We start from the raw sequence: 144179 nt of genomic DNA on the forward strand, positions 1-144179 counted from the left end.
TCTCTCCAGTGTGGCCTCTCTGATGTATCACTAGGTTTGACCTCTGAGAAAAACATTTCCCACAATGCTGGCATTTGTACAGATTCTCTCCAGTGTGACCTGTCTGATGTATCACTAGAATTGATTTACGAGAAAAACATTTCCCACAATGCTGGCATTTGTATGGTTTCTCTCCAGTGTGGACTCTCTGATGTATCACTAGGTAAGATTTCGATGAAAAACATTTCCCACAATGTTGGCATTTGTAAGGCTTTGCTCCTGTGTGGATTCTCTGATGTATGACAAGGATTGACTTGTAAGCAAAACATTTCCCACAATGGTGGCATTTATGTGACTTCTTTGCTGTGTGGACTCTCTGATGACTCAAATGTTCTTCTGTAAAGAAGGACAATGACAGATAAGACTGAAAATCAGAGTTAAGAGAGGAGGGTGTTACCCCATGATTTAGCCCTCATTAACCCCTCCTTATTTGAGATTAAATTAATAAATTTGCTGTGAGTAACCCAACCATGACCCTTCTGCTTATGCCCCTAAATCCATGGAACGATTGTATCCTTACTCATAGGAGCTACCAAGGAAGAGCCTGTATGGGGACTGCCTTGAGGGAATCCGTGGAAGCAGATAGTCAAAGGCCTGTTGAAACAATATTCCATGAAACATGTGCCAAAATACTTTGATTGACAGGTGGCATCATATTCTGTGAGACTGCCATAGAGTGCTGAGTCAGAGCCCAAGGCATGATGCAAGCTAACAGCAGAGGTCACTTCATGCTGTTTGGCACCAGGATGTGACTCACAACCAATACAGTATACAGCTCACATGCGGATTGGTGTGGATTGGATTGGAGTTGTGTGTACAAGAGATGGTGAAGTTGAAGGAACTCGGAGAGGAGAGCTTGCAAATATTTCTATTATTTTGTAACTCAAGATAGATTTTTAGTGTAAAAAGTGGTCAGTGCATTGCAAATATCTATATCTGGATATTTGCTTCCGTACTCTGCTATGTTATTGTTGAGCTGCATCTGGGAGTGTCACCCTCAGATTGTGGTGTATATTGGCTTGTGAACACGATAGGAATTCAGAGCCAAGAAGGACCGAGAGCCAGTGTGCTAATCCTTTTTGTCTGATTTATTTGCTCCAAGCACCCATTGCATTCAATTTGGTTTCAGACCATTCTTCCCCCCAGGACATATCCTAAAGCGATTTAAACCCTTTTGAACACTCGGTTTCTGCCCCCAAGCAACAATTACCATCTAAATATCTGCCCTGGGTGGCTGTTCTTTGACTTCAGTCCAATTACAGACAGACAGTCTGTGGGTTTACTTGGCTAAGCACCTCAATGAAGCCGCCAACCCCACTTGTCGCATGAGCTCCTGACTTCTCTTCCCATTTCGAACCCTCAGCAATTGGAATCAAGATCCGCCTAGGTAAAGTATTACCATTAAGAAAGTCTTACATCTCTTGACCACTCTGACCTGTTATCTAGTTCTTGTGCGTGTGTGTGAACACTTACGTGTGTGTGTGTATTATGCTTTTCCGCTCAATAAAACAAACAAAAAAAAAACCCTATTTCAAATGCCTTTGGAGTTCTGTGTGCTTCCAGGCCTGGTATAGTTAAGCTGAATCCCACGGTCGCTCTTGCCCCAACCAAACTTTATATCTCCTTTCAACTAAGTACCTAATTCCCCTAAAAGCATAGCACTTGCGGCTGTCCTCCCCAGACTCCAGCATTCTGGGTAACAAAGGGCCTCTTGAATCAACCATGGAACTAAGCAAGCTCAGGCAGGAAAAGAAACATTAGAGAACATTGCCATTGTTCTCTAAGCCATTGCAGGGCCAACAGAGGGATTTTACCCAAGAAGTCTCTCCAGAGTCTCAAAAGGCTTGAAGAGGGGCCAAAAAAGCCAGGAATCTTGGTCAGGGATGGGCTGATGAGCATTTGGAATCAAAAAGCATTTATCTCCATGGTTCCTTCCCACAAAATCCTAGAATTGACAGTTTAGGATAGGATATTTAGAATCCTTAGAAAGTGGAGAGCAATAATGACTCACTAAACTACAAATTCCAAGATTTCACAGAAAGCTGCTACGACAAACTATGTGTGAAAGGGATCTATGAGTCCTGGTAGACCACAACTTAAACCTGGGTCAACAGTTTGATGCAGCAGCTAAAAAGGCCAATGTGATTCAAGGCTGCATAAATATGGGTATAGTGTTATGGCAGGGGGTTGGACTGGATGGCCTTTCTAGTTTCTTTCAACTCTTTGATTCTGTGTTATGGATTAAGGGAAGTAATAGTGCAATTCTGTTCTACTTTGGTCAGACCCTCACTTGGAATACTGTGTCCATTTCTGGTCACCACAATTCAAAAAGGATGTTGAGAAGCTGGAGTTTATCCAAAGGAGGGCAATAAAAATGGTGAAGGGTTTAGAAACCATCAAGCCCTATGAGGAGTGGTTTAGGGATCTGGGAATGTTTAGCCTGGAGAAGAGAAGGTTAAGAGTGGATAGCCCTGTTCAAATATTTGAAGAGATACTGCTGCTCTAGAGCAAAGGACATAGAACAATGGAAGCAAGGCACAGGAAAAGAGGTTCCACCAAAACATTAGGAAGAACTTCCTGACAGTAAGAGCTATTCAACAGTGGAATATACTCCCTCAGAGCATGGTGGCGTCTCATTATTGTTGTTGTTGTTGTTGTTATTATTATTATTATTAATTTCTAAAGTGCTCCTTCTTTGAAGGTCTTTAAAGGTGTTTGAAGGTCTTTAAACAAAGGCTAGGTGGCCATCTGCTGGTGATGCTTTCAATGTGTATTCCTGCATGGCAAGGGGTTGAATTAGATGGTCCTTGTTATCTGTTTAAGGTCTTTGATTCTATAATTCTAAAGTGGAATCATAGTGCCATGATAATGTAGAATGAAAGGGCCCTCAGTCTTCATAGTAAGGGCAATGAATTCAGCTTCCTTACCCACAGAGGCCACATTCTCGTAATTCTCCATCATCACATCCTTGTACATAAGTCTCTGCTTCTTCGTCAGCAGTTTCCATTCATCCTCAGTGAAATATACCGCCACATCCGCAAAGGTCACCTGCAATAGAAAATAGCCCTCATCCAGAGAATGACTAATAAAAGGAGAGGGAGAAGCACATGATGCATCCCAAAAATTATTTGATCACCTCAGAATTTAGTCCAGGAAATAAATTTTAATTGCTGTTAGCAAGAAAAAAGCTACTGCCTTTGAGATCCAGTTTGTCTCAAATTCTTCCAATACAATATACAATATAATAAAAAATATAATTTAAGCCATGGCTGGGATATTGAGGATGGATTAGGATACTGACTATACCAAAATGTATCGTACATTTAGCCTCCAAAGATTATAGTGCATTTAGCCATTTGTTGCCAAATTTCAGAGGCGAATGTCATTTTTAAAAAGCAACAGCAGAAAGTGGTGAAGATGGACAAAGTTGTTTATGAAGAAGATCACACAAGTGGGAAAGGGCACAACACTTTGTTTTTGCCTCAGACTCCTAGCAAGGGCAAGTCCCTGCCCCCTTCTTTCTTCTCCAACCCCCACTATTGAGTTGATGGGCTGCAAACTCCTTGGCAATCATTATGCAGAAATTGAAATGAGCTGAAGAATTGGTAAAGTGGGAGAAGAAGAGAGAAACCAGGACATTTTAAAAGCCCTCGAAATATTGGGATGACAGAGGATTAACCAGGACTGTCTCTGCCAAACTCAGACAGTACTTTATTTGCTTCCTTTCATAAATTGGCCCAGCAGTGACCCAGATGAAGCGAATAGAATAGTGACTCACCAAAGAGTTGTTGTACCTCGGCAGCCTCCTTCTCTTGGAGCCCAACTCCCTTCGATTGGCCTCTCTGTTGGCCATCAGGTGGGCAGGGGTTCTGGTGGTCCTGCACTTGGGTGACTTCCAGAAAGAGAGGCCCCAAAGCCGTGTACAAGGAGGCCGAGATGAAGGTCCTGAGAAAAGGGCCCAGAGTTAGGATTGGTTTGGCAAGAAACCCTGCAGCACTCAAAGAGACAGAGAACAGCATCCTGCTGGTGACACACGCAGATGACATATGCCTCCTTTGGGCCAATGCAGAGGTGGGCATTTGCTTCCTAGCCTGATTCCACAGGGAGCAACACTGGAGCATAGAGGGTTCTGCTGGGTCAGGCTTTCTGGCCTAGTGGCCTCCCATTCTCCCATTGGCCAAAGCAGTTGCCCTCCATCCCCCAGGGAATTCCCCAGTCAAGCAGGGCAGGAAAGGAGCTCTCTAGTTGCCCCCCTTCCATAGGATCCAGCCCTCCTCCCAGGATCGGGGGGGGGGGGCACCAGAGGATTGAGCTGATGTGAAGGGAACAACCAATTCCCATGGCAGTCTTCTGCATGCAGAGAAGTCACAATTCTGAGAGTGACTCTGCCCATGTGGAAAGTGCCTATTTTCCACACTATTGCCTGGCCATCTTGGCTTGGGAATGTCCTGTTCTAGCCACAAGTAGGACTAAATCTTAGCCTGTATCCAATCCTATACTTAGTCCTGATCAGAGTAGAATCACTCAGTCTCTTGGATTTACCTATAGATTAACTCACCAGTCAACATCTTGGACTGCCTGAAGGAAGAGGCCCCTCCCTCCTCAACTGTCATCTCGGCCTCAGAGGGAGCCATCAGGCAGACCAGCAACATCTTGGACTGCCTGAAGGAAGAGGCCCCTCCCTCCTCAACTGTCATCTCGGCCTCAGAGGGAGCCATCAGGCAGACCAGCAACATCTTGGACTGCCTGAAGGAAGAGGCCCCTCCCTCCTCAACTGTCATCTCGGCCTCAGAGGGAGCCATCAGGCAGACCAGCAACATCTTGGACTGCCTGAAGGAAGAGGCCCCTCCCTCCTCAACTGTCATCTCGGCCTCAGAGGGAGCCATCAGGCAGACCAGCAACATCTTGGACTGCCTGAAGGAAGAGGCCCCTCCCTCCTCAACTGTCATCTTGGCCTCAGAGGGAGACATCAGGCAGACCAGCAACATCTTGGACTGCCTGAAGGATGAGACTTCTCCCTCCTTTAACTGTATTTTGTATTGTATTACGATTTTACTGTACACCGCTATGATCATCGTGGAATAGCGGTCTATAAATAAAACATATTATTATTATTATTATTAATTACGGGTTGAGTCGGTCTACGCTAGGTTTAACCAACAGGATTCAGGCCTCCTCAGACTTTAAATTCCGATAAGTTGCAATAGAATGTAGAAAATATATATACATAATTATGCATTGTATAAAATTCATTGTATGTACTTTAGTTTCAATAAAAATTATTTTTAAAAAAGACTTTAAAGGCAGGAATGTTAATTTTTCCATTCTGCGTCATCATCACTGATGAGAATTTGATTTCTCTTTCATGCAGAGGAAGAGGAGGAGGACCACCTTCTTTATGGAAAGATTAAAGAGCAGATCATTAAACAGAGAGTCTGTGAACATCTAGAAAGCAATGCCATAATCACAAAAAGTCAATATCAGTTTAAGAGAAAGAAGTCATGCCTGACAAATCTAATCTCGGTACATGATCCTGGTAGATGAAGATAATGCTATGGATATAGTATATCTTGATTTCAGTAATGCCTTGGTAGATGAAGGGAATGCTATGGATATAGTATATCTTGATTTCAGTAAGGTTCCCCATGTCATTCTTGCAAAGAAGAGATTTTGGGCTGCATCAATAGAAGCATAATGTCTAGATCAAGGGAAGTAATAGTGCCACTCTATTCGGCTCTGGTCAGGTCCCACCTGGAACATTTTGTCCGGTTCTGGGCACCACAATTCAAAAAGGATGTTTAGAAACTGGAGTGTGTCTAAAGGAGGGCAACTAAAGTGGTGCAGGATTTGGAAACCATGACCTATGAGGAATGACTTAGGGAGCTGGGGATGTTTAGCCTGGAGAAGATAAAGTTAACAGGTGATATGATAGCTCTCTTTAAATTTTTGAAGGGATGTCATATTAAGGAGGGAGCAAGCTTGTTTTCTGCTGCTCCAGAGAACAGGACCCAGAACAATGGATGCAAGCTACAGGAAAAGAGATTCCAGCTCAACATTAGGAGGAACTTCCTGATAGTAAGGGCTGTTCGAGAGTGGAACACACTTCTTCCTTGAAGTGCAGTGGAGTCTCCTTCCTTTGAGGTCTTTAAGCAGAGGCTGGGTGGCCATCTGTCAGGGATGCTTTGATTGAGAGTTCCTGCATGGCAAAATGGGGTTGGACTGGATGGCCCTTGAGGTCTCTCTCAACTCTATGATTCTTTGATTCTATTATTTATATTCCAGGTGGAGAAACACTGGCCCCTGGCCTGGATAAGACCTGTATTTTTTCAATGATCTGATCAATGGCCTCCCCTTATCATGCCCCCTTCCCCATTTAGACACTGGTGAAAATAATCATTTCATTTTTGCAAATGAGAAAAATCTCTGAGTTTAACTGCTGTGTTAATAATAATAATAATAATAATAATAATAAAAATTATGTGTATACCACCTTTCCAAAAAGATCAAAGCAGTTTACAAATGTGCAATTACAAGATTTGTGTGTTTGTGTGTGTCAGTCATAGCAGGAGCATGAGGTATGTACCTCCTCCCTCTGTTTGCTAAAGCCACACAGAAATTGAGGCATGTACATTTGTGTGCAGTGTTTCTGAAAGGATCTATTGTCAAAATCACAATTTCTTCACTTTTCCTTGTATATTTTTTAAAAAGATGCACACTGCTGAATATGTTGCACTTATACAACAAAAATCTATAAATGTATAGGTTTATGAGTGAAGATTGCATCCTGGATTATGCTCATTTTTGGGAAGTGAAGACCTATGTAAATTCATTTTATAAACCCAGAGGAAAAAAATACCTCACAAAGTTCTAGTAAACAACACGTACACACAGTCCCCATAAAAAGGACTCACTGACGCACTGTGTCTTTGGGGTCTGGAATCTCACTTCCACATTCTGGGAAGACAATGCTGCCAGAAGCTGAATTTGGGACTTTATGCCTGCAAAGCATGGGCTCACTGTCTCAGCTGCAGCCCTTCCACACAATCCTGGACTGAAGCATTTAAACAAAGGACCTCTTCCAGCTCCAGGAATAAAGGCCTACCTTCAGTACAAAGACCCTGATTCCTGCAGCCCCAGAAAGGCCTCTTCTGCAGTCCTTTAAGGCCGGAGCTTCCCTGGGTCAGAGGCAGTCTCCTCAGCCGTAGAGAAGGGTTGCTCTGAATGCGAAGGAGGAGGAGGTCCAAGGGCTGAGGGAGGGAAGGCAATGGGGAAAAGGTCAGTGCCAATGGCCATGGAGGGCAGAAGGTGACAATGCCTAGGAAACTCCTCTGAGTCCCAGCCCTAGGAATGAGTGGCAGGAGTGAGTCCAGGGGGCTGAGGGGGTCTCCTTTCCCAAAGGGGGGGGGGCAAGGACAGGTGGACCCTCCCCAGCTAGGGTCCAAAGGGAGGGTCTCTTGCTCTACCTCTTTCTCCCAGCCCCCAAAGCCCAGCCTCCGCACTGGCCCTGGGTCCCCTGCCTCCCCTTTCTCAGACCCCTTCCTTCCTTCCTTCCTTCCTTCCTTCCTTCCTTCCTTCCTTCCTTCTTCCCTTCCTTCTCCCCAAAATGGAGGGCCAGAGGCAGAAAGGGACACACTGCCTTCCTTTTGGCCCAAGGAGCCTCGCCTCCTTCTCACTCTGGAGCCTCAGGGAGGGAAAGAGGAGCCTCTTGGTTCAACTGAGGAGGCCTCAGAGAAGGTTCCGGAACATTATACCCCATAGTCACAAGTCACATTATTTAGTCACAAGCAGCACAAAATGGCTGCCAGAACCCAAAACGGTTGCTTCTGCGTCAGTGCGTGGCAGATGGCAGTTTGAGGCCTTCAGGGAACCCAAAATGGAGGATGAAAGGGCCACAAAGTCGGAAGGGACCCCAAACAGGATTTCTGAACCTAAACAACACAGAAAGGTTTTCCTGATCGCACCCGATGGCTGTGAGAACACAAAAAGTCCCCAAACAGGATTTCTGAACGTTAACAACAGCTAAATATTTTCCTGATGCTATTGAAAGGAGGAACCTGATCCCCTCCTTAATTACAATCAATAGTGAAAGATATTGATATTAATATCAAGAGAGCCCATCATCCACAACCCAGCTCAGGTCTTGACCGCTCAGGGAGGCCAGTCCAGCTGCAGGACTGGGACCACTTTAGCTGCCCTGGCTCAGTGCTAGGGAATTCTGGGAAATGTAGTTTTGTGAAACATTGAGCCTTCTTTTTCAGAGACCTCTGGTGCCACAATAAACTCCATTTCCCAGGATTCCCTAGCACTGGACCAGGGCAGTTAAAGCACACTCAAACTGGACTATTGCTGCCGTGTGTTTTGGACCTTTCTTGGCCGCAAACTGTCCATAGCCTGCAATGCATCTCCAAATTCTGTTGGCAGTCCCTCCCTCCCAACACTTTCTCATTTCCCCCCAAAACCAGAGCAATGCTGGCAGATGGAAAGAGGTTTTAAAGCAGCATTTAAATCTGCCATATTTGTTTTTAAAAGGCTAAATGTCCCAAATGCTATCATCAGTTTTGTAGCTATTATTACAGAAAGAAGTAGAGTGCAAACTCTTCAAGTACCTTTGTTTTCTGGAGTGAGATGGGCTTTTCCAACTGACTCACTGTGATGATCTCCGGTGGTCCAAGAAGCCAAACTGCAGCCCTGTAATAATAATAATAATAATAATAATAATAATAATACTTTTATACCGCTCTTTCTTCAGCCAAAAGGCTATCAAAGTGGCTTACAAATTGTTAAATTCCTTAAATCACGCTGCCACCTCCCAGTGATTTATTTTTTTAATTTTTAAAAATATTTTATTATTAAAACATATATACAAACACACATATATCAATCTTCATATACAAACACACACATACATACATATATATATATATATATATATATACACACACATACCTACTTATGCATTTCTATTTTACATATTCATCTTTCATCCTTTATTTATACTAACAAAAATATTCTAAAGAGGGGTCACTTTTCTCTTGCCTCAGCTCTTACTCTAACCTTTATCTCTCCACTTTAATCCTTTCCAAAACACACACACTCTCTCTCTCTCTCTCTCCACCTCCCAGTGAAATATAAAAGGATTTCCCTTAACCTACACTGGGACCAGTTAAGGAGACTTATTTCTATTTTTTTACTGATCTTCCCAAGCATCAACCGAGCCAAATCATGTGTAAAAGGAGTGTTGAGTAGTAGATACTCCAAGGAGATATTTACTATAATTAACAAAATATAACTGAAATATAAGTCATACAAGATATTAAGAGTCTTGCAGGTACAATATTTGTATGTATATAATATTCAATTCATACAAGCTATTATAATAATAAATAAACCTAAACATCCAATTCTGAGACTAACTTCCAAGATCAACTCTCTCTCTCTCGATCTCCAACTGACACAATTCCCCCAACTGTCTCTTGGTCTCTCAGGCCTTATATCTCCTTCTCACGGAAGCTTCCAGAAGAACCTTTATCTTGCTCTCTGATTGGTCAAGAGAGCCTTCCATAGCAGTGATGTCACTCTGCATTTGCATAAACCTCCCTTTTCTGCCTGAAGAAGACCTCCATTGACTGGAGCCCAGTCATTACACTTTCCCAAGGCAAGGCCCTTGACCCTATTTCCCAATGTTGTTCTTGGGGTCTGCCTCCCAGTTGTTTCCAGGTCTTATGGTGACCTTATGGGAGTCTCTGAAGGGGTTTTCTTGGCAGGTTCCTTGAGCATGGGTTTCCCATGGCCATCCTCTGAGGCTGAGAGAGTGAGACTTGCCCAAGGCTTCAGTTCTTTTGGAAGCCTTTTTGCTTTATCTTCTAGAAGGTAGCTGAAGTGTTGCTTCTTGCATTGAGGAATGAGAGGAACCTTGTGGCATCCAAAAGACTAACATTCTCTGGAGTTATGTCTGATTATATATATATATATATATATATATATATATATATATAGGATTGCAATCCCTGTTCATTTATTAAAAGGTTTATAGTGCACCCCATATCATAGAATCTCATAGATATGTCCCTTAATAGCATTTAACCAAATTAAACAGTACTGTATATAAAACAAAAACATGAAACAAGCTGGACAAGAGGCCTCCAGGCTGCACCTGGCCCTTTCGCATTGGGGGCGGCAGTGGAGCTGCGACTGCAAGGAGGCCAAGCCTCAGACTCCTCTCCGCCGTCGCCGCCGGCACCTCCTGTGTTGGTGATGGTGGCAGTGGAAAGGAGGCCAAGGAGAATGCCAGAGGCCGCCTCTTTGCCGCCACCTCTGTCTCTGTGCAAGGGCCATGTGGGGCTATTGGAGGCCAAGAGGCCTCCAAGTCACCACCCGGCCCTTCTGCGGTGGCAGCATCGGGGGCATGCAGGCCGAGATGGAGAGGAGGCCTCTGGCGCTGCTCCTCCGCCTCCTGTTCGCTGCCACCGCCACAATCACTGCCACCTCTGCGGAAGGACCAGATGGTGGGCTGGAGGCCCCCATGCGACCTTTCCCCCGACCGTGGCGGCGGGGAGGGAAAAAGTTGGGGAGGGGAGGGGAGGAGAGGAGAGGGACTTTTGTCCCAAATGTCTGCACGCATGGACTTGAGCATACGCGGATTTTGGTATACGCTCCAGGGGCCCACTGAATTCGCAAGCAAAGGAGAGCCAAGAGAGCCCTGGAGAGCCTTGCCTTGGGTGGCTCTGGATCTCTGATACCGCAACAAACTATAAATCCCAGGATTCCACAGGATGGAGCCAGGAGAGTTAAAGCGGTTTCGATCTGAATTATTTCTTCAGTGCAGATACGGCCTGAGTCAGTTGTAATAGTGTAGAAGCACCAAAGGCTGATTTTTACCCTTAAAAATGGTTCTACTTTTTAAAAGATAAGCAGTTTGTTTTTCTGTCTAATCCTTATTTTTGTTCTTCTTGTTTTGTTTGTTTGTTTCATTCTTGGTAATATGAGATGGTCTGGTCTGCCTCCTTCCTTCTTGCCTGCAAATCTCTTAATAAAAAAGGGGAGGAGATTTTTTAAACCTCCCAAAGGAACTACTTTTGGCCTCCTCTTAGAAGCCAAAGCCCAATATTTGTGAAGAATAACAAGGCTTCTATTAAAACCATCCTCCCCATTTCTGTATAAGAAACCCCTCTCTGGAAAGAGACACAAAAGACACACCAAGAAACACACTGACTCCCTTTTGGCCCAAGGAGCCTGGCCTCCTTCTCTCTCTGGAGCCTCAGGAGAGAAAGAGGAGGCTCTATTCAACTGAGGCTTCAGAGGTTCTGGAATATTATTCCCCACAGTCACAAACAGCAGAAAATGGCTGCCGTAACACAAAATGGCTGCCTCTGCCTCAGCACTTGGCACTTGGCAGGTGGAGGCCTTTAGGGAATCCCTAATGCAAGATGAAAGGGCTGCAAAGTCAGAAGGGACCCCAAAGAGGGTGGCCAGAGGCCTGGACTGCAAAGGACCTCCCTTCTTAACCACTTCTGAGCCTAGAATAAGATGGAGGCTTTTAAGTTCTGCAGAGTTCTTTTGGTCTAGAGAGGCTGAAGTGGGGAAGGCAAGGGCCGAAAGTCCCAAATGGGGTTAGGACACACTGCTTTAATTAGTGCCAACTGAGTTTGAAGCAAAGTCATTTGTCCTCTATAAAATGGGAAGAGAAGAAAATCTGAGAGCCCTAGAATTGGAAATGATCCCCCAAGGGCCATCCAGTCCAGCCCCCTTCTGCCATGCAGGAATACACAGACTCCTAGACCCCCAAGGGCCATCCAGTCCAGCCTCCTTCTGCCATGCAGGAATACACAGAATCCTAGACCCCCAAGGGCCATCCAGTCCAGCCTCCTTCTGCCATGCAGGAATACACAGAATCCTAGACCCCCAAGGGCCATCCAGTCCATCCCCTTGTGCTATGCAGGAATACCCAAAATCCTAGACCACGAAGAGCCATGCAGTCCAGCATCCTTCTGCTATGCAGGAATACACAGAATCCCAGACCCCCAAGGGCCATCCAGTCCAGCCTCCTTCTGCCATGCAGGAATACACAGAATCCCAGACCTCCAAGGGCCATCCAGTCCAGCCTCCTTCTTCCATGCAAGAATACACAGAATCCCAGACCTAGAAGGGCCATCCAGTCCAGCCTCCTTCTTCCATGCAGGAATACACAGAATCCCAGACCTCCAAGGGCCATCCAGTCCATCCCCCTTCTGCCATGCAGGAATACACAGAATCCCAGAACTCCAATGGCCATCCAGTCCAGCCTCCTTCTTCCATGCAGGAATACACAGAATCCCAGACCTAGAAGGGCCATCCAGTCCAGCCTCCTTCTTCCATGCAGGAATACACAGAATCCCAGACCTCCAAGGGCCATCCAGTCCAGCCTCCTTCTGCCATGCAGGAATACACAGACTCCTAGACCCCCAAGGGCCATCCAGTCCAGCCTCCTTCTGCCATGCAGGAATACACAGAATCCTAGAGTTGGGGGGAGATCCTGGCAGGGAGGGCAGTGAAAAGAGATCCTTAGAAGGAGGGAGGATTGAGAGATATAGTTCTGGAAATCACGTTGTTAAAGACTCCTTGGTTTTTTGCCTTTGCCACCCTCTGAAGCTAAGCAAACGAGATCTGAACTCTGGTCTCCAGAGTCTTAGTCCAGCAACAAAAGGCTTCCTCTGAACACTGTATTTCCAGGAAACCAAATCATGTCCTGGGTGACTCTGGAGCCCAGGGTTCGAGTACAGGCTTGGCTGTATAAACCCACTGGATGAACTGGGGCAATAAGCCACACTCTCTCAGCCGTCAGTGGATGGATATGATGGCAAAACCACTCTGAAGAATTCCTGCCAAGGCACACTGCAATAACAGCAACAACAACAACAACATGCTTGTCCTGACCTCAGTGAGTCTTGCTTGTGAATAGACAGGTGCAGTCTTGTTCTGAACGTGTGCATATGTGGATCCGCTGGTACTATTGAATCCTTATATCCACAGATTTATAGCAGGATCAAACCTATCTCCTCACCAAGGACTCTGACTGAGATCAGTGTTTACGTTTAGCCTGTTGGCCTTAAAATGGATCCTAGATCCAAAATAGTCCCTCCAGAAAAGGGGCAGATGTCACTTGCCCATCCTGTCCTTGGATCAATTCTTAAATTCCAAGATTTAGGCCGGGGAGGAGGTCTGTCCCTGCCCTCCTCTGAGGCTGAGAGAGTGTGACTTCTTCAGGGAAGAAATGAATCCTAATCTTCCCGTCAGCTTCAGGGCTTAATGGCTGGGACCAAGGGGGCCGCCATGGGCTTGAGCCTCTGCCCAACCGTTGCCTCCGCCAAGAAGGCAGTGGCTGGTGGCTGGGGCACTGTTGACCTTTCCACCATCATGGCTGCTGCAGTGTGAAAGACTGGGGGCACCCTTGGCTGAGCGATTCCTGTCACTACTGTGCTCTGAGGCTGAGAGAGTGTGACTTGCACAGGGCAAGACTTGCACCTATTTCCCATTATTGTGACTGGTGTGTGTGTGCCTTCCAGTTGTTTCCAGGTCTTATGGTGACCTGATGGGAATCTCTGAAGGGGTTTTCTTGGCAGGTTTCTTCAGAGTGGGTTTCCCATGGCCATCCTCTGAGGCTGAGAGAGTGTGACTTGCCCAAGGCTTCAGTTCTTTTGGAAGCCTTTTTGCTTTATCTTCTAGAAGGCAGCTGAGGTGTTGCTTCTTGCACTGAAGAAAGAGAGGAACCTTCTGGCATCCAAAAGGCTAACACTCTCTGGAGTTATGTCTGATAATATGTATATATAGGATTGAAATCTGAAAAGACACACAAAAGACACACAAAGAAACACACTTCCTTCCTTTTGGCCCAAGGAGCTGGGCTTCCTTCTCACTCTAAAGCCTCAGGGAGAGAAAGAGAAGCCAATGGTCTGTTCAACTGAGGCCTCAGAGAAGGTTCTGGAACATTATTCCCCACAGTCACAAGCAGCACACAAAATGGCTGCCAGAACACAGAATGGACGCCGGAACACAAAATATGAGTCTGGGGCAGGGGGTGGGGTCTTCCAGCTGCTCTGCCCCCATTGGCCAGCCTCAAAAAGAGGCGGAGCTTCTGCTTCTCTATATAGCTCTGCGCGTGGAAGAGAGAGAGAGTGAGGAGAAAGGAGCAGAGTTTTAGTGGGAGAACAGACAGAGAGGAAGGAGTGGAGTGAGAGCAGAGAGACAAGGCCTGGAACCACTAGGCTTCACTGCTGCACTAAAGTCTGGCTGGGCCTGGCTTGGTTCTACTACTTCTGCTGCTTTCCTTTGGCCACTGCCATTAAGGAGGGGAGGAAGGAGGCCCAGCAGTCCTTCTAAGCATGGCCCTCTCTCTCTGAAGGTGGGAGAGTGGGACTCCCCAAAGGGATTTCAATGCTTTTAATGGTGGCTCTCATGCTGTAGCAATGGTGCTTGTGGTGATGATGATGATATTATCAGGCCTGCGGGGGAGAGGATGGAGCTGCCGCCAGACCTTAATAATCATAAGGCAGAGGCATCCAGTTTGTGTTCCGGCAGCCATTTTGTTTTCAAGCAGCCATTTTGTGTTCCGGTGGCCATTTATTTTTCTGGCAGCCATTTTGTGCTGCTTCTGACTGTTGGGAATAATGTTCCAGAACCTTCTCTGAGTCTCAGTTGAACAGAGGCCTCTCTTTCTCTCCTGAGGCTCCAGAGAGAGAAGGAGGCTAGGCTCCTTGGGCCAAAAGGAAGGAAGTGTGTCTCTTTGTGTGTCTTTTGTGTGTCTTTTCTGAGAGGGTTTTCTTATTACAAAGCTCTGCTCCTTCTGGGGAACATGGGTTTTAAAAGGGACCAGAAATGGGGAGCATAGTTTCAATACAAGCCGTATTCTTCTTCTTCACAAACATTGGGCTTTGGCTTCTAAGAGGAGGACTGCCCCCCCAAACAAGGCCAAAAGTAGCTCCTTTGGAAGGTTTTAAAAGTCTCCCCAGTTTCCTTATTAAGAGATTTCCAGGCAAGAAGGAAGGAGGCAGAACAGACAATCTCATATTATGACCAAATAAACATAGAAACAAACAATAACAACAAAAATAAGGATTAGACAGAAAAACAAACTTCTTCTTTTTTTAAATGAAATCCATTATTAGGAACGTAAAAGCAAGACTTGGGTGCTTCTGCCCTTTTACAACCGACTCAGGCTGTATCTGCACGGCAGAAATAATCCAGTTCGAAACCGCTTTAACTCTCCTGGCTCCATCCTGTGGAATCCTGGGATTTGTAGTTCATTGTGGCACCAGAGCTCTCTGGCAGAGAAGGCTAAGTGTCCAAAGGCAAAATCCCAGGATTCCATAGCACTGAGGGTTAAAGACAAACCTATTACATTTACCATCCGCTGCTTCCAAACTACCACACTAACTTTTATTTTTATCTCATTCATTTTTAATTATCTGTTAATAAGTAAAAAGTAAATATATATTGTTCTACTTATCCTTATCCTTACAAATCATTTATTTTCTTTTTCAGGCCTCATTTAAATTGTAAAACAGTTGATACAAAATCGCTCTCATTAGATTAAACTCAACATCATTGGGCTTTTAACCTCCCAACATACTTCTGTTTTACCGATGTTATATTTCTTTGAATAAATTAAAACACTTCAAATTAAATTAGTCTTGTCTCTAAAGTAACATTTTCCCTCCATGCTTCTGGAGATATTCAGTTATATTATTCCAGTCTCCTTTATATAAATTTGACGGTTAATTTCTAATTCCTCTTGAGAGTTTGTCCATTTCCATCATGTCCAGAAGCTTAAATATCCAATCTTCTTTTGAAGGAATTTCTTTACTTTTCTATCTCTGAGCAAACACTATTCTTGCAGATGACAACATATAAAATAATAATAAACCATTTTCCCCCTATGGATTGTTCTATTATATTAAGCAAAAAAATTCAGGCACGAATTTAAAAGATAGTTACAACTTTCTTAATTTCAAAATAAATCAACTTCCAATATTGTATCGCTTTCCCACAAGTCCACCACAAATAATAGATTGAGCCCTTCTCCTTTTCACATTTCCAATACAAATTACTGCAATTCTTTTTTTTTTAGTATAATCTTTATTAGGCATTAAAAACACATAAAGATACACATAACAATATATAAGATGAACGACATATACAGCATTACATCTTAAATAAATGTATTAGTTATAAACTATACACAATATACAGTATTCTAATCTAAAAGCAAGATTAAGTAAGACTTCCAAGAGAAAGATGGGACACGATTATGCCAAATTATAGCCCTTAATGCAATCAGATCTAAACAAATAGAATTAATCCATGCACAATTTAAATATAGTAAAAAAAAGTCATATATCATATATTATACTTATGTTTTTGCTTCTGTGCCTAATCTCATATCCTTCCCGATAAGATAAATAAAAAATCATAGCTACCATATAAAATTAGGGGATAGGCCTTCCTTCTTAATAAACAACATAAAAGGATGCCGTACTTTCTTTGTTATTTCCCAGTCAAGGTTTTCCATGTAGCAAGTGAGTTTCTCCAATTCCATATAATCCAATAGTTTCATCGTCGAGTCCTTCCACAAGGGCTGCCCTGACCCTTTCCAACAAGAAGCATACACCAATCTGGCCGCTGAAATCATAAAATAGTAATTTTCCATGCATATTCTCAAGTTTAACATCCATAACCATATTCAACAAAAACATTCTCGGGTCAAACGGGGATTTATAATTAAGAATCAATTGCATCTTCTGATGAATCACTTTCCAGTATTTCTTGGCATGCTGACATTGCCACCACATATGTACCAGGGATCCTGGGGAGTTACCACACTTCCAGCAGTCCAAATTTTGGGTTTTGTAAATTTTGGAGAGCTTTAAAGGAGTTAGATGCCACCTATTCTGCATCTTGTAATAATTTTCTCTGATTGCTATACAATGTCTTTACATCAGGAAGTCCCAAGCCCCCGTTTTTACATCATCCTGCATTATCCGAAAGCGGACTCTAGGCTTCTTGCCTCCCCACAAAAACTTGCTAATATCTCGATTCCACGTTACAAATGGTGCTTCATTAGTTAAGATTGGGATAGTTTGAAACAAGAAAATCATTCTAGGTAAAACTAACATTTTAATAGCAGCCATTTTACCCAACCAGGATAAGCCAATTTTATTCCAACGGGATAAATCTGCTTTAATTTTAAGCCAAGTTTTACAGTAATTATTCTTATACAGTTCCGAATTTTTAGTGGAGAGCCAAACCCCCAGGTATTTAACTGTATCAAATTACTGCAATTCTTATACATCTTGCTTATTCTCTCTGGTGTTAAATACCACCAAAAATGTTTTATAATAACTCTCTTTGATGTTTTGGCTGCAAGTATAGTTCAATCTTTGTTTCCAAGTCTACTCCCACTGGTCTAATTCAATTGCAAAACCAAAGATTTGAGACCATCTAACCATATTTTCTTTAATAACTTCCTCTTCTGTACAGATTTTTAAGAATACAATTATAAGGTCTTGCTAACAGGGCATCTTTATTCAACATTATTTCCTGTTCTAGATCAGAGTCTGATTTGCAAATACCAGATTGTTTTTTATCCATTAGGAAGAGCTCTCTAATTGTCTGTAAAAGAACCATGAAAGATCATATCCCTGATCATTAGGATCTTCTCATGTCTTTATTCTATAACCAGTTCTATCTATTTGCATTAATTCTTTATAGGAGATCCAATTTGCATCTTTTTTTGAATCTCTGGTCTCCTTTCGCAGGAACTTCATTTTGGACCCCTTGGACACAGCTTTGGGGCACCCTTTGCTGGAAGTGACCCAAGTGCAAGACCACCAGGACCCCTGCCCACCTGATGGCCAACACAGAGGCCAAGCGGAGGGAGTTGGGCTCCAACAGAAAGAGGATGCAGAGATACAAGAACTCTTTGGTGAGTCGAGGTTCTTGACTATTAGTTTCACATGCGTCACTGCTGGGCCAGTTCATGAAAGCAAACAGAGAACATACTTTCCCAATTTACCAGAGACAGTCCTTCAGTAAGTCACTATCCTATTAGCTTCATCTGTGTCACTGCTGGGCCAATTTATGAAAGGAAGCAAATCACATACTGTCTGAGTTTGGCAAAGACAGTCCTGGTTAATGCTCTGTCAACCCACTTTTTCAGGGGCTTTTAAAAATGTCCCGATTGCTCTCTTCTCCTCCCACTTTCCCCCTTCTCAGCTTACTTCAGTTTCTGAGTGCCATTCAGTTTGCCCCCCATCAACTCAAAAGTGGGGAGAGGAGAGGAAAGAAAGAGGCAGGATATTGCCCTTCCCAGGAGGCTGAAGCAAAAGCAAACTGTTGTGCCCTTCCTAGCTTCTGTGATCTTTCTCATAAACAACTTTGTCCATCTTGACCCACCTTTTGGTGTTGCTTTTCCACATATGTATTGCTTTTCCTGTCTGTGAAATGGGGGATATGGGAGAACATCTCTGGATCTAAATATGGGGAGGGCCCCAAGCCCTCAAGCCCACAGTGCTCCCCAGAACAATTTTTTAAAATTAACTTTTGCCTCTGAAATGTGGCAAGAAATATCTAAATGCACTATAATTCTTTGGTGGCTAAATGTACTGTATGTGTTGGGATAGTGAGTATCCTAATCCATCTTCTATATCCCAACCATGGCCTAAATTATATTGTTTATTATATTGTATATTATATTGAAAGGATTCGAGACAAACTGGATCTCAAAGGCAGTAGTTTTTCCCCCCTTGCTGACAGAATTTAAAGTTTATTTTCTGGACTGAATTGTGAAGTGATGAAATAATATTTGGGATGAACCATGTGCTTTCCTCCCCTTTTGCTTAGTCACTCTCTGGATGAGGGCTATTTTCTGTTGCAGGTGACCTTTGCAGATGTGGCAGTATATTTCACTGAGGAGGAATGGAAACTGTTGACGAAGAAAGAGAGACTGATGTACAGTTATGTGATGATGGAGAATTATCAGAATGTGGCCTCTGTGGGTAAGGAACCGTAATCCATTCTCCTTTCTATGAAGACTGAGGTCCCTTTTATGCTAAATTATCATTGTGCTATTATTCCCCTAGAATTATAGAATCGTAGACCACAAGGGCCATCCAGTTCAACCCTCTTCTGCCATGCAGGAATACACATTCCAAGCACCATCCATCTTCTGTTTAAAGACCTCCAAAGAAGAGGACTCCACCAAGCTCTAAGGGAGTATATTGCACTGTCGAAGAGCTTTTACTGTCCCAAAGTCCCTAGTAATGTTTAGGTGGAACCTCTTTCTATGTGGCTTGCATCCATTCTGGTGTCTCCTTTTCTCTGTAGCAGCAGAAAGCAAGCTTGCTCCATCATCAACACGACCCTTTCCAATATTTAAACATGGATATCGTATCCACTCTTAACTTTCTTTACTCCAGGCTAAACATACCCAGCTCTCTAAGCCATTCCTCTTAGGGCTTCATGGTTTCCAAATCCTTCACCAGTTTGGATGCCCTCCTCTGGGCATGTTCAAACTTTTCAACATCCTTTTGAATTGTGGGGCTCAGAAATGGACACAGGATTATTCGCAGGGAGGCCTGACCAAAGCAGAAGAGAGTGGCACTATTACTTCCCTTGATCAAGAAACTATACTCATATTGATGCAGCCTAGAATGACATTGGCCTTTTTAGCTGCCGCATCACACTGTTGGCCCATGTTCAACTTGTGGTCTACTGGGAGTCCTAGATCCCTTTTAAGTGTAGTTTAATTGAGATAGCAACATCCTGTAGAATATTTGAATTTGTGATTTAGTGAGGCACTATTGCTCCCCACTTTATAAGGATACTAAATACCCCATCGTAAACTGCCAATTGTCAGGACCAGCTTCTGTGGTTCATCCAGAATGGTCTTGGGGTTTAGGGGGGAGTTGTTAGTAGTTTAAATGTTAGTAGTTTTAAGTCGTTGGTAAGTATAATGGGGCCTAGAACGGCTTGGGGGAAGGGAATCAGTTGTGGAGGCTATTAACTGACTGGTTTGTGAGATTTGGGTGGCAGGCATGCCCCAGGGGGAGAGGCGTATGAGAACGGTGGAAGGAGAAGGCAAGAGGTACCTTGGCAGCTGGGTTGGTTAGGAGCTGAAGGGCCGGGAAACACACAGAACTCCAGAGGCATTTCAAATAGGTTTTTGTGGGGTTTTTTAGGGGGAAAGTAAAACACACACACACATATATATATACGTGTTCATGCGTGCGCACACACACAAACACACAAACTAGGTAACAAAGGTGGGAGTGGTGAATAGTGTGAGGCTTTGCTAATGGTAATACATCACCTAGATCAGTGATGGTGAACCTTTTAGAGGCCGAATCCCCAAACTACAACCCAAAAGTCCCTTATTTATTGCAAATTGCCGTGTCCCTCTGGCTTTCTAGTAACAAACTCTGGCAAAATCTGTGCTGGGGTGATGGCACAAGTGTCCGCAGAGAGGGCTCTGAGTGCCACCTCTGGCACGCGTGCCATAGTTTCACCACCAGTGACCTAGATCGATCTCGAATCCAATTGCTGTGAGTCCAGAATGGGGAGAGAAGACAGTAACTTCAATGGCAAGGGGGGCTGGCGAGTGTAGAGAGGTGTTTAGCAATGTAAATCAACAGAGAGTCTGTATGCAACTGGACTGACGCTGAAGAACAGCCCCTTGGGGCTGATATTTGTACTGAAATTGTTACTTGAGGACAGAAAGCGAGCATTCAAAAAGGTTTAAATTGGTTTAGAAAGTATTTTGTATGGGGAAAACATTGTCTGAAACTGAATTAAATGAAATGGGTGCTTGGTGGAAATACTTCAGCCAAAAAGGATTATCACACCGGCTCTTAGGTCCTTCTTGGCTCTGGATTCTGGTCCCATTCAAAGCCAATGTATAGCACAGTCTGAAGGCGACACTCCCAGAGCTCAATAATAACACAGCAAGAACAGAAGCAAATCTCCAGATATAGGTATTGTCAATGCACTAACCACTTTCCACTCTTAAAAATAACTCACAGACACAGCTGATTTCCTCCAAGCCCTTGGAAGTTCTTTAGCTTGATTTGCAATAGAAAACAAATATGTACCAGCTCTCCTCTCTGACTTCCATCAACTTCACAATCTCTTGTACACACAACTCCAACCCACATCAATCCGCATGTGAGTTGTATACTGTATTGGTTGTTATTCATCTCCTGGTGCCACACAGCATGAAGCATCCTCTGCAGTTAGCTTGCATCATGCCATGTGCTCTGACTCAACACTCTATGGCAGTCTCACAGGAAATGATGCCACTTTTCAATCAAAGTATTTTTACATATATTTATTGGAATATTTTTCAACTGCCTGACTCTCTGCTTCCACTGATTTCCTTATGGCAGTTCACCTACAATCTCTTCTTTGCTAGCTCCTAGGAGTAAGGATACAATCATTATATGGATTTGGGGCATCCAGAACAGGGTTATGCTCGGGTCACTCACACCAACTATGGCGCATTACAGACGGCCTGAAAGCGGTGGCTTGCCGGTGCTGCCTGTTGCTGTGTCCAGGAACCGCAGTGGCCAAACCGCGTAGTTTCCAGACACAGCAAAAAAGAAGCTTGAGAATGGCGCTTCTTTTCTGCACCCCAGAAGTGGCGCCGAGAGGCGCTAGTCGCACACTTGCAGAGTCACTTCTGCCGGGCAACATCTGGATGCTATGCGTCCGTGACATCAAAATGGTGGCGCCTGTGTGGAAGGGTGTCAATTTGTACACTCTCTGCGCATACTAGAGTTCAGGGGTGTCTAGAATAGACGCCCCTTTCTAACCCTAGTATGCCCCTTCCTAACCCTAGTATGTGCGGAGCTTGTACTTTTGGCGCATGTGTAACGCACCCAAATTAATTTAATCTCACATAGGGAGGGGTTAACGTGGGGCTAAATCTTGAGGTAACACCTTCTTCTCTTAATGCTGAGATTCAGTCTTGTCTGTCATTGTCATTGTTTACAGAAGAACATGTCAGTCATGAGAGAGTCCATACAAGAAAGAAGTCACATAAATGCCAGCACTGTGGGAAACATTTTGCTTACAAGTCAGTCCTTGTCAAGCATCTGAGAGTCCACACAGGAGAGAAGCCCTACAAATGCCAGCATTGTGGGAAAGGTTTTTCTTTGAAGTCAAACCTAGTGAAACATCAGAGAGTCCACACTGGAGCAAAGCCATACAAATGCCAACATTGTGGGAAATGTTTTTCTTGCAAGTCATACCTAGTGATACATCAGAGAGTCCACACAGGAGAGAAGCCCTACAAATGCCAGCATTGTGGGAAATGTTTTTCTTGGAAGTCAGACCTAGAGAAACATCAGAGAGTCCACACAGGAGAGAAGCCCTACAAATGCCAGCATTGTGGGAAATGTTTTTCTTGGAAGTCAGACCTAGAGAAACATCAGAGAGTCCACACAGGAGAGAAGCCCTACAAATGCCAGCATTGTGGACAATGTTTTTCTTGGAAGTCAGACCTAGAGAAACATCAGAGAGTCCACACAGGAGAGAAGCCACACAAATGCCAGCATTGTGGACAATGTTTTGCTCAGAAGTCAAACCTAGTGACACATCAGAGAGTCCACACGGGAGAGAAGCCATACAAATGCCAGCATTGTGGACAATGTTTTGCTCAGAAGTCAAACCTAGTGACACATCAGAGAGCCCACACGGGAGAGAAGCCATACAAATGCCAGCATTGTGGGAAATGTTTTTCTTCAAAGCCAAACCTAGTAAGACATCAGAAAGGCCACACAGGAAAGAAGCCACAAAAATCCCAGAAATGAACTAACATTATTTTTGTGGAGAAGGAATACAAAGAATATATTTTTCTTCCTTTGGTGATAAGAAAATGCCCTTGTGATTTGTGTGTTAGGTTTGTCTCTCCATATGTCTTTATGTTTTAAAGTTATATTTTCTGAATTTTAGCTATTAATTGTTATTAGAGTAGATCATTGCTTTAGTTTATAAATTTGACTGGGGATTATGGGTTGTGGAATGGTTAGCTAGATAGAGGGTGGGATTTGTTGCAGCTGGCTAGAATAGTTGTTTGATTTATAGCCTTTGGATTGTGTGGGATGTTGGCTGAAGAAATTTGGGGGGAAGGTATTAACATAAAGGGGACTAGTTTCTGGGAATGACAAAGGTAGCCTTGTAACCTGTGGGCCATTGACTGTGGGAATTGGAGGTGGGGGCTAGGTTTGGAAGAGGGTGGAGTTTTAGGGTTTGGGGTTTTAATGTATTATTTGGCTTGAGGTGGGCAGTTCTGACTTAAATGCTAACTTAAATGCTGGCCTGATTTAAATGGGCCTTTGCGCAGCCCCCGTCACATGATAGGGGTTGGCCGAGAACGTAGTGTCCATACCGACCTCACTCCTAGCACGTGATGGGGGTGTCAAAATGGCGGCGCCCTGTACACACAGGCGCTGCCATTTTGATGCGACGGATGTGTAGTGTATGCACGTCCCGGCCCCTTTGTGACACCGCAAGTGCGCCATTGGTGCCTTGCGGCGTCACAAAGTCACCACAACAAGAACATGCTTTTTGTGGGTTCTTTTTGTTTAGCAATGGAGCCGCACAGTTTGTTCACTTTGGCTCCCTTGCGGAGCAAACCAGGGTGGCGAGAGACTGCCATTTTTGAGCGGTCTGTATCCCGCCATTGTGTTCTTAATAAAGTTATTTGTTATTTCAACACAATGGACTCATTGATGCATATAAGTTCTGAATTTGCACAAAACTGACCCTTTCTCCTCTTCTCAGTCCTCAGCTCCATTCCCAGCCATATGAGCAGCAGAGGCAAACACACACACACACACTCAGAGAGACAGATCTGTTTGTACAAAGCAGATTCTTCACAGCCTTTCCCTCCTGAGGTCAGCTCCGCAGCTTGGGCTCCATTCCGGAAGGAAGGAAGGAAAAAGGAAGGAAGGGTGTAGTCCTTCCCTTCTTCCAAATGCCGACAATGGAATAAGCAGCAGCAGCTAGGGCTTTGCGATCCCTGTGCATGCTCAAGAGGGGCCTTTGGTGGCAAATGTGCACGCACAGTCTCAGCCCCTGAATCTGCCGCCCTCACAGCCTGCTCTGAAGGAGGGAAGTGGGGAGAGCCCTCATTCATTCAGAATGGCTGGGGAGGGGTGATGTAAGAAGGACAGAAACCCCGATCTCCTCCCTGCAAAGAAAGGAAGGGAGCCTCCCAGGCCTCCTCTCCCTCCTCTCCCTTCCCTGCCCCTCCTCTGGGGATTCCTTGGGGCCCAGGTACTTGGGGGGGTTATTTTGAGAAAAGAGGAAAGGGGGGACCCTTGGAGAGAGACGTGGCCATGGAGGGGAGGGGGATTCAAAGGTAAAAAGGACTTTGAGGAGCCCCTCCCTCCTGGAAAGTGGGGCAGAGGAGAGACCCTCCCTTCTGAGGACTCATTTAGGTAAGAGTTTTGTGCCAAATACAAAGCATCACACAGGATAGGTTTCAATAGCATTGGAAACAACATTTTTTTGTGTGGGGGAGACGTTTTCTCTGGGGTCCTGGGGGGAGGGAGCTCTGTCTGGGTGGGGGGAAAGAGCCAAAATCTAGGCCAAATCCAAGAGGAGGGAGATGGAGGGACCCCAAAGCCCCATCTGGGGAGACTGACACTTCCCTGGCAACCTGGGAACTAGGCTTAAAGGCCCACAGGATCCAAATTAGGCACCCCACACACATACATACCTTTCCCTTCACAACAACCCTGAGGAGGAGGACCAACAGAGAGACCCCCAGCCCCAAAAAGAACACCCTCCTCCCGGTTTTGGGAACATGCTGAACAGGCCTTGGACCCTCTTTAAAGGATGTAGGTAAAAGGAGTAGAAGGAAGGAATAAAAGAGTGAAAATGCCAAGGGAAGAGAAGCATAAAGGGACAGCTTAAGGGGGAGGGATCTGGAACCGGTTTCAGGCACCTGCCCCCCAGAACCCACCATTAGAGCCTACCACAGATCACTGTGATGCTTTAAATGACTATTTCACAAATAACATCTCTCAGATAAGAGCTGACTTGGATGCCAGGATTATTGCAGAGGCTATAGGTGAGGTGTCCAGTGACTCAGTGAATAAGATCATACTGGATCAAATTGAATCTGTGAGTACTGAGGACGTAGACAAGCTCCTTAGAAGTGTAAAGAAGACAACTTGCCCCCTTGACTCTTGCCCTTCATGGCTGGTCCTCCAAGGAGGAGATGCACTTAGGACCCACCTGAGCTATATCATAGATGCACTTCTTAGGGAGGGCTATTTTCCATCTTGCTTAAAAGAAGGGGTGTTATGGTCGCTTCTGAAAAAGCCCTCCCTAGATCCCTTGGACATGAACAATTACAGACCGGTCCCCCATCTTCCATTTCTAAGCAAGGTGATTGAGAGGGCAGTTGCTCTTCAAGTCCAAGTGGTCTTGGATGAAACAGATTATCTAGACCCTTTTCAAATTGGCTTCAGGACGGGATACAGAGTCAAGATTGCTATGGTCTCCTTAGATGATCTCTGCTTGAGCATCGACAGGGGAAGTATGACCCTGTCGGTGCTTTTGGACCTCTCAGTGGCTTTCGATACCGTCCACCATGGTATCCCTCTGGAAAGCCTAAGGGAATTGGGGATCGGGGGCACTACGTTGCAGTGGTTTTGGTCCTATCTCAGAAGCAGATTCCAGATGGCGATGCTTGGGGACAGTTGCTCCTCCAAAAGGGTTCTTAAATTTGGCATCCTTCGTCGCATCATCCTGTCCTGAATGCTATTTAACATCTACATGAAACCGCCTGGAGAGATCATCCGGAGGTATGGGATGGGGTTTTATCAGTACGCTTATGACATCCAATATCTCTCCATGCCCCAGACCTAAGCGTCAACTAAGGAAGACATCTCCCCTCTGAATGAATGTCTTGAGGGAGTAATGGGCAAGATGAGGAAATCATATTGAAAGTGAATCCATTGAAGACAGAAGTACTTGTTGTTGGAGCCTCTAACCCAGGTATGGAGGTTTGTCTACCGCTCCTGGATGGGGTCACAGTTCCCCTAAAAGACTATGTTTGCAGTTTGGGGGTGCTCCTGGTTCCTTTGCTCCAGATGTCAGCTCAGAGAGATGCGGCGGCCAAGAGTGCCTGTTATCAGCTTCGGTTGATATGCCAGCTGCGCCCTTTCCTGGAACCTGAAGACCCAGAAACTATGGTTCATGCACTGGTAAGCTCACATCTTGACTTCTGCAATGCGCTCTACATAGGGCTACCCTTGCAGTAAGTCTGGAAACTTCGACTAATTCAAAATATGGCAGCTCACTGTGACAATTTATTTATTTATTTAGGTTCAGGTGAGCTTTATTTATAAATTCACATACAGTTATACATTTGCGATTGTACTTTCCAGTTATTTATAACTTCTGCCAGCATCTCTTGAACATACTCGATATTTACAGATTGATCATATTTACAACTTCTAATACCTTACAATACATGTTCTATTTATTATCTTGGCATCACCTATATATTCTGTACTGATATTTTGCCCTTTCCTGTATTTTCCCTTTACATTAGAAAAGAGGCAGAGAGCAAACTCTTCAAGTATCTTAATTTTATTTTCTGGAGTGAGGTGGGCTTTTCCAACTGACTCACTTATAATTACTATTAACTATTAATAAGTCCTTCTTTCTGGGAATGGCTCAAGCCCTTAAAGGCTCAGGCCCCTTCCTCCTCCTCTGTTTTCTCCTCTGGAGGGACTGAGCATGCTCAGTGGCAGCCAGGGCAGCCATCTTCCTTCAGGGCAGAGGGGCTTCAGTGGCTGCTACTGAGCATGCCCAGATCTCTTGAGGAGCATCCTCAGTACTCTCCCTCCCTCCCTTGGTGTTTCCATGGCGACAACAGACTCTGCCTGGCAACAGTGAAGAAGGCCTTTCTCAGAGGCACAAAGACACTCCTCTGGGGGATGACATCACTGGTGGGCAACCATCCAATCAGAGGGCAGCTGTTGGGGAAGAAGCTTCTAGAAGGTGGCTGCTGAGACTAGAGAGGCCTGAATGGGGTCCTAGGAGGCTGTGGCTTTGACCATTGGCTGCTTAGGAAGAAGAAGGGCTCCTTCTGGGTCTCCTTGGCAGGGAAGGGAAGGTGGGGCCTCCATGGGGGACTCCCCAGTTTGGTTCCTCTGTGAGAATGAGGACTGGAGGGGAAGAGCCCCATTTTGGAGCCAGTGATGGGGGGATGGAGGGCCTTCTGTAGGGAGGCAGCTTTGGGGCTGGAAGCAAGGAAGGCCCCTTCTCCTCCTCCTCCTCCAAAGGCTCCTCTGGCTGCCAGGCCTCCTCTTCCTTCTTGGGAGTCTCTGTGGGTCTATGAGATTTCAGAGGGGAATCAAAGGGTGTCTCTGTGTGAATATACATTTCAGGCAAAAGCAGACCATCTCTGGTGTTGAAGCTCTTTCCAGACTCCTCTCCAAAGGCTGGATCCTGGAGGGAGGGGGCTCTGGCTCTGTTTCCTTCATTGCAAACAGTTGGTCTTCTTTCAACTGGGATGGACATCCTATCACCCACCAGATGTTGACAGACTACAGCTCCCATCATCCCCTTGGACAGCATAACAAATAAAAGAAGGATGCTGGGAGTTGTAGTACACTGACACCTGGAGGCCAAAAGAAATCCCATCCCTAGTTTAGGACCAAGCCTTGTGCGTAATCCCAGCTAGAGGGGTTTGGGGTTGGTTTTCTTAATGAAGAAAGAAGGAACCCAAGACAAGAGCCTTTTCCTGTTCCTTCGTCTGTTCAGTTGGCTTCACTCTGGAGCAACCCTAAGAAGAAGGGAAGTCCAAAGACATTGTTATTAACAGACTGAACAAGGTCTTGCAAGCTGAAAGTCTTCCTTTCATTGACTCAGTCCACCTCCAGCCACTCTTTCTCTTTCCTGATGCCTTCCACTTTACTGACCATCCTCCTTTTCCCCAGTGAGTCATGTCATCTAACTATCTGCCCAAAGTACAATAGCTTCATTGATTTGTTTGATCTTCTAGGGAAGGTTGAGGCTTGCTTTCCTCTGAGAGCCATTGAACTCTATCTTTTGTGGTCCATGGAAGACTGCATAAGTGTTGCACATGTAAAACACCTCCATGTGTACTTTCTGCAGGTGTGCAAAGAACCAAGATGGCCTCCAAAGGAAGGAAGAGAGGAGAAACTATCCTCAGTTCCTCCTTCGAGGAAGAAAATGGAGGAAAGAAGACCTTGGGACAGTAAATGTTCAGCCCTCCTTTTTTGAAGTGGAGCCATTGGGAATTTGAGAGACTGGGATGCAATTGGGGTCGGTTATGTACAATCCTCTGTTTTCAGTGATTAGTTGATCCGTGGTTCCTGCCATCTTGCCCTTGCTTCCCCTCTCAGCCAATCAGGACCAGGGATGGATTGAGGGATTGGGATTCCAGCCAACCAGAGCCAGGGATGGAGGGAGGGACTGGGATTCCAGCCAATGATGGCCCCTCAGAGTGTCCTCAGGAGGACTTCTTCTGTTCCTGCCTTTGTCCTTCTGTGGAAAATTGATTAAGGGAGAAAAAGATGACAAATGCAATGAACTATAAGGGAAGGTTATTGTTGGGGTATCTTTCCCCTTTTTGTTGATTTGTTTTTAGTGGTTTTAATTCTGTGGAGAGCTTGTTTAATTGGGTTTTAGGAATAACCTTTTGAGGTCTTTACTTGTGCTTTTGCATATTCTTTGTTCAGCATTGGTTTTAATTCTTGTTAGCCACTCCTGCAGTCCCAGGGCTGGGGAAAAGACAGAAGGTGGGTGGGTGGAAGAACAATGGTGAAAGCAGAGGAGGAGAAGGATCCACTCTTCCCAGAGCCTCCTCCAGCTCTGTCCTCTTTTGCCCTTGCAAGGCTAGCCAACCCTCAGTCCAGAAACTCAGTGTTTCAAGCACTGAGTGAAAGGGAGAAGGGATGGTTGTCTCACCAAGTCCTGTGTAGCAAAAGCAGTCCATGTTCATCACGAGGCTTCAGTCATTCCAGTCCATCAGGTTCAAAGGGGAAATCTGAGAGTCTTCCAGGTCCGAGCAGAATTCCAGGTAACAGGCATTCAGCCAACATTCAAGGCAAGAGCAAAGTGTCTCCCAAGCACCACAGATGGTTCTCAACCATGCTGGACCGAGGGAGGTGCTGGGATGTTTCTAACCCATCTGGGTCTTGCATGTTCTAGCTGTTGGCTTCCTACTTAGCCATAGAGAATGCCCTTGTCTCTCTTTTTCTTGGGGTCTCTCTGTGGGAGTAGGCCCCAGTCAATCTGGCTCAGGAGGAGGGAAACCTTGCTGCTGGGAACCTGACCCTGGGACTGGCTGCAGGCTTACCTCCGGAGGATCTGGACAGTGGCTGCAGCCCTGGCTTGTCCCTGGGATCTCAGCCTCCCCCTCAGACTCAGAGGACAGGCCTGGCTTCTGGCGGCAGGGCATGGCAAGCCCTCACCTGGAGCGCCACCTTCATTTCAAACCCCAAAGGGGGAAAGTTCCCAGAGACCTTCCCTGCAGAGTCTTGTAGGGCCAATTGGCTGTGAGGTTTGAGGTGCTTCTGGTGAGATGCAGTTGTAGGGCAACACATTTGGAAGGCACCCATATTGGGAAGAGGAAGAGAGAGAGGTGTGGCAGAGAACAGGAGCCGGAATCACCTGTTCCTCTGGATAGAACTGGATTGCAGCTCCCAGCAGCTTCTAGCAAGCATGGCCAATGGTGAGGGAGAGTGGGAGTTGCAGTCCATCAACATCTGAAAATCTACCTGATTCCCATCCATGTTGGAAAGGCTGGGTTGCTTTTAAGGAGTTTGTGGGGGGTGGCTTGCCCCCAAATTTGTTGGGCAATCAGCTCAGGACTGGCATCTCTGCCAGGATGATGTTCCTGCCACCCTCACGCTTGACCTCGCCTGAGCCAGGGAAGAGCTGCCACACTCAGAGGCATTCCTATTATATTTGTGCAAATCATTCATCTATCATCCCTCTCTTCCACAGCCTTTTCGGGTCCAGCAAGAAAGGTCTGAAAGAGAAACAGCATGGTGCCATGGACTGAGGGCTGGACTAGGACCAGGACACCAGGATTCGAATCCTCACTCAGCCTTGGAAATCCATGGGTGAGCTTGCATATATCACACTCTCTCAGCCTCAAAGGAAGGCTCTTCTGAATAAATATGGACATAAAAGAGACCCCTACGACTAAGTATTATACAGTGGTTTGAGTATTGGCCTAGTACTCTGAGAAACCAAAGTTTAAATCCCCACTCGGCCATAGAAACTCACTGGCTGCCCTTGGGCAAGTTACACTTTCTCAGTCTCAGAAGAAGGCAATGGTAGCAAGGTTTTTACCAGAGGACCTCAATGTGTGGGGCGGATTGTATGGGAGAAGGCGATTCCGTAAGTAAGGTTATAACCAAGATCTTGTACTGTGACCTGAAATTAATAGGCAGTCAATTAAGAGATTTTAATATAGGTGTGATATGGTCACCTCTAGATCTTCCAGTGACCACTCTGGCAGCCATATTTTGGATGAGTTGAATTTTACAGACTTGGTACAAGGGGAGCTTAGGTAGAGCGCATTACAGAAGTCAAGACATGAGGTTACAAGAGCATGCATGATAGTTTTCGGTTCTACAGGTTCCAGGAAGGGGCGCAGTTGGCATATCAACCAAAGCTGATAACAGGTACTCTTGGCCATTGAATCTATCTGACTTGACATCTGGAGCAACGGATTCAGGAGCACCCCCAAACTGCAAACACAGTCCTTTAGGGGAAGTGTGACCCTATCCAGGACCGGTTGACAAACCTCCATACCTGGATTAGGATATCCATCAAGTACCTTGGTCTTATCTGGATTCAGTTTTAATCTGTTTCTCCTCATCCAGCACATTACTGCCCCAAGACATTCATTCAGAGGGGAGATGCCTTCCTTAGTTGATGCAGAGGTCTGGCGCATGAAGAGATATAGTTGGGTGTCATCAGCGTACTGATAGCACTTCACTCCATGTCTCCAGATGATCTCTCCCAGCAGTTTCATGTAGATGTTAAACAGCATTAGTGACAGGATGATGCCCTGAGGAACACCAAATTTAAACTCCCTTTTAAAGGAACAACTGTCCCCAAGCATCTCTGTCTGGAATCTGCTTGAGAGATAGGACTAGATCCACTGCAATGCATTGCCCCTGATCCCCAATTCCCTGAGGCTTTCCAGAACTATACCATGGTCGATGGTATTGAAAGCCACTGAGAGATCCAAAAGCTTCAACAGGGTCACACTTCATCTGTCGGTGTTCAAGCAAAGTTCATCTACTGAGGCGACTATAGCATTCTCGACTCCGCATCCCATCTTGAAGCCAGTTTGAAATGGATCTAGATAATCTGATTCTTCCAAGAATGCTTGGAGTTGAAGAGCAACTTCCTTCTCAATCACCTTCCTTAGAAATGGAAGATGGAGCTGTAATTGTTCATGTCCAAGGGATCTAGGGAGGGCTTTTCCAGAAGACGCTGAACCACCGCTTCTTTTAAGCAAGATGGAAAATAGCCCTCCCTAAGAGATGCATCTATGATACATCTCAGGTCAGTCCTAAGTGCATCTCCTCCTTGGAGGACTAGACACGAAGGGCAAGGGTTGAGAGGGCAAGTTGTCTTCTTCACATTTCCAAGGAGATTGTCCACGTCCTGAGTATGCACAGATTTAAATTAATCCAGTATGATCTTATCCACGGAGTTAGTGGACACCTCACCTATAGCCTCTGGAATAAGGGAAGGAATACGCCCTTTCTTCCTTCCTTTCGGAATGGAGCCCAAGCTGCGGAGCTAGACTCAGGAGAGAAAGGCTATGAAGACTCTGCTTTGTACATATGGCTCTTTCTCTCTCAGTGTGTGTGTGTGTGTGTGTGTGTTTGCCTCTGCTGTTCTTATAGCTGGGAATGGAGCTGAGGACTGAGGAGAGAAGAAAGTGTCAATGTTGTGCAAATGCAGAACTTTTTGCATCAAAGAGTCCAGTGTGTTGAAATAGCAAAGAACTTTATTGAGAACACAAGGAATTCAGTGGTTAAGCCAGAACTACCCACTCCAAGCCAAACTATACATTAAAACCCCAAAACCTAAAACACCACCCTCTTCCCAACCTAGCCCCCATCTCCAGTTCCTACAGTGTATGCCCCACAGGTAACAAGACCCCCTTTGCCACCCCCAGAAACTAACCCCCTTTCTGGTAATATCAGCCCCCAACTTTCTTCAGCCTACATCTCACCCATTGCAAAAACTAACATTCCCATAACTATTTGAGCCAGATGCAACAAATCCCACCCCTCTATTTCGCTAACCTATACTACAATCTCCAGTAAAATTTATAAACTATGATCTATACTAACAGCAATGAAAACCTAAACTTAACAAAATATAACTTTAAAACATAAACAGACTTATCCACAGACAAACCACAGACATATGGATAGACAACCCTTACAAACAAAAGCATAAGGGCCTTTTCACTGCTGGATTGAAAATATATTTTCTATATTAATTCTTGAAAAAATAATGTTAGTTCACTTCTGGGATTTGTGTGGCTTCTCTCCTGTGTGGCCTCTCTGATGTATCACTAGGTCTGACTTTGAAGAAGAACATTTCCCACAATCCTGGCATTTGTATGGCTTCTCTCCAGTGTGGACTCTCTGATGTGTCACAAGGATTGACTTCCAAGAAAAACATTTCCCACATTGCTGGCACTTGTATGGCTTCTCTCCTGTGTGGACTCTCTGATGTTTCACTAGGATTGACTTCCAAGAAAAACATTTCCCACAATGCTGGCACTTGTATGGCTTCTCTCCTGTGTGGACTCTCTGATGCTTGACAAGGACTGACTTGTAGGCAAATCTTTTTCCACAATGCTGACATTTCTGTGACTTCTTTCTTGTGTGGACTCTTTCATGACTGACAAGTTCTTCTGTAAACAAGGACAATGACAGACAAGACTGAATCTCAGTGTTAAGAGAGGAAGGTGTTACCCCAAGATTTAGCCCTACGTTCACCCCTCCCTATTTCAGGTTCAATTAATAAAGTTGGTGTGAGTGACCTGAGCATGACACTGTTCTGGATGCCCCCAAATCCATATAATGATTGTATCCTTACTCATAGGAGCTAGCAAAGAAGAGATTGTAGGGGAACTTCCATGAGGAAATCAGTGGAAGCAGATAGTCAGGCAGTTGAAAAATATTCCAATAAATATATGTAAAAATACTTTGATTGAAAAGTGGCATCATTTCCTGTGAGACTGCCATTGAGTGTTGAGTCAGAGCACATGGCATGATGCAAGCTAAGTGCAGAGGATGCTTAATGCTGTGTGGCACTAGGAGATGACTCACAACCAATACAGTATACAGCTAAAAACGCCAATATCATTCTAGGTTGCATCAATATGAGTAAAGTTTCTAGATCAAGGGCTGTAATAGTGCTACTCTATTCTGCTTTAGTCAGAATAATCCTGTGTCCAGTTGAGGGCCCCACAATTTAAAAAGGATGTTGTCAAGTTGGAACATGCCCAGAGGAAGGCAGCCAAAGTGGTGAAAGATCTTGAAACCATCAAGCCCTTTGAGGAGCGACAGTAAGAGCTCTTTGACAGTGCAACTCCCTTAATTTCACGGAGTCCTCTTCCTTGGAGGTCTTTAAACAGAGGCTGGATGGTGTTTGGAAATGTATTCCTGCAGGGCAGAAGGGGGTTGAACTGGATGGCCCTTGTGGTCTATTCCAACTCTATGATTCTATAATGCTAGTGGAATCATAGCACCATGATAATTTAGCACAAAAGGGACCTCAGTCTCATAGAAAGGACAATGGATTCAGGTTCCTTACCCACAGAAGCCACATTCTCATAATTCTCCATCATTACACAATTGTACATAAGCCTCTGCTTCTTCGTCAACAGATTCCATTCGTCTTTGGTGAAATATACTGCCACATCCGCAAAGGTCACCTGCAACAGAAAATAGCCCTCATCCAGGGAGTGACTAAGGAAAAGGGAAGGAAATCGCATGGTGTATCCCAAACATTATTTCATCACTTCAGAATTCAGTGCAGGAAATAAACTTTAAGTTATGTTAGCAAGCAAAAACCTGCTGCCTTTCAAATCCAGTTTGTCTCGAATCCTTTCAATATAATATACTTAGGGAGCTGGACATGTTTAGCCTGGAGAAGACAAGGTTAAGAGGTGATATGATAGCCCTGTTTAAATTTTTGAAGGGATGTCATATTGAGGAGGGAGCAAGCTTGTTTTCTGCTGCTCCAGAGAATAGGACCTGGAACAATGGATGCAAGCTCCAGGAAAAGAGATTCCACCTGAACATTAGGAGGAACGTCCTGACAGTAAGGGCTATTCAACAGTGGAACACACTCCTTCCTCGGAATGCAGTGGCGTCTCCTTCCTTGGAGGTCTTTAAGATGAGGCTGGATGGCCATCTGATGTGTATGCTTTGATTGAGAGTTCCTGCATGGCAGGGGGTTGGACTGGATGGCCTTTGTGGTATCTTCCAACTCTATGATTCTAATATCATAAACAATATTATTTAGGCCATTGCTGGGATATTGAGGATGTATTAGGATACTCACTATCCCAACACATACAGAACATTTAGCCACCCAAGAATTATAGTGCATTTAGAAATTTCTTGCCACATTTCAGAGGCAAACGTCATTTTTAATAACAGTTTTGGGGAGCAGGCTGGGATTGAGGGCCACTGGGGCTACCCCATATTTAGATCCAGAGATGTTCCCCCATATCCTCCAACATTGCACAGATGGGAAAAGCAAGACACATGTGGACAAGCAATCCAGAAGGCGGTGAAGATGGCCAAAGTTATTTATGAGGAAGGTCACACAAACGGGGAAGGGCACAGCAGTTTGCTTTTGCTTCAGCCTCCTGGGAAGGGCAATATCCTGCCTCCGTCTTTCCTCTCTTCTCCCCACTTTTGAGTTGATGGGGGGCAAACTGAATGGCACTCAGGAACTGAAGTGAGCTGAGAAGGGGGAAAGTGGGAGGAGGAGAGAGCAACCGGGACATTTTTTAAAGCCCCCGAAAAAGTGGGGTGACAGAGGGTTAATCAGGACTGTCTCTGCCATATTGGGAGAATATGTTCTCCGCTTGCTTTCATGTTGTTGTGAGTTAAGGATTGGGTAACTCTAGAGGATGAAAGACTTCTGGAATTGGAAGGGAATGGGTTGAAATTTGGTTGGCATGCTTACTTGGCATATGGGAAATCCCAACAAAATAAAAATTTTATGGATCATTGTATTAGGAAACCCCTGTTAAAAATTTGGAACTGTTACAAAGGTAGAATCCTACCTAAATTGAACGGATGGGTCTCCCCTCATGAAGCCTTCTTTAGAAAGGAAATGGCCAAAGACTCAAAATGGCATAATTATAATGATTTGTTGGAATTTCAGAAAGGAAATTGGATAATTAAAACAAGAGAAAAACTACTGGAAGAAGGATGGAAAGGAACATGGTTCGCATACAGACAGATCTATGAACGATTTAGGTTAGATGAGAAAACATATGGTTTTGTAAGAAAGGAGGATGACCCTCATTTAGGAAAGATTTTGGCCCTTGATGAAAATAAATTAATTAGCAAAACCTATAAAACACTATTACAGTATGGCACAGAAGAGGAGGTGCTAAAACACCACATGATTAAATGGGCAAGGAGTGTCGGCCACCCTATATTACTTTCACAATGGGAAAGAGTTTGGAAAAACGGATTTAGATATACAGCTTCTCAAAACTTGAGGGAGAATTTTTACAAAATGTTTTATCAATGGTATCTCTCACCAGACAAACTAGTAAACTTCTATAAAAACAATAGCAACAGATGCTGGAAATGTAAAAAGAATATTTTTACCACTCCTGGTGGACGTGCGATTGGGCTAAAAAAATTTGGGCAATGATTAAGGATCAGCGAAATTTTAAATATCAATTTACATTTAAAACCCGAATGTTATCTTTTGGGTATATTTGGAGATGAAATTCCCTCTAAATATGGAAAAATTGTTTTTTATATGGCTTCTCTTGCCCGGATATGTTATGCTCAAAAATGGAAATGTAGTGATATTCCAACAAAGGAGGACTGGATGATAAAATTGTATGATGGAATAGAAATGGACAAATTAACTCAGACATTGAGGAATGAAAATAAGGGGAAATTAGCGGAAGAATGGAGTGTGGTTATCAAATTTTTGAAAGAGAATTTGGGGAATGTAGCAGCTATTAATATACCTTGATTTGGTAAGATAGAACCCATACTTCCTTTCTGTTAAATTTTAAGAAAGTCAATTAATCAAGTTAGTACATACTGGTAAGAAGGAAGCCAATTAGCGTGTAAGAATGAAGAGAGAATGAGATTTTGAAGAAGAGTGGAAGATAAGAACAGTATAATTTGAAAGCCTAGAATTTTAGTTTAGAGAGTGCTTAGAGTAAGAAATTGGGACTATAATGAAGAGAAGAAGAATCTATAGGTTAGGGAAGAAGGAGAGAAATATTTAGATTAGTGTAGAAGAAGTGAAGAAGAGTTAAGTAAATTTAGGGTTAGATAGATAAGTTGATAGATAGATGGAATGGGGAGTTTTTACAAATATATAGCCCAATTTTATAATGAGTATCTTTATTATGTAATATGATCTATGTAAAGGTATAAATGGATAGGTGTGAATGTTGTATGTTTATATATTTTGTATTGTTTTAATTTTAATAAATAAATAATTATATATATAAAAAGAGAAATTAATAGTCAAGGACTTCAACTCACCAAAGAATTCTTGTACTTCCGCAGCCTCTTTCTTTTGGAGCCCAACTCCCTCCTCTTGGCCTCTGTGTTGGCCATCAGGTGGGCAGGGGGTCCTGGTGGTCTTGCACTTGGGTCACTTCCAGCAAGAGAGGCCCCAAAGCTGTGTACAAAGAAGCAGAGATGAAGTTCCTGAGAAAAGGGACCAGGGTTAGGATTGACTTGGCAAGAAACCCTGCAGCACTCAAAGACACAGAGAATAGCATCCTGCTGGTGACATATGCCTCCTTTGGGCCAATACAGAGGTGGGCATCCCCTTGCTACCTTTGCTCCAACCAAAGCCTCCTGGACCTAGCATAGATTCATTGCAGCTCCCCTACACAACAGTTACTCCATGCCCTATTAGAGTGGTGAAGGATGAGGGGATGGGGAATTGGAAAGGGCCCTGGTTATGCCCCTGTAGCTAGATGTGAACTGACTGCATCATAAATAAATCATCTGCTGAAACCTCCAGAGGTCCCCAGTGCTTACCCCCAGCACCATCCCCTTTCCAAAGAAGGCTGCATCCACACGGCAGAAATAAGACACTTTGACACCGCTTTAACCGCACAGTGCTATGGAATCCTGGGATTTTACCTATGAGACACTTAGCCTTACCTGCCAGAGAGCCCTGGTGCCACAACGAACTACAAATCCCAGGATTCCACAGGACGGAGCCAGGAGAGTTAAAGTGGTTTTGAACTGGATTATTTCTGTAGAGCAGATACAGCATAAATCGGTTGTAAAAGGATAGAAGCACCCAAGTCTTGTTTTTACCCTCCAAATAATGGTTTTCCTTTAAAAAATAAGTGGTTTGTTTTAGTCTGTAATCCTTACTTTTGTTGTTCTTGTTTCTTTCTATTTTTATTTGGTCATTTGAGATGGCTTCCTTCTTGAGTGAAAATCTCTTAATAAGAAACTGGGGAGACTTTTAAAACCTCCCAAAGGAGCCACTTTTGGCCTTTTTTGAGGGACAAGCCTCCTCTTAGAAGCCAAAGCCCAATGTTTGTGAAGAAGAAGAATAAAGCTTGTATTAAAACTATCCTTTCCATTTCTGACCCCCTTTAAAACCCATGTTCCCCAGAAGGAGCATAGCTGTGTAAGAAAACCCTCTCAGAAAAGAGACACAAAAGACACACAAAGAGACACACTTCCTCCCTTTTGGCCCAAGGAGTCTGGCCTCCTTCTCTCTCTGGAGCCTCAGGAGAGAAAGAGAGGCCTCTGTTCAACGGAGGCCTCAGAGAAGGTTCTGGAACATTATTCCGCACAGTCACAAGTAGCACAAAATGGCTGCCAGAACACAAAATGGCCTCCAGAACACAAAATGGCTGCCTCTGTCTCAGCGCTTGGCAGATGGCAGTCTGAGGCCTTCAGGGAACCCAAAATGGAGGACGAAAGAACCCCAACCAGGATTTCCAAACCTTAACAACACCTAAAATGTCAAACCAAAAGAACATTCCCAGAGTTCCATAGCACTGAGCCATGGCCATTACAGTGGTGCAGAACAAGAATGCCCAGCGATGGTGGCATTAATGATGATTAAGGTCTGGCAGCAGCTCCATCCTCCCCCAAGGCCTGACATCATCATCATCATCATCATCATCATCATCATCATCATCATCATCATCATCATCATCATTGCTACAGCATGAGAGCCACCATTAATAGCATTGAAATCCCCTTTGGGGAGTCATACTCTCCCTCCTTCAGAGAGAGTGGGCCTTGCCTAGAAGGACTGCTGGGCCTCCTTCCTCCCCACCTTAATGGCAGTGGCCAAAGAGAAGCAGCACCAGCAGTAGACCCAAGCCAGGCCCAGGCAGCCCTCAGGGCAGCAGTGAAGCCTAGTGGTTCCAGGCCTTGTCTCTCTGCTGTAGCTTCACTCCCCCCCTCTCTTTCCTGTCTGTCTGTCTCCTTCTCCCTCTAAAACCCTGCTCCTTTCTCCTTACTCACTCTTCCGCGCGCAGAGCTAAATAGAGAAGCAGAAGCTCCCCCTCTTTTTGAGGCTGGCCAATGGGGGCAGAACAGAAGACCCCACCCCCCTGCCCCAGACTCACATTTTGTGTTCCACCCTCTTCCAAACCTAGCCCCCACCTCCAATTCCCACAGTCTATGCCCCACAGGTAACAATCCCTCTGAGGCTGAGAGAGTGTGACTTGCCAAGGGTCACCTAAGTCCAAAACACACTGCAACAATAATCCAGTCTGAGATTGCTTTAACTCCCCTGGCTCAGTGCTAGGGAATTCTGGGAAATGTAGTTTTGTGAGACATTGGGCCTTCTCGGTCAGAGGGCTCTGGTGCCCCAATAAACTCCATTTCCCAGGATTCCCTAGCACTGGGCCAGGGCAGTTAAAGCGCTCTCAAAATGGACTATTGCTTCCCTGTGTTTTGGACCTTTCTTGGCCGCAAACAGTCCATAGCCTGCAATGCATCTCCTAATTCTGTTGGCAGTCCCTCCCTCCCAAGACTTTCGCATTTCCCCCCCAAAACCAGCACAAAGCTGGCAGATGGAAAGAGGTTTTAAAGCAGCATTTAAATATGCATTATTTTATTAAAAGACTAAATGTCCCAAATGCTATTATCAGTTTTGTAGCTATTATTACAGAAAGATGTAGAGCACAAACTCCTCAAGTACCTTTATTTTCTGGAGTGAGATGGGCTTTTCCAACTGACTGACTGTGATGATCTCCGGTGGTCCAAGCAGCCAAACTGCGGTCCTGAAATAATAATAATAATAATAATAATAATAATAATAATAATAATAATTTTATACCCCTCTCTTCAGCCAAAAGGCTATCAGAGTGGATTACAAATTGTTAATTAGACATTTAGACATTATGGCTCTTAGCCCAGAAGACCCTTAAACTCCTCAAATCTCGCTGCCATCATCCAGTGAATTATAACTGGGACCAGTTAAGGAACCTTATTTTTACTTCTTTACTGATCTTCCCAAGCGTCAACCGAGCCAAAACACGTGTAAAAGGAGCGTCGAGTAGTAGATACTCCAAGGAGATATCTATTATAAATGATAAAATATAACTGAAATGTAAGTCTTACAAGATATTAAGAATCTTGCAGTTACAATATTTGTAACTATATAATATTCAATTACTACAAGCTATTAAAATAAACAGTAAACCTAAGAGTCCAATTCTGAGACTAACTTCCAAGATCCGCTCTTTAACTCTCTCTCTCTCGATCTCCAACCGACACAATTCCCCCAACTGTCTCTTGGTCTCTCAGGCCTTATATCTCCTTCTCACGGAAGCTTCCAGAAGAACCTTTATCTTGCTCTCTGATTGGTCAAGAGAGCCTTCCGTAGCAGTGATGTCATTCTGCATTTGCATAAACCTCCCTTTTCTGCCTGAAGAAGACCTCCATTGACTGGAGCCCAGTCATTGCACTTTCCCAAGGCAAGGCTTGCCCCTGTTTCCCAATGTTGTTCTTGGTGTCTGCCTTCCAGTTGTTTCCAACTCTTATGGTGACCTTATGGGAGTCTCTGAAGGGGTTTTCTTGGCAGGTTTCTTCAGAGAGGCTATTTTTTTAACTGACATATTTTTATTAGTTTAAAAAAATTACACAACAAACACTACATTCCTTAAATTACTACAATCTCATCTTTCCTCAAGGCACAGATATATTTAAACTTCTTATTTACATTATGAGAGGCACTCTGTGTTGATCCTCTTCCTTCTCTTTCTTTCTTCTTTAACCTGAACCTTTGCTTTCCTTGATTCTTCTTGTTGTATTCTTGTTTGTAAGTCAGTCACTTGCTTTGCCTTTCGCCCCTTTCTTCTTAAACACTAACACTTTCTCTCTACTCTTACATTCATAACACACACATTTCTACTTATCTGTGACTTCCTCCACTTTGTGAGAACGATCCAACTAAATACTCTTTTATACCGTGCTCTCTCGCTTATACCCTCCTCCTTCAATGTCTTAACAATACTATACTTTCCAAATGTCCCAAATACTATATTGCATCTGATACGAATATCTTTGACACAGATAACCAAAAGGTTTTCCAGTCTTCTTTTTCTTTCTCTATAATCATCATCGTCGAGATTCTTTAATACAATATATTGCTTTATTATTGTTTGTTTGTTTGTTTCTATACTGCTTCCTTAGTTTATCTCTTTCTCCCTCTAACAAAAACACAAATTATTTTCTTATATCATAAAATTAAAAATACACAGAAGAATAACATAGCTAGTAAATTAAAGTGCAACAAGAAGGATTGTCAATAGATAATCAAATTATTTCCCCATTTCTTCCTAATGAAACCTAATACTTTCCCCCAGTCTTCTGATATAGGTTCTCTCGAATTTTCTCTCAAAATGCCTGATAGTTTGTCCATCTGCAATAAATCATCGAGAGAGTTAATCCATCCTTCTGTTTCTGGTATTCCTTTTGTCTCCCATTTCCTCGTGTATAAACCCTGGCGCTAGATAACATAGACATCCATATCCTCCCATACGTCTTATCTGTATTCTCCTCCAACATCCTTAATAACATTCATCCTGGGGTTTCTTCTGGTGTAATTTCTAGCATCGTATTTATTGCATCTATTATCTGCCTCCAATATTCTTTCGCTTTTCCGCATTTCCACCAACAATGAAAATAGGAGACTGCTGCTTTTTCACATTTCCAACATAAATTATTCATTTTCTTATATATTTTGGCTATTTTTATTGGGGTTAGATGCCATCTCAAGTACATTTTCAACCAGTTTTCTCTCAAGCTTTGTGCCAATGTAAATTTGACACCTTTCATCCATGTTTTCCCATTTATCGTAATCAGTCGCATGTCCTGTGTCCTTCACCCAACTGAGCATTACCTCTTTCTGTTTCTTGCTCCATGTCCCACAATAATAATACTTTATAAATTTTGCCCATCATACCTTTTTTGTTTTCTCTAATTTCTAATATTTCTTCTAATTCAGATTTTTTTGAATCCCTCCCCATTCTTTTAAATCACATCGTGTTCTCTCTTGAATTTGTCAACATTCAAACCAATTTAAATCAATTCCTTCAGCTTTTAACTCTTCCAGAGATTCTTCCCTTCTCCCAGACAGCCTCACCTTGAAGACAAGTCTGAAGTCCAAAGGAACTTGCTCAACCCCTCTCTAAGCCAGCCCCCAATTCCCAAGTTAAAGCAACACAAGCAGAGGTTGCATAGATACCAAGGTTGTGTATAGTCCCCCTTCCCTTCTCCCAGACAGCCTCACCTTGAAGAGCGGTGTTCCCAAGCTAGCTTCACTCCTCTTTGATAACCATTCTCCAGCTGCAACCCCAGCCCCTCTCCAAATGCCCTCCTTCATCTAAAAGCCACTCCATCTGTCTTTCTAACATTTCCCTCTACATGCTTTCTATAACCATCACTCTACACTACCTACTATGAACTACAACTCCTACTTTAATAACCAAACCCTAATATGTTTACCCTTTATGACAGAACCCTTATACACTCGTTCTGACACGCAGTGAGCCAATCTCAATGCTTCAGGGATGCCACACCAATCTGAAGTGACAATTCTTCTGTCTAAATCCTTCAGGCAAGGAGTATCATCAGCCTGAAGTAAAAAGGGTCACATCTCAATCCTTCAGGTAAGCAGCATTAGCCTAAATTCACAATGGTCCCATCTCATGGCAGCAGACAAGGAGCATCGGCCTGAGATCACAATGGGCCAGTCCCATTCAGGTAAGGAGCACCAGCCTGAAGTCACAATATGTCATGAATCCCTTCATTCATGCATTTATTCATTTAGGGATTCATGCCATAAGGGTTATAGGTTTAGGTTTAAATTAGAGTTGAGATAGATGGGATTTATGGTGGGTTAAAAGAATATGTTTTAATATGTGCTTTAATAGAAGATACTAGAAAGAGGTAGGGAGATCATGGCTAAAGAATGTGATTGTTTGCTAGGATTGGAATGTGTGGGAATCATCCTTCTAACAGAGGCTTGAGTTTAAAAGACTGGTTTCTGTAAAAGGAGGGGGAACATAGAGAGTTATTGATATTCTTATATTGTATTATGTTGTTATGGGTTTATGCTTATTATATTTTTATATGGTATCATATTAGATTGGGATTGATGGGATATATATATATATATATATATATATAAGCAATAATGTTAATTAAAACTGTTGTGTTATTGAGTTCTGTGGTCCAAGGCCAGAGGTGCAGTGGTTGAGATAATGCACACGAGAGCTTGTTTTTAGAATACTAGATTGGAGGACACTGCGCGGGAAAGGGCTATCTAATTAATTATCATTATAGCCTAATGGGGTGGGGTTAATTGATATGGTTATAAAGTGATATGTTTATACTTTCTTTCATTCCTGACCAAAAAAAAGTCACTTCTATTACATGTATCTTCTTCTTCAATGAAAGCTGTTCCTTTGTCAAAGTACTGCCTTTTGTATTGCAAGAGGGGCTGCAATTAGGAGCATGACAAATATCTATCTCCCCTTCCATTCAGCCTGCTATCCCAAAAGAGACAGAGAGCATACCAAACCAGCCACAGAACCGTTCCCTGCTCTTGTGTAATGCCAGGTCTGTCAAAAATACACCGCAGATAGTCCAAGATCTCCTACTGGACGAAGAGGCTGACCTGGCTTGTTTCACGGAGACCTGGCTGGGTGATGATAGCTCACCCACCTGGGCTCAGGCCTTACCAGCCGGGTTCTCCGTCAGTGAGCAGGTAAGGGGACGTCACTTTGGTCCATAAAGACAATCTTGCTTTGGCTAGGATACCTATCCGTAAAATGGACCACATTGAATGTATTTGCCTCAGCATAAAGACTAGGGAAAGTCTGAGGAATATGTAGGTTTAATGTCCACCCCGTTGCTTAACAGACTCCCTAGCGGAGCTAACACAACTGGTCTTGGAGCTGCCGCTGGAGTCGCCTAGGCTTTTAGGCCCCCTCGAGGCTGGTTTAACGAACGTATCTGGTGCAGATCAGGAGTCCATAGTCAGCATGACAAACATGGACCTTCCCAGATAGTCTCTGATCCCACAGACTGTGCAGGTCATACTCTCGATGTGGTCTTCTGTACGGAACAGGCACATCTGTGGGCGGAGGTAGGCAACATCTCCGCATTGTCATGGACCATGGATCATTTCCTGGTCAAGTTGGGCTGAAGGCCACTATTCCCCCCATCGGGGGTGGAGGACCTATTACCCACCTACCCTCAAAGGTAGATGGAATGCACTAGGTTCACAGAGGCCTTAGAGGATTTAATGGCTGGTAATGCCGGCGATTCTGTTGAAGCTCTGGTCAATGCTTGAAACAACGGTCTTACCAGAGCTACAGACACTATCGCTCCCAAGCGCTCTTTCCAACCCTCTTCAAATCGCAATTTGTGGTATACTAAAGATCTCAAAATAATGAAGGAGACTGGACGAAGGCTAGAGCATCGAAGTCAGAAATATCAACTCATATCTGATAAGGTTTTTTTAAAAAAATCCTATGGAGTGGCAATAGATGTACACTCTTACCTCGGGATACGAATGCGCCGGGATACGAAATTTCCGGGTTACGAAAAAAATAAAATAAAAAATATTTCCGGGTTACGAAGGTTATTCCGGGTTACGAATAACCTTTTGGTGCTTTTCGGCGCTATTTCGCACCAAATCGCGGCTTTTCTCCATTAGCGCCTATGGCTTTTTCGGCTTACGAAGCCTTCCGGGTTACGAAAATGGCGGCGGAACGAATTAATTTCGTAACCCGGGGGCCGAAGAAGTCCTTCTACTCTGCATCTATTGCGTCTGCAAAGTCTCGTCCTGCAGAGGGTAGTAAGGGACTTGACTCAAATGCCTTCCGCCCTGAACTCTTTATTAGAACCTACAAAAGCCTGTTGTGATGCGTTTAATAACTTCTTCGCAGACAAAATCTCTCAGATAAGAGCCAATTTGGATGCTGACTTTACGACAGAGGCGAGAGGAAAAGTATCCAGCGCCTCCGCTTATACTGTTCTTCTGGATAAATTTGAGTCAGTTAGTACAGAGGATGTGGCCAAGCTCCTTGGGAGTATGAAAACGACGACTTGCTCTCTTGATCCTTGCCGTCTTTGCTGGCCGTCCAGGGGGAGATAACATCAAGATGCTGCTAAAAATATAACTAATGCATCTTTCAGGGAAGGCTGTCTTCCATCTTGCCTCAAAGAGGCGGTGGTTAAACCACTTCTAAAAAAGCCTTCCCTTGACCCCCTGGACATAAACAATTACAGGCCAGTTTGGCTCTTGCCATTCTTAGGCAAGGTATTCGAGAGGGCAGTCGCCATTCAACTTCAAGAAGTCTTGGAAGAAACGGATTTTCTACATCCATTTCATACCGGATTTAAGGCAGGTTACGGAGTTGAGACGTCCGTGGTCGCCTTAGTCGATGATCTCTGTCTGAGCATTGAAAGCTCTTTCAAATGTGGACGTTTGACCCTGCTGGTGCTCTTGAACCTCTCAGCGGCCTTCAATAGCATTGACCATGGTATTCTTCTGGAACGCCTGGGAGAGTTGGGAATTGGGGGCAATCTTTTCCAGTGGTTCAAGTCCTACATCTCTGGCAGATTCCAGATGGTGTCGCTTGGGGACAGTTGTTCGGCCAAGAGGGAGCTCAAGTCGGGCATCCCTCAAGGAGCGACTCTGTCCCCAATGCTAGTCAACATTTACCTGATGCTGTTAGGTGAGATCATTCGGAGACATGGGGTGGGATGTTATCAGTACACTGTGACACCCAAATATATTTTTCTATGTCTCAGACTGATGCAGTGCCTAAGGATTGCGTCTCTCCTGTCACTCCCTCTCTTAATGTGGTAATGGACTGGAGGAGGGAAAACATCCTCAAATGGAATCCAGGTAAAATGGAGATACTTGTAATAGGGACCCCTAATCCGGGAATGAAGTTATGTCAGCCAGTTCTGGATGGGGTCACACTTCCCCTGAAAGTCTTTGTCCGCAGTTTGGGAGTGCTCCTGGATTCATCCCTTCATCTGACGGCTCAGGTGGACGCAAAGGTCAGGAGCACTTGTTATCAGTTTCGTCTGATACGCCAACTGTGCTGCTTCCTGGAGTGGGGAGACCTTGAAACAGTAGTACATGCGCTGATCATCTCTTGGCTTGACTTCTGTAATGCACTCTACATGGGGCAACCCTTGTGCCAAGTTTGGAAATTTCAGTTGGTACAGAATATGGCAGCCAGGTTGATTACGGGCACTTCTTGAACTGCCCACATTACACCGGTTCTTAAATCCCTCCACTGGCTGCCCATTAGTTTCCGGAAAAGATTCAAGGTGTTGGTTTTAACCTTTAAAGCCCTACACGACTTGGGTCCTGACTACTTGTGGGAGCGCCTCCTCCCATACAATCCACCCACAGACTCAGGTCCTCTGGGAAGAAACTGCTACAACTCAAGAAGAACAGACTTTCAGCGGTGACCCAGAGGTCCTTCTCTTCAGCCGCTCCAAGGCTCTGGAATGACCTCTGGATGAGATCCATCATATTTCCACCTTGGAAGCCTTTAAGAAGGCTATTAATATGGATCTCTTCCGGCAGGCCTTTCCAGACTAGATTAGATCTATTGACTTGCCTCCCCCTCCCCCTGACCCTTACCCTTGTCATCGTTACTGTTATGGAAATTGTTATTGATGTACCATTCCTCCCCTCCCCTCTCACCTTCAGAAAATAACCCATTTCGTGCCCCAAAAAACTTTTTTACTGTATTGTTTTTTGGATGTTTTAAATTTTCTTGCTGTTTAATGGCTTTTTAAGGGTTAATTAATGTTTTTATAATTGGGAGGAGGGTTGGGGTTTTTGAAATTTTAATTGTATTTCTTACATTGTAAATTATTTTATTACAGTAATCCACCTTGATTCCTTTGAGCAAAGGTGGAATATAAATTATTATTATTATTATTATTATTATTACATCTTATCAAAGGGGTCCAAGGCCCTTTCAGCATGTTCCCAGAACCGGGGGGGGGGGGACCTGTGTGGGGTGTGGGTCTCTCTGTTGCTCCTCCTCTGCAGGGTTGTTGTGAAAGAAAAGGTAAGTATTTGAGGAGGGTGCCTAATCTGGATCCTGTGGGCCTCTAAGCCTAGTTCACAAGTTGCCAGGGGATTGCCAGAGCTTTGAGGTCCCTCCGTCTCCCTCCTCTTGGCTTTGGCCTAGATTTTGGCTCTTCTCTCCCCCTCAGAGCCCCCTCCTCCCAGGACTCCAGAGAAAACTTCTCCCCTCCCTCCAAAATGTTGCTTCCAATGCTATTGAACCCTATCCTGTGTGATGCTTTCTATTTGGCACAAAACTTTTCCCCAAATGAGGTATCAGAAGGGAGGGTCTCTCCTCTGCCCCACTTTCCAGGAGGGAGGGGGCTCCTCAAAGACCTTTTTACACTTGGATCCCCCTCCCCTCCATGGCCACGCCTCTCTCCAAGGGTCTCTCTGCCCTCTCTTCTCATAATAACCCCCGAGTACCTGAGCCCCAAGGAATCCCCTGAGGAGGGGGCAGGGAAGGATAGAGGGAGACGAGGCCAGGCAGGCCCCTTGCCTTTCTTTGAGGGGAGGGGCTTCCTTCCTTCTTATAACCTGCCAAGGGCCCCCCACCAGACCCTCAAGCCATTCCTCTGAATCAATAAGGGCTCTCCCGACTTTCCTATCTCCCTAACAACAGACTGAGAGGGCAGCAATGGCTTCAGGGGAAATGACTGTCACTGCTCTGTCTCTCTGAGTGTGTGTTTACCTCTGCTGTTCTTATGGCTGGGAATGGAGCTGAGGACTGAGGCGAGAAGAAAGGGTCAGTTTGGGGCAAATTCAGAACTTCTGTGCATCAAAGAGTCCAGTGTGTTGAAACAGCAAAGAACTTTATTGAGAACACACAGAAATCCAGTAAGCCAGAACTGCCCTCTCCAATACAAACAACACATTAAACCCCCAAAACCTAAAACATCACCCTCTTTCAAACCTAGCCCCCACCTCCAATTCCCACAGTCTATGCCCCACAGGAAACACGCCCCCTTTTGCCATTCCCAGAAACTAGCCCTTTCGGTTAATACCTGCCCCCACTTTCTTAAGCCAACATCCCACACATTGCAAAAGCTATCATTCCCAAAACTATTCTAACCAGCTGTAACAAATCCCAGTCCCCCATCTACCTAACTTATACCACGACCCACAACCCCCAGCCAAATATACAACCCAAAGTAATTATCTATACTATTAGAGATGAAAACCTAAACTTCACAAAATACAACCTTAAAACATAAACAGACATATGGACAGACAAACCTAACAAATAAAATCACAAGGGCCTTTCCTTAGCACCACGGGATTGAAAATATATTTTTTGTATTCCTTATTGACAAAAATAATATAAGTTCACTACTGGGATGGGTGTGGCTTCTCTCCTGTGTGGACTTTCTGATGTCTCATTAAGTGTGACTTCCGAGAAAAACGTTTCCCACAACCCTGGCATTTGTATGGCTTCTCTCCTGTGTGGATTCTCTAATGCATCACTAGGTCTGACTTTGAAGAAAAACCTTTCCCACAATGCTGGCATTTGTATGGCTTCTCTCCTGTGTGGATTCTCTGATGTGTCACTAGGCTTGGCTTCTGAGGAAAACCTTTCCCACAATACTGGCATTTGTATGGCTTCTCTCCAGTGTGGACTCTTTGATGCATGACAAGGATTGACTTGTAAGCAAAACGTTTCCTACAATACTGGCATTTGTGTGACTTCTTTCCTGTGTGGACTCTCTGATGACTCAAATGTTTTTCTGTAAAGAAGGACAATGACAGATGAGACTGAAAATCAGAGTTAAGGGAGGAGGGTGTTACCCCATGATTTATCCCTCATTAAACCCTCCTTATTTAAGATAAAATTAATACAGTTGCTGTGAGTAACCCAAGCATGACCCTGCTGCTTATGCCCCTAAATCCATCAAATGATTGTATCCTTACTTATAGGAGCTAGCAAAGAATGGGGACTGCCTTGAGGGAATGAGTGGAAGCAGATAGTCAAAGGACTGTTGAAAAAAATATTCCATGTGCAAAAATACTTTGATTGAGAGGCGGCATCATATCCTGTGAAACTGCTATAGAGTCCTGAGTCAGAGCCCAAGGCATGATGCAAGCTAACTGCAGAGGTCCTTTCTTGCTGTTTGGCACCAAGAGATGGCTCACAACCAATACAGTATACAGCTCACATGCGGATTGGTGTGGATTGGATTGGAGTTGTGTGTACAAGGGATGGTGAAGTTGATGGAAGTTGTTGAGCTGCATCTGGGAGTGTCACCCTCAGATTGTGCTGTATATTGGCTTTTCAATGCAATCGAAATTCAGAGCCAAGAAGGACCTGAGAGCCAATGTGCTAATCATTTTTGTCTGAGATATTTGCACCAAGGACCCATTGCATTCAATTTGGTTTCAGACCATTTTCTCCCCAGGAAACATGCTAAAGTGATTTAAACCTTTTTGAACACTCGGTTACATGGATTTGTAACTGGTTGACTGGCCAAACCCAAAGGGTGCTCAATGATGGCTCCTTTTCATCATGGATAGAAGTGACCAGTGGGGTCCCACAGGGTTGTGTCATAGGCCCAGTGCTGTTCAACATCTTTATCAATGACTTGGATGACAGAATTAGCAGTATATTTATCAAATTTGCAGTTGACACCAAATTAGGAGGAGTAGCTAATACCCCTGAGAACTGGATCAAACTTCAGAATGACTTTAATACATTAGAAAGCTGGGCCAAAGCTACGAAAATTAATTTCAACACGGAGAAATATAAGGTACTGCACTGAGGGCGGAAAAATGAAATGCAGATATAGGATGGGTGACACCTGGCTGAATGAAACTATGTGCGAAAGGGATTTAGGAGTCCAAGTAGACCACAAGTTGAACATGAGTCAACAGTGTGATGTGGCAGCTAAAAAGACCAATGCAATTTTAGGATGCATAAATAGAAGTATATCTAGATCAAGGGAAGTAATAGTGCCACTCTATTCTGCTTTGGTCAAAGCCCACCTGGAATATTGTGTCCAGTTCTGGGCTCTACAATTGAAAAAGCACGTTGAGAAACTGGAGCACTGCCACCACCCAGTGAATCTCCAATGAATTCCCTTAGCACACACTGGGACTTACTTAGGACTTAAGTTCCTTCCCTTGCTAACCAGAACAAGCAGTAACCGAGCTAAGATAATCAATTTACAAATAACTGATTGGGAAAGGCAGAGCAAGGGGGATTGGGACCTGGACTTCAATTTTGGTGAGGGTCAAGTGCCAGACAGCAGCTTTAAAACAGCCTTGAGACATCTCCAAGACAGGGATGGACTACTGTTGTTGGTGGGGTGTGTGATCACATTGCCACCCAGGGGAACCCCCACATGGTTTTCCCTTGGGGGGGATGAAGAATAATATTTTGAACCTCAGTATCTGACAGCATCCCTTTTACCCCTCTTCTCTGAGCCATCGCAGGGCCAAGGGAGCCATTTTACACAAGAAGCCTCTCCAGAGTCTCAAAAGGCTGGAGGAGGGGCCAGGACTTCCGGTGGTAATGGCACCTTGAAGAGACACACTCCAAGAGGGCTCCTGGAGGCGTCTCAACTTTGCAGGGCAACTGAGGCAAAAGAAATACTCTTTATGCTTCAAAATTCTTGCCAAAAAAGGCAAGATCAGAGGGGGCTCGGTGGAAGCTCCAAAAACTACACAAGAAACCTGTGGAAACAGAAGTAAGCCTGGACCTGGAGGAACCCGAAGGGCTTGGGCTGAAATGGAAGGTGTAGGCAGGAGCTGAAGAGCAATCCACGGCCGTGCAAGAGAAGTGGGGACATATCCCACACAGAGGTGCCACCACGTTTTTAAATTTATGTTGTTGAAATAGAGATTTCAAATGGATGTGGTGACTGAATGGATATAACATCTGCGGAAAGAAGTACCGGAGGGAAAAAAGAAAAGTGAGAAGAGTGCCAAGCTGAGTTTGTGCAAAGATAAGGAAGATATAGTCTGGACTAAAACATTTCCGGATATTTACAATTAAATATAAAGAAGTTGGGGCAGTATTGGAACTGTGTTATTTTCCATGGATTCCATTGGATTGGATTAAGATCTGAGCAGAGACAGAGGGGACAGAGGACTTTGTAAAGGACTGAGACTACATTTTTGAAATACAGTGGGGATAGACTAAAGGGTTAAAACAAATCAATCCTTCCCCATTCTGCTTATCTGGAGAACTCCGCAGCCCACAACTGACAGCCTTGAAGACACAAGGAGAAGAGAGCAGGAGAGACGAAAGAGAGAGAGAGAGAGAGAAGGAATCAAGCGGTTGCTGAGGAAACGGAGCTTGGAGAAGACTGAAAGAGAAGAGGGGAGGAGAAAAGCGAAGAAGGAGGTGCTGAGAGTGGAGAGCAGAAGGAAGAAAGTAGAAGAGGCAAAGGAAGAGACCAAAGAGCGGAAGAAACCATAGAGCGGAACGAGAGATAGACTAAACCAGGAAGTAAAAACTCCATTCCCATAGAGAAGAAGGATAGAGGGGCAAGAAACCATAGAGTGGAACGAGAGATAGACTAAACCAGGAAGTAAAAACTCCATTCCCATAGAGAAGAAGGATAGAGGGGCAAGAAACCATAGAGCGGAACGAGAGATAGACTAAACCAGGAAGTAAAAACTCCATTCCCATAGAGAAGAAGGATAGAGGGGCAAGAAACCATAGAGCGGAACGAGAGATAGACTAAACCAGGAAGTAAAAACTCCATTCCCATAGAGAAGAAGGATAGAGGGGCAAGAAACCATAGAGCGGAACGAGAGATAGACTAAACCAGGAAGTAAAAACTCCATTCCCATAGAGAAGAAGGATAGAGGGGCAAGAAACCATAGAGCGGAACGAGAGATAGACTAAACCAGGAAGTAAAAACTCCATTCCCATAGAGAAGAAGGATAGAGGGGCAAGAAACCATAGAGCGGAAGGAGAGATAGACTAAACCAGGAAGTAAAAACTCCAATCCCTTAGAGAAGAAGGATAGAGGGGCAAGAAACCATAGAGCGGAACGAGAGATAGACTAAACCAGGAAGTAAAAAACACATTCCCATAGAGAAGAAGGATAGAGGGGCAAGAAACCATAGAGCGGAACGAGAGATAGACTAAACCAGGAAGTAAAAACTCCATTCCCATAGAGAAGAAGGATAGAGGGGCAAGAAACCATAGAGCGGAACGAGAGATAGACTAAACCAGGAAGTAAAAACTCCAATCCCTTAGAGAAGAAGGATAGAGGGGCAAGAAACCATAGAGCGGAACGAGAGATAGACTAAACCAGGAAGTAAAAAACACATTCCCATAGAGAAGAAGGATAGAGGGGCAAGAAACCATAGAGTGGAACGAGAGATAGACTAAACCAGGAAGTAAAAACTCCATTCCCATAGAGAAGAAGGATAGAGGGGCAAGAAACCATAGAGCGGAACGAGAGATAGACTAAACCAGGAAGTAAAAACTCCAATCCCTTAGAGAAGAAGGATAGAGGGGCAAGAAACCATAGAGCGGAACGAGAGATAGACTAAACCAGGAAGTAAAAAACACATTCCCATAGAGAAGAAGGATAGAGGGGCAAGAAACCATAGAGCGGAACGAGAGATAGACTAAACCAGGAAGTAAAAACTCCATTCCCATAGAGAAGAAGGATAGAGGGGCAAGAAACCATAGAGTGGCGTGAGAGATAGACTAAACCAGGAAGTAAAAAACACATTCCCATAGAGAAGAAGGATAGAGAGGCAAGAAACCATAAAGTGGAACTAGAGCTAGACTGAACCCGGAAATAAGAAATTTATAAGCATAGAGAAAAAAAGACAGAGAATTTAAAAGAACAGTATCATACAGAGATAAAACAAAGTGTGGATGAAAGATTTGGAGACAGTAAGGAGACTTAAAGAGGAGTAGAAGACTGGGGGGGATAATTGGACTGAATTGAAGGGGAGGAGCTGCTCTAAAGGGCTCTGGAGGATAACAGAGGTGAACAGCAGAGGAATAGTTAATAATATAACAGTCACTACAACAGCAGAAAGTTTGGAGGAATAAAGGAGTGATAGCCTTACTGACTGGCTCTTGGGAACGGACTAAGTTTAACTCTATAAAAACGGGGGAAAGGGAGGGGAAGACAGATAGGGATACCAATATGAACCCCAAAAGAAATACAAGAGCAAATGCTCAGAACCAGATCCCAAGATGTCAATCTTCAGAAGGACTTGGAAGTGTGGATATAAACCAATTAATTTTAGAGAAAGTAGATGGTCTCTCTGTAAACCTTGCACAGGAGATTTCTAAAAACCTTGCTCAAAACCTTGCTCAAGAGATGAATAAATTTAAAAAAGAGATAAAACAAGAGATAGGAGCAGATTTAAAGCAAATTAACCAAACGGTGGATAAATTAATGGTGGAAATGCAGAATACAAAAAAAAGAGTCGACATATTGGAATTTAGAAGCGAAAAATGTGAAAGGGAACTAACAAGGATGGACCAAAAAAGGGAAGAAGAATTAGATGAAAGAGCCATCTGGGAGCAAAGGATGAGAGAACGAGCCGTGAAACTGAGAGGCATTGTTGAGGAGAAAAATGAGGATTTAATGGAAAAATTAATCCCGAAAATAGCAGAATTTATGGACAAAGAAGTATCCAATTTGGAAACGGAGATAGACAAATTGTATCGCGTGAACTCACAGATTGCAAAACTAAAAGGAGTGCCAAGGGATATTTCATTGCATTTTGTTAGAAAAAGGACTAGGGACGCTTTTCTAAACAAACATAATGAAATACCTTTTGAATTTGATGGTCATGAAGTGAAAGTATTAAAAGACATCCCGGCTAGATTACTTCGTAAAAGACGTGAGTACACAAATTTGACAGCTTTTCTGAGGAGAGAAAAAATACAATACAGATGGCAAACCCCTGAAGGGATAACATTTTGGTGGGAAAAAAAGAGAATTAAAATTCACACACCAGAACAAGCTAAAGCATTTCTGAGAAAAAAGAAGGAAAAGACGGACGGAAATGATATGGATGAAGATGAAACTGATGATCCCAATAAAGATGAGCAAGAAGAAGAGGAAGAGGAAGAAAGAGGAGAGGCAACAGGAGAGTTAAATTCAAAACTCCTTCAGATGATGAACCAACCTTTGATGAAGAAGACGAAGGAGATAAGAGAGAAGAATTGAGAGGTGACCAAAGTGGCATATCAATGAATTTGGATGGACAGATGACTTATTCAGAAGAATTAATTGATTTAGACTGGAGGGACCAACAATACCGGGAAGAGGAAGACAACAATTTTGATGAATACTTTGACAACTAAGACTGTGATTAGTATAATTTGAATATTCGGCAGTAAGATATTTATAAATGCATAATGGGCTCGCACACTAATTTGAAAATCTGTACTTGGAACGTACAGGGTTTGAACACTCCCCAGAAGAGAAAGAAAATATTCCACTATTTAGGAAAGATGAAACTAGATATATGCTGCCTGCAGGAGACTAGAATCAAAAATAAAGACAAGAAATATTTGCGATGTCATAAATTAGGACAAGAATTTGTTTCTGCAACCAAAACAAAGAAAAAAGGGGTGGTAATGTATGTAAATAACAAACATGAGGCAAAGAAAATAAGTGATGACCCAGAAGGTCACTTTTTAGCAGTAGAGATGTTATTCAATATGCAAAAGATATTAGTGATTGGTATTTATGGCCCCCACACAAATAAAGGCAAATTTTATAAAAAAATAAGTGAGACATTAATTGATTGGGAATATGAATCATATATAATGGTGGGAGATTGGAACGGGGTGGTAGATACAAAATTAGATAGACACTCAGACAGAGTAATGAAAAAAAATCAAGGAAAACTCCCAAGGGATTTCTTTGAGATGATGGAAATGTTTACAATGCAAGATGTGTGGAGAGCAAAATATGGGGACTCAAAAGAATTTACTTTTTTTTCTAATTGTCATAAATCTTGGGCAAGAATTGATATGATCTGGGCTTCTACAAATATTATTTCAAAAATTAATAATGTAAAGACGCATCCCAAGGTGTGGTCAGACCACAACCCCGTTAGTGTAGAATTTCGATTTGGAAAGAGATAATATAACTGGTGTCTGAACCAAAACTTGCTGAAAGATGAGAAGATCGTAGGAGAAATAAAGACGGACATTGAGAATTTTTTTAAGGAAAACATGAATGGTGAATGCTCAATGGGAATAATATGGGACACCATGAAGGCTGTTATAAGAGGCTGCTTAATTAAAAAAGGGGCAGAACAGAAAAAAAAAGAAGGGAATAAAAATGGAGGAATTGAATAGACAATTAAGAAACTGGGAAAATATTTTAAAGAGAGAGGGGAGTAATAAAGAAGCAAAGCAGGAAATTAAATATATCCAAAAACAAATAGAAATATTAACAACAGAAGAAATAAATAGAAAGTTGAAATATGTAAGACATAGATATTATGAGGCATCAAACAAACCAGGGAAAGTGTTAGCGTACTATTTAAAAAAGGAAAGAGTAAAAAGAACAGTTTTGAAAATAAAAGAAGGAGGGAAGATTATATCAGATAAAGAAGGGATTAAAAAAACCTTTTATAACTATTATTCGGATTTATTTAAAGAAGGTAAATACAAAAAAAAGAAAATTGAGGATTATTTGGAGCAAGCTGAAATAAAAGATATAACAGAGGAACAAAAAAGACTGTTAAATGAACCCATAACAAAGGAAGAACTATCACAGGCTATTGGGAGGAGTAAATCAGGGAAAGCAGCAGGCCCAGATGGTTTTTCCAATGAGTTTTATAAAATATTTGAAGACTCAATATGTTCATATTTAGTGGAAACTATGAACCAAGGTATTAGAGACAAATTACCTCAAACATGGAGTCAGGCCAACATAATCTTAATTCCAAAGGAAGATAAAGACTTATTAGACCCCAAAAATTGTAGACCAATTGCTTTATTAAATGCAGATTATAAATTATTAGCTTCAATTTTAGCAAACAGATTTAAGAAAGTATTAATAAATTGGATTGATACAGACCAAAACGGCTTTCTCCCCAGTAGAAAAATAAAGGATAATATTAGAAATATAATTGATATACACGAAAAAAATATTCATAAAAAATTGGCCATGATTTTTCTAGACGCGGAGAAGGCATTTGATAACATCAGGTGGGACTTCATGTTTGGGGTATTAAAGAAAATGGGGGTTGGAGAAAATTTTTATACTTGGATTCAAAGGATATATACATCTCAAGAAGCAACAGTGTTAATTAACGGGGAAAAAACAGAAAAATTCAGTGTAACTAAAGGTGTAAGGCAAGGATGTCCCCTTTCCCCACTTTTATTTATAACTGCATTGGAGATATTATTAAACAAAATTAGAAAAGAAAAGACAATAGAGGGAGTAAAAGTGGGTAATGAAGTGTACAAACTTAGGGCCTATGTGGACGATTTAGTTTTAACAATTACAGAGCCAAATGATAGCATAGAAAACTTGATGAGAATTCTTAGACATTATGGGAAAGTAACAGGCTTTAAAATTAATAACACAAAAACAACAATGCTCTCTATGAACTTATCCAAAGAAGGAGAAGAAGAGATGAAGAAGAAAACAGGGTTCCAAATTAAAAAAATGGTAAAGTATCTGGGTATCATAACAGTTAATAATAAAGAATTATTTCAAAACAATTATGAAAAAATTTGGAAAGAGATTAAAAATGATATGAAAAAGTGGGATAAATTGAAATTATCTTGGATGGGTAGAACTGCGACGATAAAGATGATTATCGTCCCTAAAATGATTTTTCTTTTTCAAAATCTCCCAGTAATTTTGAATAATGCACCATTCAATAGGTGGAAGAAGGATATGAGGGAATTTGTGTGGCAAAAGAAAAAAGCAAGAATACAAAGTAAAATCATTGAGGATAAAATTGAAAAAGGCAGGATGGCATTTCTAAATTTGAAATGGTATTTTGAAGCATGTGTTTTTGATTGGCTAACTGATTGGTTTAAATTAGAAGATAAAAGATTATTAGTATTGGAAAGTTATGAGCTAAGATATGGGATACATGCATACCTCTTCTATGGAAAAGTAAAAATGGATAGAAATTTCAACAATAATATAATACGTAAATCATTACTTTTAATATGGAATAAAAATAAATGGAAATGGTGCAGTAAAATACCACTGTGGGTTTCCCCAGCAGAAGCTTTGATTAGAAGAGAAGAATATAGGAGTAATAACTGGATTAGATACTCAGATATTTTAAAGAAAACACAAAACAAATACATAATGATGACACAAGAAGAATTAAGAGGAAAAGGAATAAATTGTAACTGGTTTTCATATAGACAATTGGTAGAAAGATTTAAAATGGACAATGGTACATTCGGAATAGGGCCTGGAAACCAGGAGTTTGAAAATATAATCATAAAGGGAGACGATAAAAGAATTTCGAAATTTTATAATTTGATTCTTAATTGGGAAATGGAAGAAGAAACAGTAAAAGATTATATGATTAAGTGGGCTAAAGATTTGAACCAAACAATTGAAATGAGACAATGGGAAAAAACCTGGAAAATTAGAATTAAATACACAAGTAGTATAGAAATGAGAGAAAACTTATATAAATCTATATATAGGTGGTACCTTACACCATATAGAATCTCTAAAATGTATAAAAATGTGAATGGAAATTGTTGGAAGTGTGGGGAGAAATTGGGAACATATTTGCATGTTTGGTGGAACTGTGAGGTGGCAAACAAATTCTGGAAATCTATACACAAAGAAATGAAAAAGATGTTTAACATAAAAGAGTGTGTGAGCCCTAAAATGTATTTATTAAATATTGTTGAAGATGAGGATTTAGAGAAAAAAGGAGGTAAAGTGATATTCTTTGCAATAATAGCCGCCAGAATGGTCTATGCGAAAAATTGGAAAAAGAAAGAGGCCCCACTAATAGAAGATTGGAAACTTAAATTGTACGATATATTTGTTATGGAAAAACTATCATGTATTATGAAAAATCAGTCTTTACAAAGGTTTTATAAAGAATGGGATCCATGGCTTGAATATGTAAAATCAGAAGAAATTAAGAGTCGCTGGATAGCTTTAACAAATTAGATAACTGAGAGGATAATAGAAAATAAGAAGATAAGATAAGAAAGAATAGGTGAAATATTAAGATAGTAACTCTGCTGGAAGAGTCAAGGTTTATATTGAAGTAGTTTTTGGTGAATAAGATATATGATGTTCTTCAGGTTATTTGATTTCTGTTAGGAAGAATTATAGATAATATAAGAAAGAAATTATTGGATGAGACACAGACATAATGATGTAAACTTGACACAGGAAGGGAAGGGTTAAAAGATGACACTCTCTAGATAATAGTGAAAGATAATTAAAAGAGATAGTAATTAAGGTAAAATGCATTAACGCGTTCATAGCCACAGCTAGGAAGTAAGCTTTGGTTATGTTTGTTTGTTTGTTTGTTTGTTTAATTTTATTTTGTTTTGGCTTTTTTTGGTCTGTTATATGTTTGTATATGTCAACTGTAAATGTCTTTTGGTTTATGTATGTTTTTAATTTTGAATTTCATACAATAAAATTTATTTAAAAAAAAAAAAAAGAGGAGGGGTCTCTAATAGGAGGGCCACTGAGACGACGGTTGTCCCCCAAATTACGCCAAAAGTAGCTCCTTTGGGAGGTTTTAAAATCAAGTGAATGTACATGAACTGAAAAGATATAACCTTACAACTGATCTTAATAACAGGTTCTGACACCTAGTGAGACATCAGAGAGTAGTAGTAGCCTTTCCTCTTGCCAATGGGATTTACAGTGTTTCCTGGACTGGATCTCCCAGCATCCACAGGGCCAGAGAGAGGAGGGCCCTGCCCTGAATAGGGCTGCCATTTCATGGGTCTTAGGCTTTGGGAATGTGTGCCTTTGGCCAGTGTCTGTGTGGCTGGGGCTCCAGGGTCCCTCAGTCCCTCCTGCCTTGTTCCATATTAACTGCAGGAGGAGCCTGTGAGGGTGGGGCAGGGGGCGGGGTCTTCCAGATCCTCTGCCCCCATTGGCCAGAATGAAGAAGGGGAGGAGCTTCTGCCTCTCTATTTAGCTCTGCGCAAGGAAGAGTGAGCGAGGAGCAGAGAGTGAGAAAGGGACAGAGAGAGATAGAGACAAGGAGGGAAGGAAGGAGGGGAGTGGAGAGGAGAGGGACAAGGCCTGGAAGCGGTAGGCTTCACTGCTGTGCTGAGGCCTCCAACTGCCAAGCGCTGAGGTGGAGGTGGCCATTTTGTTCTGCTTGTGACTGTTGGGAATAATGTTCCGGAACCTTCTCTGAGGCCTCAGTTGAACAGAGGCTTCTCTTTCTCTCCTGAGGCTCCAGAGTCAGAAGGAGGCCAGGCTCCTTGGGCCAAAAGGAAGGAAGTGTGTCTCTTTGTGTGTCTTTTGTGTCTCTTTTCTGAGAGGGTTTTCTTATTACACAGCTCTGCTCCTTCTGAGGAACATAGGTTTTAAAAGGGATCAGAAATGGGGAGCATAGTTTTAATGTAAGCCTTATTCTTCTTCTTCACAAACATTGGGCTTTGGCTTCTAAGAGGAGGCTAGTCCCCCAAAAAAGGCCAAAAGTAGCTCCTTTGGGAGGTTTAAAAAGTCTCCCCAGTTTTCTTATTGAGAGATTTTCAGGCAAGAAGGAAGAAGAAAGACCAGAATAACACATATTACCAAGAATTAAACAAGACTTGGGCGCTTCTACCCTTTTACAACCGACTCAGGCTGTTTCTGCACTGAAGAAATAATCCAGTTTGAAACCGCTTTAACTCTCCTGGTTCCATTTTGTGGAATCCTGGGATTTGTAGTTTTTTGTGGCATGAGAGCTCTCTGGCAGAGAATGTAAAATCCCAGGATTCCATAGCACTGAGTGGTTAAACCGGTGTCAAAGTGCCGTATTTCTATAGTGCAGATGCAGCCTTCTTGGGAAAAGATGATGGGGAAAAGCACTGGGGAACTCTGGAGGTTTCAGCAGATGATTCATTTATTTATGATGTAGTCATTTCACATCTATCTACGGGGACATAACCAGGGCCCTCTCAAATTCCCCATCCCCTAATCCCTCTCCACTCTAAGAAGGCATGGAGTATCTGTTGTGTAGGGGAGCTGCAGTGAATCTATGCTATGTCTGGGAAGCTTCGTTTGGTGCAGAGGGAGAAGGGGATATCCACCTCTGCATCAGCCCAAAAGAGGCATATGCCACCTGTGTATGTCATGAGCAGGATGCTGTTCTCTGTGTCTTTGAGTGCTGCAGGGTTTCTTGCCAAGCCAATCCTAACCCTGGTCCCTTTTCTCAGGAACTCCATCTCGGCCTCCTTCTACACGGCTTTTGGGGCCTCTCTTGCTGGAAGTGACCCAAGTGCAGGGCCACCAGGACCCCTGCCCACCTGATGGCCGACACAGAGGCCAAGCGGAGGGAGTTGGTCTCCAACAGAAAGAGGATGCCCAGGAACAATAGCTCTTTGGTGAGTCACTATCCTATTAGCTTCATCTGTGTCACTTCTGGGCCAATTTATGAAAGGAAGCAAATAATATACTGTCCGAGTTTGGCAGAGACAGTCCTGGTTAATCCTCTGTCACCCCACTTATTCAGGGGCTTTTAAACATGTCCCAGTTGGTCTATCCTCCTCCCACTTTCCCCTTTCTCAGGTCACTTTAGTTCCTGAGTGCAACTGAGTTTGCAGCCTATCAGCTCAAAAGTGGGGAGAGGAGAGGAAAGAGGGAGACTGGATATGGCCCTTCCCAGGAGGTTGAAGCAAAAGCAAACTGCTGTGCCTTTCCTAGCTTGTGTGATCTTCCTCATAAACAACTTTGGCATCTTCACTGCCTTCTGGATTGCTTGTCCACATGTGTCTTGTTTTTCCCATCTAAGAAATGTTGGGGGCTATGGGAGAATGTCTCTGGATATAAATTGGGGGTGGACCCAATGACCCTCAACCCCAGAGTGCTCCGCAGAACTGCTTTATAAAAATGACATTTGCCTCCGAAATGTGGCAAGAAATGGCTAAATGCACCATAATTCTTTTATGGCTAAATGTACTATATATTTTGGGACAGTCAGTATCCTAATCCATCATCAACATCCCAGCTATGGCCTAAATTATATTGTATATTATATTGAAAAGATTAAAGACAAACTGGATCTGAAAGGCAGTAGCTTTTTTCTCGCTGACGGCATTTAAAGTTTATTTCCTAGACTGAATTCTAAAGTGATGAAATAATATTTGGATGCACCATGTGCTTTCCTCCCCTTTTGTTTAGTCACTCTCTGGATGGGGGCTATTTTCTGTTGCAGGTGACCTTTGCGGATGTGGCAGTATATTTCACTGAGGATGAATGGAAACTGTTGACGAAGAAGCAGAGACTTATGTACAGTTCTGTAATGATGGAGAATTATGAGAACGTGGCCTCTGTGGGTAAGGAACCGGAATCCACTAGCATTATAGAATCATAGAGTTGGAATAGACCACAAGGGCCATCCAGTTCAACCCACTTCTGCCATGCAGGAATACATTTCCAAACACCATCCAGCCTCTGTTTAAAGACCTCCAAAGAAGAGGACTCCACCAAATTTTAAGGGAGTATATTGCACTGTCCGATAGGTCTTACTGTTAATGTTTAGGTGGAACCTCTTTCCCTGTGGTTTGCATCCATTGTGGTGTCTCCTTTCTCTGTAGCAGCAGAAAGCAAGCTTGGTTCATCCTCAAAACGACCCTTTCCAATATTTAAACATGGATATCATATTTGTTGTTAATTTTCTTTTCTCCAGGGTAAACATACCCAGCTCTCTAAGCCACTCTTCATAGGGCTTTATGGTTTCCAGATCTTTCACCATTTTTGTTGCCCTCCTCTGGGCATGTTCCAACCTGTCAACATCCTTTATGAATTTCAGAGGCCAGACCTGGACACAGGATTATTCCAAGTGAAGCCTGACCAAAGCTCTATAGAGTGGCACTATTACTTCCCTTGATCTAGAAACTATACTCGTATTGATGCAGCCTAGAATCACATGGGCCTTTTTAGCTGCCGCATCACACTTTTGCCCAAGTTCAACTTCTGGTCTATTGGGAGTCATAGATCCCTTTCAAATGTAGTTTAATTGTGATAGCAACATCCTGTAGAATATCTGAATTTGTAGTTTTGTGAGGCACTATTGCTCTCCACTTTATAAGGGTTCTAAATACCGCATTGTAAATTGCCAATTGCCAAATCCAGCTTCTGTCATTCATCCAGAATGTTTTGGGGGTTTAGGGAGAAATTGTTAGTAGTTTAAATGCTAGTAGTTTTAAGTAGTTGGTAAGGATATTGGGGCCTAGAATGGCTTCAGGGAAGGGAAGCAGTTGTGGAGGCTGTTAACTGCCTGTTCTGTGAACTCTGGGTGGCAGACATGCTCCAGGGGTGAGTGGCGTATGTGAACAGTGGAAGAAGAAGGCAAGAGGTACCTTGGCAGCCGGGCTGTTTAGGGGCTGAAGGGGAGGAAAAGGGAGGAGTGTGAAGGTAGTTAATGACAGAGGGAAAAGGTTTAGACACTTCAGAGACACCTTAGACTTATTAATGGACGCTTCTGCCTGAGTTTCTCAATAAACCTTTTGGTGGAAGCAAAGGACTTTTTAATTCTGAAACTTAGTTCCGCCCCCAGATATCTCACCAATGCTAGGACTTTGTAGGAAGAAAGCATGGAGATTACCAGTAATGCATTTCTCATTGAAATGGTAGCACATCTCTGAGTATGTTTCCTTTTTTGGCCCTCTTCCAGCCTTTTGAGGTTCTGCTTCACTTCCCCAAAGGGATGCAATGGGATACTGAGGCACAAAACTTTATTCCTATTTTAAGGCAATACAATGTGCAGTTGCCCCTGAGATCCCCAGGGGGCCAATGTGATGCCCCCAATCCCCAACAGTAGCCCATCCCTGTCTTAGAGATGTCTTAATACTGCTCCCTGGTGCTTGATCCTCACCAAAACAGAACTCCAGGTCCCAGCCCCCTTGCTTTGCCTTTCCCAATGAGTAATTTGTATATGGATTATCCTGCCTTTCTCAACAAATGAGCCTCAAAGTGTCCCTTTTATGCATCACATAAATGGGTGTGTGTCTGTGATAGAGAGAAGGAGCGAATGTGAAAAACAGAAAGGCAGGAAAGAGATGGTGAAGGTGAAATACTGAAGTAGTGCAGATGGGCAAGAAGGAAGGTTGGAGAGCGGAGGGAGAAAGGGAAGGAGATTAGGCTTAAGAGGGAGATGAAATAACAGATATAGGATGGGGGACACCTGGCTGAATGAAACTACGTGTGAAAGGGATCTAGTAGTCCAAGTAAACCACAAGTTGAACATGAATCAACAGTGTAATGCGGCAGCTAACAAGGCCAATGCGATTTAGGTTGCATCAATAGAAATATAGTGTCAGGATCAAGGGAAGTAATAGTGCCACTGTATTCTGCCTTGGTCAGGCCCCACCTGGAATACTGTGTCCAGTTCTGGGCACCACAATTCAAAAAGGATGTGGAGAAACTGGAGCATGTCCAAAGGAGGGCGACCAAAATGGTGCAGGATTTGGAAACTATGAGGAACGACTTGGGTAACTAGGGATGTTTAGGCTGGAGAAGAGAAGGTTAAGGGGTGATATGATAGCCCTGTTTAAATATTTGAAGGAATGTCAAGCTTGTTTTCTGCTGCTCCAGAGACTAGAACACAGAACAATGGATGCAAACTGCAGTAAAAGAGATTCCACTTCAACATAAGAAGGAACTTCCTGACAGTAAGGTCTGTTCGACAATGGAACAAACTCCCTCTGAGATTTTGGTGGAGTCTCCTTTCTTAGAGATCTTCAAACAGAGGCTGGATGGCCATCTGTCAGGGATGCTTTGATTCCTGCATGGCAGAATGTGGTTGGACTGAATAGCCCTTGTAGTCTCTTCCATCTCTATGATTCTAGGCCTCTGGGAGCCAGGAGGGGGAGGCAGGAGCAAAGCCAGGATCGCCTAGCTCTGTGCGGAGAGAAAGGGACCTCTGGGAAGGGCCAGGAGAGGGGCCTTGGGGATTGGGAGGCAGCCACCAACCTCACAGATTATACTGATAATAATAATAATAAGTTTTATTTGTATTTACCTGCCTCTCTCAATGGAGTGAGGCGGTATTACAACCGTAAAATAGCCACAAAACAACAATAGCATCCAATTTACACACAGTAAAACAACAAAACGCTTAAAACTCAATTTGTGACAAATAAAAACATCATTTAAAATGCACAGTTGTGATCAGATGTGGAATTTTTCCTTAAGTTCTTTACAAGAGGTCAGCTGGGTAAGCCTGCCGGAAGGGATCCGTCTTAAGTGCTTTCTTGAAAGCATCCAAGGTGGTGTTAAGACGGATCTCCTCCGGCAAGTTGTTCCATAACTTGGAATTGCTTTAGCATGTTTCTTGGGTGGGGAAAGAATTGTCTGAAACTGAATTAAATGAAATGGGTGCTTGGTGGAAATACTTCAGCCAAAAAGGATTATCACACCGGCTCTCAGGTCCTTCTTAGCTCTGAATTCTGGTCTGAATTCTGGTCCCATTCAAAGCCAATGTAAAGCACAGTCTGAAGGCGACACTCCCAGAGTTCAATAATAACATAGCAGAGTACAGTAGCAAATCTCCAGATATAGGCATTGGCAATGCATTAACCACTTTCCACACTTAAAAATAACTCACAGACCCAGTTGATTTCCTCCAAGTCCTTGGAGGTTCTTTAGCTTGAGTTGCAATAGAAAACAAATATGTACCAGCTCTCCTCTCTGACTTTCATCAACTTCACAATCTCTTGTACACACAATTCCAACCCACATCAATCCACATGTGAGCTGTATTCTGTATTTGTTGTGAGTCATCTCCTGGTGCCACACAGCATGAAGCTTCCTCTGCAGTTCACTTGCATCATGCCATGTGCTCTGACTCAAGACTCTATGGCAGTCTCACAGGAAATGATGCCACTTTTCAATCAAAGTATTTTTACATATATATATTGGAATATTTTTCAAATGCCTGACTATCTGCTTCTACTGATTTCCTCATGACAGTTCCCCTTCAATTTCTTCTTTGGTAGCTCTGAGTAAGGATACAGTCATTATATGGATTTGGGGCATCCAGAACAGGGTCATGTTCAGTTCACTCACACCAACATTATTAATTTAATCTCAAATAGGGAGGGATAAACGTGGGGCTAAATCTTGGCGTAACCCTTTCCTCTCTTAACACTGATATTCAGTCTTGTCTGTCATTGTCCTCCTTTACAGAAGAATTTGTCACTCACGAGAGAGTCCACACAGGAGAGAAGCCATACAAATGCCAGCATTGTGGAAAATGTTTTTCTTCAAAGGCACACCTAGTGATACATCAGAGAGTCCACACAGGAGAGAAGCCATACAAATGCCAGCGTTGTTGGAAATGTTTTTCTTCAAAGTCATACCTATTGGCACATCAGAGAGTCCACACAGGAGAGAAGCCATACAAATGCCAGCATTGTGGGAAATGTTTTTCTCGGAAGTCACACCTATTGGCACATAAGAGAGTCCACACAGGAGAGAAGCCATACAAATGCCAGCATTGTGGGAAATGTTTTTCTTCAAAGTCATACCTATTGGCACATCAGAGAGTCCACACAGGAGAGAAGCCATACAAATGCCAGCGTTGTTGGAAATGTTTTTCTTCAAAGTCATACCTATTGGCACATCAGAGAGTCCACACAGGAGAGAAGCCATACAAATGCCAGCATTGTGGGAAATGTTTTTCTTCAAAGTCATACCTATTGGCACATCAGAGAGGCCACACAGGAGGAAACCCAAACAAATGCCAGCACTGTGGGAAATGTTTTTCTTCCAAGTCAAACCTAGTGACACATCAGAGAGTCCACACAGGAGAGAAGCCATACAAATGCCAGCATTGTGGGAAATGTTTTTCTCAGAAGTCACACCTATTGGCACATAAGAGAGTCCATACAGGAGAGAAGCCATACAAATGCCAGCATTGTGGGAAATGTTTTTCTTCAAAGTCATACCTATTGGCACATCAGAGAGGCCACACAGGAGGAAACCCAAACAAATGCCAGCATTGTGGGAAATGTTTTTCTTCCAAGTCAAACCTAGTGACACATCAGAGAGTCCACACAGGAGAGAAGCCATACAAATGCCAGCATTGTGGGAAATGTTTTTCTCGGAAGTCATACCTATTGGCACATCAGAGAGTCCACACAGGAGAGAAGCCAAACAAATGCCAGGATTGTGGGAAATGTTTTTCTTCAAAGTCAAACCTAGTGATACATCAGAGAGTCCACACAGGAGAGAAGCCACACAAATGCCAGCATTGTGAGAAATGTTTTTCTTCAAAGTCATACCTATTGGCACATCAGAGAGTCCACACAGGAGAGAAGCCAAACAAATGCCAGGATTGTGAGAAATGTTTTTCTTCAAAGTCATACCTATTGGCACATCAGAGAGGCCACACAGGAGGAAACCCAAACAAATGCCAGCATTGTGAGAAATGTTTTTCTTCAAAGTCATACCTATTGGCACATCAGAGAGTCCACACAGGAGAGAACCCAAACAAATGCCAGCATTGTGGGAAATGTTTTTCTCAGAGGTCACACCTATTGGCACATCAGAGAATCCACACAGGAGAGAACCCAAACAAATGCCAGCATTGTGGGAAATGTTTTTCTTCCAAGTCATATCTATTGGCACATCAGAGAGTCCACACAGGAGCGAACCCAAACAAATGCCAGGATTGTGGGAAATGTTTTTCTTCCAAGACATACCTATTGGTACATCAGAGAGTCCACACAGGAGAGAAGCCACACAAATGCCAGCATTGTGGGAGATGTTTTTCTTCCAAGACATACCTATTGGTACATCAGAGAGTCCACACAGGAGAGAAGCCATTCAAATGCCAGCATTGTGGGAGATGTTTTTCTAATAAGTCAAACCTAGTGACACATCTGAGAATCCACACAGGAGAGAAGCCACACAAATTCCAGAAATGAACTAACATTATATTTATCAAGAAGCAAAACAAAGAATATATTTTAAATCTTGTGGTGATAAGAAAAAGCCCTTGTGATTCCGTGTGTTAGGTTTGTGTGTCCATATGCCTGTTTATGTTTTTCAATTATATTTTGTTATTTTGAGGTTTTATTTGCCTTTATTATAGATTATTGCTTTCGTTTATAAATTTGAGTGGGGGTCATGGTGGTGGAATAGGTTAGTTAAATAGAGGGGTGGGATTGGCTGCAGCTGGTTAGAATAGTTATGGGAATGATAGCATTTGGAATTTGTTCGATGTTGGCTGAAGAAAGTTGGGGACAGGTATTAACAGAAAGGGCTAGTTTGTGGGAATGGCAAAGGGGGCTTTGTTACCTGTGGGACATAGACTGTGGGAATTGGAGGTGGGGGCCAGGTTTGGATGAGTGTGATGTTTTAGGTTTTGGGGTTTTATGTTTGCTTTGGGGAGGGCAGCTCTGACTTAAACACTGAATTTCTGATTATGTGTTTGAAATAAAGTTTTTGTTGCTTCAACACACTGGACTCATTGGTGTACAGAAATTCTGCATTTGCACAAAATGTACCCTTTCTTCTCTCCTCAGCCCTCAGCTCCTTTCCCAGTCATAAAAACAGAGGCAAACACACATATATACTCAGAGAGACAGAACTATATGTACAAAGCAGAGACTTCCCAGCCTTTCCCTCCTGAGTTGAGCTGCACAGCTTGGGCTCCATTCCGGAAGGAAGGAAGGAAAAAAGGCCGTAGTCCTTCCCTTCTTCCAAAGGCCGAAAATGGAATAAACAGCAGCAGCAGCAAAGGCCTTACGATCCCTGCGCATGCTGAGAAGGGGTCTTTGGGGCATCTGAAAGGAATGAAAGTGCCAAGGGAAGAGAAGCATAAAGGGACTGCTGAAGTCGGGGGGGGGGGGGGGGGGGCGGGTGGAGATCTGGGACCTGTATCAGGCACCTTCCTCCTGGAACCCATTATTAGAGCCTTCCACAGCTCACTATGATGCTTTAAATGACTATTTCACAGATAATATCTCTCAGATAAGAGCCAAATTGGACGTCAGCATTATTGCGGAGGCTGTAAGTGAGGTGTCCATGAGTAAGATCATACTGGATCAATTTGAATCTGAGTACTGAGGATGTGGACAAGCTCCTTGGAAATGTGAAGAGGAGAACTTGTCCTCCCGACCCTTGCCCTTTTTATATCACCTGAGATATATCATAGATGCATCTCTTAGTTAGGGCTATTTTCCATCATGCTTAAAAGAAGCGGTGCTACGGCCGTTTATGGAAAAGTCCTCCCTAGATCCCTTGGACATGAACAATTACAGACCAGTCTCCCATTTCTAAACAATATGATTGAGAGGGCAGTTGCTCTTCATCTCCAAGTGGTCTTGGATGAGACAGATTATCTGGACCCATTTCAAACTGGCCTCAGGATGGGATACGGAGTCGAAACTGTTATGGTTGCCTTAGTAAATGATCTTTGCTTCAAGGGGGGATGTAACTTACCAAACTTTAAGCTGTATTATTATGCAGCTCGTCTCAAATGACTAGAAGAATGATTCAAATTAGAAAACAATAATTTATTGAATATAGAAAAAGCTAACCTGAATCTTGGTATACATGCATATATGTGGTATACAAAACCAAAAGATAATGATACTTTTAACCATCATGTTATAAGGAGATCATTGCTTAAAGCATGGTATAAAATGAGACATCTATTTTGGGTGTAATTGCAAGAAGCCTATTACAATAGAACAAAGAACAAAGATACTCCATGGCTAAGATATGGAGATTTAATGAACCAAACACCAGAAGGAAAATACAATATGAAATCTATGGAAGAACTTAATGAAAGAGGAAACATGAAGGACTGGTTTTTATACAACCAATTAAACAGTCGTTTTAAGGCAGATAATAAAGCTCCTGGGTTAACGATGGATAACAATGCAATAGATAAAATTATGATGACAAAAAAGGTAAACACATATCCAAATATTATAAACTATTCAAAGAAAGAGATCTAGAAGATGACATTATTAAACACAGCATGGTAAGATGGGCACATGATATAGATAAAACTATAAGTATTGAGGAATGGGGAAAATCTTGGAAAGGAACAAATAAATTCACTCTGTGCCAAAACTATAAATGAAATTATATGAAAATGTTATACAGGTGGTATCTAACCCCCCAGAAATCCACCAGATATACAAAACTGTCAATACTAAGTGATGGAAATGCGGGGAACCCGAGGGAAGCTTCTTTCATATTGGTGGACATGCATTAAAGCTAAAGGTTTCTGGCAAAGGATTCATGGAAGCATCCAAAACATTCTGGATATAAATATTCCCTTTGAACCCAATTTATTTTTACTGAACATGACACACAACATAAAGTCAGTAAAATACAATAGAATTGTTTTATATATGGTCTCATGTGCAAGGATCTTATTTGCTGAAGTTTGGAAATCTACAATTAATCCTTCTATCGAAGATTGGTTGATTAAGAAATATGAAGCTAGAAATATGGATGTAGTATCTGCTTTACTCAGAGGGAAATCAAAAGAAGATTTAGAAATGGAATGGAGTTGTCTTAAAACATTTGAAGAAAAGGGTAATAAAATCCCGTTAAATTAATAGTTAATATTTGGTCGATATTTGGTAATTTAAATACTATCATGGTAATATCCCAGTGTAATAAGAAATTTGAAAATAAGAAAAGGAAGGCCCACATCATTGCTGTTGGAAACGCCACACACGGAGTTGTATAGCCACATTCTTTGCTGCTCCTGGCCTTGCTGCAGTTGAGTGATTGACAGTTCAAGGGTGGCGACACGCTCCAACGCTGCAATGGTAAAAGGAAGTGTTTAGACTTTGCTTGTTGTTTCTTGCTCCCTTCACCCTTAAATATAAGGCCATTCAGACTACATTTTACCCTGGTTCCCAAACCGGTTTAAAAGTTGGAAGTTCACACTAGTGCCAATTTTAACACAACTCTGTCAGGGGCTTGCACAAGAGATCCAAGGCAAATCCCCCTTAGTGCATTTTTTCTGAAAGCGGACTATGGACCCTTTCCTTTTGAAAACAACCGGCTCTTCCCTGTTGCCGACAAATATGAACTCAGCCCCGGTCATGATTGGGTCAAGTTCAGGGGGTAGATTACCCTGATTGAGGTAAAGGGTAGTAGGAACTTGTTTCTGGGGAGATTCGTTATGGGGCACCCGGATCTGCCCAGTTCTATCCAGGGCAAATGAGGGAGTGGGAATGGGGCCTTTGTGACCTTCCTGGTGCTGGCCCTCCAGGTGAGCGATGCATTGGGCAAGGAGTCCCTCTCCTCATCGCCTGCAGCTTCTGGTTCCGCTGGAGGCAGGGCCTCTTCTCCAGCATCACCTGGAACAACGGACCAGAACAATGGACAACAACAGATGGATGTGTGCATGTGTGTTTGTGCATATTCATATATGTATATATGTGGAGGCATCTCTATCTAAGACCACTCAGACTTATACCTTTATGAACCTATATATATATATATATATATATATATATATATATATAAAATAATAAATTTTATTTCTACCCCGCCCTTCCATGGAAATGATCAGGGCAGCTTACAAAATTTATAAAAACATTACAGTACAAGATTAAAAATTCAGTATAACAGTTAAAAACATTATTACAAAAAACAAAAAACAGGAACAGGAAAACAATAAAATAGGAAAATACACATGTCAGGGGCAGAAGAAAAAGGAAAGAAAAAAGTTACATCGATCCAGGGTCAAAAGGGAAAAAAGGGGGCAGGAAAAATAAACAGACAAATTAAGGTGGGAAGGCCAGCCAAAATAGATATGTTTTCAACTGTTTTTTAAAGACAGCTAATGAGGCGGCGGAGCGAAGCTCTGCAGGGAGCTTATTCCAAAGTAAAGGGGCAGCAGTAGTAAAAGCCCTCTGTGAGGTCCGGGTAAGGTTAGACCTAGGGACCTCCAACAATTTAGTCCCGGATGTTCTGAGTGTGCGGGGTGGATTATATGGGGAGAGGCGGTCCTCCAAGTACCCTGGGCCCAAGCCATTTAGGGCTTTATAGGTCAAAACCAACACCTTGTATTGAGCTCGGAAGCGAATAGGCAGCCAGTGAAGGTCTTTTAAAATAGGTGTTATATGGTCCGACCTGGAGCTACCAGCGACCAATCTGGCTGCCATGTTCTGCACCAATTGCAGCTTCCGAGTTTGGTACAAGGGTTGCCCCATGTAGAGCGCATTGCAGAAATCCAATCGAGAGGTTACCAAAGCATGTACAACAGACTCTAGGTCCTTTCGGTCCAGGTAGGGACGCAGCTGGCGTATCAGCCGAAGCTGATAACAGGCACTCCTGACCGTCGCATCCACCTGAGAAGTCAGCTGGAGCGACGAATCAAGGAGTACTCCCAAGCTGCGCACCGAGTCCTTCAGGGGGAGCGTGACCCCGTTCAGGGCCGGGTGACATATCTTACCACCAGAAACCGGGGAACCTATCACCAGTACTTCCGTTTTCCCTGGATTCACACTGAGTTTGTTCTCCCTCATCCGGCCCATTACCGACGCCAAGCAGGCATCTAGAGGAGAGATGCCATCCTTAGTTACTGCATCCGTCGGAGACATAGAGAAAATTATCTGGGTGTCATCAGCGTACTGATAACACCGCGCCCCATGTCTCCGGATGATCTCTCCCAGCGGCTTCATGTAAATGTTGAATAGCATAGGGGACAGAATCGCTCCCTGAGGGACACCAGATGCCAGGGCCCTCCTATCGGAGCGACAGTCCCCCAGCTCCACCATCTGGGACCTACCCGAGAGGTAGGAACGGAACCACTGCAAAGCAGTGCCCCCAATTCCCAACTCCCTCAGGCGTCCCAGAAGGATACCATGGTCGATGGTATCGAAGGCCGCTGAGATGTCCAAGAGCACTAACAGGGACACGCTCCCCCTGTCCATGCCCATATAATGTTTCAAGTCTATAGATCTTGCATACAACATCCATAGATACACCTATACATATCCATAGATACCTGTCTGAACATGTGCATGTGTATGCGCACGTATTTAAACACACACACACACACACACACACATATATATATATACGCACAGAGAGAGAGAGAGAGAGAGAGAGAGATGCAAGCACATGTACACATATATGTTGGATTATACACACACACACACACACACACACACGTATACACACACACACACACACATTTATATATACTCTTCTACTTGCGTACAATTTAAACTTAAGCAAACGCATGGAGAAATATGCGGGTACATAAGCATGCACATGGACGCACCTGCACATGTATACACCACCCACGTTCTGTTCAACATCAGTGTGTATATATAATTATAATTGCATATATGTTTACTTCCAGTCATAACAGCATAACTGCCCTGCGATTACTGTAACTGGAATGTTTATACTTTGTGATGTTTTTATGATATGTAAAGTCGAAGGCTTTCATGGCTGGCATACACAGTTTTTTGTGGGTTTTTTGGGCTCTGTGGCCATGTTCTGGCAGAGTTTCTTTCTGACGTTTTGCCAGCATCTGTGGCTGGCATCTTCAGAGAATGCTTTGCCTCGAAAAATGCTTTGCCTGGAAAAAGGACCAGAGAGACCCTCTCACAGCCGCAGGAGTTTACTGCAAACCATGTTTAATGGAATATGTTTTTCAGCAGTCCTTTGACTCTCTGCTTCCACTGATTCCCTCATCAAAGTTCCCTCAGTCTCTTCTTTGCTAGATCCTATGAGTAAGAATACAAACATTATATAGATTTGGGGGCATCCAGAACAGGGTCATGCTCAGGTCTCTCACACCAACTTTATTAATCTAATCTGAAATAGGGAGGGGTGAACGTGGGGCTAAATCGTGGGGTAACATCTTCTTCTCTTAATGCTGAGATTGTCTTGTCTGTCATTGTCCTTGTTTACAGAAGAACTTGTCAGTCATGGGAGAGTCCACACAGGAAAGAAGTCACATAAATGTCAGCATTGTGGGGGAAATTTGCTTACAAGTCAGTCCTTGTCAAGCATCAGAGAGTCCACACAGGAGAGAAGCCATACAAATGCCAGCATTGTGGGGAATGTTTCTCTCAGAAGTCAGACCTAGTGAGACATCAGAGAGTCCACACAGGAGAGAAGCCACACAAATCCCAGTAATGAATTAACATTATTTTTGTCAATAATGAATACAAAAAATATATTTTCAATCCAGTGGTGCTAAGAAAAGGCCCTTGTGGTTTTGTTTGTAAGCTTTGTGTGTCGATAAGTCTGTTTGTGTTCTAAAGTTGTATTTTGTTATTTTAAGGTTTTAATAGCTAATAGTATACATAATTACTTTGGGTTGTAAATTTGGCTGGAGATTGTGGGTCATGGTATAGGTTCGGTAGTTCGGGGGCTGGGATTTGTTATAGATGTCTAGAATAGTTATAGGAATGATAGCTTTTGCAATGTGTGGGGTGTTGGCTGAAGAAAGTTGGGGGCAGGTATTGACAGAAAGGGTTAGTTTCTGGGAATTGCAAAGGGGGGCTTGTTACCTGTGGGAATTGGAGGTGGGGGCTAGGTTTGGAAGAGGGTGGAGTTTTAGGTTTTGGGGTTTTAATGTATTGTTTGGATTGGAGTGGGCAGTTCTTGCTTAAACACTGAATTTCTATGTGTTCTCAATAAAGTTCTTTGTTGTTTCAACACACTGGACTCTTTGATGCAGAGAAGTTCTGAATTTGCCCAAAACTGACCTTTTCTTCTCGCCTCAGTCCTCAGCTCCATTCCTAGCCATAAGAAAAGCAGAGGCAAACACACACACACACATATACAGGATACACAGGGACAGCTATATTTCCAAACTAGAGCCTTCCTTTCCTGCCTTTCTCTCCTGAGTCCAGCTCTGCACCTTGGGCTCCATTGCAGTCTCCTCAAAGGAAGGAAGGAAGGAAGGAAGGAAGGAAGGAAGGAAGGGGAGGCTACTGAACCCCCAGAGCATACCTTCCTTTCCGGCAAAGGCCCCCAGTGGAATAAGCAGCAGCATCTAGGCCCTGGCAATCCCTGCGCATGCTGAGAAGTGGCATCGAGGGGGATGTTGAGGTCGCCCAGGACTAAAAGCCTAGGCGAATCCAGCAGCAGCTCAAAGACCAGTTGTGTCAGCTCCGCTAGAGAGTCTGTTAAGGAACGGGGCGGACGGTAAACCAACACAATCCCTAGACTTTCCCTAGTCTTTAAGCTGAGGTAAATAAATTCAATGTGGTCCATTTTACGGATAGGTATCCTGGCCAAAGCAAGATTGTCTTCATGGACCAAAGTCACTCCCTTTACCTGCTCACTGATGGAGAACCCGGCTGGTAAGGCCTGATCCCAGGTGGCTGAGCTCTCATCACCCAGCCAGGTCTCCATGAAACAAGCCAGGTCAGCCTCTTGGTCCAGTAGGAGATCATGGACTATGTGCCTTTTATTTTGGACTGACCTGGCATTACACAAGAGCAGGGAAAGTTTCTGTGGTTGGTTTGGTATGCTCTCCAGCCCTTTTGGGATAGCAGGGGGAATGGAAGAGGAGAGAGATATCTGTCAGGGTCCTAAGTGCAGCCCTTCTTGCAACACAAAAGGCAGTACTTTGAAAAAGGAACAGCTTTTATTGAAGAAGAAGATACATGCAATAGAAGTGACTTTTTGTCAGGAATGAAAGAAAGTATAGTTATATCACTTTTATAACCATAAATTAACGCCACCCCATTAACCAATAAAGCTAATTAATTGGATAGCCCTTCCCTGCGCAGTGTCCTCCCATCTGGGATTGTGGCAGCGTTTCTAAAAACTATTAAGCTCTCATGTTCCTTATCCCAACCACTGCACCTATCTCCTTGGACCACAGAACTCAGCCACACAACAGTTTTAATTAACATTATGGCTTAACTATATATATATATATATATATATATATAAAATGAAACCCCATCAATCCTAATCTAATATGATACCATATAAAAATATAGTAAGCATAAACACATAACAACACAATACAATATAACAATACCAGTAACTCTCTATGTTCCCCCTCCTTTTACAGAGACCAGTCTTTTAAACTCAAGCCTCTGTTAGAAGGATGATTCCCACACATTCCAATCCTAGCAAACAATCACATTCTTTAGCCATGATCTCTCTACCTTTTTCTAGTACAGTGGGCCCTCGCCTTACGCGGGTATCCGTTCCGGATCCCTCCGCGTAAGGCAAATTCTGCCTATGCTCAAGCCCCATTGTAAAGAATGGGGCTCGTGCATGGTGGTGCGGTGGCGCGCGGGGTGCAACAGGCGCGTGCGCCCATGCAATTGAATGGGACGTGCCACCCCTTTTGCCCTGCGCGCGCCCCGCGGCTTGATAGCGTATGCTCAAGCCGCGTAAAGCGCACCCGCGTATGGCGCGGGCGCGCTGTATCTTCTATTAATGCACATATTAAAACATATTATTTTAACCCACCATAAATCCCATCTATCTTAACTCTAATCTAAACGTAAACCTAGAATCCCAAATGAATAAATGCATGAATAAAAGTATTCATGACATATTGTGATTTCAGGCTGGTGCTCCTTCCCTGAATGAGACTGGCCCATTGCGACCTCAGGCTGATGCTTCTTGCCTGAAACATTGAGACTGTCCCATGGTGACTTCAGTCTGATGCTCCTTGGATGAAGGATTGAGATGGTACTATTGTGACTTCAGGGTGGTCCTCCTTACCCAAAGGATTGAGACTGGCCCATTGCAACCTCATGCTGATGCTTCTTTCCTGAAGGATTGAAACTGAACCATTGTGATCTCAGCCTGAGGTTCCTTGCCTGAAGAATTGAGATGGTACTATTGTGACTTCACCTGAAGGATTCAGACTGGCCCAATTTGAACTCAGGCTCATTATGACTTCACGCTGATGCTCCTTGCCTGAAAGACTGAGATGGGAGAATTGTCACTTCAGACTGGTGATGTATACCTGAAGGATTGGGACTGGTCCATTCTGTGTCAGAAACAGTATATAAGGGTTCTGTCATAAAGAGTAAAAATATTAGGATTTGGTTATTAAAGAGGAGTTATAGTTGTAGTTCATAGTAGGTAGTGTAATTGATAACTGATACTGTTTGCTGTGAGTATATATTTTTAGTAGACTGCTATATTTTCTAGATACATTATGGGTCTGCAGGATATTTTGAAAATTGGTACTTGGAACGTCCAAGGTATGAATACTCCTCAAAAACGGGAAAAAAATATACCATTACCTTCAAAAGTTGAATCTAGATGTTTGTTGCCTTCAAGAAACAAGAATAAGGGAAAGAGATGTTAAGCACCTTAGATGCATTAAGCTTGGTCAAGAATGTGTTGCTGCCACAAAATTTAAAAAGAGAGGTGTAGCAATATATGTCAAGTCTAAATATGGCGTGAGAATCATCTATGCGGATCCGGAAGCCTATTTTCTCATTGTAGAATTGGAATATAACGCCCAAAAAATTCTTCTGGTTGGAGTTTATGGCCCCTTGAATAACAAAAGTAAATTTTATAAAAAATTAAAAGATAAGTTAATTTCATTGAATTATGATACGGTAATCATGTTGGGAGATTGGAATGGGGTGGTGGATCCCAATTTAGATAGAGTGTCAGACATAAAAAAAGAAAAAATCTCAAGGGAAACTTCCCAGAGATTTCTTTGAGTTGATAGAATTGGCTGTTCTACGAGATCCCTGGAGAGTGAAATACGGTGATAAAAAGGATTTTACCTTTTATTCGAATAGGCATAAATCTTGGTCGAGACTCGATATGTTTTGGATTTCTGAACATTTGGCAACAAAAATCAGTAAGGTCAAAATCTGTCCCAAGGTGTGGTCCGACCATAACCCGGTGATTTTGGAATTAGAATTTGGCTCTAGAGAGTATTATTGGAGATTAAATTTAAATATTCTGAGAGATGATAAAGTTAGATCTGATGTTAGTAGCCAAATTGTAAATTATTTTAAGGAAAATTCCAATAAGGGCTCCCCGATGCATATAGTATGGGATGCATCCAAAGCGGTGATCAGGGGTTGTTTAATTCAAAAGTCCTGTGAATTGGCAAGGAGAAAGAAAGAAAAGTTGAATAAACTGTCGGAAGAGTTAGGGAAATGGGAGAAAATCTTGAAAGAGGATACAAAGAATAAGGAAGCGATCACCGAAATTAAATATCTACAGAAACAGATCTCAATCCTGTTAGTGGAAGAGATGGAAAAAAAGATGAAGTTCGTAAAAGCGAAATATTGGGAAGGAGCTAACAAGCCTGGTAAACTCTTGGCCTATAGGCTGAAAAAAGAAAGAAGTAAGAGAACAATAGTGTCTGTAAAGGATGGAGATAGAATAGTGACAGAAAAAAATCAAATTAAAAAAGTTTTGGTTAGATACTTTTCGGAATTGTACACTGAGAAAGGAGACAGCCGGTTCCCGCTGGAAGAGTTTCTTGAGAGGTACGATATTAAGAGATTGACGAGTGAGCAAAGACAATTATTGAATACCCCCATCACGTTGCAAGAAGTACTCGAGGCTATTCATAAATCAAAAAAAGGGAAATCTCCGGGTTTAGACGGTTTTACCAATGAATATTATAAATTGTTTGCAAATGAATTAGGAACCCCGTTGAAGGACACAATGAATGAAATTATCCATGCAGTAACACCGCAGACATGGAATCAGGCCAACATAATCTTAATTCCCAAAGAAAATAAAGAAATATTGGAACCAAAAAATTTTAGACCAATTTCTCTTTTAAATTCGGACTATAAATTTTTGGCAGCAATTTTGGCAGAGAGATTAAAAAAAATCTTGAGTGATTGGATACACGGGGATCAAAATGGGTTTTTACCAAATAGAAGGATTAGAGATAATATAAGAAATTTACTAAATTTAATAGAAATACATGAGAAAAATGTTAATAAAGAATTGGCTTTGATATTCTTAGACGCCGAGAAGGCGTTCGATAATGTTAGGTGGGATTTCATATTTGCGGTGTTGAGAAAAATGGAGATAGGTGACACTTTTTTAAATTGGATTATGAAAATTTATCAAAATCAGGAGGCGATTATTTCTATTAACGGGGAAAGAACGAAAATGTTTAAAATTAGTAAGGGTGTAAGACAAGGTTGTCCTCTTGCCCCCTTACTATTTATATTGACTCTGGAAGTACTTTTGAATAAGATTAGGAAGGATACTTTAATCGGGGGGGTTAGGGTTAAGAACTATTCTTATAAATTACGGGCTTATGCAGATGATGTGGTGTTTACTATAAATAATATATTGGAATGTGCAGACCATCTAATGAAAATCCTCAAAGACTATGGCAAAATTTCAGGATATAGGGTTAATCAGAGAAAAACAGTGATGTTGACTATGAACATGTCAGATAAAGATGTGGCAAAAGTGGTGGAAAAAACTGGATTTCAAAGAAAGAAACAGGTTAAGTATTTAGGGATAAATCTGACAACGAAAAATACGGAATTATATCAAAATAATTACATAAAGGTTTGGAAAGAAATTAAAAGGGACTTGGAGAGATGGCAGCATTTACAAGTCTCTTGGCTTGGTAAGATAGCAACGGTAAAGATGGCTGTACTCCCCAGGTTGATGTTTTTATTTCAAAATATCCCTATAATTGCGAAGGACTCGATTTTCAAGGATTGGCATAAAGATTTATCAAAGTTTATTTGGCACGGTAAAAGACCCAGAGTTAAATTGAAAGTTATGCAAGACAAGACCGAGAACGGAGGATTGAGCCTCCCTAATCTTAAGTGGTATTTTGAAGCATCTGTTTTAGATTGGATGTTTGACTGGGTTAAATTGGATAATGATAGGAATTTGGCTGTGGAAAACTTTGGGTTAAAGTTTGGTTTCCATGCATATCTATTTTATGGGAAAGCTAAAGTGGATAGAGAATTTAATACCCATCTTGTTCGGAAAACTCTGTTGCGAGTGTGGTCGAGATATAGATACAGATGGTGCCCAAAGATACCCTTGTGGGCCTCCCCAGCTGAAGCTTTTTTAAAGCGGGAAGTTTACAGTGAAGACAGGTGGATCAGATATAAAGACATATACGATGTGGGTCAAGGAAAACTCAAAACAGAGGAGGAGATTAGTAATGAGGGTTTCACTTTAAATTGGTTTTCTTATAGGCAGTTAAGGGAAAGGTTTAAAGTAGACCAGAAAGATCAAGGCATTGCTCCCGCTATTTCAGAGTTAGAAAGGATAGTTAAAGAAGGGTCCAAAGTAAAAATGATATCGAAATTCTATAACTTGATTTTGAAATTTGAATTGGAAGAGGAGACCATTAAAGAGTATATGATTAGGTGGGCAAGAGACCTAAAGAGGAATATAATGTTGGAACAATGGGAATTGACATGGAAAAGACGGATTAAGTACACTAAAAATGTTGAAATCAGAGAAAATTGTTATAAATCAATTTTTAGATGGTACTTAACACCGTATAAGATTTTAAAAATGTATAAGGAAACAAGGGGTACATGTTGGAAGTGTCAAAAGAACTTAGGTACGTACTTGCATAGTTGGTGGGGATGTGAGAAGGCACAACATTATTGGAAACAAATTCATGGAGAAATGAAGAAAATATTTAAGTTCAATATTCGTGCGGACCCGATGATGTATCTATTAAATATAATAGAAGACCCATCGATGGAAAAATCATATGGTAAATTGATTTTTTTTGCCATAGTTGCAGCCAGAACACTATATGCAAAATATTGGAGATCTGAAGAACTACCCTCCATAGAAGAATGGAAATTTAAATTGTTTGAAATGTTTGAAATGGATATACTATCATCATACATGGAGAATGATACTACGTCCAAGGCTTCGAGGGACTGGGCTCCTTGGTTCTCTTATATTAAACAAGAAAACAGCTCCAATAGATCTATGGCAATTGTAGACTAAAACCTAAATACTGTGATATATGGATGTTATAGAATGAAAAAGGATGTATATATGATAATTTATGATATTTTATAGATAGGAGGAGGGGCAGATGTTATAGAGGATAGAATTACTAAGCAGTTCATGTAAAAATTTATAAGACACTCCTTGATAGGACATTAAAGAAGTATATAGAGTTATATTTAGTAAGAATATATCGTATCACTGTAACTGGATGGGGGGTAACAGATAGGTAGAGATGTAGTTTGATTAAGTTTCCTTGATTCAATAGTTAACTGCGAACAAGAGTATGTGTAGACTAGGAAAGAGGTTTATGGTGTAATTGTTACTCAGCAGAGGAAGTCATGTGCGTGTTAGGTGTTAAGTGTTAAGTGTTAGTTAGATATAATTGTTTGTGGTTGGTATTGTATAATGTGTTTTAATTGTGTTTAATGTATGTTTTTTTTTTGGTACATGTCTTTTTCTTTTTTTTTTTCTTGTGTTTTTTTCCTTCTTGTTTTACTCAATAAAAATTATTTTTAAAAAAATAAAAAAAAATAAAAATATTTGAACAGGGCTGTCATATCCACTCTTAACCTTCTCTTCTCCAAGCTAAACATATCCAGCTCCCTAAGTCGTTCCTCAGAGAGCATGGTTTCCAGACCATTCACCATTTTGGTTTCCTTCTTCTGGACATGCTCCAGCTTCTCAACATCTGTTTGAATTGTGGTGCCCAGAACTGGACACAGGATTATTACAAGTGAGCCCTGACCAAAACAGAACAGAGTGGCACTATTACTTCCCCGGATCTTGACACTATACTCCTATTGATACAGCCTAGGATCAAATTGGCCTTTTTAGCTGCTGCATCACACTGTTGACACATGTTCAACTTGTGCTCTACTACCATTCCTAGTTCCCTTTCACACGTAATTTAATTGCCATAACAACCTCCTGTGGAATAGTAGAATTTCTAATTTATTGTTCTCCACTTTGTAAGGTTTCTAAATATCGAATCCTAAACTGCGAGTTCTGGAATTTTGTGGGAAGGAGCCATGGAGATTAATGCTTTTTGCCCTTAAATGGTCCTCAGCCCATTCCTGAGCATGTTTCCTGGCTTTTGTGGCCCCTCTTCCAGCCTTTTGAGGCTCTGGAGAGGCTTTCTGGGGAACAGACATCCTTTGGCCCTGCAATGGCTCAGAGATGGCCCAACAGTGGCAAAATGGCCTCCACTTTCCCAAAACGGATGCTGTGGGATATTAAGGGACAAAACATTATTCCATATTTTTAGGTGACACAATGTGGGGTTGCCTCTGAGATCCCCTGGGGGCCAATGTAACCCCCACCCCCAATAGTAATCCATCCCAGTCTTGGAGATGCCTTAAAGCTGTTTTAAGGTGCCTCTCTGGCATTTGACCCTCACCATAATTGGAATCCAGGTCCCAGCCCCCTTGTTCTCCCTTTCCTAATACATTATTTGTATATTGATTATCCTGCCATTCTCAACAAATGGGCTTCAAGGTGTCCCTTTTATGCATCACACACACAATGTGGGTGTGTTTCTGTCTGTGATAGAGAGATGGAGGGAATGTGAAAAACAGAAAAGCGGGAAAGAGATGCTCAAGGTGAGATGCTGAAGCAGTGCAGATGGCAAGAGGGAAGGTTGGAGAGCGGATGAAGAAAAGGAAGGAGATCAGGCCCTTGGGAGCCAGGAGGGGAAGGCAGGAGCAAAGCCAGGATCTCCTAGCTCTGTGCGGAGAGGAAGGGACCTCTGGGAAGGGCCAGGAGAGGGGCCTTGGGGATTGGGAGGCAGCCACCAACCTCACAGATTTTAAGAACTGGTTTGAGTGAACTGTGAGAACATGGCTCAGGCCTTGTTTTCAGACATATTAAGGAGCTCCATATTGCAATTATCAGCAATGTATATGAAGAGAGGAAAGTTGACACAAAAATTCATTTTTCGCTAATGTTTCTTTTCCTACCTAAGCTTCCTTAGCTCCATGGTTGATTCAAGAAGTCCTTTGTTACCCAAACTGCTCGAGTCTAGGGAGGATACCCGCAAGTGCTATCTATGCTTTTAGAGGAATTAGCTGAATAGAACAAAATAGTTTTACTGGGGCAATAGTGACCTCTGGACTCAGCCAAGCTATAGCAGGTCCTGAATCAAACAGATATTCAGAGGGATTTGAAGTAGGTTTTTGTGTTTTATTTAGGGGGAAAGCAAAACACACAGACACATACAAATAAGTGTTCATACACACAGGCAAGAACTAGGTAACAACGATGGGAGTGGTGAATAGATGTAAGGCTTTGTTAATGGTGATACATTATCTATCCAGCTCTTTCTTCCAATTGTTGAGGATTTGGAGTGGGAAGAGGTCAGTCGTTCCCGCGACAATTGGGGTTGGTGAGTGCATGGAGGTGCTTAGCCAAGAAAACAAACAGAGTGTCTGTCTGTAACTGGACTGACACTGAAGAACAGCAAGTCTGGGCTGATATTTATAGTGAAATTGGTGCTTGGGGGCAGAAACCAAGGGTTCAGAAAGGTTTATATCACTTTAGAATATTTCCTGTGTGGGGGAAGAATGGTGTGAAACCGAATTGAATTCAGTGGGTGTTTGATGCAAATGCCTCACGTCCTTGTTGGCTCTGAATTTTGATTGCGTTGACAAGCCAATGTACATTGCAATCTGAGGTGATGCACCCAGATGCAGCTCAAAAATAACATAGCAGAGTACAGAAGCAAGTATCCAGATATAGGCATTGGCAATGACTTACCACTTTCCACACTAAAAATAAGTCACAAACACAATTGATTTCCTCGAAATCCTTGGAGGTTCTCTCTCTTGAGTTGCAAAACAATACAAACATTTGCAAGCTCTCCTCTCCAACTTCCATCAACTTCACCGTCTCCTGAACACACAACTCCAATCCAATCCGCATGTGAGCTGCATACTGTATTGGTTGGGAGTCATCTCCTGGTGCCAAACAGCATGAAGTGACCTCTGCAGTTAGCTTGCATCATGCCTTGGTCTCTGACTCAGCACTCTATGGCAGTCTCACATGATATGATGCTGCCTGTCAATCAAAGTGTTTTTTTTGCACATGGTTAAAAGAATATTTTTTAACAGTCCTTTGACTATCTCCTTCTACTGAATCATTCAAGGCAGTCCCCATTCTTTCTAGCTCCTATGAGTAAGGATGCAACCATTCAATGGATTTAGGGGCATAAGCAGCAGGGTCATACTTGGGTTACTCACAGCAACTTTATTAATTTAATCTCTAATAAGGAGGGGTTAATGAGGGATAAATCATGGGGCAACACCCCCCTCTCTTAACTCTGATTTTCAGTCTTGTCTGTCATTGTCCTTCTTTACAGAAAAACATTTGATTCATGAGAGAGTCCACAGAAGAAAGAAGTCACACAAATGCCAGCATTGTAGGAAACGTTTTGCTTACAAATCAATCCTTGTCATGCATCGGAGAGTCCACACCAGAGAGAAGCCATACAAATGCCAGCATTGTGGGAAATGTTTTTCTTTGAAGTCACACCTAGTGACACATCAGAGAGTCCACACAGGAGAGAAGCCATACAAATGCCAGCATTGTGGGAAATGTTTTTATTCGAAGTCAGACCTAGTGAAACATCAGAGAATCCACACAGGAGAGAAGCCATATAAATGCCAGCATTGTGGGAAATGTTTTTCTTCAAAGTCAGACCTAGTGAAACATCAGAGAGTCCACACAGGAGAGAAGCCATACAAATGCCAGCATTGTGGGAAATGTTTTTCTTCAAAGTCAGACCTAGTGAAACATCAGAGAGTCCACACAGGAGAGAAGCCATACAAATGCAAGAATTGTGGGAAATGTTTTTCTTGGAAGTCATACCTAGTGACACATCAGAGAGTCCACACAGGAGAGAAGCCATACAAATGCCAGCATTGTGGGAAATGTTTTCCTCAGAGGTCAAGCCTAGTGAAACATCAGAGAGTCCACACAGGAGAAAAGCCATACAAATGCCAGCATTGTGGGAAAGGTTTTTCTGACAAGTCAGCCCAAGTGAAACATGAGAGAGGCCACACAGGAGAGAAGCTACAGAAATCCCAGTAATGAACTAACATTATATTTGTCAAGAAGGAGTACAAAGAATATATTTTTAATCCTGTGGTAATAAGAAAAGGCCCTTATGATTTTGTTTATTAGCTTTGTCTGTCCATATGTCTGTTTATGTTTTAAAGTCATATTTTGTTAAGTTTAGTTTTTAATTGGTAATAGTATAGGTAATTGCTTTGGGTTGTATATTTGTCGTGGATTGTGGTATAGATTAGGTAGATGAGGGGTGGGATTTGTTGCAGCTGGATAGAATAGTTATGGGATTGCAAAGTGTGAGATGTTGTCTGAAGAAAATTTTGGGGTATTAACCGAAAGGGCAAGTTTCTGGGAATGGCCAAGGGGGCCTTGTTACCTGTGGGGCATAGACTGTGGGAATTGGGGGTGAGGCTAGGTTTGGAAGAGGGTGATGTTGAACGTTTGGGGTTTTAATGTATTGTTTGTATTGTAGTGGGCTGTTCTGGCTTAAACACTGGGTTTCTGTGTGTTCTCAATAAAGTTATTTGCTATTTCAACACACTGGACTCTTTGATGCACAGAAGTTCTGAATTTGCCCAAAACTGACCCTTTCTTCTCTCTTCAGTCCTCAGCTCCATTCCCAGCCATAAGAACAGAAGGGGCACACACACACATACGTGCACAGAAACACACAAACATACAGGATACACAGAGACAGCTATATTTCAAAACTAATGCCTTCCTTTCCTGGCTTTCCCTCCTGAGTCCAGCTCTGCACCTTGGCCTCCATTGCGATCTCCTCAAAGGAAGAAATGAGGGAAGGAAGGGGAGGCTGCTGAACCCCCAGCCCATACCTTCCTTTCCTGCAAAGGCCTCCAGCAGAATAAGCAGCAGCATCTAGGCCTTGGCAATCCCTGCGAATGCTGAGGAAGAGCCTTTGGGGGCATCTATGTATGCACAGTCTCAGCCCCTGAAGCCATGGCTGCCCTCACAGTCTGTTCTTATGGAGGGAGGGAAGTGGGGAGAGCCCTTGTTCATTCAGAGGAATGGCTGGAGGGTCTTCTGGGGGCCCCTTGGGGGGTTATAAGAAGGAAGGAAACCCCTCTTCTTCTCTCAAAGAAAGGCAGGGGGCCTGCCAGGTCTCCTCTCCCTCTTTCGTTCCCTGCCCCCTACTAGGAGGATTCCTTGGGTCCCAGGTACTTGGGGGGTTATTATGAGAATAGATGCCATGGGAACCATTGGAGAGAGGCATGGCCATGGAGGGGAGGGGGTTTTGGACTTCATCTCCCAGAAGCCTCAGCCAATCACTGCACACATGCAAATTTCCTTCCTACCTCAGCAGTCTACAGTCAATCTGAATAGACTTCCAGAGCCCCACAAAGGCTCCTCCTTCCTCTTTGTCCCTCAGCCAATCACCATCCACATGCAAATTTCCTTCCTACCTCAGTAGTCTACAGTCAATCTGAATAGACTTACAGAGCCCTACAAAGGCTCCTCCTTCCTCTTTGTCCCTCAGCCAATCACCATCCACATGCAAATTTCCTTCCTACCTCATAATGCCCTCCCTGACATCTTGGCCAATGATCTGAGATTCTGGGAGCTGAAGTCCAAAACATCTGGAGGCCGGAGTTTGAGGACCCCTGCTTTAAATAAGACCTGACTTGGATGCCAGCATTATTGCAGAGGCCATAGGTCAGGTGTCCAGTGACTCTGTGAATGAGATCATACTGGATCAATTTGAATCTGTGAGTACTAAGGAGGTGGTCAAGCTCCCTGGAAATGAGAAGAAGACAACTTTCCCTCTGGATCCTTGCCCTTCATGGCTGGTCCTCCAAGGAGAAGATGCACTTAGGACTCACCTGAGATATATCATAGATACATCTCTTAGGGAGGGCTATTTTCCATCTTGCTTAAAAGAGGCGGTGTTACGGCTGTTTATGGAAAAGCCCTCCCTAGATCCCTTGGAGATGAACAATTACAGACCGGTCTCCCATCTTCTATTTCTAAACAACATGATTGAGAGGGCAGTTGCTCTTCAACTCCAAGCGGTCTTGGATGAAATGGATTATATGGACCAATTTCAAACTGGCTTCAGGGTGGGATACGGAGTTGAAACTGTTATGGCCGCCTTAGTAGATGATCTTTGCTTGAGCATCGACATGTGAAATGTGACCCTGTTGATGCTTTTGGATCTCACAGAGGCCTTCGATACCATTGACCATGGCATCCTTATGGAAAGCCTGAGGGAATTGGGGATCAAGGGCAATGCGTTGCAGTGGTTCTGGTCCTATCTCTCAGGCAGATTCCAGATGGAGATGCTTGGGGACAGTTGCTCCTCTAAAAGGGAGCATAAATCTGGCGTTCCTCGGGGCAGCGTCCTGTCACTAATTCTGTTTTTTCTTAAACCTTAAAAACCAATTTCAAATATTCATGGTCACATGGGATGTAAAAGGGCAACATTACATAAAAACAGGGATGGACTCAGAAGACAGAGATACCTTCTTTGCACCAGTTCAATCGTTGAAAGGGAATCCTATTACAAAGGAAGGCCACTTCTGCTACAATGTGGTTGAGATCACACATAAGTGGGACCATCGTTCTTCAAAAGGCAGAGGAAGAGTCACCCCGCAACCTTCTACATTGATCAGTGAGCTTTTCCATAAACTAAAAATCCCAAAATCGAGACCACCAATCAGTCATATTGACCTTTCCAGTTTTCCCAGCCCTGGCAATTTCAATCCTGGCCAATGCCAACAAAAATGCAACAATGTCTTTATTGTGCAATGTCTTGTTTTCATAAATACACACTGAAAGCAATAAAAGTTCTGGAGAAGGGACAATCTTTTGATCACTCATTTCTGAAACTAAGTTAACTACTGAGTGCCAAAATGCAAATACACTTGGACAACCGTACCACATGCGCAGGAAGGTACCTCTAGTATTACATCCTCTCAAACAGCTTGAGGTGGGGTTCTTAGTAATGTGTGCAAGTTGTATGGTGTGAGGTACCATCTATGCACAACTTTAAGAATGCTTTCTTTCAATGCTGTTTAACATCTACATGAAACCGCTGCGAGAGATCATCCAGAGGCATGGGGCAGGTGCTATCAGTATCCTCATGACACCCAGAGATATCTCAGCGTCAACTAAGGGAGGCATCTCCCCTCTGAATGAATGTCTTGGGGCAGTAATGGGGTGGATGGGGAAAAACATACTGAAACTGAATCCAGATAAAACGGAGGTGCTGATTGTTGGGGGTCCTAATCCAGGTATGGAGGTTTTCCAACCGGTCCTGGAAGCGGTCGCACTTCCCCTAAAGGACTATGTCTGCAGTTTGGGGGTGCTCCTGAATCTTTAGCTCCAGATGTCAGCTCAGATAGATGCGACAGCAAGGAGTGCCTGTTATCAGCTTTGGTTGATACGCCAACTGTGCCTCTTTCTGGAACCTGAGGACATGGAAACTATGATGCATGCGCTGGTAACCTCATGTCTTGACTTCTGCAATGACTTTACATAGGGCTACCCTTGCACTTAGTCCGGAAATGTCAACCAATCCAAAATATGGCAGCAAGAGTGGTCAATGGAATATCTAGAGGTGTCCATATCAGACCTATAATGGCTGCTCATTAATTTCCTGGGACACTACAAGGTCTTGGTTATAACCTTTAAAGCCCTCCATGGCTTGGGTCCATCTTACTTACGGGATACCCTTCTCCCATACAATCTGCCCCACACTTTGAGGTCCTCTAGTAAAAACTTACTGCAGCCAGCAATAACAAGGCTCCCTGCAGTTACACAAAGGACCTTCTCCCAAGTTATGGAACAGCCTCCAGAAGAGATCCGATATATCACCAGTCTTTAAGGCTTTAAAAAGCTCATCAAGACTTGTCTCAATTCTTAATTGAATTGTTCAGCAACTGCTCTAACTGCTTCTGCCCTATTTTTAATAATTGTTTTCATAATTGTTTAAGAATTTAATTGTATTTTATTGTGGATGGGAGGAATTGGGAGGGTTTGGGACCCAACAATGACAAGTTGTTATTGTGTTTTACCAGTGCTTTTACTGTTAGCCGCTTTGATCTGTTTTTAGAAGCCTTTAGAAGCCTTTGAGGCACCCTGGTCACGTGTGAGGGTTGCATGGTAGGCGGAGTGCCCACACAGATGGCAACCCTTGCAAGTGATGAGGGTGCCACAACTGCAGCGCACCCACCAGACACGGCGCATAACGGTGATGTTGCAGATGTGCCACCTCCAAACGGGGCGGCGCAACTGCAACGTACCTGTGCCATCACTGGCTCTTTGGGGTGGTAGAAGTGCACCTCAAAAAGGAGCCGCTTCTGTGCGCTCCATTTTTGCTCTGCAACAGTGCTGCTCAATTTGGTTGTTGCGGCACTTTTGCAGAGGAAAGAGTGGCGCCAAGTCGTTTTGAATTTATGGTGACCCTAAGGCAGACCTATCACAGGGTTTCCTTGGCAAATGTCTTCAGAATAGTTTTCCCATTGCCTTTCGCTGAGGCTGAGAGAGTGTGACTTGCCCAAAGTCCCCCAATGGTCTTCCATGGCAGAGCTGGGATTCCAAATCTGAATTACAGAGTCATCGTCCAGCTATGCTCAAACCACTATGCCACACTGGCTCCTATATTATGGACACCATTTCACTGGGCCATTTCATTTCATGGACTTGACCCAGCTTTCTCATCCACGGAGGTCATTTTGCAAGCCCCCTTCTCCTCCATTTCCAGGCCCAGCTCCTTCTGAATGCCCTCCAACTCTCCCAGTTTGGCAGCCCCCCCCCCCGGTTCATTCTTTACCCTCCCACTTTTTCAGCTGCTCTTCAAAGGCCACAATTTCCTCCTCCTGCTGCCATTTCTCCCCTTCTTTTGAGCTCACTGCCATTGCTGCAAACTGAGTCCAAAGGGGAAAAGGAGTCTGCCCTCCATGAAGACAGCCAGGGAGAAAGGAGAAGAGGGCCCCTTCCCAGATAGGGTTGCCATAACCCGGCAGCCCCCATGCCATTCACGGTTTCGGGGGGCCCCTCCCGGTCCCGGTCCGGTTTGGGCCCCCACCCGTGCCTTGTTCCCAGTTTGGGGGCCTGCTCCGGCCATTGCCGCTGCCGCTAATGCGGCTGCTGCGGCGCCAACCCACCTCCTCCTCTGGCTCCGCCTTCCTCCTCTTCCTCAGCGGCAGAAGCGCCGCTGCCACGGCGCCCCCACTAGGAGGGCGCAGGAGGAAGGGAAGCATGGCAGGCGCGCACGCGTGGAGGGAATCGGGGCAGGCGCACGCGTGCGGAGGAAAGCGGGGCAGGCGCATGCGCACGGAGAGAAGTGGGGCAGGCACTTCCCTCCGCCCGCGCGTGCGCGCCTGCCCCAATTCCCTCTGTGCGCGCGCGCCTGCCCTCCTTTCCTCTGCGCGCGCGCGTGCCTGCCCTCCTTTCCTCCCCGCGCCCGCCCTGCTTCCCTTCCTCCCGCGCCAGCCATCATGAGGATGAGGAGGAGGAGGGGGGAGAGGAGGAGGAGGAGGAAGGAGCTGGAAGAAGTGTGCCTGAAGGCCAGGGCAGAATTGGGCCAGAGGAGGAGGAGGAGGAGGAGGAGGAAAGCTGAGTCTCTGGCCATTAGGTCTGCCTTTGTATTTTGGGTTTTTTTAATTATATTTAAAAATATGAAATACTTATTTTATTTAATTTTTTTATTTTTTATTATTGCTTTTTATTTTTTATTTTATTAATTTTTATTATTGCTTGTTTTTGTTTTATTTTATTAATTTTTATTATTGCTTGTTTTTATTTTATTTTATTAATTTTATTATTGCTTGTTTTTATTTTATTTTATTAATTTTATTGCTTGTTTTTGTTTTATTTTATTAATTTTTATTATTGCTTGTTTTTGTTTTATTTTATTAATTTTTATTATTGCTTGTTTTTGTTTTATTACATTAATTTTTATTATTGCTTGTTTTTGTTTTATTACATTAATTTTTATTATTGCTTGATTTTTATTTTATTACATTAATTTTTATTATCAAATATATACACCTCTGCCTTGTTTTTTATTTATTTTTTCATTATTTTTTATTATTAAATATATGCAAGTTCATTTTTTGTGTATTTATGGTGCTTTGAATGCTAACAAGTCTGCCTTTCTTGGCCAATTATAGTGATGATGATGATGATGATGATGATGATGATGATGATGATGATGATGGTGATATTGATATCAACAAGCCTATGAGGCACGACCAATGTAACTTGCTTTGATTTTTACAAACTCATGTGCAGTGAAGAAAAACCACAATCCCTTGCCCAAGTACACACTTCTGAGAAGTAAAGTTGAACCCGAGGGCAAGTACATTTCTTCCATCTGTCTAAGAATAATGCCAAAATGTCCTCCATTTTGATCATGCCTAAAAACATGCATTTATATTAACATTTTTTTTAAAAAACTCAATTTTGGTGCGTCCTCCATTTTTATAAAAACGTGTCCTACATTTGAAAATGTTGCCCTACATTTGTCCCGGTTTGGAGGTCCTCACTTATGGCAACCCTATTCCCAGAGGCTCAGGCAAAAGCAAAAGGCTGTATCCTCTCCTAGTTTGCTTCTCCTTCCTGAGAAACAACCTTGTAATCTTGATCATACTCTGAGATTCCTTGGTTTCTCTGGGATTCCCCCTCCCCCCCCAAAAAATCTCATGGCCCCACAGAGTCTCCCAAGAAAGGAGAGGACTAGACACACAAAGAGACACACTTCCTTCCTTTTGACCCAAGGAGCCTGGCCTCCTTCTCTCTCTGGAGCCTCAGGAGAGAAAGCGATACCTCTGTTCAACTGGGGCCTCAGAGAAGGTTCTGGAACATTCTCCATAGTCACAAACAGCACAAAATGGCCCCAGAACACAAAATGGCTGCCTCTGCCTGAGCTCTTGGCAGTTGGCAGTTTGAGGCCTTCAGAGGAGAGAGAGAGAGAGACTGAGGGAAGAGTGGAAGGGGGTCCTGGAGGGAGGGGGCCTTGGGAGATATTGTCAGAACCTGTTATTGAGATCAGTTATAATGTTGTATATATTCAGTTCCTATATAATCACTTCATGTATGTCTTGAGATATCTGATCTATATTGTTCTCTTAGCTAAGATGTTGGGGGGGGGGGGTGGAGGGTATATGGGAAGAATATTAAAGTTGGTGTTAGTTTCTAAGTGGGGCCCTATTAACTGCTTTGGAAGTTGTTTTAGATAACTAGCTGGCAATGTTGCAAATGTCTTGAGTGAGGCTGGGTTGTGATGGGGACCTGGCTAAGTGTATGTGGGGTGGGGAAATAGCAGAGGGGGCATTTTTGTATGTACAACGCTGTGTAAATTTACAGCGCTTTATAAATAAAGGTTAATAATAATAATAATTTTAAAAGTGTACATTTTCCTCTGAAGCCTCAGACTCTGCAAAAAAGTGTTACAGATCACTACTGCAATGCTCTTACAATAGACTTTCTACTTTTGGTATACGTTTGGTTGTGAGCCATTGATCAGAGGATTCCAAACCTCACAGATATAGAGCCTTCCTGAGATATTCGGTGTTTGCTTCCTAAGAAAGGGTTTTTTGGCCTCATAAGGATTTGGGTCAAAAGAGGAGGGGTCTCTAATAGGAGGGCCACTAAGACGACGATTGTCCCCCAAACTACCCCAAAAGTAGCTCCTTTGGGAGGTTTTAAAATCAAGTGAATGTTCATGAACTCAAAAGATATAACCTTATAACTGATCTTAATAATAGGTTCTGACACTTAGTGAGACATCAGAGAGTAGTAGTAGCCTTGTCTCTTGCCAATGGGGTTTACAGTGCATTCCCTGGACTGGATCTCCCAGCATCCAAAGGGGCAGAGAGAGGAGGGTCCTGCCCTGCATAGGGCTGCCACTTCATGGGTCTTAGGTTCTGGGAATGTGTGACTTTGGCCAGTGTCCGTGTGGCTGGGGCTCCAGGGTCCCTCAGTCCCTCCTGCCTTCTTCCATATTAACTGCAGGAGGAGCCTGTGAGGGTGGGGCAGGGGGCGGGGCCTTCCAGCTCCTTTGTCCTCATTGGCCAGACTGAAGAAGGGGAGGAGCTTCTGCCTCTCTATTTAGCTCTGTGCGCAGAAGAGTGAATGAGGAGCAGAGAGTGAGAAAGGGACAGAGAGAGAGATACAGACAAGGAGGGAAGGAAGGAGTGAGGGAGTGGAGAGGGAGCAGAGGGACAAGGCCTGGAAGCGGTAGGCTTCACTGCTGTGCTGAGGCCTCCAACTGCCAAGCGCTGAGTTGGAGGTGGCCACTTTGTGTTCTGGTGGCCATTTTGTGCTGCCTGTGACTGTGGGGAATATTGTTCCAGAACCTTCTCTGAGGCTTCAGTTGAACAGAGGCTTCTCTTTCTCTCCTGAGGCTCCAGAGTCAGAAGGAGGCCAGGTTCCTTGGGCCAAAAGGAAGGAAGTGTGTCCCTTTGTGTGTCTTTTGTGTCTCTTTTCTGAGAGGGTTTTCTTACACAGCTCTGCTCCTTCTGGGGAACATGGGTTTTAAAAGGGATCAGAAATGGGGAGGATAGTTTTAATACAAGTCTTATTATTATTATTCACAAACATTGGGCTTTGGCTTCTAAGAGGAGGATAGTCCCTTAAAAAGGCCAAAAGTGGCTCCTTTGGGAGGTTTTAAAAGTCTCCCCAGTTTCCTTATTAATAGATTTTCAGACAAGAAGGAAGGAGACAGACCAGAATAACTCAGATTACCAAGAATGAAACAAGACATGGGTACTTCTGCCCTTTTACAACCATCTCAGGCTGTATCTGCACTGAAGAAATAATCCAGTTTGAAACCACTTTAACTCTCCTGGCTCCATTTTGTGGAATCCTGGGATTTGTAGTTTGTTGTGACACTAGAGCTCTCTGGCAGAGAATGTAAAATCCCAGGATTCCATAGCACTGAGTGGTTAAACCAGTGTCAAAATGCCTTATTTATATAGTGCGGATGCAGCCTTCTTGGGAAAAGGGCTGATGCTGGGGAAAAGCACTGGAGGTTTCAGCAGATGATTTATTTATTTGTGATGCCCTCATTTCACATCTATCTACGGGGACATAACCAGGGCCCTCTCCAATTCCCCATCCCCTAATCTCCAACCACCCTAAGAAGGCATGGAGTATCTGTTGTGTAGGGGAGCTGCAGTGAATCTATGCTAGGTCCAGGGGGCTTTGTTTGGTGCAGAGGGAGGAAGGGGATGCCCACCTCTGCATCAGCCCAAAAGAGGCATGTGTCACCTGCGTTTGTCACCAGCAGGATGCTGTTCTCTGTGTCTTTGAGTGCTGCAGGGTTTCTTGCCAAGCCAATCCTAACCCTGGCCCCTTTTCTCAGGAACTCCATCTCGGCCTCTTTGGACACGGCTTTGGGGCCTCTCTTGCTGAAAGTGACCAAGTGCAGGGCCACCAGGACCCCTTGACCACCTGATGGCCAACACAGAGGCCAAGCGGAGGGAGTTGGGCTCCAACAGAAAGAGGCTGCCGAAGTACAACAGCTCTTTGGTGAGTCACTATCCTATTAGCTTCATCTGTGTCACTTCTGGGTCAATTTATGAAAGGAAGCAAATCATATACTGTCCAAGTTTGGCAGAGACAGTCCTGGTTAATCCTCTGTCACCTCACTTATTCAGGGGCTTTTAAAAATGTCCCAGTTGGTCTATCCTCCTCCCACTTTCCCCTTTCTCAACTCACTTCAGTTCCTGAGTGCAATTGAGTTTGCAGCCTATCAGCTCAAAAGTGGGGAGAGGAGAGGAAAGAAGGAAACTGGATATGGCCCTTTGCAGGAGGCTGAAGCAAAAGGAAACTGCTGTGTCTTTCCTAGCTTGTGTGATCTTCCTCATAAACAACTTTGGCCATCTTCACTGCCTTCTGGGTTGCTTGTCCACATGTGTCTTGCTTTTCCCATCAATGAAATGTTGGGGGCTATGGGAGAATGTCTCTGGATATAAATTGGGGTTGGGCCCAGTGACCCTCAACCCCAGAGTGCTCCCCAGAACTGCTTTATAAAAATTCTTTGGTGGCTAAATGTACTCTATGTGTTGGGATAGTCAGTATCCTAATCCATCATCAATATCCCAGCCATGGCCTAAATTATATTGTTTATTATATTGTATATTATATTGAAAAGATTTGAGACAAACTGGATCTCAAAGGCAGTAGCTTTTTTCTTGCTGACAGCATTTAAAGTTTATTTCCTAGACTGAATTCTAAAGGGATCAAATAATATTTGGATGCACCATGTGCTTTCCTCCCCTTTTGCTTAGTCACTCTCTGGATGAGGGCTATTTTCTGTTGCAGGTGACCTTTGCGGATGTGGCAGTATATTTCACCGAGGACGAATGGAAACTTTTGACGAAGAAGCAGAGACTTATGTACAGTTCTGTAATGATGGAAAATTATGAGAATGTGGCCTCTGTGGGTAAGGAACCGGAATCCACTAGCATTATAAAATCATAGAGTTGGAATAGACCACAAGGGCCATCAGGTTCAACCCTCTTCTGCCATGCAGGAATACACATTCCAAGCCCCATCCAGCCTTGGTTTAAAGACCTCCAAAGAAGAGAACTCCACCAAACTCTAAGGAAGTATATTCCACTGTCGAAGAGCTCTTACTGTCCCAAAGTTCCTCCTAATGTTTAGGTGGAACCTCTTTCTTTGTCGTTTGCATCCATTGTGGTGTCTCTTTTTCTCTGTAGCAGCAAAAAGCAAGCTTGCTCCATCCTCAATACAACCCTTTCCAATATTTAAACATGGATATCATATCCGCTGTTAATTTTCTTTTCTCCAGGGTAAACATACCCAGCTCTCTAAGCCGCTCCTCATAGGGCTTGATGGTTTCCAGATCCTTCACCATTTTGGTTGCCCTCCCCTGGGCATGTTCCAACCTGTCAACATCCTTTTTGAATTTCGGAGGCCAGAACTGGACACAGGATTATTCCAAGTAAGGCCTGACCAAAGCAGAATAGAGCAGCACTATTACTTCCCTTGATCTAGAAACTATCCTTGTATTGATGCAGCCTAGAATCACATTGGCCTTTTTAGCTGCCGCATCACACTGTTGGTCCAAGTTCAACTTGTGGTCTACTAGGAGTCCTAGATCCCTTTGAAGCGTAGTTTAATTGTGATAGCAACATCCTGTAGAATATTTGAATTTGTAGTTTAGTGAGGCACTATTGCTCTCCACTTTATAAGGATTCCAAATACTGCATTATAAACTGCCAATTGTGAGAAGCAGGTTCTGTGGTTCATCCACAATGGTATTGCGGTTTAGGGGGGATTGTTAGTAGTTTAAATGCTAGTAGTTTTAAGTAGTTGGTAAGGATATTGGGGCCTAGAATGGCTTTGGGGAAGGGAAGCAGTTGTGGAGGCTATTAACTGCCTGGTCTGTGAACTCTGGGTGGCAGACATGCCCCAGGAGGGAGAGGCGCATGTGAACGGTGGAAGGAGAAGGCAAGAGGTACCTTGGCAGCCGGGCTGGTTAGGGGCTGAAAGGGAGGAAAAGGGAGGAGTGTGAAGATAGTTAATGACGGAGGGAAAAGGTTTAGACACTTCAGAGACAGCTTAGACTTATTAATGGATCCTTCTGCCTGAGTTTCTCAATAAACCTTTTGGTGGAAGCAAAGGACTTTTTAATTCTGAAACTAAGTTCCGCCCCCAGATATCTCACCAATGCTAGGATTTTGTAGGAAGACAGCATGGAGATTACTAGTAATGCATTTCTCATTGAAATGGTAGCACATCTCTGAGTATGTTTCCTTTTTTGGCCCTCTTCCAGCCTTTTGAGGTTCTGCTTCACTTCCCCAAAGGGATGCAATGGGATACTGAGGCACAAAACTTTATTCCTATTTTAAGGCAATACAATGTGTGGTTGCCCCTGAGATCCCCAGGGGGCCAATGTGACGCCCCCAATCCCCAACAGTAGCCCATCCCTGTCTTAGAGATGTCTTAATACTGCTCCCTGGTGCTTTATCCTCACCAAAACAGAAGTCCAGGTCCCAGCCCCCTTGCTTTGCCTTTCCCAATGAGTAATTTGTATATGGATTATCCTGCCTTTCTCAACAAATGAGCTTCAAAGTGTCCCTTTTATGTATCACATAAATAGGTGTGTGTCTATGATCGAGCGAAGGAGCGAATGTGAAAAACAGAAAGGCAGGAAAGAGATGGTGAAGGTGAAATACTGAAGCAGTGCAGATGGGCAAGAGGAAAGGTTGGAGAGTGGAGGGAAAAAGGGAAAGGGATCAGGCTTAAGAGGGGGATGAAATGCACAGATATAGGATGGGGGACACCTGGCTGAATGAAACTACGTGTGAAAGGGATCTGGTAGTCCAAGTAAACCACAAGTTGAACATGAGTCAACAGTGTGATGCGGCAGCTAACAAGGCCAATGCGATTTTAGGTTGCATCAATAGAAGTATAGTGTCAGGATCAAGGGAAGTAATAGTGCCATGGTATTCTGCTTTGGTCAGGCCTCACCTGGAATATTGTATCCAGTTCTAGGCACCACAGTGCAAAAAGGATGTGGAGAAACTGGAGCATCTCCAAAGGAGGGCGACTAAAATGGTGCAGGATTTGGAAACTATGAGGAACGACTTGGGTAACTAGAGATGTTTAGCCTGGAGAAGAGAAGGTTAAGGGGTAATATGATAGCCCTGTTTAAATATTTGAAGGAATGTCAAGCTTGTTTTCTGCTGCTCCAGAGACTAGAACACGGAACAATGGATGCAAACTGCAGTAAAAGAGATTCCACTTAAACATTAGAAGGAACTTCCTAACAGTAAGGTCTGTTCGACAATGGAACAAACTCCCTCTGAGATTTTGGTGGAGTCTCCTTTCTTAGAGATCTTCAAACAGAGGCTGTATGGCCATCTGTCAGGGATGCTTTGATTCCTACATGGCAGAATGGGGTTGGACTGGACGGTCCTTGTAGTCTCTTCCATCTCTATGATTCTAGGCCTATGGGAGCCAGGAGGGGAAGGCAGGAGCAAAGCCAGGATCGCCTAGCTCTGTGCGGAGAGAAAGGGACCTCTGGGAAGGGCCAGGAGAGGGGCCTTGGGGATTGGGAGGCAGCCACCAACCTCACAGATTATACTGATAATAATAATAATAAGTTTTATTTGTATTTACCTGTCTCTCTCAATGGAGCGAGGCGGAATTACAACCGTAAAATAGCCACAAAACAACAATAGCATCCAATTTACACACAGTAAAACAACAAAACGCTTAAAACTCAATTTGGGACAAATAAAAACATCATTTAAAATGCACCGTTGTGATCAGATGTGGAATTTTTCCTTAAGTTCTTTACAAGAGGTCAGCTGGGTAAGCCTGCCGGAAGGGATCCGTCTTAAGTCCTTTCTTGAAAGCATCCAAGGTGGTGTTAAGACGGATCTCCTCCGGCAAGTTGTTCCATAACTTGGAATTGCTTTAGCATGTTTCTTGGGTGGGGAAAGAATTGTCTGAAACTGAATTAAATGAAATGGGTGCTTGGTGGAAATACTTCAGCCAAAAAGGATTATCACACCGGCTCTCAGGTCCTTCTTGGCTCTGAATTCTGGTCTGAATTCTGGTCCCATTCAAAGCCAATGTATAGCACAGTCTGAAGGTGACACTCCCAGGGTTCAATAATAACACAGCCAGAACAGAAGCAAATCTCCAGATATAGGCATTGGCAATGCATTAACCACTTTCCACACTTAAAAATAACTCACAGACCCAGTTGATTTCCTCCAAGTCCTTGGAGGTTCTTTAGCTTGAGTTGCAATAGAAAACAAATATGTACCAGCTCTCCTCTCTGACTTTCATCAACTTCACAATCTCTTGTACACACAACTCCAACCCACATCAATCCACATGTGAGCTGTATACTGTATTGGTTGTGAGTCATCTCCTGGTGCCACACAGCATGAAGCTTCCTCTGCAGTTAGCTTGCATCATGCCATGTGCTCTGACTCAAGACTCTATGGCAGTCTCACAGGAAATGATGCCACTTTTCAATCAAAGCATTTTTACATATATATATTGGAATATTTTTCAACTGGCTGACTATCTGCTTCTACTGATTTCCTCATGACAGTTCCTCTTCAATTTCTTCTTTGGTAGCTCTGAGTAAGGATACAGTCATTATATCGATTTGGGGCATCCAGAACAGGGTCATGCTCAGGTCACTCACACCAACATTATTAATTTAATCTCAAATAGGGAGGGATAAACGTGGGGCTAAATCTTGGCGTAACCCTTTCCTCTCTTAACACTGAGATTCAGTCTTGTCTGTCATTGTCCTCCTTTACAGAAGAATTTGTCACTCACGAGAATGTCCACACAAGAAAGAAGTCACATAAGTGCCAGCATTGTGCGAAATATTTTTCTTCAAAGGCACACCTAGTGAGACATCAGAGAGTCCACACAGGAGAGAAGCCATACAAATGCCAGCATTGTGGGAAATGTTTTTCTCAGAAGTCAGACCTATTGGCACATCAGAGAGTCCACACAGGAGAGAAGCCATACAAATGCCAGCGTTGTTGGAAATGTTTTTCTTCAAAGTCATACCTATTAGCACATCAGAGAGTCCATACAGGAGAGAAGCCATACAAATGCCAGCGTTGTTGGAAATGTTTTTCTTCAAAGTCATACCTATTGGCACATCAGAGAATCCACACAGGAGAGAAGCCATACAAATGCCAGCATTGTGGGAAATGTTTTTCTTCCAAGTCAAACCTAGTGACACATCAGAGAGTCCACACAGGAGAGAAGCCACACAAATGCCAGCATTGTGGGAAATGTTTTTCTTCAAAGTCAAACCTAGAAAGACATCAGAGAGTCCACACAGGAGAGAAGCCACACAAATGCCAGCATTGTGGGAAATGTTTTTCTGTGAAGTCAGACCTAGTGAGACATCAGAGAGTCCACACAGGAGAGAAGCCACACAAATGCCAGCATTGTGGGAAATGTTTTTCTTCCAAGTCATACCTTGTGACACATCAGAGAGTCCACACAGGAGAGAAGCCACACAAATTCCAGAAATGAACTAAGATTAAATATATCAAGAAGCAAAACAAAGAATATATTTTAAATCTTGTGGTGATAAGAAAAAGCCCTTGTGATTCCGTGTGTTAGGTTTGTGTGTCCATATGCCTGTTTATGTTTTTCAATTATATTTTGTTATTTTAATTGCCTTTATTATAGATTATTGCTTTCGTTTATAAATTTGAGTGGGGATCATGGTGGTGGAATAGGTTAGTTAAACAGAGGGGTGGGATTGGCTGCAGCTGGTTAGAATAGTTATGGGAATGATAGCATTTGGAATTTGTTCGATGTTGGCTGAAGAAAGTTGGGGACAGGTATTAACAGAAAGGGCTAGTTTGTGGGAATGCAAAGGGGGGCTTGTTATCTGTGGGACATAGACTGTGGGAATTGGAGGTGGGGGCCAGGTTTGGACGAGTGTGATGTTTTAGGTTTTGGGGTTTTACGTTTGCTTTGGGGAGGGCAGCTCTGACTTAAACACTGCATTTCTGATTATGTGTTTGAAATAAAGTTTTTGTTGTTTCAACACACTGGACTCATTGGTGTACAGAAATTCTGCATTTGCACAAAATGTACCCTTTCTTCTCGCCTCAGCCCTCAGCTCCATTCCCAGACATAAAAACAGAGGCAAACACACATATATACTCAGAGAGACAGAGGTATATGTACAAAGCAGAGCCTTCCCAGTCTTTCCCTCCTGAGTCCAGCTCTGCAGCTTGGGCTCCATTCCGGAAGGAAGGAAAAAAGGCCGTAGTCCTTCCCTTCTTCTAAAGGCCGCCAGCGGAATAAGCAGCGGCAGCAGCAGCAGCAAAGGCCTTATGATCCCTGTGCATGCTGAAGAGGGTCCTTGGGGGCATCTGCGCATGCAGACTCTCATCCCCTGAAGCTGCTCTGAGGGCGGGAAGTGGGGAGAGCCCTCATTCATTTGGGGGAATCTCATGGTTCTGGGATCACGCTGAAAGGGCCTTGGACCCCCTTGAAGTGATGTATGTTAAAAGAGGAGAAGGAAGGAATAAAGGAATGAAAGTGCCAAGGGAAGAGAAGCATAACGGGACTGCTGAAGTCGGGGGGTGGGGGGTGGGGGGTTGTGGGTTGGATCTGGGACCTGTTTCAGGCACCTTCCTCCCAGAACCCATTATTAGAGCCTTCGACAGCTCACTATGATACTTTAAACAACTATTTCACAGATAATATCTCTCAGATAAGAGCCAAATTGGACATCAGCATTATTGCAGAGGCTGTAAGTGAGGTGTCCATGAGTAAGATCATACTGGATCAATTTGAATCTGAGTACTGAGAGTGTGGACAAGCTCCTTGGAAGTGTGAAGAGGAGAACTTGCCCTCCCGACCCTTGCCCTTTTTATATCACCTGAGATATATCATAGATGCATCTCTTAGTTAGGGCTATTTTCCATCTTGCTTAAAAGAAGTGGTGCTACGGCCCTTTATGGAAAAGTCCTCCCTAGATCCCTTGGACATGAACAATTACAGACCAGTCTCCCATTTCTAAACAATATGATTGAGAGGGCAGTTGCTCTTCATCTCCAAGCGGTCTTGGATGAAACAGATTATCTGGACCCATTTCAAACTGGCCTCAGGATGGGATACGGAGTCGAAACTGTTATGGTTGCCTTAGTAAATGATCTTTGCTTCAAGGGGGGATGTAACTTACCAAACTTTAAGCTGTATTATTATGCAGCTTGTCTCAAATGACTAGAAGAATGATTCAAATTAGAAAACAATAATTTATTGAATATAGAAAAAGCTAACCTGAATCTTGGTATACATGCATATATGTGGTATACAAAACCAAAAGATGATAATACTTTTAACCATCATGTTATAAGAAGATCATTGCTTAAAGTATGGTATAAAATGAGACATCTATTTTGGGTGTCATTGCAAGAAGCCTGTTACAATCGAACAAAGGACAAAGATACTCCATGGCTAAGATATGGAGATTTATAAACAAAACACCAGAAGGAAAATACAATATGAAATCTATGGAAGAACTTAATGAAAGAGGAAACATGAAGGATTGGTTTTTATACAACCAATTAAACAATCGTTTTAAGGCAGACAATAAATCTCCTGGGTTAACGATGGATAACAATGAAATAGATAAAATTATGATGGACAAAAAAGGTAAACACATATCCAAATATTATAAACTATTCAAAGAAAGAGATCTAGAAGATGAAATTATTAAACACAGCATGGTAAGATGGGCACGTCATATAAATAAAACTATAACTATAGAGGAATGGGGAAAATCATGGAAAGGACCAAATAAATTCACTCTGTGCCTAAACTATAAAGAAAATGATATCAAAATGTTATACAGGTGGTATCTAACCCCCCCAAAAACCCACCAGATATACAAAACTGTCAATACTAAGTGATGGAAATGCGGGGAACCCGAGGGAAGCTTCTTTCATATTGGTGGACATGCATTAAAGCTAAAGGATTCTGGCAAAGGATTCATGGAAACATCCAAAACATTCTTGATATAAATATTCCCTTTGAACCACATTTATTTTTACTAAACATGACACACAACATAAAGTCAGTAAAATACAATAGAATTGTTTTATATATGGTCTCATGTGCAAGGATCTTATTTGCTCAAGTTTGGAAATCTACAATTACTCCTTCTATCGAAGATTGGTTGATTAAGATATATGAAGCTAGACATATGGATATAGTATCTGCCTTACTAAGAGGGAAACCAAAAGAAGATTTAGAAATGGAATGGAGTTGTCTTAAAACATTTGAAGAAACGGATGATAACACTCCGTTAAATTAATAATGTTTGGTCGATATTTGGTAATTTAAATACTATCATGGGAATATCTCAGTGTAATAAACATTTTTGAAAGTCAAAAAAGGAAGACCCACATCATTGTTGTGGGGAGCGCCACACACCGAGTTATTATAGCCACATTCTGTGCTGCTCCTGGCCTTGCTGCAGGTGAGCCATTGACAGTTCGAGGGTGGCGACACGCTCCAACGCTGCAATGGTCAAAGGAAGTGTTTAGACTTTGCTTGTTGTTTCTTGCTCCCTTCACCCTTAAATGTAGGGGCCATTCAGACTACATTTTACCCTGGTTCCCAAACCGGTTTAAAAGTTGGAAGTACACACACGCGCTGATTATAACACAACTTGATCAGGGGCTTGCGCAAGAGATCCAGGGCAAATCCCCCCTAGCGTGGCTTTACTGAAAGTGGACTATTGACCCTTTCTTTTTGAAAACAACCGGCTCTTCCCTGCTGCCGGCAAATATGAACTCAGCCCCGGTCATGATCGGGTCAAGTTCAGGGGGTTGATTCCCCTGATTGAGGTCAAGGGTAGTAGGAACTTGTTTCCGGGGAGATTCAATATGGGGGAACCCGGATCTGCCCAGTTCTATCCAGGGCAAATGAGGGAGTGGGAATGGGGCCTTTGTGAAGGTGGAGGGACTGGCCTTCCTGGTGCTGGCCCTCCAGGTGAGCGATGCATTGGGCAAGGAGTCCCTCTCCTCATTGCCTGCAGCCTCTGGTTCCCCTGGAGGCAGGGACTCTTCTCCAGCATCACCTGGAACAATGGACCAGAACAATGGACAACAACAGACAAATAAGAGAAAACACAAGATTAGTATTAAACATATTGGAATTCTATGAAAAACACAACGAAAGAGAATTAGGCTTATTATTAGTAGATCTAGAAAAAGCATTTGACACAGTTTGTTGGGAGACACTTTTTGAAATTTTAGGGAAATTGGAATTAGGCACCAAGTGTATAGGATGGATTAGAGAAATATATAAAGACCAAAAAGCAAGAATTATGGTGAACGGCGAAAAATCCAATTTTATCAAAATTAACAGGGGTACACGACAGGGCTGTCCCCTCTCCCCGTTATTATTTATACTTACAATTGAAAGACTGATTAAAATGATCAAGAATAATGACCATATCCAAGGTTTAAAAATAAAAAAAACACGAATACAAAGTGCGGGCTTTCGCCGTTGACCTTGTAATTTTTTTAAATGACCCGTGTAAAAGCGCAATAGAATTAGTAAAAAAAGTTGAAGAATTTGGAGAAATAACAGGTTGTAAGCTAAATAAAGATAAATCCACGATATTAACTAAAAACATGTCTCCAGACAAAGAAAGGAAATTATCAGAAATGTTAAAGATTAAAATAGAAAAAAACACAAAATATTTAGGAATAACAATATCTAACAATCTGAATGAGCTATTCGACATTAACTATAAAAAAACATGGAACGAAATTAAATTGAAATTGGAGAAATGGAGAAAATAAAATTTATCATTCATGGGGAAAATAGCAGCAATAAAAATGATGGTTCTTCTGAAAATTTTATATCTATTCCAAACACTCCCAATCGTAATCAAAGACAATTTTTTCAAAATCTGGCAAAGAGATTTAAGTAATTTTATTTGGCAAAAAAAGAGACCTAGAATTAGATTAAAAACAATGCAAGACTCAATAGAGAGAGGTGGATTAGGCCTACCAAATTTAAAATTATATTTTGAGGCATGCAGTTTAATGTGGATCAAAGAATGGATTTTGCTAAAAGATGAAGAACTATTAGAGATCGAGGGTGACAAAGTAATATTTGGATGGCATGCTTATTTGGGATACGATAAAATAAAAGCAAATAAAGATTTTAATTTACATTACATTAGAAGGTCACTACTCAAAACATGGAATAAATATAAATTTAGAATTATGGCAAAATGTCCTACTTGGCTTTCCCCCCAGGAAGCTATTAAAAAATCAGAAACGAGACAAAAAACAGAATGGCTAACATATTCAAAACTATTTAAAAAAGACAAAAAGGAAAGTGTAGAATTCAAAACACAAAAGGAACTCTTTGAGGAAGGGATAGAATTAGATTGGTTTAGATACTGGCAGATAAGAGAAAGATTCAAAGTGGATTCCAAAATAGCAAATTTTGAGGCCGAATCTAATGAATTTGGGAAAATAATAGAAAAAGAAAACCCAAAATGGATATCAGAATTTTACAAATTATTGCTTAGTTGGCAGCAAGAAGAAGAAGAAGAAGTAATAAAAGAAAATATGATACAATGGGCAAAAAATATTGGTTATCCTCTAAATTTAGATAGATGGGAAGCGGTGTGGAAAAAGAGATTAAAATATTCGGCCTCACATAATTTGAGAGAAAGCTATTATAAAACCTATTTCCGGTGGTACATAACGCCAGAAAAGATATCCAAGATTTATAAATCAACAAACAATTTATGCTGGAAATGCCAAAAAGAACCTGGAACTTTATATCATTGCCTCTGGTCATGTAAATTAGTAAAGAATTTCTGGAAAAAGGTATACGAGACGATAAACCTGACTCTACTTTCCTATTAAATATGTGGGAAGAGGATGTAGACAGAAGACATGGGAAGGTTTTGTATTATCTAATATCAATGGCGAGATTGGCTCTAACGCAAAAATGGAAAGGGAAAAAGTTTCCAAGCAAAAAAGACTGGCTAATGAAAGTTTATGATGCAATAGAAATGGATAAAATGACACAATTGCTCAGAAATCAATCTCTAGAGGAAGTAAATGAAGAATGGGCGAAAGTTTTGGAAAGTTTGAACAAGGAATGGGGAAAGATAGCAACAATTAGCTTTTGTAAATAATAGTAATAAATAAAATAGTAGAGTACACATATCATTTCTAGTAGATTATAAGAGTTGGAGAGTTAAGACGAAACAAAAAATCTCGACGACCTAAAATAATAAAAGATATTAGATGGGTTTAAAATGAATTACGTATAGGATCAATAAATAGATAGCAGTAAGATCAAGAATAAGCGGAAAGGGAAGATTTAGAAATCATACTATCGCTGTGGATGGACCTTTGAAAGGAAAATAATAACGATATCATAAATCTGAAGTAAGTTCAAAAGGGTGGAAAACCAAAACAACTATACCCAATAGGATCAGAGAGAGAAGTCTGGTAAGAATGGGATGAGAGATGGTGGAAGAGTGGAAGAGGGAAGAGAATGAATGAATGAAGGTAAAGTAGGTGTTGGAAGGTGAGTGTATGTAGTAAAGATAGGAGAGAAGAGGAGTGGTGAAGGTAATTAGACGGGAGGAAGAGAAGAAGGGATCTAAGGAGAGGATGGAAGAAGTAGAAGGTAACAGTAGGAAGGAGTTCAACTAAAACAGAAGGAACAAGGAGGGATGTAACGGAAGACAAGAGGTAAATGGGAAACAAAAACACTAAAGAAAGAAGATAAGATACAACATCTAAACTTTATGGGCATAGAGAAAGACTCACTTCTCCAACACGTAAATATATATATGTATATATATCTGTACATGTATATCTCCCCCCTTGGGTTACGTAATCCTTTCTAGATCTCTGCTCTGTCCAATTTCCTCTTGATGTACAACTCGATATAAGGACTAGTGAGTCTGTACCGAGATACATTTGTTATTGTTGTTGTGTGTTTTTAATTTTCAATACAAAATTTAATAATAATAAAAAATAGAATCATATTGTACAGACAATCGCAGAGGAATAAGCACAACATTAAATCCAATAACAATAGTAAATGCAACATTGAAATGCCTATAGATCTATATTCTTGCATTTCCTCATGGTTTGTTGTTAACTTTCTGAAAGCTTAATTTTTAAAAATTTCTTCAAATATCCTTTATTTATGAGAAATTACAATCATTGATATCTACAGATCCTTTTCAAAAACAGATAATAAAACATACCCATCCTAAATTACTTCTGATATATACATTATGTACATCTTTGAATACTACTATATTATCTAATTCTACCTATCTCTTCCTAAGGCTAATTACCATTATCCTCCATTACCTCCTAAACTACATCCACTAGCTCCTATCTTTTTTCTTTTATGACTTTCCATAGAATCCTTTTCCTATTAATATGGAATCCTAAACTTCCTTTAATTACCCCTTTAGAGTGTTACCCCCCGGAACTAATTTCTCCTTCATATACTGTTCGCTTATACTTCAAGCCCCGTCTGTATTGTAACCGCTTTTTCTCTCTGTAAGTATTCCTTCCGAGGTTTCCATACTTGGTCAAATTTATTCAAGGTGCCTTTCCTGAGTAGTGTAGTCAGTTTGTCCATCTCTAAATAATCCATGACTTTCAGTCTCCATTCATCTATCCTCGGACTTTCCTCCACTTTCCAATATTTGGCGAATGATACTCTTGCCGCCACGATCAGAAAGAAAAGCAATTTTTCATTTTCTTTATCCAAATCTAAAGTGTCTGTCAAGTTTAAGAGATGCAGCTTTTTCTCTAATCTTAATTATTTTTCCAATCTCTTTATGTATCTTCCTCCAATATTTTTCTGAATTACTACAGCCCCACCAACAGAGTAAGTATGTTCCTACTTTTGTTTTGCATTTTCAACACATTTTTGATATTTTATATGGTGTTAAATACCACCTATACATTGTTTTGTATACATTTTCTTTTAACATTACACTTTGTGTATATTTAATTTTTGTCTGCCACAAATTTTCCCAATGTTCCAATTGAATCCGTTCCTTCAAATCTTGTGCCCATTTAATCATAAATTCCTTGACTGTTTCTTGTTCTAATTCATACTTTCTAATTAAATTGTATAATTTGGAAATTTGTTTTGTGGGGTCTTCTATTATTTTTTCTGATTCTCTCTCGACCGAACCAATTCCGCCTTAATATCCGTTAGAAATCTCTCCCTCAACTGTCTGTAGGTGAACCAGTTGCATGAGAGAGAAGCCTTCTTCAATCAACTCTTCCTGAGTTTTCATAACTCTCTCCCATTCTTGAAGTTTAGAGATATCCTTATATGCCACCCAGGGATTTTTTTTTCAATTCCTCTCTCTTAAATAGTGCCTCATTAGACGAGGTCCAAAGTGGTAATTGGGGACACCATCTATTCCTGTATTTATTCCAAATTCTTAAAAGGATTCTCCTGATTATGTGATTATTAAAATTTGCGTCTATCTTAATCTTGTTGTAGAATAAGTATCCGTGAATCCCAAATTTTAAATCCATTTTTTCCAAATGTATTATTCTTTCATTTTGAAGTTTAACCCAGTCCAATACCCAATCCAACACACAGGCATGGTAATACCATTTTAAATTCGGGAGGGCAAGACCCCCTCGAACCACTGAGTCTTGTAGTACTTTTGTTTTTATTCTTGCTTTTTTCCTATCCCAAATGAATTTAGAAATTTCTTTTTCCCATTTCTTAAAAGTCAAGTCATTGCCAATTATTGGGAGAGTTTGAAATAAAAATAAAAATTTGGGAAGCACCGCCATCTTAATTATTGCTATCTTACCCATCCACGAAATATGTAATTTAGCCCATTTTTCCAAATCTAATTTGATACCTTTCCACATCGTTTCATAGTTGTTCTTAAATAATTCTATATTTTTGATATTAATATTACCCCTAAATATTTTACTGATTTAACTATATTGAAACCTAATTTTTCTTGTAGGGACTTCCTTTCTTCTTTATTCAGATTCATCGTCAAAATGCTTGTTTTTTCTATATTTACATGATAACCTGCTACATTTCCAAATTTCTTTAATATTTTTAAAATATGTTCAATGCTCTCTTCTGAATTTGAAATAGTCAGGACCAAATCGTCTGCATACGCACCTAATTTATACTCTTCCCCCTTCAGTTTAAATCCTTCAATTGATTAATCTTCTCTTATTTTGTTTAACAGTACCTCCAGGAAAATTATAAATAGCAGTGGAAAGCTTAATAAATTGTTATTATTACATTTTTGAGACTCCATTATAAACATTTTCCCCGATTTGATTTCTTTCCAGTCAGTTCCACCTGTAATGGTTGAATCTCATTTCATCTAGAAATAGTATAATGTGTAATATCTTCCCTATGCACAAGTTGAGAGGTTCAAGTATCGAAGAGAAGCTCTTCAACGGGTCTATTTTGAGTCTGGCTAAAAAAAAATCAAACCAGGAGTACTTTTTTGGGCTATGTGGCCATGTTCTAGAAGAGTTTATTCCTGACGTTTCGCTGATATCTGTGGCTGCCATCTTTAGAGAATGCTGACCTGGAAGAGAATGGGTACACACACACACACACACACACACACACACACACACACACACACTGTGTGATCCTGGGTAAGGAGAAGTGATTCCCATGTTAATCTGTGTATTGCTCTGTTATTGATGGCCTGGCTTCAGGGTTGGGGGATATCACCAGTGTGTGCATTACAGTTTTCAGTTCTTCAGGTTCCAGGAAGGGGTGCACTTAGCGTATCAACTGAAGCTAATAACAGGCATTCATGGCCATCGTATCTATCAGAGCCAACGTCTGGAGCGACGGATCCAGGAGCACCCCTAAACTGCAAACACAGACCTTTAGGGGAAGTGTGACCCCGTCCTCAGATGGATCACAGGTGACAAACCTCCATATCTGGATTAGGATCTCCAACAATGAGCAGCTCCGTCTTATCTGGATTCAGCTTCACTCTGTTTTTCCTCATCTAGACCATTGCTTTCTCAAGACATTCATTCAGAGGGGAGATGCCTTCCTTAGTTGACACTAAGATCTGGGGCATGAAGAGGTATAGTTGGGTGTCATCAGCACCCCACTCTATGCCTCCAGATGATCTCTTCCAGCAGTTTCATGTTTATGTTAAACAGCATTTGGGACAGGATGGCACCCTGGAGAACACCAGATTTAATCTCCTTCTTAGAGGACCAACTGTCCCCAAGCATCACCATCTGGAATCTACTCAAGAGATAGGACCAGAACCACTGCGATGCAGTGCCCCGATCCCCAATTCCCTCAGGCGTTCCAGAAGGATACCATGATTGATGGTACTGAAAGCCACTGAGAGGTCCAAAGACACCAGCAGAGTCACACTTCCCCATCAGTACTCAAGCGGAGATCATCTACTAAGGTGACCGTAACAGTCTCGACTCCGTATCCGGTCCTGAAGCCAGTTTGAAATGGGTCTAGACAATCTGTTTCATCCAAGACCACTTGGACTTGAAGAGCAACTGCCCTCTCAATCACCTTGTATAGAAATGAAAGATGGGAGACCGGTCTGTAATTGTTCATGTCCAAGGAATCTAGGGAGGGCTTTTTCAGAAGTGGCTGTGCCTTCGCTTCATTTGAGCAAGATGAAAAATAGCCCTCCCTAAGGGCCTGAACAGACAGGCCAAAATAAAGCTGCTTTGGATCACTTTAGAGGTATGCTGTTTAAATGCTGCATGCGTCCTAAGATACCAGAAGCCACACCAAAGCCATGCTCCAGTCCTAAGGACTGGGGGGTAGCTTTGGTGCAGCTTCTGGCCTCTTAAGATACATGTGTCATTTAAACAGCATATTCAGTGAGTCACTGGACACCTCATCTATAGCCTCTCCAATAACGCCGGCGTCCAATTCAGCTCTTATCTGAGAGATGTTATCTGTGAAATGGTCATTTAAAGCATCACAGTGAGGGGTGGAAGGCTCTAATATTGAGTTCCGGAGGGAAGATGCCTGAGTCATGTCCCAGATCCCCCCCCTTTAACCGTCCCTCTATGCTTCTCTTCCCTTGGCACTTTCACTCCTTCATTCTCTTCCCTTAACCTACATCCCTTTGGGGGGGGGAGGTCCAAGGCCCCCCAGGGGGACATTCTTTCTCGGGCTGAGGATCTCTCTACTGGTCCTTCTCAGCAAGGTTGTTGTGAAGGGAAAGGTATGTATGTGTGGGGGTGCCTAATCCTGTGGGTCTTCAAGCCAAGTTCCTAGGTTGCCAGGAGAGGGTCAGTTGTTTCCCCCCATCTCCCTCCTCTTGGATTTGGCCTCTACGTCTCTTCTCCCCCCAGACATAGCCCCCTCCCCCAGAGATACCCCCCCCATGTTGTTTCTAATGCTATTGAAGCCTATGCTGTGTGATGCTCTGTATTTGGCACAAAAACCTCCCCCAAAAGAGGCATCAGAAGGGAGGGTCTCTCCTCTGCCCCACTTTCCATGAGGAAGGGGGCTCCTCAAAGCCCTTTTTACCTTTGGATCCCCCTCCCGTCCATCTCTACACTGGGTGCCTATTCGTTTCCGGGCACAGTACAAGGTGTTGGTTATAACCTTTAAAGCCCTGCATAGCTTGGGTCCAACCTATTTGAGGGATCACCTGCTCCCACATAATCCACCCCGCACCCTCAGGTCCTCTGGGAGAAATCTATTGCAGCCTTTAAAAACCAGGGCCTTCTCTGCAATTGCTCCCAAACTATGGAACGGCCTGCCAGACGAGATCCATCAAATTGCCAGCTTAGACAACTTTAAAGAAGCTGTCAAGACGGATCTCTTCCGGCAGGGCTTTCTTGAATAAAAGTGCCGGCCACAGAATGACTTCCCCCCGCATCATGTATCAGCCCACTGCTTTGTCCTCGTTGTATTTTTTATTGTGTTTTTAATAGATATTTTAATTGTAACATGTTTAATCCTGTTTTAATGGGGGGAATTTGGGACATAATTTTGTAAATGTGGATTTTAATGTGTTGTGAGCCGCTTTGATTGTCTCGTCACAGAAAAACAGGATACAAATAAAAGTTTTATTTATTTATTTATTATTTATACACCCCCCCCCAGTACCTGGGCCCCAAGGAATCCCCCAAGGAGGGGCTGGGAAGGAAAGAAGAACAGGAGGCCTGGCAGACCCCTTGCTTTTCTTTGGGGGAAGAAGAGGGGCTTCCTTCCTTCTTACAACACCCCAACTCTCCCCAGAAGACCCTCCAGCCATTGCTCTGTATGGACGAGAGCTATCCCCACTTCACTCCCTCCCTCTGAACAGACTGTGAGGGCAGTAATGGCTTCAGGGGCTCAGACTGTGCATGCATAGATGCCCCGAAGGCCCCTCCTCAGCATGCGCAGGGATCGAAAGGCCCTTGCTGCTGCTGCTGCTGCTTTTTCCACTGTCGGACTTTGGAAGAAGGGAAGGAGTACGCCCTTCCTTCCTTCCTTCCTTCCTTCCTTCCTTCCTTCCTTCCTTCCAGAATGGAGCCCATGCTGCAGAGCTGGACTAAGGAGGGAAAGGCTGGGAAGGCTCTGCTTTGTACATATAGCTCCCCCCCCTCTCTCTCTCTCTCTCTCTGTGTGTGTGTGTGTGTATAAATGTGTGTGTGTTTGCCTCTGTTTTTGTGGCTAGAAAAGGATCTAAGGACTGAGGAAAGAAGAAAGTGTCAAATTCGTGCAAATGCAGAACTTCTGTGCATCAATGAGTACAGTGTGTTGAAACAACAAAGAACTTTATTAAGAACACATAGTCAGAAATTCAGCATTTAAGTCAGAACTGCCCACCCCAAGCCAAAGAATACATTTAAACCCCAAAACCTAAAACTCCACCCTCTTCCAAACCTAGCCCCCACCTCCAATACGCACAGTCTATGCCCCACAGGTGACAAGGCCCCTTTTGCCATTCCCAGAGACTAGCCCTTTCTGTTAATATTGGCCTCTAACTTTCATCAACCAACATCCCACAAATTCCAAGAGCTATCATTGCCATAACTATACTAGCCAGCTGCAACAAATCCCATCCCTCTATTCAGCGAACCTATACCACGACCAATAATCCCCAGTCAATTTTATAAACTAAAGCAATGATATATACTAATAGCAATTAAAACCTAAACCTAACAAAATACAACTTTAAAGTATAAACAGACATACAGACAGACACACCTAACACAAAACATCACAATTCTTGACAAAAATAATGTTAGTTCACTTCTGGGATTTGTGTGGCTTCTCTCCTGTGTGGACTCTCTGATGTGTTACTAGTTGTGACTTCCAAGAAAAACATTTCCCACAATGCTGGCATTTGTATGGCATCTCTCCTGTGTGGACTCTCTGATGTGTCACTATGTTTGACTTTGAAGAAAAAAATTTCCCACAATGCTGGCATTTGTATGACTTTGATGTGTCACTAGGTGTGACTGCCGAGAAAAACATTTCCCACAATGCTGGCATTTGTATGGCTTCTCTCCTGTGTGGACTCTCTGATGTGTCACTAGGATTGACTTCTGAGAGAAACATTTCCCACAATGCTGGCATTTGTATGGCTTCTCTCTGGTGTGGCCTCTCCAATGCATCACTAGGACTGACTTCTGAGAGAAACATTTCCCACAATGCTGGCATTTGTATGGCTTCTCTCCTGTGTGGACTCTGATGTCTCACTAGGTCTGACTTCTGAGAGAAACATTTCCCACAATGCTGGCATTTGTATGGCTTCTCTCCTGTGTGGCCTCTCCGATGCATCACTAGGACTGACTTCCGAGAAAAACATTTCCCACAATGCTGGCATTTGTATGGCTTCTCTCCTGTGTGGACTCTCCGATGCATCACTAGGACTGACTTCCGAGAAAAACATTTCCCACAATGCTGGCATTTGTATGGCTTCTCTCCTGTGTGGCCTCTCCGATGCATCACTAGGACTGACTTCCGAGAAAAACATTTCCCACAATGCTGGCATTTGTATGGCTTCTCTCCTGTGTGGCCTCTCCGATGCATCACTAGGACTGACTTCCGAGAAAAACATTTCCCACAATGCTGGCATTTGTATGGCTTCTCTCCTGTGTGGAATCTCCGATGCATCACTAGGATTGACTTCTGAGCGAAACATTTCCCACAATGCTGGCATTTGTATGGCTTCTCTCCTGTGTGGACTCTCTGATGTGTCACTAGGTCTGACTTCCAAGAAAAACATTTTCCACAATGTTGGCATTTGTATGGCTTCTCTCCTGTGTGGACTCTCTGATGTGTCACTAGGACTGACTTCTGAGAAAAACATTTCCCACAATGCTGGCATTTGTATGGCTTCTCTCCTGTGTGGACTCTCTGATGCATGACTAGGACTGACTTGTAAGCAAATTTTTTCCCACAGTGATGGCATTTATGTGACTTCTTTGTTGTGTGGATTCGCTCACGACTGACAAGTTCTTCTGTAAAGGAGAACAATGACAGAGAAGACTGAATCTCAGCGTTAAGAGAGGAAGGTGTTACCCCAAGATTTAGCCCTACGTTCACCCCTCCCTATTTCAGGTTAAATTAATAAAGTTGGTGTGAGTGACCCGACATGACCCTGTTTTGGATGCCCCCAAATCCATATAATGGTTGTATCCTTACTTATAGGAGCTTGCAAAGAAGAGATTGTAGGGAAACTGCCATAAGGAAATCAGTCGAAGCAGAAAATCAGGCAGTTAAAAAATTCCATTAAATATATGTTAAAACATTTTGATTGAAAAGTGGCATCGTATCTTGTGAGACGGCCATAGAGTCCTGATCCAGAGCCCAAGGCATGATGCAAGTTAACTGCAGAGGATGCTTCATGCTGTGTGACACCAGGAGATGACTCACAACCAATAGAGTATACAGCTCACATGCGGATTGATGTGGGTTGGAGTTGGGTGTCGAAGAGATTATGAAGTTGATGGAAGTCGGTGAGGAGAGCTGGTACATATTTGTTTTCTATTCCAACTCAAGATAAAGAACCTCCAAGGACTTGGAGGAAATCAACTGTGTCTATGAGTTCTTTTTAAGTGTGGCAAATAGTCAGTGCATTGCCAGTACCTATATCTGGAGATTTTCTTCTGTTCTCTGCTATGTTATTGTTGATCTCTGGGAGTGTCGCCTTCAGATTGTGCTATACATTGGCTTGTGAATGGGACCCAAATTCAGAGCCAAGAAGGACCTGAGAGCCAGTGTGATGATCCTTTTTGGCTGAAGAATTTCCACCAAGGACCCACTGCATTTAATTCAGTTTCAGACAATTCTTTCCCCACCCAGGAAACATTCTAAAGCAATTTAAACCTTTTCGAATGTTTCGTTTCTGCCCCCAAGCAACGATTTCAGTATAAATATCAGCCCCAACTGACTAGTCTTCAGCATCAGTCCAGTTGCAGAGAGACACTCCATTGGTTTACATTGCTAAACACCTCACTACACTCGCCAGCCTCACTTGTCATGGGAGTTACTGACTTCTCTTCCCATTCTGGACCCTCAGCAATTGCAATCAAGTTCCATCTAGGTAATGTATTACCATTAGCAAAGCCTTGCACTATTCACCACAACCACCTTTGTTACCTAGTTCTTGTGTATGTTCATGAACACTTGTATGTGTGTGTGTGTTTTGCTTTCCCCTTAAATAAAACACAGAAACCTATTTGAAATGCCTTTGGAGTTCTGTGTGCTTTGGGGCCTGATATAGTTGGGATGAATCCTGAGATCACTGTTGCCCCAATCTCTCCTTTGAGCTAAGCATGAAATTTCCCTAAAAGCATAGCACTTGGGAGTATCCTCCCCAGACTCCAGCATTTCAGGTAACAAAGCACTTCTGGAATCAACCATGGAGCCAAGCAAGCTCAGGTTGGAAAAGAAACATCAGAGAAAAAGGAAATTTTTTCTGTCCCTCTTTCCTCTCTTAATAGACATTGCTCATAATTGCTAAATATGTTAGAAAACAAGGGCCTGAACCAGTTCTCACCAGTTCAGGTCTTAAAATCTATCGAGTTGGTGGCTGCCTCCCAATCCCCAAGGCCCCTCTCCTGGCCCTTCCTAGAGATCCCTTCCTGTCTGCACAGAGCTAGGCAATCCTGGCTTTGCTCCTGCCTTCCCCTCCTGGCTCCCAGAGGCCTGATCCCCTTCCCTTTCTCTCTCTGCTCTCCAGCCTTCACTCTTGCCCATCTGCACTGCTTCAGCATTTCACCTTCACCATCTCTTTCCTGCTTTTCTGTTTTTCACATTGCCTCCATCTCTATCACAGACACACACCCACAGAGTGTGATGCACAAAAGGGACACTTTGAGACTCATTTCTTGAGAAAGGCAGGACAATCAATTTACAAATAATGCATTAGGAAAAGCAGAATAAAGGGGCTAGGACCTGGATTCCAATTTTGGTGAGGTTCAAGGAGAGCCTTAAAACAGCTTTAAGACAACTCCAAGACAGGGATGGACTACTGTTGGGGATTGGGGAGAGTCACATTGGCTGCCACGGGATCTTGAGGCAACCTCACATTGTGTCGCCTAAAAATATGGCATAATATTTTGCCCCTCAATATCCCACAGCATCCCTTTGGGGAAGTGGAGGGGCCATTTGGCACTGCTGGGCCTTCTCTGGGCCACTGCAGGGCCAAGGGAGGCCTTTTTCCCACAAAGCCTCTCCAGAGCCTGGAAAAGTGGAAACAAAAGCCAGGAAACTTGTTCAGGAATGGGCTGAGGACCATTTAGGGGCAAAAAGCATTAATATCCATGGCTCCTTCCCACAAAATTCCAGAATTAGCAGTTTAGGGTTGGATATCCTTACAAAGTGGAGAACAATAGTGCCTCACTAAAACTAAAAATTCCAAGATTCCACAGGAATATGTTTTGACAATTAAATAATGTGTGAAAGGGAACTAGGAATGGTAGTAGAGCACAAGGTGGGCATGTGTCAACAGTGTGATGCAGCAGCTGAAAAGGCCAATGTGATCCTAGGCTGTATCAATAGGAGTACAGTGTCAAGATCAAGGAAAATAATAATGCCACTCTATTCTGTTTTGGTAGGGCTCACTTGCAATAATCCTGTGTCCAGTTCTGGGCACCACAATTCAAAAAAATGCTGAGAAGCTGGAGCATGTCCAGAGAAGGAAAACCAAAATGGTGAATGGTCTGAAAACCATGCTCTCTGAGGAACGACTTAGGGAGCTGGGTATGTTTAGCTTAGAGAAGAGAAGGTTAAGAGGGGACATGACAGCCCTATTGAAATGTTTGTAGAGATGTCATATTCAAGATGGAGCAGGCTTGCTTTCTGCTACTCCAGAAAAAGAACATGGAACAATGGATGCAAGCCACAGGGACAAGAGATTCCACTTAAACTTTAGGAGGATCTTCCTGACAGTAAGAGCTCTTCAGCAGTGGAATATAGGCCCAGTACTGACCATGGAAAAGGGGTGGTCTGCAGCTGCCCCTTTCCGCGGAGGATTTGGGCCAGGGCAGCGATACTGGCAGCCAAGAGGCCCCAATCCAGCACAATTCCAGGCCATGGAGAAGCGGCAAAATGCTGCTTCCCTGTGGCCTGGAAATGGATGTCCTTGGGGTTTCATGCCCCTGGACACCATGGGAGCCAGAGCTATGGCAGAAAGGGGCCTCTCTCCCTGACATCATTCTCGCAGCCGTTTGGTGGCTGTGAGAACGAGGTGCGTGCCCAGAAGGAGCTCTTTCAGGTTTAGACATGGTGCGTGCGTGACATCATAATAGCAGTGCCCATGTACACAGGGCGCTGGCATTATGGCGCTGCTGGTATGTATTAAGGTTAGGGAGCATGTACATGATGCGCTCTTCCCAACCCTAATACCGGTGCTGGTACGCCGCTTGTTGACGGTCTGTACTGCGCCATATTCCCTCAGAGTTTGGTGCTCTTTCTTTGCAGGTTTTTAGACAGAGACGGGATGGCCATCTCTCAGAGATGCTTTGAATGCCTATTCCTGCATGGCAGAGGATTGACCCGGATGGTCCTTGCAGTCTGTTTCAACTCTTTGATTCAATAATTCTAAAGTGGAATTATAGCGTTCTGACATTGAATTATGAAAGGGCCCTCAGTCTCCACAGGAAGGGCAATGGATTCAGCTTCCTTACCCACAGAGGCCACATTTTCATAATTCTCCATCATCACAGAACTGTACATAAGTTTCTGCTTCTTTGTCAACAGTTTCCATTCCTCCTCGGTGAAATATATCGCCACATCCGCAAAGGTCACCTGCAATAGAAAATAGCCCTCATCCAGAGAATGACCAATAAAAGGGGGGGGGGGGGGAGCACATGGTGCATTGCAAATATTATTTCAACACTTCAGAATTCAGTCCAGCAAATAAACTTTAAAGTCTGCAAGCAAGCAAAAAGCTACAGCCTCTGAGATCCAGACTGTCTTGAACCCTTTCAATATAATATACAATATAATAAAGAATATAATTTAGGCCATTTCTGGGATATTATTGATTGATTAAGATACTGACTATCCAGACATGTATAGTACATTTAGTCACCAATGAATTATAGTGCATTTAGCCATATCTCACCTAATTTCAGAGGCAAATTTCATTTTTAAAAAACAGTTCTGGGGAGTACTCTGGCCTTGAGGGCCACTGGGTCTACCCTCAATTTAGCTCCAGATATATTCTTCCATATCCCTCAGCATTTCAGAGATGGGGAAAGAAAGACACATCTGGATAAGCAACACCAAAAGGGGGTCAAGATGGCCAAAGTTGTTAATGATGAAGATCGCAAAAGTGAGGAAGGGTACAGCAGTTTCATTTGGCCCCCAACTCCTGGCAAGGGCAAGACCCTGCCCTTTCTCTCCTCCCTTCTCCTCTTTTGAGTTGTTGAGCTGCACACATCTTTTGAACTTGGAACACATTTTGCAGCAACTGAACTGAAGGGGCAAAGTGCGAGGAGGAGAGAGAACTAGGACATTTTCAAAGCCCCTGAAAAAATGAGGTGACAGAGGATTAGCCAGGACTCTCTCTGCCAAACTGGGACAGTATGTTCTTCCCTTGCTTTCATGAGGTGGCCCAGCAGGGACACAAATGAAACTAATAGTCAGAAAATTCTTCTCTATGCTATAATAGCAGCAAGGTCAGTGTTTGCAAAACAATGGAAAAAAGAAGAATGTCCTACAATTGAAGAATGGGGATTGAAAATGTTAAGATTTTTTCGAAATGAATAAATTGACTTACTTTGTAAATAATAAATCATTAGATAATTTCTATAAAGAGTGGAATGTTTGGAAGGAATATATTAAGTAATGGAATTTTTTGGGATGAGTCCTGTAGAATATGCCAAAAGAGTTGAAATGATACTGGAAAATATGAAATATAGAACATATGAAGGTAAATATATGAAGAAAAATAAATAAACAACACAGTGGTGATATTGATAAAATAGTATATGGTATAAGGTGGAATGAAAAAAGTATAGAAAAGTAACGTGATAACGGGTATTCAAGCCTTTATTCAGAAGTATTAAGAAGCCGTTGGTAAATAGTTGGTAAAGAGATAAGAGTTCAGTTAAAATAAAATGGTTTTTATTTTTTGAGAGATCTGGAGAACCAGGAAGTTTATTTAAAGAAATCTACATAAGTCTAATAGATAAAAGGGTTTGCTTCATAATGTAATTGGATTGTCATATGTCTTTTTGTCATTTGTAATTTTTAATATTTTCAATAAAAACTTTTAAAAAAGAAATTAATAGTCAGGGTGGCAACTTACAAAAGAGTTGTTGTACCTCGGCAACCTCTTTCTCTTGGAGCCCAACTCCCTCCGCTTGGCCCCTGTCTCAGCCATTAGGTAGAGAGGTCTTGGTGGCCTTGCACTTGGATCACGTCCAGCAAAAGATACCCCAAAGCAGTGTACAAGGGGGCCAAGATGAAGTTCCTGAGAAAAGAGACCAGGGTTAGGCTTGGTTTGGCAAGAAACCCTGCAGCACTCAAAGTCACAAAGATTGTCATCCTGCTGGTGACATATGCAGGTCACATATGCTTTCCTTCTGGCTACCAAAACACAGCTGGATCCTTCTCTAATACCTCACACTCAACTCTCCCACCATGGTGGACCCTCATTCTCCCAGTGGCCAAACCAGTTGCACTCCATTGACCAGTGAAGCCCCTGGCCAGGCAGGGCAGGAAAGGAGCTCTCTCTTCTCAGGTTTCTTCCCTTCCATGGTAACCAGCCCTCCTCCCAGGATCAAGGGGCATCAGAGGATTGAGCTGATGGGAAGGGAGCACCCAATTCCCATGGCAGCCTTCTGCATGCAAAAAAGTCACAATTCGGAGAGTGTCTCTTCCCATGTGGAGAGTGCCCACTTTCCAAACTGTTGCCTGGCCATCTTGGCTTGGGAGTATCCTGTTCTAGGCATATGCTGGCCTAAATCCTAGTCTGTATCCTATGCTTAGTCCTGATCAGAGTAGAATCACTGAATTGGTTGGATTTATCTATATGTGGACATCAGCAGTCACTTATGGGTTGAGTGAGTCTACACTCAAGGGTTAACCAACAGGATTCAGGACTCCTCAGATTTTTAAATGCAGGAATGCAAATTTTTCAGGCTGTGTCATCATCACTGATGAGAATTTGACTTCTCATTCACACAGAGGAAGAGGAGGAGGACCTGCTTTATGTCCCAGGTGGAGAAGCTCTAGCTCCTGGGCTGGATAAGACCTGCATTACCTTAAGGATCTGATCCATGGCCTCCCCTCATCATGGCCCCTCCTCATTTACACACTGGTGAAAATAATTATTTTATTTATGCAAATGAGACCATTTATCTGAGCTTAACTGCTGTGTTTATATTTCGGTCAGAGATGGAGCATGAGGTGTGCATCACCTCTCTTTGTTTCCTGAAGGCACACAGAAATTGATGCATGTACATTTGTGTGCACTGTTTCTGAATGAACCTATTGTCAAAATCACATTCACTTCACTTTACCTTGCATGTTTTTAAAAAGTCTGCACAATGCTGAATGTGGTGCATTTGAAAAAACAAAAGTCTATAAATGTATAGGTCTTTGATGGAACATTGCACCCTGGACTGTGGTCATTTTTAAGAAGTGAAATCATATGTAAATTCCATGAAACAAATATCTCACAAAGCTCTAGTAAACAACACGTACACACAGTCCCCACACAAAGGACTTACTGTGTGTCTGGGTCTGGAAATCTCACTTCCATCTTCTGGGAAGACAGTGCTGCCAGAGACTGAATCTGGGACTTAATGCCTGCAAATCATGGGCTCAGTCTCTCAGCTGCAACCTTTCCATATCATTCTGGACTGAAACATTTAAACAAATGTCCTCTTTCAGCTCCAGGAATAGAGACCTACCTTCAGTACAAAGACCCTGATTCCTGCAGCCCCAGAAAGGTCTCTTCTGCAGTCCTTTATGGCCGGAGCTTCCCTGGGTCAGAGGCCGTCTCCTCAGCCGTAGGGAAGGGTTGCTCTGAGTGCGAAGGGGGAGGAGGTCCAAGGGCTGAGGGAGGGAAGGCAATGGGGAAAAGGTCAGTGCCAATGGCCATGGAGGGCAGAAGGTGGCAATGCCTAGGAAACTCCTCTGAGTCCCAGCCATTCTAGGAATGAGTGGCAGGAGTGAGTCCAGGGGGCTGAGGGGGTCTCCTTTCCCAAAGGGGGAGGCAAGGACCGGTGGACCCTCCCCAGCTAGGGCCCAAAGGGAGGGTCTCTTTCCCCACCTCTCTCTCCCAACCCCCAAAGCCCAGCCTCCCCACTGGCCCTGGGTCCCTGCCTCCCCTTCCTCAGACCCCCACAGACCCCTTCCTTCCTTCCTTCCTTCCTTCCTTCCTTCCTTCCTTCCTTCCTCCCTTCCTTCCTTCCTTCCTTCCTTCCTTCCAAAATGGAGGGCCAGAGGCACAAAGGGACACACTGCCTTCCTTTTGGCCCAAGGAGCCTGGCCTCCTTCTCTCTCTGGAGCCTCAGGAGAGAAAGAGAGGCCTCTGTTTAACTGAGGCCTCAGAGAAGGTTCTGGAACATTATTCCCCACAGTCACCAGCAGCACAAAATGGCTGCCTGCACCCAAAATGGCCTCCTGAGTCTCAGTGCTTGGCAGTTTGAGGCCTTCAGGGAACCCAAAATGGAGGATGAAAAGGCCCCAAAGTTGGAAGGGACCCCAAACAGGATTTCTGAACCTAAACAACACAGAAACGTTTTCATGATGGCACCCGATGGCTGTGAGAACAAAAAATGTCCCTAAACAGGATTTCCAAACCTTAACAACATCTAAACATTTTCCTGAAGCTATTGAAAGGAGGAACCTGATCCCCTCCTTAACTTCAATCAATAGTGAAAGATATTAATATTAAGAGTGCCCATCATCCACAACCCAGCTCAGGTCTTGACTGTTCAGAGAGGCCAATCCAGCTGCAGGTGGCTCTTTGTTTGTCCGTCCGTCCTTCCGTCCATCCATCCTCCTTTCCTTCTGCATTCCTCCTCTTTTCCCCAGCATCAGCCCCTTTCCCAAGAAGGCTGCATCCGCACTATAGAAATAAGGCACTTCGACACCGCTTTAACCACTCAGTGCTATGGAATCCTGGGATTGTACCTTTGGGACACTTAGCCTTCTCTGCAAGAGAGCTCTCATGCCACAACAAACTACAAATCCCAGGATTCCATAGGATGGAAACAGAAGAGTTAAAGCGGTTTTGAACTGGATTATTTCTGTAGTGCAGATACAGCCTGAGTCGATTGGGAAATGATAGAATCAACCAAATCGAATTTTTATCCCGTTTAAAATGGTTTTGCTTTTTTAAAATATAAGAAGTTTGTTTGTCTATATAATTCTTATTCTTTTTCTTGTTGTTTGTTTGTATGTTTGTATGTATCATTATTGGTAACAGGAGATGATTTGGTCTGCCACCTTCCTTCTTCCCTGAAAATCTATTAATAAGAAAACTGGGGAGACTTTTAAAACCTCCCAAAGGAGCTACTTTTGGCTTTTTTGGGGGAGAAGCCTCCTCTTAGAAGCCAAAGCCCAATGTTTGTGAAGAAGAAAAATAAGGCTTGTATTAAAACTCTCCTCCCCATTTCTGATCCCTTTTAAAACCCTTGTTCCCCAGAAAGAGCAGAGCTGTGTAAGAAAACCCTCTCAGAAAAGAGACACAAAAGACACACAAAGAGACACACTTCCTTCCTTTTGGCCCAAGGAGCCTGGCCTCCTTCTGACTCTGGAGCCTCAGGAGAGAAAGAGAGGCCTCTGTTCAACTGAGGCCTCAGAGAAGGTTCTGGAACAATATTCCCCACAGTCACAAGCAGCAGAAAATGGCCACTAGAACACAAAATGGCTGCTGGAACACAAAATGTACAGAGGAACATAAAATGGCCACCAGAAAACAAAATGGCCACTTGGACACAAAATGGCTTTCAGAGCACAAAATGGCTGCTTCTGTCTCAGCGCTCGGCAGTTGTCAGTTTGAGGCCTTCAGGGGAGAGAGAGAGACTGATGGAAGAGTGGAAGGGGGTCCTGGAGGGAGGGGTCCTTGGGAGATATAGGGCCTTCCTGAGATATTCGGGGTTTGCTTCCTAACAAAGGGGTTTCTGGCCTCATAAAGGATTTGGGGCAAACTGGATCTGAAAGGCAGTAGTAGACTTTTCTCTTGTCACTGGGATTTACAGTGTATTCCCTGGACTATATCTCCCAGCATCCACATGGCCAGAAAGGGGAGGGGTCCTGCCCTGCAGTAAGGCCCCTCCAATCCCTCTGAACTGAGGACAACAACTCCCACATTTTCCTGACCAGACACATAGTCAATATCTTTCTCTCTCTCTCTCTCTCTGGCTTGTGAGGTATGATTAACCCGTTAGTGGTGTTACTGCTCTTGTTGTCATCTTCTGCCTCCAAGTTGTTTCTGACTTATGGCAACCATAAGGGAAGCCGTTTGCAGGCTTTTTTTTAGCAAGATTTGTTCAGAAGTGGTTTTGCAAGTGCCTCCCTCTGAGGCTGAGAGAGTGTGACTTGCCTACGGTCACTCAGTGGGTTTCTGTGGCCAAGAGGGCATTCAAACCCTGGGCTCCAGGGTCATAGTCCAATGCTCCAGAGACTGAACCACGCTGTCTCTTTCTTGAGGCTTTGTAGTGTTTTGTGGAGTGGCTCCAAGTCATTGCTGACTTCTGGGGAGCCTCTCCTGGGATTTTCTTGGCAAGAGTTGTTCAGAGGAGGTTTGCCATTGCCTTCCCTGAGGCTGAGAGAGTGTGGCTTCTTGCCCATGGGACCCAGCTGGTTTCATGGAGGAGTGGGGCACTGGACCCAGGCCTCCAGAGTTGTAACCCAAAACTCAAACCACTGCACCACACTGCCTCCCATTCCCATGTGCAACCTGAGAAATAGCACATTTTTCTCCTCTTCATGTGTGTCTTCAAGTTGTTTCCAACTTATGGCAACCCTAAAGCAACCTTATCATGGTGTTTCTTTGGCAAGTTTCTTCAGAGAGGGGTTGCCATTGCCATCCTCTGAGGCTGAGAGAGTGTGACTTGCCAAGGGTCACCTAAGTCCAAAACACACTGCAGCAATAATCCAATCTGAGACCGCTTTAACTGCCCTGGCTCAGTGCTAGCGAATTCTGGGAAATGTAGTTTTGTGAGACATTGAGCCTTCTCTGTCAGAGAGCTCTGGTGCCACAATAAACTCCAGTTCCCAGGATTCCCTAGCACTGGGCCAGGACTTTTATAAATAATCAAATATACCTGAAATATAAGTCACACAAGGTATTAAGAATCTTGCAGGTACAATATTTGTAAGTATATAATATTCAGTTCACACAAGCTATTAAAACAAATAAATAAACCTAAGCGTCCAATTCTGAGACTAACTTCCAAGATCTACTCTTTAACTCTCTCTCTCTCGATCTCCAACCGACACAATTCCCCCAACTGTCTCTTGGTCTCTCAGGCCTTATATCTCCTTCTCACGGAAGCTTCCAGAAGAACCTTTATCTTGCTCTCTGATTGGTCAAGTGAGTCTTCTGTAGCAGTGATGTCATTCTGCATTTGCATAAACCTCCCTTTCCTGCCTGAAGAAGACCTCCATTGACTGGAGCCCAGTCATTACACTTGACCAAGGCAAGGCTTGCACCTATTTCCAATGTTGTTCTTGGTGTCTGCCTTCCAGTTGTTTCCAGGTCTTATGGTGACCTTATGGGAGTCTCTGAAGGGGTTTTCTTGGCAGGTTTCTTCAGAGTGGGTTTCCCATGGCCATCCTCTGAGGCTGAGAGAGTGCGACTTGCCCAAGGCTTCAGTTCTTTTGGAAGCCTTTTTGCTTTATCTTCTAGAAGGCAGCTGAAGTGTTGTTTCTTGCATTGAAGAATGAGAGGAACCTTCTGGCATCCAAAAAGCTAACATTCTCTGGAGTTATGTCTGATAATATGAATATATAGGATTGCGTTACCTGTTCATTTATTAAAAGGTTTCATATCATAGAATCTCATAGTTATGCCCCTTAATAGCAGTTAACCAAATTAAAGAGTATATAAAACAAAAACATGAAACAGGCTAGACAAGGTAACTGTTACATACATTTCTAATTGGTTGACCGGCCGAACCCAAAGGTTGCTCAACAAAGGCTACTTTTCATCCTGGGGAGAAGTGACCAGTAGGGTGTCCAGTGGGGTTCTCTCCTGGGCCCAGTGCTATTCAACATCTTTACCAAGGACTTGGATAGTTATCCTATTAGAAGATGACACCAAATTAGGAGCAGTAGCTAATACCCCAGAGGACAGGATCAAAATTCAAAATGACCTGAATAGACTAGAAAGCTGGTCCAAAGCTAACAAAATCCATCTGGGAGAGGCGGGAAAATATAAATAAATTTTATTATTATTATTAAAATAATCTTGAACACGGAGAAATGTAAGGTACTGCACTTAGGGTGGTAAAATTAAATGCACAGATATAGGATGGGGGACAGCTGGCTGAATGAAACTACGTGTGAAAGGGGTCTAGGAGTCCAAGTAGACCACAAGTTAAACATGAGTCAACAGTACTTTTCGGCAACTAAAAAGGCCAATGTGATTTTAGGATGCATCAATAGAAGTATAGTGTCTAAAACAAGAGAAGTAATAGTGCCACTCTATTCTGCTTTGTTCAGGCCCCACCTAGAATAATGTGTCCAGTTCTGGGCCCCACAATTCAAAAAGGATCAAACTAATCTAGTTGGGGACTAAAGTCTAATGAAGTTACCCCAATCAGTTGCATCTGATTAATGGCACTTTGTAGTTTAACTCTTACTTGGATAGGGGATATGATTGTGATTTTGAACTAATATGTCATCAATGTCGTGCTCTATTACATAATATGATAGAGTTGTTTGCGAGGTGATAGCAGCCTACTCATTGTTGTGTGTTTGCCTGATCGTGCAGTCCTATCCTTGCTTTTTATCCTTACTTTTTATAGACTGTCATTTGTTTATATTCTCCAATCTGCCTATGAACCTATGTTGTGTTTTAAATTGGAATTTTGTAATTGTGCTGGCCAAATGGCCGTAATAAAGTTATTATTATTATAAAAGGATGTGGAGAAACTGGAGCGTGTCCAAAGGAGGGCAACTAAAATGGTGAAGGGTCTGGAAACCATGCGCTATGAGGAATGACTTAGAGAGCTGGGGATGTTTAGCCTGGAGAAAAGAAGGTTAAGAGGTGATATGATAGCCCTGTTTAAATATTTGAAGGGATGTCATATTGGGGAGGGAGCAAGCTTGTTTTCTGCTGCTCCAGAGACTAGGACCCAGAGCAATGGAAGTAAGCTATAGGAAAAGAGATTCCAGCTCAACTTAGGAGGAACTTCCTAACAGTAAGGTCTATTCTTTTTTCCAACTTTTTTTAAAATAAGTTTTATTGATTTTAAAACCACAAACATTACACAAACAAATACACAATAAAACATATAACCACATATATCAGAAGCATTACATACCAATGCATATGCATGTAGCGTTAATAAAACATAAAAACTTCCTGCTATCACAGTCCGACCTGTTTACTATCTCATTCTTAGGAAATTGTTAAGTCCTCAAATGCATTTCCCCTGTTCTTAGTTTCGGTTTTTTATATCAAGATATCGTCAGTTTTTATTTAAATCTCATTTTGCTGAGCAGGGGGATCCAATTTTCCTTTTGAGTTTCGCCTAGCCACTGTAAGGCTCTTTAATATCTGAAAAGCAAAATAATAGGTTTACCAATGTTAAAATTAAATCATACTCCTCCTTTTTTGTCTGTACCATTTATCTTGTTATCTTTACATCTATGACTTATCGAATCTTCTACCATACAACTATTCGTTTCTTTCATTTTTATTTCTTTACCAGTCTTTTAATATGCTAGTTGCCTGCTTTCCCAAATTGTTTTCTATATATTCAAATATGTTTCCACTTATCCAAAAAATTAGCCATTTTTTCATTTCTCAATTTTCTTGACAGTTTATCTAACTCTATTATTTCCTGCAATTTCAATATCCATTCTTCCACTTTTGGAACAATTTTACTTTTCCAAGCTTTTGCATATACCATTCTTGCAACACATAGTATCATATAGAATAACACACAACCATATTTCTTTTCCAATTCTTCATTAAGCATATTTAACAAATAAATTTCAGGTTTATTCTCTAGGTTTATATTTAATATTTTGTTAATTGTTTTACGAATGGTTCTCCAGACTCTTTTTGCTTTTTGACACCCCCACCAAAAGTGAAATAGTGTCCCTCTCTTTTTTCCACACTTCCAGCGTTTGCTATCATGTTTCCCATAAATTTTACACAATTTCACAGGTGCGAGGTACCGTCTATAATACAATTCATAACAATTTTCTTTTAAATCTTGGCACAGGGTATATTTCATTCTTTTAGTCCAAGATCTTTCCCATTGCTCCAGGTTCAATGGTCTCCCAATATCTTGTGCCCATGCAATCATATCTGTTTTCACTAATTCGCTTTCAGTATAGTATTTCAAAAGGCACCTATATAACGCTGATATTGTTGCCCCTTTTTTTGCCCAGATCATTTCCTCCAAATCTGATTTTTTTATTTGTTACCCCCTGTTTTTAAGGTCTTTTTAAAAACTGTTCATTTAGTTGAAAATACATAAACCAGTTGTTTATCTTCCCCTCTTTCATTAGTTCCTCTAGCGATTTCATTTCCCATGTTGCTTGCTTTAGAGGTTTCAACAGATCTGTATATTTCAGCCAGTTTTCATTTCTTAATGGATCTGTTTTTAAGAGTGCCTCATGGGGAGAACACCATATTGCAATTTTATTACAAATCAGCTTATTGTATTTCATCCAGATTCTATAAATGGCTTTTCTAATAAGATGGTTTCTAAAATCCTTATTTGCCTTAACTTTATCGTAACACAAGAAAGCATGCCACAACCTTCTAATTTTAACAAGGGGTTGTTTTTCAACTCTAGCCAATCTTTTAGCCAGATCATTCCACTGGCCTCATAGTACAGATTTAGATTTGGAAGTGCAAAACCTCCTCTGTCTACCGAGTCCTGCATATATTTTAATCTTATGCGTGGTTTCTTCCCTTCCCACACAAAAGAATTTATATCTTTCTGCCATTTAGAGAAAACCGAATTGTTTTGGAAAATTGGGATACACTGGAAAAGAAATAATAATTTAGGGAGGATTGTCATTTTAACTGCCGCTATCCTTCCCAATAGCGATAGTTTGATGTTCGTCCAACTTTTCATTTCCTTTTTAATATTTGTCCAAGTTTTGTTATAATTAAATTTGAATAAATCTGTATTCTTTTTTGACAGTTCTATACCCAAATACTTCACCTTTTTATTTATTTGGAGACCAGAAATCTTTTTCAATTCCATTTCTTCTCCCTCTTTCATGTTTTTTTTTTGTTACAATTACTGTTTTTCCTTATTCATTTTTAGACCTGATGTCTTCCCAAATCTCTCTAGTTCCTTTTGTAGAAGTGATATATCTTCTAATGGGTTGCTCAATGATACTAATAGGTCATCTGCAAATGCATGCAGTTTAAATTCGCTACCTTTTACTTTAACTCCTCTTATATTAACCTCCTTTCTTATATTATGCAATAACAATTCGAAAACCATAATAAACAAGAGGGGGGAAAGGGGTCAACCTTGTCTGGTTCCCTTTTGTATCTCAATGGGGTCTGTTCTTTCACTATTCACAATAATTTTTGGATGTTGTTTACAATATATCGCCATAGTCCATTCCAAAAATTTCGGGCCCACTTCCAGCTTTTCCAATGTCTGTTTTATCAATGGCCACTGAATATTATCGAAAGCCTTCTCTATGTCCAAGAAAACTAGAGCAAGTTTTTTCTCATTGTGGACCTCATAATGTTCTAAGATGTTTACCACATATCTAATATCTTTTAACTGCCCTTTGGTCCTCGTGTATCCATTCATCCAGACACTTCCTTAGCCGCTTGGCTAATATAGAGGCAAAGATCTTATAGTCCACGTTTAGAAGAGAGATTGGTCTAAAGTTGGCTGGAGTTGTGTGGTCTCCTCCCTCTTTTGGAATCAGAGTGATGGTCGCTTCATCCCAAGTGTGGGGTAGTTCTCCAATCTTGATCTTATTCATTATTCGTTGCAGAGGTTCAGCTAAGATGTCTACAAATTCTTTGTAATATTGGGCAGAGAACCCATCCGGTGCTTTCCTCGATTTTAATGATTTTGTGGCTTCTTTGGTTTCTTGAATTGTAATAGGTTGATCCAACAATTCTCTCTGTTGGGGTGTAAAAGGTGCAATAGTGGTGTTGTCTAAATATTCTTTTATATCTTTTACATCATTATTTTTACTCCTATATAGGTCTCCCTAATATTCCATGATCGTTTTTTTAATCTCTTTTTGGTCTGTGATGTAGTCTTTACCCTTTTTTAGTTTATTTATCACCAACATTTCTTTCTTCTTCTTCAGTTTGAAGGCCAACCATTTTCCAGCTTTATTTGCATGTTGGAATGGTCTTACTTTTGCAGTTTTCATTTTTTGTTCTAGCGCTTTAATCCTCTTTTGCCAGATTTGCTGTTTGAGGCTTTTTATTTCTAATTGCAGCTTTTTATCCGTTTGTCTTGTTTGCAATTCCAGTTCTTTTTTCTTAATTTCTTGAGTTATTTCTTGGGTTTTCTTCTCGTTTTGTCTTTTTATTTCTGCTTTTTTCTGTATAAAGAAACCTCTCATTACTGCTTTTGAGGCTGCCCACATCATGGTTTCTTTTGTCTCTATATTATCATTTTCTTTGAAATAATACTTAAGGGTCTTTCGCGCTTCTTCTACAATTAAGTTGTTCTGTAACAGATAATCTTGGAGCCTCCAAATAAATTCACTTTTAGAACCCTTCATATTTATCACCAAAGGATTCTGGTCTGATATTAATTTAGGGTGGATTTTTGCTTTGTGCACCATTTTACATAGCTTTTTTGTCATGAAACACATATCAGTTCTTGAATATGAGTTATGACGATTTGAGAAAAAGTTAAAGTCCTTTTCATTTGGCTTTTAAGTCTCCATATATCTCTTGTAGATCCAATTCTTCTATTAATAAGAAGAAGGTTTTAAGAAGTTTACCTTGAAGGTCTAAAGTTTGCTTTATATTGCTTTTTTCTATTCTGGGGTCTATTACTCCATCAAAGTCTCCAAGCATAATAATGTTTTCATATGCTGCTTCTTGGATTTCTTCTAGAAGCTGTCTGAAGGATTTGCTTTTGTTATTTTGGGTTGCATATACTCCCACTATTAAATTTTTTCCCTCCTGGTTTATTACTTCAACAACCACATAGTGACCATCTGAGTCACTAAAAATCTTCCTGCTTTTGATTCTCTGATTAACATATATGACTACTCCTCTTTTTGCTTTTGTTGTTGCAGATAAATATTCATTTCCTAATTTATTATTTTTAAGATATTTAACATCTTTAAGTTTAATATGCGTCTCTTGCAGACATACAAGATTTGCTTTTGTTTTACTCAAGTAGTGAAAAATCATCTTTCTTTTCATTGGACTATTCATTCCATTTACATTCCAAGAAACAATATTTATATTTTTGAGACATTTTCTCCAATATTTAAAGTTTATAAACTACAAATTGAGATATGAAAAGAGGAGGGGGAGAGGGGGAAGTCTTATTAGTTACCTTACTGTTCGGTGTTTTCTTCTTCCCCGTCTTCTATTTCCTCCCGTCTCTCTTCACCCACCTCCTCCTTTCCTTCTTCAGATATGTCTTGTTTAGGGGTTGTTTCTTCACTAGTTTCGCCAACTAAATCTCCTTTACTGCTTTGACTCTCCTCCTGAGTTTCACCTTGTTCCTCACTCCTCGACTCATTCTCTCTTCTCAGAGTTTCTTCCTTCCTTTTCTGACTTCTAGTTTGAATTATACTTTGAATATCTTCCCTTTGTTGATTTGTTTGATTACGTCTTACAAATGTATTTTGAATTTCTTGACCAAATTTTTTCCAGAACTCTTTTGCTTTCTGTATTGTATTGAGTCTATACCATTTCTGTTTGTAGTTAACTGAAATGCCCTCTAGTTTTTCCCATTTGTAATTTTTTTTTCTTACTTAGTTGTACAGTCAAATATTTGTAGTCTTCCCGTTTCCGTAAGATTCACTTGGGTATGTCTTTGTAAATTTTTATTTGATTTCCTTCAATGTTCCATTCTTTATGGTAGCTTTGGAAAAGCACATCATCTCTAGCTTTTATCCTCACTAAGGCCTGTTACAGACTGCCAAAATCAAGCTGCTTCGGGTCTCTTTGGAGGTATGCTATTTAAATGATGCATGAGTCCTAAGAGTCCGAAGGTCGCACCAAAGCCACACTCCATTCCTATGCACTGGAGGGCAGCTTTGGTGCAGCTTCCAGATTCTTAGGATGCATGCATCATTTAAACAGCATACCTCCAAAGAGACCCGAAGCAGCTTTATTTTGGCAGTCTGTAACAGGCCTATGTAAGTCACCATGTCTCTTGCAGTGTTTTTCTCTGTTGCCATAGCAGAATTCACTCTGAATGCCTTGTTAATTTCCCATGACTATTCCAATTTTGGTATTTCCGTATATTCTGCTAGCACTGTGACCACATAATCATGTCGATTTTCATTTTTCAACTCCTTTAGCCCGCGAACCTTCAGACAATTTTCTCTTATTTTTAAATCCTCTAAAGCCTTTTTGGTCCAATTCCCTCTCGTGTTGCGTTGTCATTTTCTCCATTGTTTCTTATATCTCTTTAGTTTTCTCTTCCAAATTTTTAATTTTTGATTTAGCTTGACTTACATCTTTCATCATACCATCAACTGATTGAGAGAATTTTTCAATTTGCATTTTAAAGTCTTGTTTCAAATCCACTCTTAATCTCTTGCTGGAGATTAGCTTGATATTTTCCATTTTATCATCTATTTTCCTTATTTCCTCCAAAAGTGGATTGAGTTCAGCTGATCCTCTTCTTTGTTGCTGCTGAATCTGTGCTGCTGCAGCAGCTGCAGCTTTTTTCGCAGCTGAAGCCATTATTATTTATAATTGATTTGTAATTCCTCTTACAGTTTGTAGTTCCACTTATCTCCCTCTTCTTCACACTTCCTCTCAAGTCCAATACAAATGAAATAACAACAAAAATATTATGAAGCAGTTAAGGGAGAGAAAAAAAAGAAAAAAAGATATAGAGTAGGCAAAAAGCAGCTTCACAAGCAGCTTGAGTAGCTTAAAGTAGCTTAAAGGCTATGTTTCTGTCCCAATTCTCTTACAGTCTCCAATGGCTTCTAAAGTAGCTTTACAAAGTTACCTTTAATTGCCTCTCACTTGCAGTCCGTAGCAGCAACAAAAGGATATACTGATAGCACCCCGCCCCACGCCTCTGGATGAACTCCCTTGGTGGTTTCATGTGGATGTTGAATAGCATTGGGGATAGGATGGTGCCCTGAGGAACGCTGGATTTAAGATCCCTTTTAGATAGCAACTGTCCCCAAGCATCTCCATCTGGAATCTGCTTGAGAGATAGGACTGGAACCATTGCAATGCATTGCCCCCGATCCCCAGTTCCCTCAGGCGTTCCAGAAGGATGCCATGGTCAATAGGATCAAAAGCCACTGAGAGGTCCAAAACCATCAACAGGGTCGCACTTCCTCTATCAATACTCAAGTGGAGTTGATCTAAGGTGAGCATAGCAATCTTGACTCCGTATCGCATCCTGAAGCCAGGTTGAAATGGGTCTAGATAATCTGATTCTTCCAAGACTGCTTGGAGTTGAAGAGCAACTGTCCTCTCAATCACCTTGTTTACAAATGGAAGATGGGAGACTGGTCTGTAATTGCTAATGTCCAAGTGATCTAGGGAGGGGCTTTTCAGAAGCGGCCATGCCACTGCTTCTTTTAAGCAAGATAGAAAATAGCCTTCCCTAAGAGATACATTTAAGATATATCTCAGGTGAGTCCTAAGTGCATCTCCTCCTTGAATGGCCAGCCATGAAGGGCAAGGCTTGAGAGGGCAAGTTGTCTTCCTCACACTTGCAAGGAGCTTGTCCACATCCTCGGTACTCAGAGATTCAAAATGATCCAGTATGATCTTATTCACAGAGTCACTAGACACTTCACCTATAGCCTCTGCAATTTGAATCAATTTTTTTTCCTGTTTTCCTGTTTTTATACTATCATTTTTTAATCCAGTTTTAGTATTGGGATCGGGGCATAGGGATTGATTTCTCTTGGATTTTATTGTAATCTCAATGTATTTTATTGTTGTAATCTACCCATATGGCAGGCTCCAATAATGTGTTCTGGGAAGTGGATTTCTGGATCAGGTCCCAGATGCTCCCTTCCCCACTTCAGCAGTCCCTTTATGCTTCTCTTACCTTGCTACTTTCCCTCCCTCCCTCCTTGCTTCCTTATTTCTCATCCTTTAACCTACATCCCTTCAAGGGGGTCCAAGGCCTTTTTAGCATTTTCCCAGAACCGGGATGGGGGTAATCTTTCTGGGGCTGAGGGTTTTTCTGCTGGTCCTCCTTCGCAGAGTTGTTGTCAAGGAAAATCCAGATCTTGTGGGCCTCTAAGCCTAGTTTCCAGGTTGCCAGGGGGAAGGGAAGGAGTGCATCAGGGGTTCAGTAGCCTCCCCTTCCTTCCTTCCTTCTTTTGAGGAGATTTTGAAGAGGGTCCAGGAAAGGAAGGCTCTGCTTTGGAAATAGTCTCTCTGTGTATACTGTATATACACACATAGATAGATAGACAGACAGACAGACAGATAGATAGAGACAGATGTATGTGCGTTTGCCTCTGCTGTTCTTACGGCTGGAAATGTAGCTGAGGACTGAGGAGAGATGAAAGGGTCAGTTTTGTGCAAATTCACAACTTTTGTGTATTAAAGAGTCCAGTGAGTTGAAATAGCAAAGAACTTTATTGAAAACACATAGTCAGGAATTCAGTGTTTAAGCCAGAACTGCCCGCTCCAAACCAAAGAATATATTGAAACCCTAAAACCTAAAACTCCACCTTCTACCAAACCTGGCCCCCACCTACAATTCCCACCATCTATCCCCCACTTTTAACCAGCCCCTCTTTGCCATCCTTCTCTCACACACAATCTCTCCCTGTCCCAGACATCCGAAGAAGCTTGCTCCCTTTCTATTACTACTGGTCCCCAACTTTCTTCAGCCAACATCCCACAGATTGTGAATGCTATCATTGCTATTCTAGATAGCTGCAACAAATCCCAGCCCCCCTCCATCTAGCTAACCTATACCATGATCCATAATCCCCAGCCAAATTTATAACCCAAAGCATTTATCTATACTAGTAGCAATGAAAACCTAAACTTATGAAAATATAACATGAGCAGACATATGGACATAAAAACCGTACAAATAAAATCATGAGGGCCTTTTCGTTGGACAGTTAGATATATTTGTATTTCTTCTTTACAATAATAATGTTTGTTCACTGCTTGGATTTGTGTGGCTTCTCTCCTATGTAGCCTCTCTGGTGATTGAACAGGCCTGACCTCCAAGAAAAGCATTATCCACACTGCTGGCATTTGTATGGCTTCTCTCCTGTGTGGATTCTTTGGTGTTTCATTAGGGTTGACTGCTGAGAAAAACATTTCCCGCAGTGCTGGCATTTGTATGGCTTCTCTCCTGAGTGGATTCTTTGGTGTTTCATTAGGGTTGACTGCTGAGAAAAACAGTTCTCACAATGCTGGCATTTGTATGGCTTCTCTCCTGAGTGGATTCTCTGGTGTTTCAGTAGGTGGGACCGCTGAGAAAAACAGTTCCCACAATGCTGGCATTTGTATGGCTTCTCTCCTGAGTGGATTCTCTGGTGTGTCAGTAGGTGGGACCGCTGAGAAAAACAGTTCCCACAATGCTGGCATTTGTATGGCTTCTCTCCTGAGTGGATTCTCTGGTGTGTCAGTAGGTGGGACCGCTGAGAAAAACAGTTCCCACAATGCTGGCATTTGTATGGCTTCTCTCCTGAGTGGATTCTCTGGTGTTTCAGTAGGGTTGACTGCTGAGAAAAACAGTTCCCACAACGCTGGCATTTGTATGGCTTCTCTCCTGAGTGGATTCTCTGGTGTGTCAGTAGGGTTGACTGGTGAGAAAAACAGTTCCCACAACGCTGGCATTTGTATGGCTTCTCTCCTGAGTGGATTCTCTGGTGTTTCAGTAGGGCTGACTGCTGAGAAAAACAGTTCCCACAACGCTGGCATTTGTATGGCTTCTCTCCTGAGTGGATTCTCTGGTGTTTCAGTAGGGTTGACTGGTGAGAAAAACAGTTCCCACAACGCTGGCATTTGTATGGCTTCTCTCCTGAGTGGATTCTCTGGTGTTTCAGTAGGGCTGACTGCTGAGAAAAACAGTTCCCACAACGCTGGCATTTGTATGGCTTCTCTCCTGAGTGGATTCTCTGGTGTGTCAGTAGGGTTGACTGGTGAGAAAAACAGTTCCCACAACGCTAGCATTTGTATGGCTTCTCTCCTGAGTGGATTCTCTGGTGTGTCAGTAGGTGGGACTGCTGAGAAAAACAGTTCCCACAACGCTGACATTTGTAAGGCTTCTCTCCTGTGTGGACTCTGAGATGCTTGACAAGGACTGACTTGTAAGCAAAATGTTTCCCACAGTGCTGGCATTTCTGTGACTTCTTTCTGGTGTGGACTCTCTCATGACTGACAAGTTCTTCTGTAAAAAAGGACAATGAGAGACAAGACTGAATCTCAGCATTAAGAGAGGAAGGTTTTACCCCAAGATTTAGCCCCACGTTCACCCCTCCCTATGTGAGATTAAATTAATTTGGGCGCGTTACACACGCACCAATAGTACGTGCTCGGCGCGTACTAGGGTTAGAAACGGGCATCTATTGTAGACGCCCCTGAACCCGGGCACCACCATTTTGACGTTGTGGATGCGTAGCGTCTGGATGTTGTGTGGCAGAAGTGATGCCGTGAGTGTGCAACTAGTGCCTCGCGGCACCACTTCTAGGGTGCTGAAAGAAGCACCATTTCCGAGGTTCTTTTTTGCTGCGTCTGGGAATCGCACGGTTTGGCCACTCCGGTTCTCGGACGCAGCAACCGGCGGTGCTGGCAAACCGCCGCTTTCAGGAAGTCTGTAACGCTCCATAGTTGGTGTGAGTGACCCGAGCATAATCCTGTTCTGGATGCCCCAAATTCATATAATGATTGTATCCTTACTCCTAGGAGCTAGCAAAGAAGAGATTGTAGGTGAACTTCCATAAGGAAATCAGTGGAAGCAGATAGTCAGACAGTTGAAAAATATTCCAATAAATATATGTAAAAATACTTTGATTGAAAAGTGGCCTCATTTCCTGTGAGACTGCCATAGAGGGTTGAATCAGAGCACATGGCATGATGCAAGCTAACTGCAGAGGATGCTTCATGCTGTGTGGCACCAGGAAATGACTCACAACCAATACAAGATACAGCTCACATGCGGATTGGTGTGGGTTGGAGTTGTGTGTACAAGAGATTATGAAGTTGATGGAAGTCAGAGAGGAAAGCTGGTACATATTTGTTTTCTATTGCAACTCAAGCTAAAGAACCTCCAAGGACTTGGAGGAAATCAACTGTGTCTGTGAGTTATTTTTAAGTGTGGAAAGTGGTTAGTGCATTGCCAATACCTATACAGTATCTGGAGATTTGCTTCTGTTCTTGCTGTGTTATTATTGAGCTCTGGGAGTGTTGCCTTCAGACTGTGCTATACATTGGCTTTGAATGGGACCAGAATTCAGAGCCAAGAAGGACCTGAGAGCTGGTGTGATAATCCTTTTTGACTGAAGTATTTCCACCATTTAATTCAGTTTCAGACAATTCTTTCCCTACACAAAAAACTTTCTAAAGCAATTTAAGCCTTTTTGAATGCTTGGTTTCTGCCCACAAGCAACAATTTCAGTATAAATATACTGTTGTTCAGCGTCAGTCCAGTTGCAGACAGACCCTGTGTTGATTTACATTGCTAAACACCTCTCTACACTCGCCAGCCCCACTTGCCATTGAAGTTACTGTCTTCTCTCCGAGAAGAGAGAAATAAAGCGAGAAGAGAGAAATAAAGAAAGGGATAAGAGGGAAAGAGAAAGTGCTAATAGGCAAAGAGAGGAAAGGACACAAAGGAAGGCTCAAGGAAAAAAAGATAATCAGGAGACAAAGGGGCTGAATACAGACCATCAAGAAAACAAGAAAGCAGAAGAGGGCGCCACAGGAGGGACATAAAAATTAGTGTAGAAGGCTAATTGGAATGTAAGGACCCGGGTTGAAAAGCAAAGGAAAAATGGGATTTAAGTTAATTTCATGGAATGTAAAGGGAATAAGTCAGGAAAGGAAAAGAAGGCATGTAATGCATTACTTGGAGAAAAATAATTTTGATTTACTATGTTTACAGGAAACTAAAATGAAAGATGGGGACATAAAATATTTACGTAATAGGAAACTGGGAACTTTATTTTGTGCAACAGTAAATAAAAGGAAAAAGGGCATTGCTATTTTTGTAAATCAAGATATGAAGCAAAACTTGTGAAAAAAGATAAAGATGGTAGATTGCTTTGTGTAGAAATGCTACTGGATAACGTGAAATATGTGATATGTAATGTTTATGCCCCACTAGAAAGGAAAGAAATGTTTTATAAAAATTTGGCAGAGAATATAAGGGAATTTGAAAACGACAACTTAATTATAACTGGGGACTTTAATGGCGTGATAAACCCTTTGAGGGACAGAAAATCCCAGAAAAAAACAAACCAACAATTCCAAGGAAAGCTGCCTAAAAGTTTCTTTAATATGAAGGAGGAATTTAATTTGATAGATGTTTGGACACATTGCAATGGGGATAAAGAAGGGTTTACTTTTTATTCGGATGCACACAAGTCCCTATCAAGACTAGACTTAGTGTTGCTTACAAAAACAGTGGAAACTAAGGTTAAAAAATGGAAATATGGCCAAGGACTTTTTCTGACCATAATATGATAGAACTGGAATGAAATGAGAAATGGAATAGAAATAAAGGTTGGGGATTAAATGAGGATATTCTGGAGGATGAAGATTTTGTAAATAGGGTTAAAAAGAGTTGAAGTTTTTCTTTGAGACAAATAGTGGAAAGGAGAATAAAATGAAAGTAGTGTGGGATACAAGCAAGGCGTTTGTAAGAGGATTATTTATACAAAGAATGATGGAAATTAAAAGGAAAGAAAGACAAAAGGAGGAAAAAATTAGAAATGAGCTTAAAATGAAAGAACAAGAGCTACAACAAGTAAAGAAAAATAAAAATTAGTAAATGAAATCAAGATTTTGAAAGGACAATTGGAAAGAAAAATAACAGAGGAGATTGCCGTTAACTTAAAAAAAATTAAAACAAAATCAATTTGAAAACGCAAATAAAATAAGTAGGTGGATGGCTAATAGATTAAAGAACGAGAGAGAGAAAAAGATGATAACGCAAATTAATCAAAATAACATAATTATAACGGAACAGGAGAAAATTAAGAATGCCTTTGTTTCATACTTTAAAAAATTATTTGAGGAACAGGAAGGGAGTGTACCTGTTGAGAAACAGATAACAGAACTGCATGAACACAATGAAATAAGAATAAATTTGGATCAGAAGGAGAAATTAAATGCGGAAATAACATCAGATGAAATAAAAAACGCAAAAGCCTCTGGGATAGATGGGCTTACGTCAAAATACTATAAAGTTTTTGAAACAGAACTACAAGAACCTTTAAAGAAAGCATACAATTTAATTCAAACAGAGGAGAAACCAGAAACATGGGGAAAAACTTTAATATCTTTGATACCGAAAGAAGGTAAAGATGAAAAATTAATGAGTAATTAAAAGCCAATCTCCTTAATGAATAACGATTATAAGATCTGGGCGTTTATTATGGCAAATAGACTTAAGATAATATTGAATGATATAATAAAAAAGGATCAGAATGGTTTCCTGCCTAGGAGGAAGATTAAAAATAATATAAGAACTATAATAAATGTACTGGACTATTATAACATGCATAATAAAAAAAGGTGGCACTGTTGTTTGTCGACGCGGAAAAAGTGTTCGATAGTATCAGTTGGAAATTTATGTTTAATTTATTAAAGGTAATGGATTTAGGGGAAAACTTTATTAAATGTGTGGAGGAAATATATAAAAAGCAAACAGCATGCTTAATAGTTAATGGAGAACTAACGGAGGAATTTACTATAAGATGGGGGACAAGACAAGGATGTCCGCTGTCACCCTTACTGTTTATAATAGTATTGGAATATATGTTGAATAAGATAAGGAAAAATCAGAGAATAAGAGGAATTAAAGTAAGAAGAGAAGAAACTAAAGTACAAGCTTATGCGGATCATTTGGTGGTAATCCTTGAAGATCCGATAGTAAATATTTAAAGTCTGTTATTTGAATTAAATTGGTTTGGAAAATTATCAGGATTTAAAGTAAATAAAGGTAAATCGGTGATAATAGCTAAAAATATGAATAAAGAAGAAAAAGAAATGTTAAAGAAAAAACAGGATTTGAAATATTGAACAAGGTAAAATATTTAGGAATCTGGATTTCAAATAACAATATGAATCTCTTTGATAATAACTATAAGGCAATGTTGAATAGATTGAGTAGATGGGCAAAACTAAATTTGTCTATCCTAGGTAAGATTAATGCAATAAAAATGTCCATCCTACCAAAGATTTTGTTTATCTTTATGAATTTACCAACAACTATTAATAATAAAATTATAGATCAGTGGAATAGGGAATTTAAAAAATGTATTTGGAAGGGAGGTAAGGCGAGAATTAGGTGGAATAATATAAAGGAGAAGAAAGAGAACGGGGGATGTGCCATGCCAGATATTAAAACATATAGTTGGGCATGTAATATGCTCTGGCTGGAGGATTGGATTAAGCTAAAAGATAAAAGTATATTAAATTTGGAAGGAGCAATTCTTTGTTTTGGCTGGCACGGATACCTCTGGTATAATAAAGATTTAGTACATCAAGATTTTTACTACAATCCAATTTGGAGGGTATTAATAGAGACATGGAATACAATTAAAGCCAAATTTTACTTTAAAATACCAGGATGGGTGTCAACTCATGAAGCCTTTGCTAATAGATGGGATGTACAAAATACTTGGTTAAGATATGATGATGTAGTAAAGATAATGAAAAACAGGAGTTGAGTATAAAAACTAGAGAACTAATTAAAGAAGGTAAAGAAATAAACTGGTACAGTTACCATCAAATACCATCAAAGAAGATATAAAAACAACGGGAATTGAATTAAAACCAGTAGAGTTGGACAAAATAATAATGGAGGATGGAGGAAAGAAAATAAAAAAAAATTACAATTTGTTTAGAGAAAGAGAGTTAGAAAGAGAGCCAATAAAACAATATATGATTGGTTGTGCGAAAGATCTTGGGCATGAGATACCACTAGAAGCGTGGGAAAAATCCTGGAGGAAAACAAATTCATTTACTAGGTGCCAAGATCTTAAAGAAATTTTTTTAAAGATGAGTAATAGGTGGTACTACACGCCTGCTAGGCTAAAGAAGATGTTTAAAACTGAAAGAGACATTTGCTGGAATTCCCAAAAGGAAAAGGGAACAATGATCCACATGTGGTGGAAATGCGAAAGAGTTAAAAGTTTCTGGGAGGACATACATAAAACAATACAACAAATATAAAATACAAGAAAAAACCAGAGGCCTGTTACAGACAGCCAAAATAAAGCTGCTTCAAGTCACAGTGGAGGTATGGTGTTTCAATGATGCATGTGTCCTAAGAGTCCAGAAGCCGCACCAAAGCCACACTCCAGTCCTTAGGGCTGAAGCGTGGCTTTGGTGCGACTTCTGGACTCTTAGGACGCATGCATCATTGAAACACCATACCTCCACTGTGACTTGAAGCAGCTTTATTTTGGCTGTCTGTAACAGGCCAGAGATTTATCTGTTGAATATGACACATTATTTGAGGGCAGAGGATGAGAATAAACTGAGGAGAAATATGTTATATATGATAACTCTTGTCAGGATGGTTATTGCAAAATACTGGAAAGCAAATGTAGAGTTACAAATAGACGAATGGTTATTAAAATTAAACGATATTAGAAAGTTAGATATACTCTCATGTAAACTTGAAGATAAGATAAATTGGAAAAAGAATGGGGACAAATATTGCTGTTTTTGGAAAAAAGATGGTGTCTGGACAAAAACCTGGTTGATTATGTGAATATAGAAATAGATAGTTATATAACTGGACCAGGATGTGAATATATACTAGTTAAACAAGGTTAAAATGTATGATGAGATAATTTTTGGAGAATATGTATGGATATACAACCAGTATATAACCGATGGGAAAAGTGATAACAGGATTCTGTTTTATAAGTAGGAAATAATAATAATAATAATAATAATAATAATAATAATAATAATAATGACTTTATTTCTAGCCCACCTTTCCAAAGATCAAGGCGGGTTACAGCACTGAGACCATCCAACAGTACAATCCATAAAATACAATAAAAGCATCAATCAATATAACATCAGTTAAAACATACTACAATAAAAATAACTGTCCAAACTAGCACAATAGTGCAACAGTGAGGGGAGAGAAGGGGTTATCTCGAGGGTATTAGGGGTATGCCTGTTGGAAAAGGTGTGTTTTGAGCCCCTTTTTAAATTGGTCCAGAGAGGCGGCCGTTTAATATTTGTTTTTTTGGAGGGAAAATGGGTTGTATATGGAAAAATTGCAAGAAGCAAAAGAAGACAAATAAGCAACACAAAAGAAGATTTGTAAAGACAGGAAGTAAAGATACGAAGAACAAATGGTGATGTAAATAAATAAATATAAGGTTCACTATCATTGATCTAGGTAATGTATTACCATTAGCAAAGCCTCACACTATTCACCACTCCCACCTTTGTTACCTAGTTTGTGTGCGTGTGTGCGCGCACGCGCGTGAACACATCTATGTATGTGTGTGTTTTACTTTCCCCCTAAATAAAACACAAAAACCTATTTGAAATGCCCCTGGAGTTCTGTGTGTTTCCCAGCCTGGTATAGTTGGGATGAATCCTGAGGTCACTGTTGCCCTAATCTCTCCTTTGAGCTAAGTATGAATTTTCCCTAAAATCATAGCACAATGATGGCGATTTGGGACACTTGGAGGGCAGGAAGAGTAAGTGGAGAGGAAGGGGGCTGGGCAGCCCCCCTGCCATCCTCCCCACGGACCTTTCCCTGCCTTCCAAGTGCCCGTTTGGGACACTTGGAGGGCAGGAAGGTTAAGTGGGGAGGAAGGGCGTTGGGCAGCCCCCCTGCCTCCCTCCCCACAGACCTTTCCCTGTCCTCCAAGTGCCCCATTTGGGATACTTGGAGGGCAGGAAGGATAAGTGGGGAGGAAGGGGGCTGGGCAAAGGGCCACTTCTGGCACGTGTGGCATAGGTTCATCATCACTGTCATAGCACTTGTGAGTGTCCTCCCCAGACTCCAGCATTTCGAGTGACAAAGAGCCTCTGGAATCAACCATGGGGCTAAGCAAGCTCAGGTTGGAAAAGAAACATTAGAGCAAAAGGAATTTATGTGTTGCCATTTCCTCTCTTCATATGCATTGCTCATAATTGCTAAATGGAACCCTTAAATATGTCTGAAAACAAGGGTCTGAGCCGGTTCTCACCAGTTCAGTTCTTAAAATCTGTCAGGTTGATGGCTGCCTCCCAATCCCCAAGGCCCCTCTCCTGGCCCTTCCCAGAGGTCCCTTCCTCTCCGCACAGAGCTAGGAGATCCTGGCTTTGCTCCTGCCTTCCCCTCCTGGCTCCCAGAGGCCTGATCCCCTTCCCTTTCTCCCTCCGCTCTCCAACCTTCCCTCTCGCCCATCTGCACTGCTTCAGCATTTCACCTTCACCATCTCTTCCCTGCCTTTCTGTTTTTCACATTCCCTCCTTCTCTCTATCACAGACACTCACCCACAGAGTGTGATGCATAAAAGGGACACGTTGAGGCCCATTTGTTGAGCATGGATGGATAATCAATATACATATGATTCATTGGGAAAGGCAGAGTAAGGGGGCTGGGAACTGGACTCGAATTTTGGTGAGGATCAAGCACCAGAGGCCAGCCTTAAAACAGCCTAAAGACATCTCTAAGACAGGGATGGACTACTGTCACATGGGGGGGTCATATTGGCTCTCAGGGGATCTCAGGGGCACCCCCACATTGTATTGCCTAAAAATATGGAATAATGTTTTGCCCCTCAGTATCCCATTGCATCCCTTTGGGGAAGTGGAGGCCGTTTTACCACTGTTGAGCCCTCTCTGATCCATTGCATGGCCAAGGGAGATATTTTCCCCAAGAACCCTCTCCAGAGCCTCAAAAGGATGGAAGAGGGACCAAAAAGGGTAGGAAACTTGCTGAGCAATATGCTAAGTACCATTTGGGTGAGGAAAGCATTAATCTCCATGCTTCCTTCCCACAAAACCCTAAATTTCAGAATTAAAAAGTCCTTTGCTTGAACCAAAAGGTTTATTGAGAAACTCCGGCAGAAGCATCCATTAACTTGTCTAAGCAGTCTTTGAAGAGTCAGAATCTTTTCCCTCCGTCGTTTACTATCTCCACACTCCTCACTTTGCTCTCCCTTCAGCCCCTAACCAACCCAGCTGCCAAGGTACCTCTTGCCTTCTTCTTCCACCGTTCTCATATGCCTCTCCCCCTGAGGCATGCCTTCCACCCAAATCTCACAAACCAGTCAGTTAATAGCCTCCACAACTGATTCCCTTCTCCCAAGCCGTTCTAGGCCCCATTATACTTACCAACGACTTAAAACTACTAAGATTTAAACTACTAACAATTCCCCCTAAACCGCAATATCATTTTGGATGAACCACAGAAGCTGGTTCTGACGATTGGCAGTTTACGATGGGGTATTTAGTATCCTTATAAAGTGGGGAGCAATAGTGCCTCACTAAACCACAAATTCAAATATTCTACAGGATGTTGCTATCTCAATTAAACTACACTTGAAAGGGGTCTAGGACTCCCAGTAGACCACAAGTTGAACATGGGCCAACAGTGTGATGCGGCAGCTAAAAAGGCCAATGTCATTCTAGGCTGCATCAATATGAGTATAGTTTCCTGATCAAGGGAAGTAATAGTGCCACTCTATTCTGCTTTGGTCAGGCCTCCCTTGGAATAATCCTGTGTCCAGTTCTGAGCCCCACAATACAAAAGGATGTTGAAAAGTTTGAAAATGCCCAGAGGAGGGCAACCAAAGTGGTGAAGGATCTGGAAACCATCAAGCCCTATGAGGAATGGCTTAGAGAGCTGGGTACGTTTAGCCTGGAGAAAAGAAAGTTAAGAGTGGCTATGATATCCATGTTTAAATAGTGGAAAGGGTCGTATTGAGGATGGAGCAAGCTTGCTTTTTGCTGCTACAGAGAAAGGGAGACACCACAATGGACGCAAGCCACATAGAAAGAGGTTCCACCTGAACATTAGGAGGAACTTTGGGACAGTAAGAGCTCTTTGACAGTGGAATATACTCCCTTAGAGTTTGGTGGAGTCCTCTTCCTTTGAGGTCTTTAAACAGAGGCTGGATGGTGCTTGGAATGTGTATTCCTGCATGGCAGAAGAGGGTTGAAGTGAATGGCCCTTGTGGTCTATTCCAACTCTATGATTCTATAAGTCTAGTGGAATCATAGCACCATGATAATTTAGCATAAAAGGGACCTCAGTCTTCATAGAAAGGAGAATGGATTACGGTTCCTTACCCACAGAGGCCACATTCTGATAATTCTCCATCATCACATAACTGTACATCAGTCTCTGTTCCTTTGTCAACAGTTTCCATTCCTCCTCAGTGAAATATACAGCCACATCTGCAAAGGTCACCTGCAACAGAAAATAGCCCTCATCCAGAAAGTGACTAAGCAAAAGGGGAGGAAAGCACATGGTCCATCCCAAATATTATTTCATCACTTCACAATTCAGTCCAGGAAATAAACTTTAAATTCTGTCAGCAAGAAAAAAAGCTACTGCCTTCGAGATCCAGTTTGTCTCGAATCCTTTCAATATAATATACACTATAATAAACAATATAATTTAGGCCATGGCTGGGATATAGAGGATGGATTATGATACTCACTATCCCAAC

The 144179-nt window shown here is 42.4% G+C and overlaps 3 protein-coding genes across 3 annotated transcripts; all 3 read left to right on the forward strand.

Annotated features, from left to right (window-relative positions):
• Positions 1-19036: 19036 nt before the first annotated feature.
• On the forward strand, positions 19037-79179 carry LOC149282450 (uncharacterized). Its single transcript, XM_089498160.1, has 5 exons — positions 19037-19067; positions 22060-22729; positions 29095-29116; positions 65243-66542; positions 79172-79179. Exons 1-5 carry the CDS (start codon positions 19037-19039, stop codon positions 79177-79179), a joined length of 2031 nt encoding a protein of 676 aa, XP_089354286.1.
• A 3820-nt stretch (positions 79180-82999) lies between these two features.
• LOC149282451 (uncharacterized) lies at positions 83000-84484 on the forward strand. The gene has a single exon (XM_089498220.1). It carries the CDS (start codon positions 83400-83402, stop codon positions 84033-84035), a length of 636 nt encoding a protein of 211 aa, XP_089354346.1. The 5' UTR covers positions 83000-83399; the 3' UTR covers positions 84036-84484.
• A 3689-nt stretch (positions 84485-88173) lies between these two features.
• On the forward strand, positions 88174-99072 carry LOC149282452 (uncharacterized). Its single transcript, XM_089498161.1, has 3 exons — positions 88174-88269; positions 94302-94422; positions 98293-99072. The coding sequence occupies exons 1-3, from the start codon at positions 88174-88176 to the stop codon at positions 99024-99026; spliced, it is 951 nt and encodes a 316-aa protein (XP_089354287.1). The 3' UTR covers positions 99027-99072.
• Positions 99073-144179: the final 45107 nt, after the last annotated feature.

This window comes from Sceloporus occidentalis, unplaced genomic scaffold, assembly GCF_023333645.1.
Source record: "Sceloporus occidentalis isolate IW3139 unplaced genomic scaffold, rSceOcc1.0.p SCAF_114, whole genome shotgun sequence".
In the NCBI taxonomy this organism is placed as follows: domain Eukaryota; kingdom Metazoa; phylum Chordata; class Lepidosauria; order Squamata; family Phrynosomatidae; genus Sceloporus; species Sceloporus occidentalis.

Bases quoted from the DNA above. Each gene is read 5' to 3' on its own strand.
- LOC149282450 (XM_089498160.1), top strand. From the start codon at position 19,037: ATGGAGAATTATCAGAATGTGGCCTCTGTGG. The intron at 22,730-29,094 runs GTCAAACCTAGT...TCAGGTTCAAAG, and splicing joins GGACAATGTTTTGCTCAGAA to GGGAAATCTGAGAGTCTTCC. The intron at 29,117-65,242 runs GTCCGAGCAGAA...GTCACTCACGAG, and splicing joins GAAATCTGAGAGTCTTCCAG to AGAGTCCACACAGGAGAGAA.
- LOC149282451 (XM_089498220.1), top strand. From the start codon at position 83,400: ATGCATCGGAGAGTCCACACCAGAGAGAAGCCATACAAATGCCAGCAT.
- LOC149282452 (XM_089498161.1), top strand. From the start codon at position 88,174: ATGAGGGTGCCACAACTGCAGCGCACCCACCAGACACGGCGCATAACG. The intron at 88,270-94,301 runs GTACCTGTGCCA...TTTCTGTTGCAG, and splicing joins CGGGGCGGCGCAACTGCAAC to GTGACCTTTGCGGATGTGGC. The intron at 94,423-98,292 runs GTAAGGAACCGG...CCTCCTTTACAG, and splicing joins TGAGAATGTGGCCTCTGTGG to AAGAATTTGTCACTCACGAG.